General features: G+C 39.6%; 2 protein-coding genes across 2 annotated transcripts; both read right to left on the reverse strand.

Annotated features, from left to right (window-relative positions):
• Nucleotides 1–12,907: 12,907 nt before the first annotated feature.
• Nucleotides 12,908–86,291, reverse strand: fam135b.S (family with sequence similarity 135 member B S homeolog). Its single transcript, XM_041568031.1, has 20 exons — nt 85,697–86,291; nt 50,537–50,632; nt 50,068–50,147; nt 44,741–44,880; nt 44,228–44,298; nt 39,667–39,840; nt 39,013–39,139; nt 38,742–38,895; nt 36,790–36,839; nt 34,311–34,466; nt 32,511–32,584; nt 32,191–32,345; nt 28,994–30,890; nt 25,740–25,900; nt 24,085–24,176; nt 21,665–21,762; nt 21,209–21,360; nt 19,960–20,070; nt 16,209–16,322; nt 12,908–13,584 (listed from the first exon to the last, which is right to left on the reverse strand). The coding sequence occupies exons 2-20, from the start codon at nt 50,611–50,613 to the stop codon at nt 13,379–13,381; spliced, it is 4,089 nt and encodes a 1,362-aa protein (XP_041423965.1). The 5' UTR covers nt 50,614–50,632; nt 85,697–86,291; the 3' UTR covers nt 12,908–13,378.
• A 27,321-nt stretch (nt 86,292–113,612) lies between these two features.
• On the reverse strand, nt 113,613–114,431 carry LOC121395122 (leucine-rich repeat protein soc-2 homolog). The gene has a single exon (XM_041567706.1). The coding sequence runs from the start codon at nt 114,429–114,431 to the stop codon at nt 113,613–113,615; it is 819 nt and encodes a 272-aa protein (XP_041423640.1).
• Nucleotides 114,432–144,179: the final 29,748 nt, after the last annotated feature.

Raw genomic sequence — 144,179 nt, forward strand, 5'->3', positions numbered from 1 at the left:
TATACTGTATGTCCTTTTTATGTGATGTGTACTTTCTATGGGCCATGTGCATAATTTGGCAAAGTAGTGGTTATCAAGCGTCAAGAGTGAGATTATTGTCATTTCATCCATATACGTTTGTACAGTACACAGTGAAACAAAACAATGTTCCTCTAGTACCATGGTGCTACACACAACATAGATGTATGTGACAAAAGTGCAAAAATATGCTACTCCTACAAGACAGGACAGCATAGTACATGACAAGACAATGCACACTCAGCAGATGTAATATGTTAAGTAAATAATGCTAAACGTCAGACATGATGGGTGTATCATTGTGATATGATAGTAGTAAGAACATGATAAAGAACATGATAAAGTGCAGATATGCTCATAGAGAACAATTGTATCCAATGGCTATGTATTTATACAATGGTGTACAGTGGCTGTGTAACGTTGTGGTATATAGTAAGGTCAGATGGAGTGTGTGTGTGAGAGAGATCTGTCCGGTCCCTGAGTATTCAGGAGCCTTATGACTTGGGGGAAGAAACTGTTACACAGTCTGGTAGTGACGGCCCTAATGCTTCGGTACCTTTTCCAGATGGCAGAAGTATGAACAGTGAGTGTGAGGGGTGTGTTGGATCAGCCACAATGCTGGTGGCTTTACGGATGCAGCAAGTGGTGTAAATGTCCGTGATGGAAGGAAGAGAGACACCTATGATCTTCTCTGCTGTCTTCACTATCCTCTGTAGGGTCTTGCGCTCCCAGCCCAGACAGTGATACAGCTGCTCAGGATGCTCTCGATAGTGCCTCTGTAGAAGGTTTTGAGTATGCACAGGAAGTAGAGGCGCTGTTGGGCTTTCTTGGCTGAGTAGCTGGTGTTGTGGGACCAGGTGAGGTTCTCCACCAGTTGGACACCAAGGAATTGGATGCTTTTAACAATCTCCACATTAGAGCCATCGATGTGCAGTGGCAGGTGGTCACTCTTAGTCTTCCTAAAGTCAACAAACATCTCCTTTGTTTTGTCTACATTGAGAGATAGGTTGTTGGCTCTGCACCAGTCTGTACCTCCTCTCTGTATGGTGACTCGTCATTATTGCTGATGAGACCCACCACGGTCGTGTCATCAGCGAACGTTATGATGTGATTTGTGTGTTGCACACAGCCTCGAGGGGCTGGTTCTGGAGATGATGTTTCCAATTCTGACTGACTGAGGTCTGTCGGTCAGGAAGTCCAGAACCCAACTGCAGAGGGAGGAGTTCAGTCCAAGCAGGATCAGCTTTTCTATCAGATGCTGAGGAATGATAGTGTTGAATGCTGAACTGAAGTCTGTGAACAGCATTCGAACGTAGGTGTCTTTTTTGTCCAGATGAGAGAGGGCCAGTAGTGATGAGTGAAATTTCTTGCCATATTTTGCTGCAAAATTACATACATGAACTTTAATAGGTGAAAAAATTTGACACGCCACATTGCAAGACTAAAAAAAATTGATGCCCGTAGACTTAAATTTATTTTGGAGAATTTTCACGGTTTCACTAATTTTTTGGCAAAGCTAAACAGGTCAGATTTGCCCATCATTAGTCATCAGTAAAATGGAAATCAATTTTTTTGGGCTCTCCCACACCAGTACCCTGAATGCTCGATGTTTAATAAAATAATCTTTATTTGATCCATTAAAACTATAGCCTTACACATTTCATGCATCACGTGATTAATCATAATGTAAACTAAGGGGTGTCATGGCATGATTTTCTGGTTCACGTAGCATTTCTCATCACATATTTAACAAATATGAGAAAATTAGAAAGTTTTTTTGTGTATACACAACAATTGAGTGTTATTGTGATTTATCAAAATGATTATTATATTATCCTTTATGTTGCTAAAACTAACATGTTATGGAGCAATTGAAAGACAGAATGTTTGACTGCTAAAAATAGGCACATAGATACACAATGTGGTCAAATGCTATTCAACTTGCCAAGGATTATTTGAAAACAGAGAGCCTAAATGGAAGCAACAAAAATATAGGGAAATCACAGGCCCTGGACAGAATTAAGTTAAGGATACCAGCATTGTAAGACTGTTCTATCAACATTTTAGTAATAAGTACCAATAAAGCTGGAAAAGGTGATAAAACAAAATGAGCATGCAAGAATTTCTTGCATGCTCATTTTGTTTTATCACCTTTAAGGGCAAGAACCATGAAGGAGGAGTAATGTAATACAAGTGTAAATTGTAAACGTGTTTTTTGGGAATGAAAATAATTGGTTGAAAATTTTATTTTAACATCCTATGAGAGGGCAGCAATGTTTGCTTCCTGACAGACCTCATCGACTTCCTGGAAACTTTGCAACCAAATGGCTCTTGCGAACATTCACAGTGTATGTAAAAACAATTTCACAATTTCAAAGCATTTTTTGTGACAGTGTTAACACTAACCTTTACTAAACATTCACAACAATGCCACTTTAAACAGGCTTGCAATTTCTAATTACATTCCTCCTCTTGAGTTGTGAAAATACTGTATATACTCGAGTATAAGCCGACCCGAGTATAAGCCGAGGTACCTAATTTTACCTCCAAAAACTGGGAACTGTATTGACTCGAGTATAAGCCTATACTATATACTTGCTATATAAGTTATCTGACCTCTGCATTATGAGATCCCTTTTCCTCTTTATAGCTGTGCTGTGTACTTGTGCTGTTGACAAAGGTACCTTGTCTCCTGTTGTGCACTATTAAAAGACTGCCGTCGCAAAAAGTTCTGAGACTATTGTGAGCCTTTATAATTGTTCCCAGCTCTGTGCAGCTTATTCCATTCACTGTGCTGTGCGTCTATTACTCAATGAAGTCAGACGTGTGCCGCACGCTAAGTAGCGTTACTGCATTAGGCCCTCACATTGTGATGTCATACGCGCAACACTTCGTTTCGCACCACTAAGTGAAATGTGCGCCGAAGAATGGGGCCAATGTCTGAGACCAATAGAGTAAGGGAGGGCGGCTGTGTTAGCGCTCCCTTCCTATACTGTGGCGTTACTTATTGTAGCCTGTGTAAGATTACAATAAGGTTTTCCTAAAATGGGTGCTGTAATAGCCACCGTGCCTGAGGTAACATATACCGAATGTAATGTTGCCCATAACTTGCTGACTCGAGTATAAGCCGAGGTAGACTTTTTCAGCACATTTTGGGTGCTGAAAAACTCAGCTTATACTCGAGTATATACGGTACACCTCCAATTGAATTCTAAAGAAGCTTGCCAGCATTTAGCTGCCTAATCTTTCTACTGACATTTTTGAGTTTTATGCATTTGAAAATTTAAGTTTGGAAAAGTTCAGATTCAAAAATAATCACATTCACATTTCGACTTTTTCGCAGTGAAAAACTGTGATTCTGATTATTTGTCAAATCTGACAAATAGTCCCTTTGAATATTTACCATTTCATTTTATATGTCATGTTTTTTTAACTGAAGGATCACTCGGAGGAAAATTAACCAATAATATAATTTTATTTTGTTGGTCTTCACTGCACAAAAGCTTCACAGAAAAGCACAATAATGAAAGTGTAGAAAAATAGTCACAACTTATTACTACAAGGTTTCAAGATGTCCAAGAATAAAGAGCAGAAATATGTTACTGTGGTATTACATTCATATCTTCAAGGGGAATGTGTGTCCTTTTTTTTTTAGCTTCAATTACAAAATGACACAACCAAGAAAATTACTTTGAAAACCTTTGCAAGTATATTTTTTCTAGACACCATCATTTTCTTGTACTTATACCAATGCTTACATTTTGTTTAACACTGTTGCAAATGTACATGACAGTTTGTATCCTTTGACATTTCTTGTATTATACATTTCAGGCTCTGTTATTAGATGTTGTTCACCTTGAGAGTCAATCAAATTGTCCATAAAAGAAAAGACTGCAAAAAGAGAGTCACATTGGCCATTAACATTTCTAACTCCAAATGGCTTCAGGAAATGATATAACCATCATTCTATAAGCAACATGTACAGTGCTTCGAGGCTAATGTGGGAAAGGTACTAAAACCGCCAATGCTTGCTCTTTCCTTTGCTTGCCTTCATCTCTGTAACTATTAAATGAGAAACTTGAAATGGTTTTGTCTTAAAGGCCATAATCCCGATGAGCATGAAAAAGTCTAGCGATTCCTACTGCATCAGAAAAAGAGGCAACTGAAGACTGATAACATTGATACAGGTATTGGACCTATTATCCTGAATAATCGGGACCTGGGGCTTTTCGGATAACGGGTCTTTCCGTAATTTGGATCTTCACACCTTGTCTACTAGAAAATCATGTAAATATTAAATAGGGATGTAGCGAACCGCCGAGTATGTGTTCGCGAACGCCGTTCGCGAACACCGGCAAAAAATGCGAACAGTTCGCGAACAGTTCGCGAACTTCGAACATCCGAAAATTGTTCGATTCGAACGATCGAAGGATTTTTAATCGTTAGATTTTAGCGATCGAATGGTCGAACGATTTTGACGCGAACTCCTATTGGCGAACGTCGCGCGACGTTCGCGAACTTGCGGCGGACGCGAACAGCCGATGTTCGCGCGAACAAGTTCGCCGCAGAACAGTTCGCTACATCCCTAATATTAAATAAACCCAATAGGCTGGTTTTGCTTCCAATAAGGATTAATTATATCTTAGTTGGGATCAAGTATAAGCGACCGTTTTATTATTACACAGAAAAGGAAATCATTTTTACAATTTTGGATTATTTGATTATAATGGAGTCTATGGAAGACAGCCTTTCCGTAATTCGGAACTTTCTGGATAACGGGTTTCCGGATTAGGGATCCCATACCTGTATTGGCACATTTTATAAATGTCCTTTGCCTACATTTTTAATCAACTCCCACATCAAGAAGGCCAAACAAAAGTGAATTTTCCGAGGAGTTGTTTTTTTGCAGCCTTTAAAAGAAACCTAAAGTAGGAAGGTACATCTTCTATTTCATGAATTGCTGATCCTTAGTTTTACCTTAGATCTGCTTTCTCAACAGAGAGCATATTACTGTTTTTGGCTAATGTTTTTTTTTTTTCATTTTCTTTAACTGGATCCTTAACTGGATACAACTTATATTGTGTTTTTGCTTTGTCTTATTTGGAAATAAAGCTTACACCACCTATATTCAGGGGTTCTCGCTAACGCTCTTCCTTTGGTATTTGTAAGGGTGCATCAATCCTCTCGGAATAACCGCTATTCTTTGTAGGCATCAATCAAATAAGGATGAGGAGAGCACTCAAAAGGCAGGAACTGCTGTGATTAAAGTTTTTAATGTAGGACTACATACACAGTGTATGTAGTCCTACATTAAAAACTTTACTTACACCACCTGGCTTGCTTGCTTGAAGAGCAAATCTTCTGCTAAACTTATGACTCAATTGGAAAGGGCTGTTGATGCTCAAGAAATAGGTTTGCTGAGTCTATCTACAGTATTCCCAATGACCTTCTGGCTGAGTAGAGGGGCCCTACTACTCCCAGGACTTGAACTGAGGTAAAACCAAAGAATTGAACAAAACAATAACTTTATTCAGATCAGTTCTCATGAAACCAATCATCCAGATGTATAGCAGCAAGGACAACAATTTGATGAGTATCTTTGTCATCTAGACCTGATGATGGGAGACAAACTTAAATGTATTTCCCTACACACCTATCACAATAAGGATAAACTCTGTTCTAAAGTCGTTTGATGACTTGTAATTTTCAATGTTTTGGCATCCGTGTACACCCAACTCCAAGCAATTTACTGTGTATTTGTTTTCTTTGGGATACCCATTAGTCATGTTTACTTCCTTTTAAATTAAATTTGCTTGCAGGACCCCCTGTAGGATAACGACCACTCACTGAGATATCGCAGGTACATAGAATGATGTAAATTAAGGGGATCAAAATCCAAAATTTTCAGTTTTTTTTTAAATAAAAAAGTCAGACCAAACTAAAATCCACTATTTGACCTTATTTATTATCTAAAAACCACAATTTAATCTGATTGGGGGAAACTCGATAAAACCGAATGAAAACTCGAATGATGCAATCTGAGATGGTGGATTTTCAGATTCAGACTTTTTGCAGCCTTGGGGTATAATAAATCTAAAAAACAATTGAGTTTTTTTTCCATTAAAAATTCAGATTTTATAGTAATAAAAACGTTTTTAAGATTTGGTCTTTAATAAATAACCCCCTAAATGTAATTTGCACTTCTTTCTGTAATGATGGCTACATGTGTTTGTCAAAATTGAACTTGAATTCTGAATCTTTCTTTATCATATTCATAAAAAAAACATATTTTAACATTCAAACCTAAATACGGTCACATGTATAAATAACACAACAGTATAAGAAATCATAGTACGACATAAATATTGTTCAAGTAGATATACTGGTTATATAAATATTGTAATTTGGGTCATTTTGCTAGATAAATAGCAATGCTGGAAACAGAAAAATGGGTTTTGCCTGTTGGAAATAAAATGAAAAGCAATGCAATTTGTACAAATACTATACAGCTCAGTCATACAGCTCAGTACAATAACTGGCACTGGCCCTGCGGAATCTGAGATTATTGCTGGCACATCCTTCATGAAGAATGGTGACAAATACAGAGATAAAAATATACAATTCTTTACCATCAGTATGTTTTATAGTATGTATAATATTATGCAATTCTTAATGAAAAGTCTGAGTACAACTAAAATAATGATCTTGGTTTCGAGTTAGTCATTTACCAGCAACCACAAAACAAATGGTTGAAGATGTACTAAAACCGGCTCAAATTTCAGCACAATTCACAATCAGCATTTTTACAATTTGGAATCTTTCTCAAAGCAGATCAATGGGGGGAATTCACTTAAGGGTGAATTTTGGCCTGGGAAGGCTTACCACATTTCGTGTCAGATGTTAATTTGCAGCGCATATGCTAATTCATCAAAATTAGGGATGCACCGAATCCAGGATTCGGTTTGGGATTCAGCCTTTTTAAGCAGGATTCGGATTCGGCCGAATCCTTCTGCCTGGCCGAACCGAATCCGAATCCTAATTTGCATATGTAAATTAGGGACAGGGAGGGAAACCACTTAACTTTTTGTCACAAAACAAGGAAGTAAAAAATGTGTTCCCCTTCCCGCCCCTAATTTGCATATGCAAATTAGGGTTCGGTATTCGGCCAAATCTTTTGCAAAGGATTCGGGGGTTCGGCCGAATCCAAAAAAGTGGATTCGGTCCATCCCTAATCAAAATGCAACGTTTCATCTCAGCAGATGAATGCTGGCGAAGTTTCGCTACCATAAATTCATCAGCGCAATCATTTCATAGCGAACTTTTTCTAGCGTTCATTTCAGCCTAGCGAAACTTCCTTAGTACACTTGCGCTTAGGTCAATTTGAATTTGACATACATGTCTTTATTAGTGATGTTGGTGCAAATGCTTGAAGTGGCCACTTATTAAAAATGTCCAAGGAAGCAAAAAAAAGGCAAAAGAGATCCTCTATGGTCTTAGACATAAGCCAACCCTAAAACAAATCTGGCATGGCCCTCAAATGGTTAAAAAAAGTTCAAGCAAAAATATCCTGATGTCCACCCCTAGTGTGCGTGCCTGTATACACATCAGGGCACATTTACTTAGGGTCGAATATTGAGGGTTAATTAACCCTCGATATTTGACCGTCAAAGTAAAATCCTTCAACTTTGAATATCGCAGTTGAAGGATTTACCGCATTTCCTACGATCGAACGAATGAAGGAAAAATCGATCGAACGAACGATTAAATCCTTGGAATCGAACGATTCAAAGGATTTTAATCCATCGATCGAACGATTTACCTTCGATCAGAAAAGTGTTAGGAAGCCTATGGGGACCTTCCCCATAGGCTAACATTGCACCTCGGTAGGTTTAAGGTGGCGAACTAGGGGGTCGAAGTTTTTTTTAAAGAGAAAGTACTTGGCTACTTCGACCTTCGACCACGACTTTGACTTCGAATCGAACGATTCAAACTAAAAATCGTTAGACTATTCGACCATTCGATAGTCGAAGTACTGTCTCTTTAAAAAAAACCTCGACCCTCTACTTCGCCACCTAAAACCTACCAAGGTGCCATGTTAGCCTATGGGGAAGATCGATGGATTAAAATCATTTGAATCAAACGATTCGAAGGATTTAATCGTTTGATCGAACGATTTTTCGCTCGATCGTTCGATCAAACTATTTGCGTTAATTCCTTCGACATCGATATTCGAAGTCGAAAGATTTACATTCGGCAGTTGAATATCGAGGGTTAATTAACCCTCGATATTCGACCCTATGTAAATCTGCCCCTAAATGTGCCCCGTCGTGTCACATGCCCAGATTACCCCCTTTATATCTTTAAACTTTTAGTTGGAGAGCAGACCTGGCCTGGCTGGGACCCACCAGATTTTTTCTAGTATTCCACCAGCCCAGGCAGACCCTCCATGCATCAGTAACAAGAAAATGATTTGTAATCCCTTGTAAAACCTTAGAAACTGTTTTTACCGTTTGTTAAAAACTTCCTGCTGCAAAGAATGATGAGCACCTATAGCTATATTGAAACTTGGGTTGACAAGGGAAGCTGAGAACTTCAGTTTATGAACAGAAAAGAACAGAGATTAAAATGATCTGCCAAAAATACAACACATTTTTACCATGTCCCTTGAATCATCAGTTTCACAATGATGAAATGTTTTGAAAAAATAATATATCTGATTAACAAAAATATGGCAATGTTATGAAAATGTTTGTATAAAAATATTAGCAGTTTGCGGCTTTTGCCTTCAATACTCTGCAGCATGATAAATAGTCTTTTGAAGCATTTACAGAGACATATCTACTGTACACTCATAAATCTTTTTCTTGGTAAATTGAAGTTATAAATTATTTTTTTACACAGCAATTTTCCAGCAAAAAAAAGAAAAGAAGTAAAAAGTTCTTCCTGCCTAAAATCAATAAATTCTGTCGTATTGCACACAAGGATCGTAGGTCAGACAGACACAAATCCACAGCAACGTTTCCATTTTCTTGGAGACTAAAAAATTTGACCTGCAGGCAGTTGGTGACAATCTCTATAAATAATCAATTTATATATATATATATATATATATATATATATATATATATATATATATATATATATATATATATATATATATATATATATATATATATATAGCATCAAAGTTGAAATACTTGATATTTATATAACTTGCAAGAAGGACTATGTATATTTTAAACACCTTGAAGAGTTCTTGAAAATCTTTTATATTATAATATTATATTTATTACAATATAATACAGGTATGGGATCCGTTATCCAGAAACCTGTTATCCAGAAAGTTCCGAATTATGGAAAGGCCGTCTCCCATAGACTTCATTATAAGCAAATAATCCAAATTTTTTTAAATTATTTTCTTTTTATTTATAATAATAAACCGGTACTTGTTCCAAACTAAGATATATTTAATCCTTATTGGAAGTAGAATGATTAGTGATGGGCGAATTTATTCGCCAGGCGCGAATTCGCCGCCGGCGAATAAATACGCGAAACGCCTGCGAAAATTCGCAGGCGTCAAATTTTTTTTTGGAAAAAGCATCAAAAACGGGCGCCAGCGTAAAAAAAACGGGCGCCGGGGTAAAAAATGTTTTGCAAATTTTATGCCGTTTTGCGAATTTCGCAAATTTTCCGGCGAAGCGAAACGGCGCAAATTCGCCCTTCACTAAGAATGATCCAATTGGGTTTAGTTAATGTTTACATGATTTTCTAGTAGTCTTAAGATGTGAAGATCCAAATTATGGAAAGACCCATTATCCGGAAAGTCCCAGGTCCAGAGCATTCTGGATAATAGGTCCCATACCTGTTTACAGTTATGGAACCTAATATCAAGAATGATTATGACCTGGGGTTTTCCGGATAAGGATAATTAAGATCACTATCCTTGGGGAGGCCTGTTTGTGAAAGGTCCATTTTTAGTGGTATTAGAGATTTTTGAAACCATGATTAAAAAAAAAAATCTGAAAATCTAAAATTTTTCATGAACGAACGAACAGATCTCAGAAAAACCTCTAAAACCATGAATGAAAGATTTATGCAAGAAAAGTAGGGCAGCTTCCATTGACTTTGACATGACCTTGACAACTTTAACTTGATGTAGTTTTGTTTTGAGCTCAGTAAGGGGCCCATTTATTTAGCTCGAGTGAAGGAATAGAAGAAAAAAAACGTTGAATTTCGAATGTTTTTTTTTGGCTACTTCGACCATCGAATTGGCTACTTCGACCTTCGACTACTTAGACTTCGAATCGAGTACCTATTTTCACTTTTTATAATTTTCAAGACATTTGTGGTTTTTCGAGAAAATGTGTTTAATCATAGTTTCAAGAAGCTCTAACACCACTAAAATTCAACCTCCAATTAAAGGGCCTCCCTGTTTGCTATAAAAAAAAAACGTATTACACTACGGCACAATTCCTGGAAATATGGTCTTTTTGGGACCTACGGAATATACCTTAAGTGTAGAGTTATTTGTTCATTACTGAATACCAAACCAGGCTGGGGAGCTCTGGTCTGTGACCTCAGCCCTGTTTTGTATGTTTTCTTGCTTGGTCTGCTTTTTCATTTTGGTCATTGTGTTGGCTACCCTATTGTACCCCATGTGTAAACTCTGACTGGCAAGTTTATATAACTACTTAAGTATGTATGTATTTCTTATGCCTTTTCGTACATCTTATTTTATATATTGCTGACCCACTCATTTTCTTTTCCTTTTGTTGTTTTCTTTTTCTTTTCTTTTCTTTGAATGTTTTTTCTTCTTTGTATATTTTTTTTTTTTTGACGAAAAATTTCAATAAAACTATTAGTTACAAAAAAAAAAAAAAAAACGTATTTATTAAAGTCCGATTTTTTCTAAATGGACTTTTAAATGGGAAAACCACAATTCTTCGTAGAAAAAAAAAACTAATTTTTTTTATTAAACCCAATGGTGTTAAAAGTCCAAATAAAAAAACACTCCAACTCAGACCTGCCGAGTTCACGTAGAAGTCAATGGCAGATGTGCCATTAACAGTTTTTAATATCCTGACCTGCAATGGGTTTAGTTCAATAATCTGAAGATTTCATGGTTTTGGTGCGTCAAATATGAAAAAGTCTCACTTTTAGGTGACAAATCCGTAAAACTTGTACGATTTGGGTTTTTTCCCCACGATTTTTCAAGTCTTTTCCCTCACAATAAAATTTTTGTGCAAATGTATTGATAAGTAGGGGAGAAACTCTGTGTGGATTTGGTTGGGGTGGTTTTCAGAAAATAGTGAGAACATTTCGGATATCGATAATAACTCCCTTGATTGTTAAATAAACCCAACAGGAATGTTTTGCCTGCAATTAGGATTAATTATATCTTAGTTGGGATCACATACAAGTTACTGTTTTATTATTACACAGAAAAAAAATACATTTTAAAAAAAAATTGGATTATTTGGCTGATGGCCTCCCCGTAATTCTGAGTTTTCTGAATAACTAGCTTCCAGATAATGGATTCCATACCTTTTTATTATACAGATATGGGACCTGTTATTCAGAATGCTTGGGACCTCTGGCTTTCCGGATAATGGATCGTTCCATAATTCATAATTTCCTTCATTCTTTGTCTACCAGAAAATCATATAAACATTAAATAAACCCAATGGGCTGGTTCTGCTTCCAATAAGGATTAATTATATCTTAGTTGGGATCAAGTACAAGTTACTGTTTTATAATTACAAAGAAATGGTTATACAGGTATGGGATCCGTTATCCGGACACCCGTTATCCAGAAAGTTCAGAATTACGGGATGGCTGTCTCCCATAGACTCCATTATAATGAAATACTTTTAAATTTAAAAATGATTTCCTTTTTCTGTGTAATAATAAAACAGTAGTTTGTATTTGATCCCAACTAAGATATAATTAATCCTTATTGGAAGCAAAACCAGCCTATTGGGTTTATTTAACTGTAACTGTAGCTTTGTGGAGTCTTAGACTAAAACGTATCCTTTTCAAAGAGTCAATGGGAAGAAATAGTTAATAATAGTTATTGTGATCAAGTCTCTTGTAGGTAATGAAGTGGGCAAGAAGCAAGACATGGAGCACTGAATATTGTATGAGGTTTTGTGTGTGACCGAACAATTCTTTTCATGGCACAAGAATAACAACACTCAAACGGGTGATTTCTGCACTTTATGTTCCTTTATAATTAGGTTCTCACACAATCCAATCAAATTTTTCATTGGTCTAAAAGGCCCAAAGTCATGAAGATGTAATGTACTGCTGTGTTATACTGGTACAACTGGGGTGTTTGCTTCATAAACTCTACTATTGTTTATATAAACAAGCTGCTGTGTAGCCATGGGGGCAGCCATTCAAGCACAGGATACACAGTAGATAACAGATAAGTACTACTATAGTTTATATAAACAAGCTGTTGTGTAGCCATGGGGGCAGCCATTCAAGCACAGGATACACAGTAGATAACAGATAAGTACTACTATAGTTTATATAAACAAGCTGCTGTGTAGCCATGGGGGCAGCCATTCAAGCACAGGATACACAGTAGATAACAGATAAGTGCTACTATAGTTTATATAAACAAGCTGTTGTGTAGCCATGGGGGCAGCCATTCAAGCACAGGATACACAGTAGATAACAGATAAGTACTACTATAGTTTATATAAACAAGCTGCTGTGTAGCCATGGGGACAGCCATTCAAGCACAGGATACACAGTAGATAACAGATAAGTACTACTATAGTTTATATAAACAAGCTGCTGTGTAGCCATGGTCGCAGCCATTCAAGCACAGGATACACAGTGGATAACAGATATGTACTACTATAGTTTATATAAACAAGCTGCTTTGTATTCTGTGCTTCAAAGGCTGCCCCCATGGCTACACAGCAGCTTCTTACATCAACTATAGCTGTTTTTATGAAGCAAATACACCAGTTTTGCCAGTGCAAGGCACCAGTACATTATATTATCATTCCTTTAAAACACTTGTTTTTTGGTGTTAATTTTCCTTTAATAATTCTGACTTTGTTGACAATGAACCTGTTTGCTTCTTGGTTACCTGCATACTACTATTTTATTAAGTGCATGTGCCAAAAATTTCCCTCTCCCCCCTTTTTTTTTGTTTGGGCAGTTTTGAATAGGCAGTGTGTCATTTAAATGATTTACAACCCCCAAAAAAAAGTCATAAAAATATAATGAGGTATTTTGCAAAATATACACCAAAAGAAAAGGCTAGAATATTTTTAGCATAATAAAGGAAAAAAGTTCCCCTTTTTGTTTGGTGACCACTTGCATTTTGCATCAGAATTAGAAGTTACTTGAAATATCCAAGTCCAGCAACAAGGAAAAACTTCTCCAGGAAGAGTTCGGAATCCAACACGGCAATGTGAGCTGCACGTCCAATGAGAGTATTGGCAGTGTTTGGAAGAGCATGGAACACATTGTGCCGTATCAAAGTGCAGTCCTTGGAGTCTATAACTGGTTGGAGAAGGTTGTTTAACATCTCAGTATATACAGGTCCTGAAAAATGAAATATATATGTATTAGAAGTCATTGCTGTTGATTAAGCAATAGTGAGAGACCAACGATTTTGGTTGATTTTGGTCAAAAGATATTCATAAGTTTTTCTTGCATCATTTTGTAATAATTTTGGCAGGAAGAAAATAGGGACTCACATCTGCCAAGATCCATTTAAAACCAAAATGATAATGGAAATTGAATCTATCACGCCACTTGAGAATTCCTTGGTTGGCTTTACCATTAGAGGCCTATTTACTTGTTTTCGAAAAATAGAATTGCAAGCCTAAAAAATATTCAAGACAAAACTTCACAAGCGCTAGCTTATTTAAAGGAGAAGGAAAGTCATTTATAACTTGGGGTAGGCACCACAAGGTGGTTGTATTTATTGCGGCCATCAAGATTGATACCTGCGACAAAATTTATACAGGCTTCAAAAATCATGCTTCGTATATTTTTCGATGTTTCACAAATTTCACGGCAAATTTGTGAATTATTGGGCAAAACGGGACAAATGCGCCCATCATTACTGGTAGGAGCATTGACTCGGGGTTTCAGGTAATAAATACAATCACTCGGGGGGACCTACATTTTTGCACCTCCAAGTATAAAAAGACTTTCCTACTCCTTTAAGAAAGAAATTTGATGTAATCAATATCAAACAATCAATATTTTTACAGGATAAAAAGTTCCATACCAGAGAGAATCACATTGTTTCATTCGTTTTCAATAAGGCTAAAAATACTTGAATTTTTTAATGAACTTAAAAATAACGCAGATTCAATTTAGAAACATTATGGAAAAAAAAAATTGAAAAAGTGAGATTATTGAACATAATAAGCGAATATAGAAAAATAAGTCATTTTGTATCATAAATCGGTGTTACAAGACCTTTGAGGAGAAATAAGCGTGGGCTTGAAACAGATTGCGAGCGGTTATTGACCCTGTTTAAGGAAGAGAGTATTTTTATGACCCTCACGTTAGTCAAGTTAATGAACTCCTGGTGTGTAATTCAGATCATTATGGCTACGACATCTGTTCATTGTAATGATACAAAAAATTTAATTGACAGCACAATCACAAGCACAGCGGTTAGTGAACAGGTTGGCTGCTTTTATTGCTTATTCCCATACGTGAAGAAAATTTGATAAAATTTACAGTTATCCAATAAAACAAGATAAACAATGTAATTTCCCAATCAGCAGGCTTTGAGATTTTATCAAAATCCAAAAATTTCTCCGAATTTTCTGAAAACTACTCCGATCAAATCCTCACAGATTTTTTTTCCCCTTTATTTATCAATACATTTTCCCGAAAATTGCTTGTTCTGAAAAAAAAATTATAAAATCGTGAAACTTTTTTGATTTGACACCCAAATACCGCAACTTTTTCGGATTTGATGCCTGAATACCGTGACTTTTTCTGAAACCCAGCACAAATCATTATATCTTTGGCTATAAGGCAAGCTAAAATTGAAATGGAAAAGGATATTGCAGCAAATAAAAGAATCCAAAATAATTTTTTAAATATGTTAATAGTAAATAAATGAAGGAAGGGGTGGGACCTTTAATTTCAGAGGGGGGTCAGCTAGTTGATGAAAACAAAAAAAGAACAGATTCTGAACTCATATTTTTCTTCCGTCTACACAAATGAGGAACCAATAAGTGAAGGTTTCCTTCTTAATAGTCCCAATTCTAGTAATACAACTAATGTCACATGGTTCACACATGACGAAATTCAAAAGAGACTAGAACATGTTAAGATAAACAAAGTTCTGGGGCCAGATGGTATTCATCCCAGGGTACTTAGCGAGCTTAGCTCTGAGATTGCCAAATCTCTTTACTTAATTTTTCCGGATTCTTTGAGGTCTGGCATAGGGCAGAGAGACTGGCAAATTGCTAATGTGGTGCTGTAATTCAAAAAAGGATCCAGTTTTAGCCTCAAAACTATAGGCCAGTTAGTCTGACATCAGTGGTAGGAAAGCTTCTTGAAAGGTTAATAAAAGATAAGATACTGGACTTCATAGCAAATCATAATACTATGAGTTTGTGCCAGCATGGTTTTATGCGTAATAGATCTTGCCAGACTAACTTAATTTCTTTTTATGAGAAGGTAAGTAGAGACCTTGATTCTGGGATGGCAGTGGATGTGATTTACTTAGACTTTGCATTTGATACAGTGCCACACAAAAGGTTACTGGTTAAATTAAGGAATGTTGGCCTGGAACATAGTATTTGTACCTGGATAGAGAACTGGCTAAAAGATAGACTACAAAGAGTGGTGGTAAATGGAACATTTTCTAATTGGACCAGTGTTGTTAGTGGAGTACCGCAGGGCTCTGTACTAGGTCCCTTGCTTTTCAACTTGTTTATTAATGACCTGGAGGTGGCCATTGAAAGTACTGTTTCTATTTTTGCAAATGATACTAAATTGTGCAGAACTATAGGTTCCATGCAGGATGCTGCCACTTTGCACAGTGATTTGTCTAAGTTGGGAAAAAGCAACAGATATGACCCATGTGCCCCCCCTCAAGTCTCTGATTGGTTACTACCAGGTAACCAGTCAGTGTAAACCATTGCATGAATTCATAAATAACAACATTGGTGGGTAGGATAGGGTACAGTTACCTGTGTGTCTGTCCTTCGTGGCATTTTTACACATTTCTATTCTCGCCGAATGAAACGGGACATATCGATCCTGCGGCGAAGCGACCAGAACTACATTCTTAAAATACTGAAGGCCTGAGAAAATAAAGAGGGTAAGAGATTCTGAAATAATAACTATATTTTATAAAGGGAGACACTGGAGCCTGAAAATATCTCTTCCTTGGATCTTGGATTTTTGTGACTTTGGATAAAAAAAATATTTCCAGGTCGACTGGAAGGGGGAACAAAGGAGGGCGTAGTTAGATGTCACATGACTTTAGTTGGGCATGATGTACAGTAGCACTTCCTCTTCCGTGAAACAACTGAGGAACAAGAACTCGTTGTTTAAGAATTATTTCAGCAAACTTTTGAGCTGCTTCACAAAAGGTTTCTTATTTCAGAATCTGATTTGGATTGAAGTTGGAGTATACAAATACTTACCCCATTTAAAGCTACTAACACTTTATAAGGAAGAATTTACAAAAGTGCCTGTCTACAAACTGCAAAAGTGTTGTAAGTACGACAAATTTACAACACATAGCTGGAAGTTTTATTGCACCACTAAAGTGCAAAAATTCTTATTTATTGTAACATATGTAGCAACTCCTTTTTTTTTTCCTCAACATTTACATCATGGAGGAAAAATTTGGGCAACATTGTCAAAGCTACAATAACGTTTTTGAAGATGTCGCTTACTATGAGAGGATTGACCAGGCCCCTTTTAGTGACATATTTGCAAACTAGTTGGAAGAGGAAGTTGAAAAATTGCAGGGTCTTAGAATATTTTCGTGTTTGTACAACATTTATCAGTATTTATCTGACACTTTTTGTGTCTAAATTTATATTTATAAGAAACACTCACTGTACAGCTTTAGGACAGAGACACGCTCAGATTCGGGAGATTAGTCGCCCAGCGACAAATCTCCTCTTCTTCTGGTCTAATAATCTCCTAGAACTGCCTCTCGCCTGCTAAAATATTTCCTCAAGAGGAAACTTCGGGGCGACTTCGGAAATCAATCCCGCCGGTAGTTCTGGAGATAAGTTGCCCTGAGGAAGAGCCGAAATCTCCCCAAATCTGAACATGTGTCTCTGCCCTTACTGTGGCAGGGGAAACACCAAGCATTTGTTTAATAGGAACAGTTATTGGTATAACATGTGAAGATCTTTAAAAGACTGTTCATTAAGGTGGCCATACAAGCAGATCAGGACCTGATTTGGCCAAGTACATCCGATTGTTGGCTTGAACTAATCTGTTCATCCATTAGGGGCTATGGAAACCCTGCAGATGAGGGACAGCATCAATGCCAATGCACTTTGTCCTCATCTGATGGGATTCATACACCTGACCAATCGATATGTAATTGATTTTCAGCCAGATATCAGTTGGCAAGTCCAGTGGTGGGTTCCACTTCCAGTGAATATCTCTGATGACTTCACATTGCTTTAGTAATTGTGGCACCACACCCTATCCACCCATAGTATTCTCTAGAGCATATTAAAGTAACTCACCAAATTCCCTTAGCATTAGTGATGAGTAATTTTATTTGCCAGTCATGGATTACAGCAAAGTTCTGCACTTCGCCATCTGCAAAATATTTTCACAAAACTGCCACAAAAAATCCACAGAGAAAAAATTTTCTGCGGCAAAAAAGTTCCCAAGACAAAATTTCTTAGAGACAAAAAATTTGCCATAAGAAAAACACCCATTGACTTTAATGTATTTGTATTATGTAAGTAGCCACAAGAATAAAATTGCCACGTAAAAAAACACACTTTGCATGAATTTTTTTGCAGTTTTGCAAAATTTTTTGCAGTTTCGCAATTTCTTTTTGCAGTTTGGCAAATATTTCAGCAAAGCAAAACAAGACAGATTCATTTATTAAAACTCATCAGCTGAGAAATTGGTGTGGGGGTTCTGGGAGTTAAGGTTGAGCATAGTTTATATAATTAGCTACTTATTGTTTGTATTAGATAATGCCACATTAAGAACTTCCCAATCCTTTTGAAGTCATGTCAGTGGCAACAATGTACAACATAAGAGATCAGAAGTTGATTAGTTTTGACCCATCTTCATAAAAAATAGAGAGAGATCTCATAAAACTATGACAGCATAGGTATTCCCCTGTACTTAGCACAATTCAGCAGGAACAGTCCCCTAAGTTTGCTCATAGTCTGTACAGAGGGATCCCATAAAACTATGACAGCATAGGTATCCCCTGTACTAAGCACAATTCAGCAGGAACAACCCCCTAAGTTTGCTCATAGTCTGTACAGAGAGATCCCATAAAACTATGGCAGCATAGGTATCCCCTGTACTAAGCACAATTCAGCAGGAACAGTCCCCTAAGTTTGCTCATAGTCTGTACAGAGAGATCCCATAAAACTATGACAGCATAGGTATCCCCTGTACTAAGCACAATTCAGCAGGAACAACCCCCTAAGTTTGCTCATAGTCTGTACAGAGAGATCCCATAAAACTATGGCAGCATAGGTATTCCCCTGTACTAAGCACAATTCAGCAGGAACAGCCCCTAAGTTTGCTCATAGTCTGTACAGAGAGATCCCATAAAACTATGGCAGCATAGGTATTCCCTGTACTAAGCACAATTCAGCAGGAACAGTCCCTAAGTTTGCTCATAGTCTGTACAGAGAGATCCCATAAAACTATGGCAGCATAGTTATTCCCCTGTACTAAGCACAATTCAGCAGGAACAGCCCCTAAGTTTGCTCATAGTCTGTACAGAGAGATCCCATAAAACTATGACAGCATAGGTATTCCCTGTACTAAGCACAATTCAGCAGGAACAGTCCCCTAAGTTTGCTCATAGTCTGTACAGAGAGATCCCATAAAACTATGGCAGCATAGTTATTCCCCTGTACTAAGCACAATTCAGCAGGAACAGCCCCTAAGTTTGCTCATAGTCTGTACAGAGAGATCCCATAAAACTATGGCAGCATAGGTATCCCCTGTACTAAGCACAATTCAGCAGGAACAACCCCCTAAGTTTGCTCATAGTCTGTACAGAGAGATCCCATAAAACTATGGCAGCATAGGTATTCCCCTGTACTAAGCACAATTCAGCAGGAACAGCCCCTAAGTTTGCTCATAGTCTGTACAGAGAGATCCCATAAAACTATGGCAGCATAGGTATTCCCTGTACTAAGCACAATTCAGCAGGAACAGTCCCTAAGTTTGCTCATAGTCTGTACAGAGAGATCCCATAAAACTATGGCAGCATAGTTATTCCCCTGTACTAAGCACAATTCAGCAGGAACAGCCCCTAAGTTTGCTCATAGTCTGTACAGAGAGATCCCATAAAACTATGACAGCATAGGTATTCCCTGTACTAAGCACAATTCAGCAGGAACAGTCCCCTAAGTTTGCTCATAGTCTGTACAGAGAGATCCCATAAAACTATGGCAGCATAGTTATTCCCCTGTACTAAGCACAATTCAGCAGGAACAGCCCCTAAGTTTGCTCATAGTCTGTACAGAGAGATCCCATAAAACTATGGCAGCATAGGTATCCCCTGTACTAAGCACAATTCAGCAGGAACAGCCCCCTAATTTCCCCTAGCCTGTACAGAGAGATACCATAAAACTATGTACATTTCGGTACTCCAGACTAAACACAAATCTACAAGAACAAATTAACTTTTATTAATATAATGTTTATTATATTGTTTTTACCTCTGTATTCCTACGTACTTCCATGGTTGACAGTTGCACTCACCTGGCTTTTGGCTGAGCTGGTACAAGAAGCATTTGCGGAGATCAGCATTATCCCTGAACGTCAACTGCAGCAGAGATCCAGATTTCTTTAACTTTTGCATAAGCCACAAACCTGGGAATAAAAGGGGAAAATTGACTTTATAAACAGATGGATGTCAGGTCCTCAATCCGCCAGCAATGGGATTTCCCTGCACAACAAGGCCGGCTCCGATTGATATCTGGTGCGACAACCTGTGCCTATCTGTGTATGGATTGTCAGACTGCCTGTCCAGAAACCATTTAATGCTTTGCGTGGTAATGAATTTTCTTAAAAACTTTAGACTGGCGTAATGTAAAGGTAGACTTTTAGATGTTTTTGTTTTTCTTTCAAGCAATAGACTCATAGATGTTACCTGCTGGTTGCTGTCTATGGTTTACGAGAGGTGAATACGACTTTGTGGCCTTTATTATGTTGCCACCCCAACAAGACTAGGCTTTAGCTCAGTCCATATACTGTATAATACAATAAAGTATATGTTAGAGTAGAGTTGGTTTGGTACAATGTTTAATGCTCAGTATTAGAGTGATAGGGAATGTCCAGTGGGGATAAGAAAGAAAGAAGAAGAATAAAGAAGGTGGGGCAGAAGGAGCATTTGTCCTTGAACTCCAGCCCTTGGGTTGACATGCAAAAAGCATAAATTGTATTGTGTCATACAAATCATTACTACTTGATTGTCACTGGGATGTAGAGACCTACGGATTAGGATTTATTTAATTTACCAACCTTCTCTTTAGGTTCCTCTTTTGCTCTATCTTCAGCTAACATTCCTCTTCTTCGTGTGTTAATCCAAAAATTCTTCTCAAAGGCAAGGGTAGTATTAAACAAATACAATATGTGTTGAAGCCCTAGAGAAATGCACCTAATAAAGGCATTTCATAGTGACATGGCTATAAGGTGTGCACTTTCTGAAGTTGGATGGATGCCACTAAGAAAGAGTCACCAAAATCCTAAAAACGAGCTTGTGCCATTTCACACAGTGTTTATGTAGGAGCTTCCCACACCCATTGCCAGAAAATTATATTTCCACCTCAGTTTGATCTAATCAAGTAATACCCAACCTATGTCCTACCACACCAGAGGACCCCGGGTAAGGACCCTTGTCATTTGAGTCATGCTCCACAAAGAATGAGAATCTAGGCTAAGGTTTAAGGGATATGAAATGAAGGAGAAAACTCAGAACAGATGATTCATTACCCAGTTTATTTCTTACCTGTATTAACCAAAGTACTATTACTATAAAGTGTGCCAAGGTGAGGCCCAGAGAGAGACAGGAACGTATGCAGTTTGTTTAGGTAGTACCGAAATCGGGGCCGGGTGAGCACAGACCGAATTATGATGTTTCCCAAAGAATGTCCTATGAAGCTAAAAGGAAACAAACATACTAGCTTTGTAACATATGTACAACAACATAATACTGACAGATGGGTGGCCTTAACCCATCAAAGTATACCTACTGAACCACCTATCCACCCTGCCCTACAATTAAAACTAAAGAAAGTTAAAAAGGTTATAAAATGAAAGGACTGGTTACAAGAATTTACAAGAGAGAATAATAGTATTGCTCGAGTGATCCCATGTGTCTCAATGTATATGTTCTGTCCTACGACCCTTGGCTGCTGCTCCCCATGACAAAAACTTTAAAAAAGACTGAAGAGAGATATCCTACCTTATTCTTGATATTGAAAGGTTATATAACTGAATGTGCTGGACTATTTCATCAATGAGTCTGTCAGTCATAGCATCAAAATCCGCAAAGGTGTCCGTCTATAGAAAAAGAGAAGGAAAGAGTTTGAAGAGGGAAAAGTCTTCAGATTTTATTCATTGATGTTCTTGGTGTACTTGGTGATGCATTTAGAAGACAAGACAACACCAGAGTCTGCCAATTAGATTTTCTAAAGAGAAATGGCTCAGTGGTTTGATCTCAGGACACTGGTGATTGTCCAGCTGTAGATGTCCTACAACTCAAGTCAATGTCATAATCTGCAGCAGTTCCATGGCTTGGGATATGATTCAAGGCCATGCAACACAAATCTTACTCTTGGACCAATATATTCCAAATTGCAATATTAAAAATCCATGTACACACAGGGAGTTATTTACTAAAGTATTACATTTTCTGGTTGGAGTTTTAAAGGATAAAGGCCCCCATACACAGGCCGATAAAAGCTGCAGACAGACCAAGTTGGCAGCTTATTGGCCTGTGTGTGGGGCCATCGGACGGGCATACCTAGATGTCGATCAGGCCACCACTTCTGTACGTTGATGAGGTCCCGTGATCTGACCACCCGTATTGCCTCCATGTGGCTATATCGGGGCGATATCTGCTCATTTGGAGACATTGCCAAATGAGTGGATCTCCCTGTGTATGGCCACCTTAAAGCACATTTCTGTAACAAACTTACTTTTGGTTCGTAGGGGACGGCAGGGACGCCTGCCGCCCCCACGGCGGGGACGCCCGCCACGCCGAGCGGCAGCCGCCGCTTCTAGGCCTCAGGCGCCGGCTCCTTAGGGAGCGCGCGGCGCGCATGCGCCGGTCTTAAGGCGCAGGCGCGTTCGCGCAGGCGCGCTGACGTCACGGCGCAGACGCGCTGGCGTCATTGCGACGGACGCAATGGCGCCAAAATTTAAAATAAAAAGGCAATGCACAGTGTGTGCATTGCCCAACGTAGGTTCTAGTTTTTCTGTTCCTGGGTGCGATTCTGCTTGATTATTCCTGTCCTTCCGGCTAGTCCTGACTCCTGTAATTGATCTCTGCCTGCCCTGACCCTTTGGCTTATCCTCTGACTACGCTTTCTGGATCCCGATTTTGTACTTCGACCAAGATTGTTACTGACCCGGCCTGTGACCTCGACTACTCTGCTTCTTACCGATTCTGTACCTTGTTCCGATTGGTTTTGACTTGGCCTGTTTCTGGACTTTGATATACGTTTACGTAAGGTTCCCTTGCTCGCTCAGAGTTGTAGTCCTCTTAGTCCCCTCACTTTAAGACCTGGCGGCATCCGACTAGCGGAGGGCTCATCCCGAAGTGAAAGGCGGCGGTTTGAGGCTGAAGCGTGAGCCGAGCCCGGGACATAGGGGTTAACTCTGGGTTGTGGGATACCGAACGTGACAATTTCTTTGTGTAACCCCCCTCCCTGAGGCTGCTAAAAGTCTGAATACAAAAATACTCCATACTCAAACCTGCCAAGGTCCTGTAGAAGTCAAGGCAGATGTCTCTTTTACAATTGGAAGATATCCTGATCTGTGCTGGGCTTCATACAATAATCTGAATAATTTGTGGCTTTCAGGAGATAATCTGAATAAAAACATGATTCCGATTTTTTCACAATTTTATCGAGTCTTTTCCGGCACCTGATTTTTTTTAGTTCATTTATTGATAAATAAAGTAAAATTGTGGTTGGAAGTTTGGTTGAAGTTGTTTTAATAAAATAATGGGACTTATTTACTAAAATCTGAAAAATTCTCATTATTTTATTAAAACTTCAACCAAATTCCTATGCACTTTTTTTTTTATCAATAAATTTATTCGAAGAAATCTGGTGCTGGAAAAGACTCTATAAAATTGGGGAAAAAACTGAATCATTCGATTTTTTCGGATATGACACCCGAAAACTCTGATTATCGCCGGAAAACCACAAATTCTTCAGATTATGTAAACGAAACATAGAGCAGATCATGATATCTTCCAATTGTAACATCTGCCATTGATTTCGACATGACCTCGGCAGGTTTGAGATGGAGTAATTTTTAATTCTGACTTTTCGCAGCCTCAGGGTTTAATAAATAAATGTGTGATTTTTCCTTTGAAGAAAAAATAGGACTTTAATAAATAACCCCCAATGCGTAAGATTTGGATAAGAGAAGAGAAACAAAATAGGGGTGCAGCTCAGCAGAACAGTGCCAGCTGGGCCAATGTACATGGGACACACTCTTTTTTTCCACTGAAGTTATCACTGCTCCTGTACAATGTGTTGCACTTGCATATGTTGAGCAATTCAGGCTGCTTTATCTGTATGTCTAGTAGTGTCTGTTCTCTACGTTCGCCAAATTGCAATTAATCATGCACTTGTGCTTCACATATACTACCTGGTTTTTTTCAGACATGAGGAAGTCAAGATTTGCTCCGGGCAATCCCAGTTCCAAAAAAGTCTTTACTAGTCGCAGATCAGCACTGTTACCTAGAAGACAAAAAATTAAATAGAACACGTTGTATTGGCCTGAACACAAGGTTTTTTATTTACATGATAAACCTCTGTACAAGCCGGACGGGATTTATAGTGGATGGCAGATATGTATCCCCGGTTTTTAGGTTCTGAGCCATCCATTTAAGAATGTTCCCTTTAAGAAACACCTGAGGGTTAAGCAGCCAGAAGGTGGCCTGGACAGCCAAGGGGTGTTTAAGGGAGTCAGCAGCAGGTGTGCAGTGGGTGAGAGAAGGAGCTGCACAGGAGGGCTGGGCTGTTGGGTTGGAATGGCTGTATTTTCAGAGACCTGTAGGGCCTGATAGACATACTTTAGAATATCTACTGCCCCATTATAAGAAAACTAGAGGCATCAGACTGTGCTATGGAATAACTTCTCTAGATTCTCAGATATGTCTCCAAGGCCTTAGTTGCTTGATAGATATCTATTTGAATGCATTCAGCTGCCCAATCACAGGCATGGGCGTAGTATATTCAGCCAATTACCTTGGACCAAGTATATCAGTGCCTCTCAACAGAGGCCACAGTGGAGGCAACCATGCCAACAAACTGTAAGATGCCCCTTTGGGCAACATCCAATACATTCTTTTAGTTTGCCTTGTTTTATAATTGTGGTAGTTTAGAAGTCACATTGATATCCTCTTTTAGACCACAAAAAATGAAACTGTGAAATAAATGCATAAATGAAATAATTGAAATAATTGAAATAACGCAATACAATGTAGGTGGCACTAGGCGTCAATTCTGCCAGTTTCTGAAAGAAGGACCTTCAGAGAAAATACAAATCTGTTCAAAATTTACATGGGTTTTTTTTTTGTCTTCATTGTTGTGTTAATTCTTCCAAATATTTTCTTTAAACCTCCCACTGCCATTCATACACATTTGATAGAAGCCTATTTTATGGATTCGCCGTCCTGCCCCAACATTAATGCTTCATTTGTTAATGTTTCAGTTATCCGAAGTCCAACAATAGGGCTTGTATTGTTTTCTGCCTAATATCCATATCTGATAAAGTACAAAGTATATAAAACAATGCAATTTTTATTTAAAAATATCTGTAGTTTCCTTTTTCAATGACTTTGGATATCTATAATCAAGGTGTTACTTCCTTATGTTCAGGCAACAGGCCTGAATAAACCAGACAAAAGGAAGGCTTGGCCCTTGATCCTTCTGATTTCTCTAAAGTATGTCATTTAAAATATCTAATTTCCAGGGTCATTGATGCCATTGTGTTCTTCTAATAGAGTTACACTTTGCTATCTAAAACTTGCGCAGGATATTTCCCTTGTTCATGAAATCCCTGTTCGACCTGCTTAGTTCTGGAGTTCACCACCCCAGGCTTTTCTCCAGTTGTCCTGATTTTGTGTCGCCATCTTGGTGTCCTTTATCAATCTTGCCTAACTATACATCCCTTCTCCTCCTACTCACAAATGGTCAATCGCATTCTCTTGTGTTAGAGTCTCCCATAACTGCACACTCTTAGAAGAGAGTTTTAGATGAAATATAGGGGAAGAATCCATGACATATTTCTATGCTTACCATCTAATCCATGCACACAGACGACCAGATGGATTCCATCGTCTATCTGTTCCTCCTCGGGAGGAAAATAAGGCACATCAGAAGCAAGTACAGGCTGGTCGCTGTAGAGGAAACCTTCAAACTTCAACTCTTTCCTGAATTTGTCTTTCGCCTGATGAAAGCTAGAAAATATGCTTATTAGCAGCACAAGCAAGTCTTGTTATTTAATTCTCCAAACAAAGATTGCATGGTAGTTACATAAATGGTGATAAACGTGATGAACTACGGCTTTTTTTGTTTTTTTGGGGTTTTTTTAGCCTGTTGACAATGTGTTTTTAGGGTTAAGATCTTCATGTTGCCCTCCACCTCGATGTAATCATGTAGATTAGGCAGGACCAGGGTTCCAATTCACTGAATCGACCACTTTCATTTCATGAAAAACATGTGCTGAACAAAAGTGTGACATGACACCTAACCCCTAATTTACTGATTTGGACCAGCCATATTCATTCTAATTTTCATCTATTCAAACCCTTTCTGGGAAAAGAAAGAAAGGTACTTGAGCCTATCCATGTTCCTAGCATCTTTCAGCATACACCAACACCTCCGTCCAGCTTACTCTTATGAATTGCATTCATGTTTCCTATAGAAACTACCTCTAGCTTGGACCTCACAATAATTCCAGGGCTTCTCTTGTAGGACCCATACATAATCCTAGCAGCTTGATGTTTGTATAAACGCACTCTCTTTAGTCTGCTCTTATGAATTGCAGTTATGGTTGTTAAAGGATAAGTAAACCTTCAAAATAAATGTATGTAAAATGGATAAGGGTGCTAGTCTAAGAAATTTTGCAATGTACATTCATTATATACTTTGTTTTTATTCCAAGATATTAAGAGATACATGTACTGTTAATATGAATGAATTGTGTTACAACAGCGCCACCTGCTGGTCAGTTTCCCACCAGTCTGACCAGCAAGTAGTCAAGGAAGTTGTCAGGAGAAAGAAAGAGGCTGATGTTCTTCTGCTTAGGAAAGATGTGAGAAAGGTTTCTAATTTTATTCCTAAGCAGAAGAACATCAGCCTCTTTCTTTCTCCTGACAACTTCCTTGACTACTTGCTGGTCAGACTGGTGGGAAACTGACCAGCAGGTGGCGATGTTGTAACAAAATTCATTCATATTAACAGTACATGTATCCCTTAATATCTTGGGATAAAAACTAAATAATTAATGAATGTATATTGCGAAATTTCTTAGAATAGCCCCCTCATCCATTTTACATTAATTTATTTTGAAGGTATACTTATCCTTTAAGGAACCCTGAATATACCGCCAACCTGGACCTGGCATTAATTTTGGGCTTCCCCTAAATTACGCGGGTCCCTAACCTTTTTAACCAGTGAGGAATTACTGTGTTATGAGATTCTGAATTCGCTGTGGGCACGTTTGTGGGTTTTTTGGGAGCATGATTTCTTAAACAGATGGAATTCAAGCACTGAAATAATTAGGGAAGGTCTATGCTGACTTAATGAGTCTGATTGCTTCAGAGCGTGAAGGAATTACTTTGTATAAACGGTTGAAGTTTAGAAATGCTTACAAGATGAAAAGATAATTTCAAGGAAATAGAAGGTTTATCCTCTTTGATACTAATGTACTAAATAAGGCTTCGGGGTTACAATCCTGTATAAATACATTTACTCAAATTAAATTGTACTAATCCCTAGGAGACAGTTTAAAACAAGTGCCTGGTGTGATTGCATTTGTAACAAGGAGCATATTAACGGGGATAAGCCATGGTTTGGATATAGGAGAAGGCCCAAAAAGGGGTTCATAATGCAGATGTATCGACAGTCACAATAATGAATAATAATCAATAAAACTTTTTGTTTAAGGTGAGTCCTTTATAGGGTCCCCTTTACCTACAGCCAAATGAGAGGAACACTGCACTCTCGGCTAAGGAAATAATGAAAGGGCCTCTGTCATGGGAAAAAAATGTTCTTTTTTACAAAATGAAGTACTTTACAGAGCTCCTCCACGGAATCTTGCATTGAAATCCATTTTTTTAAAAACATTCAATTTTGAAATCTGGCATGGAGATAGACAGGTTTTCCTTAGTTCCCTAGGTGCCCTCAGTCATGTGACTTGTGCTCTGATAAACTTTAGTCCCTTTAAACTGCTTTGCTGCTAGTTGGAATAATATCAACCCCCTCCCCCCTCAGCAGCCCATCAACAGAACAATGGAAAGGTAACCAGATATCAGCTCCCTGACACCTGCATTGCTAAAAATACTTCCATGCCCCACCTACTGGTGCATATGAAAACATCACTCAATAGTAAAAATCCAAGTCCCACTGTGACTCCTCCAGTTACATTGAATTGGAGAAACAATAGCTTATCTGAAAGTAGTTACATTGTGAAGTGCCCGCTCTTTTTGAAAGAACATGACCAGGCACAATGACCTGAGATAGCTACATACATTTATTGGTTCAATAATACCTTTTTATTGTAGAATTAATTACTTGCCATGTACACAGTGTAATTTAGTAATAAAAACGACACCATAAAAATCATGACAGAATCCCTTTAAGGTGCCAGCTTCTGTGCTGCAATTTAATCAGTGATGTCCCCCAGCTCATCTAAAGGTGTCCTATCCCATTCTCACCTTATTTTTACTTTATTCTTCATATTTTTCCCTCATTTATTATTTTTTTTTTTTCAAATAAATACTTAGGAAAACATGTGAATTGTATTATGTGGTTTTGTGGGTACAGGTAGATTAAAAATATATTCATCTTTGGTGATTAATGTATTGCAACTCCAGGCTCAGGACTGGTCCCTTCCAATCTCTAGTAGACAAAATAAAGAACAGAACATGAAAATGAAACAGAACATGAACCTACAATGGAGAATGGATCGTAAAGGCATCATGAATATTGTATATTGTGTGTGTGTGTAGGATTTGCATTCTTGAGACACCCCCATTCCTTCCAAAATCCTGTCTACCTGTATTGTTCATTGTTGGTCCACCACAACTTGAAGTAGGAAAGACCTCAACAGCTTTAAAGGAATCATACCTGAACTCAGCATAAGAGGTGGGCACTTTTTCATATTAGGGCTATTACTGGAATGTAGGCCTTGAGCTCAATATATTTTTGTCAAGGGGTGATGTCAGTTACAACAAGTTGTAAGTCAATGTATGCACTAAACAGTTAAAGTTTGCAACCATGCCCAGATACACCATCTAGTGTTTATTGATACTAATACTTTATCTCACCTCAGCATTCTTTCATTGCTTTCTTCATCTGTGTTAGAGTTGCTGGAATTAACCTCAAAGGTACCCAATGGTTGTCTTGTTATTGGAAACAATGCTTGTTTTGTTGAAAACCCTGGAATCACTGGAGTGTCGTTTTGCATTGAAGAAAATGGTAAACATGTAGCAGTACAGGACACAGACAAATTGACCAGCTCAACTCCTTTCCTTCTTTCTAGCACTCGGACAGTAGACATACTTGCCCTGGTTTCCTCAAGTTCAGAACCATAATCAGTTCTATTGTCTGTGACTTCTTTATCTATACTGTAGAGTTCATGATAATAATTATCTACTGACTGATCAATAGATTCTACAGAGTCTTCTGAGAGCTCAATGTCGTGTAAAACTGAAAAGTCTTGAAATATCTCTTTGGTTGGAACTATGACATCTACTAATGGGGCCACAGAATATGAAGATGCTTCATGCTCCATTTTATTGGCATGGTCTAAAGCATACTGGTTATCCTGAGAGTTGAAATCACACAAGATTGTTTCTGGATGAACTGATGGGATATCTTCTGCTTCAGGGACAACTGGATCATTAAAAATATTATCATCAATCATTCCAGACTCAGAACTTGGAATCCAACCTTGAATTAAAATATTTGTCAATGAAGATTCTGGAGATTTGGTGGTGTTGCACGTGTCATTCAACTCTCTGAAGATTCCATTTGCGATGTTGTTGTAGTAGTTCATTGCTGTTTGACTTTCCTCTTCCTTTTCCTCACTTGAACATTTCTTCAAGCTGTGAATTATTTCACCCACCAATTTGTTATTTATAATTAAGTCATTTAAGGTTTCATCCTGACTACTGATCTGTGGGGCAGAAACAGATTTTGTTAACTTTGAAAGCTCCATTTCCCTGTCTTCCTCCTCAAACGGCAAAGAATTAATGGAAGCTAGTGAGGCCTGGATCCCACTCGGCAAGCTTGTATTACTTTCTGTGTGGTCTCCTTCCAAGGAGTTTCGACACGCCCAGTGTTGCTTTGACATCTGCAGAAGAAGATCTTTATCACTGTTTAAGTCCATTGTCCTGTTATGGACATCACAACAAGCAACAGAGCTGGGTTCACTTTCTATTCCAGAGTCTGATATCACAGAAGAAGACCTCTTGATACACCCTGATGAGAATAATGAAGACTTTTCATAAATATCCCTGGAGCAAGATTTCACCATCAGTGTATCCTCTGTAGAGTTCCTTATCAATTCAGTGCTGCTGCTCTTTAATAATATATGACTGCCCTGACGGGATTTATGATTTTTTGAAACTGAAATGAGTTCATTTTTCATGCTACTTATTTCATGTAAAGCAATATGTTCATATGTTGTCATCTTATTGGTACTATTTATTAGATCTCTTTCAGATTGTGGAGCTTCACTGTTGACCAAGGGTATGTTGTTTCCATACTGGGAACCGACAATTAACACTGTTTCTCCTTTGTATTGATCTTGGCTTTGGGGTTTTACTTCAATATAAGTAACGCCTGGAGTTCTTTTTGGTTCCTGGTTGCACCTGCTACCTTGATCACAGTCTTTATCTGGAGATGACAGTGATAATTTGGCTCCAGATATTTCAGAGGGTGGAACAGGTAATTGAGTAAAATCTGCTACAAATCCCAATTCAACAATTGAATCAGCTTCCTGATTATAATCAAAGCCTTGTTCTGGGCTTTCAGTAGAGCAATCTCCTTGAGCTTTGGCGTCGATGCTTTGCTTTTCAAACGATACATTTTCATGAACTGTTGTTGTTTGAATAAAATGTGGTTTTGAGCCAATGTGAATGTTTTCTGATGGGAATTCCTCACTAGATTCACATTCATTTTCATTTGCTGGCTCTGTAAGCCTATTATCCATAATGTAATCTGAAACACAAAGCGGATTTATTTAACGTAGAAAGGAGCAAGATGAGTTCTAACAAGAACTGAAAGGCTATCAATTTGCAATGTTCCCAGTCTTGGTGACATTTTGCAACAACAACATGTTCCTCTACTAACAAAGAGACTATCAATGTGTGTGTTTTTTTTTTACAAAGGGTGAATGCTTCTCTTTTTGCACCTTAAATTTAACACTAAATTATGCTCTGAATGCTTTGTGTTTCATGGTGGTGCACAATGAAGCCCTTGTGGAGGGCTCTGAGTCCATAGCTGCTCCTTATGCTATGGAATGATGGGCAACTAGGAGACACCCATGTCAAACCCACCTGCCATCTCTTACAAACACAACTTTTACCTGTCTACATGCCATGCACAGGACAGCAGTCCTCACAATAAAACACAGATATATGTGTCTCAAATGCCTCTGTGTGGCACCTCTTGGAAAAAAAACATAAACTTTGATAAACCTAAATGACTTTTAATGGCAGGATTGTGTATGCTCTGATGACCATAGGGAGACCTTAGGTGTTGAGCACTAATTTTCTACAAGTTTAGTTTCTCCTTGCTATACTTTTAAATGGGATTTTGGATTTCAATGCACAGACAAATGTCAAACTATTTTGTCTTTGTGTACATAGAAAACCTGTTTACATTTGTAACCAGTGTACACACCACATTTCACATCATAGTTGTTGCATAAGTACATGGTTAAAAGTTTGGAAACCACATTCAATGTGTTTAAAAACTCTTTTTACACAGCCTAATATTGGCTGCCAACTTGACCTCTATGAATGTGTTGAAAGCTTATTGGTGGCACTTGTCTGGCAAATATCTGGTAAGAGCTGTGAGAGCTATCAATCAGGCTGGAAAATCCTGTTGGATAAGGACTGCATAAGGCCATAGATGCAGCCTATTGATTGGCCAGTAGGTTGAAGACTTGGTTGATAGAGAACAGTTATATCTGGACTATGAGTACCAAGATCTTGGTTGTGGTGGTCCAGAGTGTGGTAGTCATGGTAGTCAGGAAGACTTCAATCTCAGCTGTGGGTGAGACTGTTATATTATGTGCTGCTATATAAAGACATGTACCTGCTGATTTTTTTGCAAGAATAAAGTAAAAACAATGTTCAATTTTGTTCTGCATTTTCGTGTCTCTGCCTCTTCTCTGCCAAGGACTCATGCCTAGGAATCTAGTGACCTCGGACAAAAACCGATTCATTCCATCTGCCAGGAAACTAATGTAGATCTCTTTTTGTATTTCATCTTCATGATTCATTGGTAATCCTACCTTTTCTTGGACACTCCACAAATCGATCTTCAAAGATAATAGGGATAGAGGTCCAGTCTCCGTCTATATCCAAACACTCGATAGGAAGGGGGGGCAGGGCAGACAAGTATTCCGAACTCCGGATTTCTGTTGAAAGGTTGCTTTGGCTTTGAATCCTAATAGCAGGGTATAAATTGCATTTAATAGCATATAATAATGATAAAAATGCAAGACAGAAAGGCATGGGTATAAAAAAGGGGGAGCAGAACTGCACAACTGCCAACCACCATAATATTATCATGGTGTATTTATTTTATGTTGATGCACAGAAACCAACTCACAGGTTTTCCTGGAAAGTCAGAACAGCAGGTTTCTCATGCTCCGTGTAGAAAAAGGCTTCCGAAAATCGTCGCACCTGGGCAATAAAAATAACAGCGAAGCACCAAGTTTAGATCAGACTTTTTTAAGCTTCCTCCAAAACCAATCAGGCCTTAAAAGGCTTAAGTTGGGTCAGTTTGTATTACTCAATGACATTATTCCTATCAGTGAGGGGGGGTTTCAAATGGGGTGACTGATGAGCAGTAATACATTTATCTAGAGTGAGACACAGAGGTTAGACGAGGGCAAGATCTAGTAGGACACAGTGGGGCTCATTTATCATCACTGGGCAAACTTGCCACAGGCAGTTACCTATAGGAACCAGTCAGTGATTAGTGATTTTTAAAGCCTGCTGCAAGTAGAACAATGAATGCAACAATCTGATTGGAGGCCGTGGGTTACTGCCCATGGGTTAATGTGCTCAGTGTTGATAAATGACCTCCAATGAGTCAAGATGGTGACTACAGGGCAAAATGGATTAAATAAGACTAGACAGTGAGTGTAGAACAAGATGGTGGTTATAGGACAAGATAGAGACAGTAGGGCAAGAGGATGACAGCAACTCAAGATAGCTATGAGAAGATGAGATAAAGACAATAGGGCAAGATAGTGGCACTAGTGCAACATGGTAATAGAAGAGCAAGATGGAGACAGTAGTAGTAGAAGAAAAAGAAGGACAAAACAACTTTTTAAATCTGTGTCGCCTACTATTGAAGTACAACTCCAAGAACCTCTTACAGGCAGGACCCTCAGACATGTTGCATGTAGTTCAATGCCAGCTCAAAGACCTTAAGTGAAGCAGACATTATTTATACAATGGATACGTCTATATTGGCTTAGGTCCCATAACATGTAACAGCAGCCAATGGTCCAGTTTGGAAAAATAGGACACTAAAGCCAAGCCCAATACACAAGCCCAAGGCCAATCTTACATTGTATCATAACCCCCATCCCAATGAGGAAAAAACATTAAAAAAAACAGCATGCAGCCCCCCAGATGCTGCTAAATGACAATGCCAGTAGACCTACCCTCCAAAAAAATACAATATCCAGTTTTTAGATAGTTTTGAAATTAAATTTTGAAGTAGTTTGTTCGATTAGACATCATTATGAAATTTACCACAGAGTGTGAACTATTCTTTGTACTTTAGCAAACAATATTGCTTTAAGAATATGGATGGAGCTCCCAGCATACATTCTGGGATTCTTGGATTTGTAGTCCAGCAACAAATGAGTAACGTGTGATTGAGGAACAGTGTTTAAATTTCCTTTAAGTTTTGTAGATTGTAAGCTCTTGTGGTTCTATTTTTATTCTACATCGCTGGAGCTGTACAAATGATGATGATGACCGAAGAAATGGAACAAGAAGTCTTCTGCAGTATCAAATTCAACCAGTAGATGGTGGAGGTGTTCAAAATGATTGGAAACTGCAGATGGGAAGAGTCACATTTACAATGTGGGACATTATGTGCTAGATGCAAATTAAAGGCCACAATTAGCTACACCCCACATTCTGTAACAGGTATAGGCTAGTTCCCAGTGTTGTCCCAAAGGGAAAGGCAACTCCTGGTAGGTCTAAATATCAGAGGGACCAGCTGTTAAGAACCATTTGGACTTGGTTTGACAGAAAGGGGAAAGAATAGAAATGGGGAAGAGGAAAAGAGAGAACAAGAAGAGAGGAAGCAATGACATGGCTTATTGGTGGAAGAGTTTCCATGGGCCCCTGGGCACCCCCGTCTGACATGAAGAAGATGGAGTCATACCCTCAGAGTGTGGTGTTCTTGCATGAGATAGGAAGTGACATCAGGCTGAAGGGTGACTGTTTCCAGGAAGTGGCTCCATGCTAGAAGAAGCTGAGAGCGGAGCCACGCCAGGTCTTTACTTATTTGTTCCATTATCTCCTCTGGGCCACTTAGCAGCTGAAACACCAAATATACCATTAACCCTCAGTGCCCTGTAACTGGATGTATAATCCAAAAGTGATATATAGAGTTCTCTGTATAGCCTGCAGCCTTGTGCCTTTATATGGTCACAGAACAACCCCTCAGTGACTTCTAATATCCTTATCATTTACAGTAGGGGGTACATTATCCCTTATAATATATGAGTGACACTCAGAGTTCCCTGTATAACTCAGCCTGCAGCCTTGTGCCTTTATATGGTCACAGAACAACCCCTCAGTGACTTCTAATCTCCTTATCATTTACAGTAGGGGGTACATTATCCCTTATAATACATGAGTGATACTCAGAGTTCCCTGTATAACTCAGCCTGCAGCCTTGTGCCTTTATATGGTCACAGAACAACCCCTCAGTGACTTCTAATATCCTTATCATTTACAGTAGGGGGTACATTATCCCTTATAATACATGAGTGATACTCAGAGTTCCCTGTATAACTCAGCCTGCAGCCTTGTGCCTTTATATGATCACAGAACAACCCCTCAATGACTTCTAATATCCTTATCATTTACAGTAGGGGGTACATTATCCCTTATAATACATGAGTGATACTCAGAGTTCCCTGTATAACTCAGCCTGCAGCCTTGTGCCTTTATATGGTCACAGAACAACCCCTCAATGACTTCTAATATCCTTATCATTTACAGTAGGGGGTACATTATCCCTTATAATACATGAGTGATACTCAGAGTTCCCTGTATAACTCAGCCTTGTGCCTTTATATGGTCACAGAACAAACCCTCAAGGACTTCTAATATCCTTATCATTTACAGTAGGGGGTACATTATCCCTTATAATACATGAGTGATACTCAGAGTTCCCTGTATAACTCAGCCTGCAGCCTTGTGCCTTTATATGGTCACAGAACAACCCCTCAATGACTTCTAATATCCTTATCATTTACAGTAGGGGGTACATTATCCCTTATAATACATGAGTGATACTCAGAGTTCCCTGTATAACTCAGCCTTGTGCCTTTATATGGTCACAGAACAACCCCTCAGTGACTTCTAATATCCTTATCATTTACAGTAGGGGGTACATTATCCCTTATAATACATGAGTGATACTCAGAGTTCCCTGTATAACTCAGCCTGCAGCCTTGTGCCTTTATATGATCACAGAACAACCCCTCAATGACTTCTAATATCCTTATCATTTACAGTAGGGGGTACATTATCCCTTATAATACATGAGTGATACTCAGAGTTCCCTGTATAACTCAGCCTGCAGCCTTGTGCCTTTATATGGTCACAGAACAACCCCTCAATTACTTCTAATATCCTTATCATTTACAGTAGGGGGTACATTATCCCTTATAATACATGAGTGATACTCAGAGTTCCCTGTATAACTCAGCCTTGTGCCTTTATATGGTCACAGAACAAACCCTCAATGACTTCTAATATCCTTATCATTTACAGTAGGGGGTACATTATCCCTTATAATACATGAGTGATACTCAGAGTTCCCTGTATAACTCAGCCTGCAGCCTTGTGCCTTTATATGGTCACAGAACAACCCCTCAGTGACTTCTAATATCCTTATCATTTACAGTAGGGGGTACATTATCCCTTATAATACATGAGTGATACTCAGAGTTCCCTGTATAACTCAGCCTGTAGCCTTGTGCCTTTATATGGTCACAGAACAACCCCTCAGTGACTTCTAATATCCTTATCATTTACAGTAGGAGGAGAAGACTATTGCCTATGGTTTTTATTCTTTGTACTAAATATTCCCATTACTTTGGTGCAGAATCCTTACCATACACTAGATGGGGCTGTATTATTATCAATGGTTTCTAGGAGACCTCAACAGCTAATACTGAGAATCAGTGATGACAAGACCATATTTACCCTTTCTTTAATTAACGGTGGAGATTAAACTTGTCTCCACTGTCAGTCTAATTACAACTTGTTCATTAGAACATAATTACAATGGAGCGTGTGTTTACATTGGTGATATGAGGCTCCTCAGACAGACTAGAGACTTTAATGGAAGATTGCTGATAAGGAGCATAATGCTCATCCCTGTGTATTCATGGCCCCCCGGGTCCCCTACGTGACTTTCCTCTATACCACGGGGGAGTGCAGAACTCAACAAACTCTTTTTTTTCTTTTTTGAGTCATACATTTTTACTTTAAAATCCTGTTTCCCGTGGATATGTATTGTTTTTGTTTTTGTTTCCTACTACAGCCTTTTAAAGGATAAGCAAAGACTCAGAACCCAATCTTGTAGGGCAAACTCAAACAGTAGAGTTGTGTTGTGTCTTCATTACCTGCAGTTGGTTGCACAGCTGAGATAAAGTCCTTTCAGTTGGTAATTCCTCTGGAAACGAATGAACATATATTTTATTAACAAGGGGAAAATGGCTTTGTTTTATTTGACCTAAGAGAGAGAGAGAGACAGGGGTTACTTTACTGCATGAAACAGACCATGAAATGACTCTTTGTACCATTGCACCTCCATGTTATTTATAGCCTATGTGATTGCACTAGTTGACATGTCTACCAGCAGTGGGTCAATAACATAGTCTGGAAGAGACTGGAGCCATGAAATGACTGGCGTTAATAAAAGATGAGGGATAAAACGTATGGCCTAGTTCCTATTCTATATAAACATCTCGAAGGGCACGCTTGACCTTAATTCCTCAGTCCATACAGAGAAGTTTGTTCAACGGCTTGTGAAGATCTTGCGTTGGGTCCTCCTCGGAAATCTTCATTATAAAGGCAAACAAACCATGTTAATGGAGTGCCACTTTGGCACAATTATGCATTATACTGGGTACAGTCGTACTAATCTCCACTATGTATTGCCCTTGCCTTATCATACTTTTAATATACAGTAGAGGTTTGATTTCCATTTGTGCAGAGGTGTGGTGCAGGACTTCCACAGATACTTTGCTTAATAAGCAAACCACAAGGGAGCTGTTTTGCATCCGTGTGGCACATTGCACTCAACTGGCCACAATTGTGCTGGAATGTTGGGGGAAATGATGCCTTGTGTTACAAAACAAGGTCATTTGTGTCTATTATGCACTTTGTAAATAAGCCCCCATATATCAGCTATGCCTGTGGGTGCTAAGATATCCACAATGTAGCGTTTTCTCCCAAAACTCTGTAGTCGTGGCTTCAAATTGAACACAGTGGCACCGGCCACTGACACACACATTGGGTGCAAGTTGCAGCTCTTGCTGGGGAGATGGAGAGGCACTTGATGCTCTGGCCAAAAGGCTGGACACTATGGAGCACAAGCATTTTTCTCCCCTGGATTTGCACTCCTGGATTGATTTATGGGTCAGGGTCACGGTGATTGGAGGCACCAAGACCAAGAAGCACTATGCACACTTTATTTTGGCACTTTAGCATGCACTGCTCTTTTATCCCAGCCTGTTGAGCATTGGGTGTAATTTAATTTAAAAAGAAAATACTTTGTCACCTTGCACTCTTTTCATTTTACTTTTCTTTTTGACCAGTCCAATAGACCTCCAGGTCTCTGTCATGGGCACATTATTTGGACCTCTTCAAAGGTCATTTGTCTCCTTCTCTCTTTGGGTTGTAGAGAGTTGTTAAAAGGGGCTCCCCCTAGCCTTGCAGTGAAGGATGTATGAGGAGCATGTGGGCCTTTTGGACAGGGAAAAAGGGGCTCCCCCCTAGTTTCAGCGAAAGGGAGTCCAAAGTCTCTTTTTCATTGCAGTACTTTTGCCCTGGTGACTTGGGGTTTAGGACTTATTGAACCCTTACACTTTTGCATGTTTTTGCACCTTTTTTGTACTGGGTAATTTGAAGTACTTGCTTGGGCTTTGATATAAATGTTGGACAAGTACCTTGGCACACTAAAGTGTTGCTTGGAAATAGTGATGGGCGAATTTATTCGTCAGGTGCGAATTCGTGGCAAATTTGCGTGATTTGCTGCTAGTGAATAAATTATCTAAAATTCGCGGCAAAAATTCGCCAGCGTCGGAAAAACGAACGCCGGCGCCATTTCGCGAAATCTTTGCCGTTTCGCGAATTTCACGCGAAATTCTCAAATTTTTAGGCGAAACAAAATGGCGCTAATTCGCCCATCACTACATAGAAACAATCTTCTCACCAGTGAGGGCACCTGTGAGGCCAAGTCATTGCCATTGATATCAATAGAGATCTATTCAGGGTGTTTCGTCACTCACCCAAGGAGTTCAGACATCAAAACAAACTTTAGAATAGAAAGGAATACAGAGCATATACAAACCTATCTCAGCATGTGGTAAGTCTGGAATTTCTTTTAAGATGTTGGCATAACATGAGCCCAAGGCAGTGTAGGCAGTCAGCAGAAGCTGGCAGAGGTCCTTGTGCCATTTATAGGCGTGTTGTATGCAGTCTTCTGATGGGACGTAACAGCTTCCCTGGGACACAAGAGCAATATTTGATGGAACATCAGAACCTTAAAGTGCAGCCCAATGCCTTCTCCAGCCATCAAATTGGAACACTGTTCCAGTCTCATTGCAAAGGACCAAACCTACCTCTGAAGATGGCGGCTTGCAGTACGCAGCTCCGAACACCAGGTTCTCCATTGAAATGCTAGTGTTGTCTGTGACCAGTTCCTGACCGCTTTTCCCCAACCATGATGCTTTCACCGGGCGGGCAAAGCTACAATTGCAAGTTGGGTAAAAGTTTAGATTTCCTTGCACAATCAGACTATATAAGACGAGTTGGAGATATAAATGAGTATCACACCTTTATTGCAGGACTGTCCCTTGTAAGGATTATTTTTCCCAATTTGGATCTATAGGACCAAACTAGGGTTTAAGGATACTCCATGGAGTCTTGCTCACAACTTTGTTGATTTAATTGGCTGCACTTAATTGGTTGATAGCTCCTCAATCATCCATGCAAACTTTATATGTAAACAGGGATGCATCAAAACCATCACTTCTGGATTGATTGAAAAATAAGCCCTACAGGGTCACTTTCATGGAAAGTAAACATATAGTTTCCCTTTAAGAGGCCATGTAATAAAAATGTTTATGGCAATGTTTGCCAATGGCATGGCTTATATGACCAAATTGGTACAATCCCAAGGCAGAGACTGTATTTCATAGCTAAAAATTTTTTTTACAGAATTTCTCCTTTTCCAGAGTGTTCAAATAGGCAGGTGCATTGCTTGTCGTGTTTACCTTATCAGCGGCTGATGTAGGGCTACCAGTGAGCCGTGCACTGTTACAGAAATCACAGACAAGTGGAAATAATCGAACATGACGGGAACATGGTGGTGCAAACCGCTCGTCGGGTGGAAATGTAGGCCTAGAGTTCGACTGCTGATCAAGGGCACAGCCGACATGTCTTTCAGCCTGGAAGAAATGTTTACATGTTAGAGACTATTGTTTTTGTTGTTGTACTTCTCTCTACATGAAATCAAAATACATCACAATTGGGTATTAAATGGATGAAAATAGGCATTAGCTTCCAGCATTTAACTGTACAAAATAGTCTTTATTGCAAAACATAATGCAACTGTCTGATTAGAAATAGTAAAAGGTGAATTATAATAATATTCCTGTTGAAGTGTTTCCCCTATCTTCCATAAAATCTCTACTTTCTGTCCCTCTTTGAGATAAAATATGTTATTATGTTCTTCCTATAACCAATGTTGTCTGTGGGGGTACAAGAAGAGGCCAATGGGACCTACACATCTTGAGACTGGTAATGTTAAGTAATGCAACACAAATGACTGTGGCTGTGGGATAGCAGGTATAGTAGGGAGAGATGGTGCCTATAGTAACAGTGGATAATAGTCTCTGGGAAGGGAGTTTGACTGTGGGATAGCAGGTATAGTAGGGAGAGATGGTGCCTATAGTAACAGTGGGATAATAGTCTCTGGGAAGGGAGTGTGACTGTGGGATAGCAGGTATAGTAGGGAGAGATGGTGTCTATAGTAACAGTGGATAATAGTCTCTGGGAAGGGAGTGTGACTGTGGGATAGCAGGTATAGTAGGGAGAGATGTGTCTATAGTAACAGTGGATAATAGTCTCTGGGAAGGGAGTGTGACTGTGGGATAGCAGGTATAGTAGGGAGAGATGATGTCTATAGTAACAGTGGGATAATAGTCTCTGGGAAGGGAGTGTGACTGTGGGATAGCAGGTATAGTAGGGAGAGATGGTGCCTATAGTAACAGTGGATAATAGTCTCTGGGAAGGGAGTGTGACTGTGGGATAGCAGGTATAGTAGGGAGAGATGGTGCCTATAGTAACAGTGGATAATAGTCTCTGGGAAGGGAGTGTGACTGTGGGATAGCAGGTATAGTAGGGAGAGATGTTGCCTATAGTAACAGTGGATAATAGTCTCTGGGAAGGGAGTGTGACTGTGGGATAGCAGGTATAGTAGGGAGAGATGGTGCCTATAGTAACAGTGGATAATAGTCTCTGGGAAGGGAGTGTGACTGTGGGATAGCAGGTATAGTAGGGAGAGATGGTGCCTATAGTAACAGTGGATAGTAGTCTCTGGGAAGGGAGTGTGACTGTGGGATAGCAGGTATAGTAGGGAGAGATGGTGTCTATAGTAACAGTGGATAATAGTCTCTGGGAAGGGAGTGTGACTGTGGGATAGCAGGTATAGTAGGGAGAGATGGTGTCTATAGTAACAGTGGATAATAGTCTCTGGGAAGGGAGTGTGACTGTGGGATAGCAGGTATAGTAGGGAGAGATGGTGCCTATAGTAACAGTGGATAATAGTCTCTGGGAAGGGAGTGTGACTGTGGGATAGCAGGTATAGTAGGGAGAGATGGTGCCTATAGTAACAGTGGGATAATAGTCTCTGGGAAGGGAGTGTGACTGTGGGATAGCAGATATAGTAGGGAGAGATGGTGTCTATAGTAACAGTGGGATAATAGTCTCTGGGAAGGGAGTGTGACTGTGGGATAGCAGGTATAGTAGGGAGAGATGGTGCCTATAGTAACAGTGGATAGTAGTCTCTGGGAAGGGAGTGTGACTGTGGGATAGCAGGTATAGTAGGGAGAGATGGTGTCTATAGTAACAGTGGTTAATAGTCTCTGGGAAGGGAGTGTGACTGTGGGATAGCAGGTATAGTAGGGAGAGATGGTGCCTATAGTAACAGTGGATAATAGTCTCTGGGAAGGGAGTGTGACTGTGGGATAGCAGGTACAGTAGGGAGAGATGGTGCCTATAGTAACAGTGGATAATAGTCTCTGGGAAGGGAGTGTGACTGTGGGATAGCAGGTATAGTAGGGAGAGATGGTGTCTATAGTAACAGTGGATAATAGTCTCTGGGAAGGGAGTGTGACTGTGGGATAGCAGGTATAGTAGGGAGAGATGTGTCTATAGTAACAGTGGATAATAGTCTCTGGGAAGGGAGTGTGACTGTGGGATAGCAGGTATAGTAGGGAGAGATGGCAATAGTAACAGTTGCTTATATGAGGGTTGTCTAACTGGCAGCTCATTGTGTTAGAGTTCTTATCACCCAGTGACAGCACAAAGCTGACTTTCTTATCTGGCAGAGAACTGACGGATATCTTGCTGCGACCCTGACATTCAGTGAATAATCTCATTGCTTTACATTTCAGTAGCTCTCCTGTCCTGCGACATTTTGTTTTATCACAGTCAGATCAGACGCCTGTTCATCTTGAGCCATTAATGTTGTCAGTGTGGGATCTCGCCGGCCTCTCTCTAACAGAACAGTCACTAATCCTTTATCAAAACAATGATCTATATCTCTCTTTATCCCATTGTCCCCAAACATAATTCCATGAACTGACTCAGATCTCCTTCGTCTCTCCTGCTACTTTAAACCACACAATGTGCGGTGTCTCACATAGAATGTCACTTTTTATCATCTTATTATTGAATTCGTCAGTTTTATTTCACGTTGAAGCAGGAGAACGATAAGGAAAACACTTGATGGGGATGAAGCGATTGGCCAGTCTCATGTACAAGGTCACCTTTCATCACAGCAAGAAAAGGTCATGTAATTACCTTCACCAGTTCTTGTGCACATGGGGGTGATCTGCTAACAGGTTACAAACTGTTCTACAATACTTGATTGAACTAAAGTCTTTATTGCTACCTAAATGTTTAGGCTAGGGCCAGACCAGGCTGAAACCTGCAGGATGATTTCAGCTCCGACCACAAGCAGAATCTCCTTCTCTCTTTGGGGCAAATTCACTAAGTGCCGAAGCGCCTAACGCTAGCGTCAATTCGCTAGCGTTGGGCATTTTCGTTACTTCGCAAATTCACTAACGAACGCTGGCGTAAATTCGCTAGTGTTACTTCGCACCCTTACGCCTGGCGAATTTTCGCTACGGACGTAACTACGCAAATTCGCTAACGCTCGCAGTGTACTGAACGCTACCTTTTACGCTAGACTTCCTTCTCCACCTCAGACCAGGCAAAGCGCAATAGAGTAGATAGGGATTGCTTCAAAAAAAGTTCAAATTTTTCCCAAAAAACGCTGGATGATAGGCTGAAAAAAAATGTAGGGGGGCTCCCCTCCTTCCCCCCTACATTTCCTAACTCATGGCAACTTAACTAGACAGTGGGCACATGTGTAGGGCAAAAAAAATTATTTGATGTTTTGAATGTTTCCCAGGCATTTGTAGTGATTCTACGTATTCCTCCATTGAAATTTGAATTTGGCGCCGTATGCAAATTAACCATCGCTAGCGTAACTTCGCTTCGCTTAGCGACTCAATGCTAGCGCAACTTCGCAACCTTACGCTACCCCTGTGCGCAACTTCGGATTTTTGGTGGATTTGCGGAGCGCTGGCGAAACTACGCCTGGCGAAGTGTGGCAAAGTGCGGCGAAGTGTGGCGAAGTTACGCCTGGTGCAACTACGAATCTTAGTGAATTTGCCCCTTTGTGTCTGTCTGTTGACGGAAGTCTCGCATTTCTTCTCCCAAATCCACAGAGTATGTTCGCACTGGAGCCATCACAAGGCTTCCAGATGCAAAAGCTGAAGCGGATAAGAAGAGGATTCTGCTAGTAGTAGGGGGCTGAAATCAATTTGTGGATTTCAGTAAGCCCATTTCTGCCCCATCTGGTCCTGGTGTAATTCTGCTATAGCCATTGGTAACTCTCACTGCTACCCTGGCTTAGATTCCTTCTCCTAAGAGCAGACTCTGGATTCACATGAACTATCAATACTGATGAGGTTTCCAAATGAGAGAAATGCCTTGAGCTCCTCCTTTTTCTTGACCACAAACCTTTTTTTTATCCCCTGTGCTAATTGAGGCATCCATTGCAGGAGGTATTTCTTGGGAAGCATCCACTATTTATATGGAGAATGTCAACTCCAGCAATGATGTAGTCAACTCCTTAGGGAACTCATCACATCAAGCAAGACCATGCTGGGCTGGTCACTTTTTGACCATTGCCATAGAGTATATTGAGGAGAATACTTCCACAAACCTTGATGTTATATATCTACACCCATGGGACATCATTTATAAGCTTGTACAAAACAAATAAAGCCACCACATATTCCATTTGTATCCTAGGGGATATAAGTAGTAATGGCTGAAAGACTAGGATGCGGACAATGTGCCACTAACGGACATAGAGTATTCTGGTTTCATTCCTTTGAGATGAGGGATCATCATACTGCTAGAGTGCTCATACAAAGATGTATGGCAGGGCAGCCACCATTTTGTGATTGGGACTCTCATCCAAGTTCTGGATATTGAGATAACGATGCATTGATAGCAAAGGAGGTAGTCACAACTTACTGTTGTTCACTGTCTGTAAAGTGGAGATCTAACTTCAGCTGGAAGTCTACTTCACTCAGGGCATCCTCTACCTAAAATACAAAGAAACACACCTTTTATGGTTTTATGTGAGTGGGAGTGGGGAACAGCCATCTTGGTGCCTTCCTCACCTATGGGAAGCCATCTACGGGACTCCTTCAAGCTTAGGAACAAGCATTTCATACTGAACTTTTCATTTTCAATCGTTTTTCCCCTGCACCCATATCCATCTCTTATTGGCTGAATCCCCATACCCTTGCCCTTCAAGGATTGTCAATATTATCGGTGTAACGTCAACATTCATTTATTAACTCTCACTTCTGTATCCAATAACATAAGACCCTTGTATATAAATATACCCCAACATTACTCCACCAATTATTATGGAATTATGATTCTACTCTTGGGTTCGCTAAGGTTGGACATCATTGAGCTACAGTTTACTGTGCATAAAAACTACGATCTGGAATAGCAACAAAGGTTCAGGATACCAACCCTCTCTCCGTCGAGCAGCAAGTGCACTTTAAATGCCATCACATCATTAATGTCAATGTCTTCATTTCTGTACAGGATCTGAAACACGCGGCTGTACACAACATTATCATAGACACAAGGCGTGTATGGCCCAGGGTCATCTAGAAATCAAGAAAGAAATTATTATTTGCCATGTGTTTTCCATAGTCTCAGCCTAAATGTTTACTGTCTCAGACTTTACTCTTCCTTATCATGTCCCACTGTCCTTCTACTGACTTATAATTCTTACATACACCCAATGGCAGAAAGCATAGCCACATTTCATTGGGGGCAATACCAGCAAAACTAGTGTTGTCCGAGACAATGCTCCAGTAGGAATGACCCTTACTCACAGCCTGTATAGAGACACACCATAAGACTTGTAATGTTGTTGTGGTGGATACTGGCATGCCCTGAACTGACAAGGCACATATTTATATATAGAATCTCTCATTTAAATAGCTTTCTACAAGCCCCTTCCAATCATTTCTCACTACTAATACTGCTTGATCTCTCAGCCGCATTTGACACTGTAGATCACCCTCTCCTCCTCCAGTCCCTCCATTTGCTTGGCCTTCGTGACACAGCCCTGTCCTGGTTCTCTTCTTACATCACCAATCGTTCCTTCAGTGTCGCCTACAATGGAGCATCATCTTCTCCCCTACCTCTTTCTGTTGGAGTTCCTCAAGGCTCTGTCCTGGGACCATTACTATTCTCCCTCTATACTTCCTCCCTTGGCAAATTAATCAACTCGTATGGTTTCCACTATCACCTCTATGCTGACGATACTCAGATCTATCTCTCATCTCCTGATCTCCACCCAGAACTCCTAACTCACGTCTCCTCCTGCAACGCTACCTTAAATTAAACCTCTCTAAAACTGAAATGGTTCTCTTTCCTCCAACTAACACCAGTAACATCCCGGAAGTATCCATCATAGTTAACAATTCCACTATCACCCCCTCTCCCCAGGCCCGGTGCCTTGGGGTTATTCTAGATTCTGCCCTGTCATTCCCTCCTCATATCCAGTCACTTATTAAATCATGTCACTTCCACCTAAGGAACATATCCAAAATAAGATCATTTATCACCCAAAATTCTTATTCACTCTCTCGTCATATCACGTCTAGACTACTGTAACTCTCTTTTAATTAGCCTTCCCCTCCAGAGACTGTCACCTCTCCAGTACATAATGAACACTGCTGCGAGGCTCATACACCTCAGCAACCGCTCCTCCTCTGCCTCGCCATTCTGTCAATCCCTGCACTGGCTTCCGCTACCTTTCAGAATCAAATTAATGACACTGACTTTCAAAGCACTTCATAACTCTGCCCCACCCTACATCTCTGAACTCATCTCTATATACTCACCCAACCGCTTACTACGCTCCTCTAATGACCTGCTCCTCAACTCTTCTCTCATTACCTCCTCACATGCTCGCATTCAAGACTTTGCAAGGGCTGCACCCCTCCTCTGGAACTCTCTCCCATGGTCTGTCCGACTTTCTCCCAACCTTTCTGCTTTCAAGAAATCTCTTAAACTGCACTTCTTTTGAGAAGCCTCCCCTCACTCTGCTTAACTACCAAACGCAACACCACATACAGTACCACATTTCTCACCCACTTAATTCGATCTTGCCCACTCCCACACCTTGTGTATTACTCCCTTCCCTTTAGACTGTATGCCTATGCATAGGGCCTTCCTCACCTTTTTGTACCTGTATTGATTGTGATGTATGTAACTCCATATGTTCTATGTAAATAATTCATGTGATTTAGTTGTATAATCACATTTACTTTACAGTGCTACGCAATATGTTGGCGCTATATAAATACATGTTAATAATAATAATAATAATTCCATTTGTATGTGGAACATCTCATATATTAGACGACTTGAGATTTTGGCAGAGTAGATCCAACACTTGTAGGCACTTGACTCAACACTTGTAGGACCAGGCTCAAATGTGAGCGACCCCCTTAACAGCAAACCAAAAAAAAAAAGACTTTCCGGAGGTTTTTGTCCCTGCAAGTAACCAAGTTATATCCTCTCCTAAATTCTTTTTATTGAGTTCCAGAGGAAATTGTAGTTGTTGTAGTTATTGTAGTTAAAACAGGCTGTTCCCATTAGCCTGGCAGCATAAACCCCCTATTACTTATTTGCATAATAATTACACACAAGGAGAGTCAATCTCATCTACTTAAACACAAATGTGAGGGAATAAAAATGCACTTAGAGTGAGACTCCTTATACAAAAAATAAATGTTTCAGCTGGAACCTGTGCACATGTCTAGGAAAACTCTAGGAGACTGAATGCTCCATCCTGCCCCCCAAAGGTTGTTACTGCTGGAAGACCCATGTGGTTTAAGTAGAGAAAAAAAAATCTGGTTTGGGAATTCAGTGCAGGGAGTACAGCTCAGTACATTACGGGGAGAAAATAGTGCAGCCATAAAAGCCAGGATAGTGCTTGAGAAACTAAACTGTAAATTGAATTGTATCACGCTGGGGTTGGTAATCCAGTATCAATGGGCTGGGGATTATATTTATAAGACTTCCATTTTTTCTTTTTTTCCCCCCTACAATAAAGGTCGTTTTTGAAGCAAATGCATTTAGCTAACTGAGACTCAGGGAAACATGTTCCTGTTATGACAGAATAGAAAATATGTGTCCGTTGCCATATTGCTTACATTTACACATGTTTTGTCCCTTTAAAAGCCTTTTGATCAAGTAAACAGAACGTCTTATAGCAACACAAGTAGTAAGCTGTGTCAGACATAAATCATTCATTTCAACAGTTACAAATTTATAAAAAAAATTCAAAACAGTATTTTAACCACACCAAAATCATGGAGGTACCTCAGTGCTCCATGGTCCTAAGCTTCTTCCTCCTAAAGGGGTTTCACATCAATGTAAGCTTTATTGGATGCATCACCTACTCTGAAGAATTGTCCAGTGACACAAACGTGTTAGGAGGTAGGAGCTCAGGGTCCAAGGAGCAATGAGGTACTTCTGTCCTTTTGGTATGGTTATGGTATGAGATGTGGGACGGCCAACTATTTGTCAAACTTGTGTGGTATAAGACCCACTTGAATTTCAGACCTTTTGGTCATATCTCTGTTTTGCTCATGAAATGCATCCAGATATATGACTATGAAGATTTTCATTCATCCAGGTCATGGTATATCTAATACAAGTAATTCAAAAATAAACAACTGGGCTTGAGTAATTATTGAAGACGTTTCACTGCTCATCCGAGCAGCTTCTTCAGTTCAACTGACTGGCGTGGGAAGTTCTCAGCATATAAACTCTTCCACCAATCCATTGGTGTGCAGTGTGCCGTTGTGATTGGATTGGTGGAAGAGTTTATATGCCGAGAACTTCCCACGCCAGTCAGTTGTACTGAAGAAGCGTTGAAACGTCTTCAATAATTACTCAAGTCCAGTTGTTTATTTTTGAATTACTTGTATTAGATATGGATCCAGATATAGTAAAATAGCAACCATTCAGTCATTGTTTTAAGAATATCTAGGGCAACAAAAATATATTCACCCTAAATTGCACCTTAACCAAACACCAAGCTTGACTTTCAAGTGTATCTAGTAGAGCAAATGGCCATTCTCCCCTATTCTCCCCCTAACTGGCCTTCAAATAAGCCTCCCTGCCACTGCCTCAAGCCTCCCCATTGGGTAGCCAACCTCACAGCTTGGGAACCACCAATGTAGTGGGATTTAAAACTATACAGTGCCAAGCAGCAAGGCTTATCCTTCTTAGAGCAAGAACTCTTTATATTTAAAGGGATACTGTCATGGGAAAAAATATTTTTTCAAAATGAATCAGTTAAAAGTGCTGCTCCAGCAGAATTCTGCACTGAAATCCATTTCTCAAAAGAGCAAACAGATTTTTTTATATTCAATTTTGAAATCTGACATGGGGCTAGACATATTGTCAATTTCCCAGCTGCCCCAAGTCATGTGACTTGTGCTCTGATAAACTTCAATCACTCTTTACTGCTGTACTGCAAGTTGGAGTGATATAACCCCCTCCCTCCCCCCCCCTGCAGCCAAACAAAAGAACAATGGGAAGGTAACCATATAACAGCTCCCTAACACAAGATAACAGTTGCCTAGTAGATCTAAGAACAAAACTCAATAGTAAAAACCCATGTCCCACTGAGACTCCTTCAGTTACATTGAGAAGGAAAAACAGCAGCCTGCCAGAAAGCGTTTCTCTTCTAAAGTGCAGGCACAAGTCACATGACCAGGGGCAGCTGAAAAATTGACAAAATGTCTAGCCCCATGTCAGATTTCAAAATTGAATATAAAAAAATCTGTTTGCTCTTTTGAGAAATGGATTTCAGTGCAGAATTCTGCTGGAGTAGCACTATTAACTGATGTGTTTTGAAAAAAACATGTTTTCCGATGACAGGATCCCTTTAAAGCATATGATTGTATGAAAACTACATTTCTCGTAGTAGAAAAGCAGCACCATTTTTACCCATGCTGAGAGAAGGAATATAAGCAACAGAAGAAAAGGAATGGAAGGAATGGCAAGAAAATGAAGGGAGGGAGGGGAGGTAAGAGATCAATTCAATCAATCCTTTGCTTATTGCTTTCAAGTTATAGGGCTACTGTTTTTTTAACTGCATCAGTTAATAGTGCTGCTCAAGCAGAATTCTGAATTGAAATCTTTTTTTCAAAAGAACAAACAGATTTTTTTTATATTTAATTTTGAAATCTGCCATGGGGCTAGACATAATTTAAATTTCCCAGGTACCATTAGTCATGTGACTTGTGCTCTGATAAACCTCAGTCATTCTTTATTGCTCCACTGCAAGTTCGAGTGATGTCATCTCCTTCCTACCCCCCTAGCTGCCTGGGAGGAACAATGGGAAGGTAACCAGATAGCAGCTCCCTAACACAAGATAACAGCTCCCTTGTAGATATAAGAACAACACTCAATAGTGAAATCCAGGTCCCACTGAGACACATTCAGTTACATTAAGTAGGAGAAACAACAGCCTGCCAGAAAGCAGTTCCATCCTAAAGTGCTGGCTCTTTCTGAAATCACATGACCAGGCAAAATGACCTGAGATGCACCTACACACCAATATTACAACTAAATACACTTGTTGGGTTAGGAATGAAATTTTACATGGTAGAGTGAATTATTTGAAATGTAAACAGTGTAATTAAACCATAAAAACCATGACAGAATCCCATTAATGAACACAAGAGAAAAAAACATCTTCCTACCCACCCATTTATTATTATCAGCCTAATTTATAATAAAAGAAAAACCGTTTTTGGTACCTGTTTGCCCTACAAGTGTGGCCACAAGCCTGTGAGGGATCCGTGCGGATGTCTTTATAGACGCTCTTACATGATAATATCTAAGGAGATAAAAGAGGATTAAACATCCAAGTGCATACATATTCATAGCATATATATATATATATATATATATATATATATATATATATATATATATATATATATATATATATATATATATATATATATATACAGTATATGATATAGCTTATTCTAGAAACAGAACCTCATTTGTACAGCATGAGGGTATAATGTTTTAATTATATTTTTTTACATATTGCTTGGGGCAAATTGTTGGCCTCTACTGACTACTCACGCCAATAATATTGAATAGTCTACACATCTTGATTGACATTATTTGAGAAAAAAGGGATATGCCTACACTAGTAATACTAATTAACTACAAATCATCCCTAATTCTATATACAGTAGACTTATATTCACTTACCCTCGTTGGAATAAGTCCACGTTGTGAAATTTATGCAGCTGTACTGAAAACTCTATGGTACCTTGTACTTCAGACATGTTATTTTCAGCTCATCGCCTACAGATAAAAAACAGAAAAAAGTGACTTAGTAATATAATTGTATGATAACTTTACCAGTTGTCTGAATCCTGCATACTTTACATTGTCTAGTGTTTACTCTTCGCCCCCTATTGAACATGATATACCTTAGTTTGCCTTGAATTACTCAAAAAGAAAGATGCAACAGCACTAGTTATTGAATATATAGATGGAGCTCATGTCTTATCCATGGTATCTGTGTATGGCATGGGTGTTTGTAGCTGCCCACCAATGGGTGGTGTCTTGAAATGAGAAAAAGGGAGTCTGCACAGCTTGTTAGATAGACCTTACAGCACGGGTATGACGACAAGCCTGGGAAATGGCTCCTTTAATCTCTGTTGTTTAAAGGGATACTGTCATGGGAAAAAACATTTTTTTCAAAATGAATAAGTTAATAGTGCTGCTCCAGCAGAATCCTGCACTGAAATCCATTTCTCAAAAGAGCAAACAGATTTTTTTATATTCAATTTTGAAATCTGACATGGGGCTAGACATTTTGTCAATTTCCCAGCTGCCCCAAGTCATGTGACTTGTGCTCTGATAAACTTCAATCACGCTTTACTGCTGTACTGCAAGTTGGAGTGATATCACCCCCTCCCTTCCCCCCCCCAGTAGCCAAACAAAAGAACAATTGGAAGGTAACCACATAACAGCTCCCTAACACAAGATAACAGCTGCCTGGTAGATCTAAGAACAACACTCAATAGTAAAAATCCATGTCCCACTGAGACACATTCAGTTACATTGAGAAGGAAAAACAGCAGCCTGCCAGAAAGCATTTCTCTCCTAAAGTGCAGGCACAAGTCACATGACCAGGGGCAGCTGGGAAATTGACAAAATGTCTAGCCCCATGTCAGATTTCAAAATTGAATATAAAAAAATCTGTTTGCTCTTTTGAGAAATGGATTTCAGTGCAGAATTCTGCTGGAGTAGCACTATTAACTGATGTGTTTTGAAAAAAACATGTTTTCCCATGACAGGATCCCTTTAAGAAGCAGGGTAATTAGCCAACGACATGAGAGTAAAAATAGCACATGTTCACTGCAAGTTATTAACATTGCTCATATATTGTACAGCTACTCTTTGATATGGTTGATAAAGCACTGCGTATCTTGACAGCGCCATATAAATAAATGATGATGATGATGATGATGATGGTTGAAATGAGTCTCTACTATGGATTCGTTATATAATTAGCAGCTGCATGATGTATTGATTCAGCCTGCGTCATGCACAGGGGCTTATATATTAAAGGCAAAGTATCAATGTCCAATAAAAGCAGCCTGTCAACCCAGATTAACAGTAAACAAGGGAGAAATAAATACGCTTCTATACGTTGTGCTGGAATGTTCCCCTGGTGTTCTGAGCCTTCTGACTTTGCATACTAGTCAACGTCCAGCAGAAGAGTTTGAGCTTGATGGACAGTGTGAGCTTTCAATGCTACTCATCTACACGACTGTAAATAATAAAACTCACGTTTTATTCATCTGCATGGCTTAGCACACCAAGGGCATGAAAAACATGCATGCATCACACACATACTGTACAAAGCTTCTGGATACAATTAATCCCTAAATATAGGGTCCGACTGGGCTGGGAAAAAAACCTGAGGGCTGCCGGCCTAGAACCAATCTTCACTGGCCCCGACCCAATCCCCGCTAGCGTTCCCCAAAGCCACTGATCTCCCTCCCCAACATGCTATGGGGCAGGTGGTGGCCCCTATGGGGGGCTGGGGGCACAGTGGGGCCCTTTGGGGGCTGCAGGATCATTACTATACCATCACTGGCTTTATGCCACATGTGCTGCCTCTAGACTTCCTTCACCACCTCTTTTTATGTTGTTTTTTTTTGCCTCTGAGTGAAATTGATTACCCCGTTGCATTGCCTCTACTGTCCCTTTTATACCTTATTCACACTCCATTTACTGTCTGTAACCAACATGTTTTTCTTTTACTAGTGATGAGTGAAAAATTTCACCATGTACAATTTCACCATGAACTTCCGGGTTTTGCCCCCAGTGAAAATTGCAAAACTGCAGAAAAAGATTACCGCGGCTCATTTCCAACAACAATAAAAACAACTTGCAAAAAAAAAAAAAAAAAAAGACATGCAACAAATGTATATGGAATTTTATCCAACCCCTTTCCTTCCACATCAACCAAAGGGATCTGAGTCGTCCCACTGTGTTTCCATTGTCATTTGTCTTTGCAAATTTTTCTGCAGTTGAGAATTTTTCCATGGAGCCAAATGGGACAGATTCACTCGTCACTAACTTTTAAACTTCCTGGGTAATCAGCACTTCTTGTATTGACTCTACACTCCTAGTTTACATGTTACATGTGAGGTTTAGATTTGGCCTTTAATTCCTTTATTCCTCTACAGCAGTGATCCCCAACCAACCAGTGGCAGTGTTGCTCTCCAACCTCTTAAGGTCCCCATAGACGCGACGATTCTTCTTGCCGAACGACCGATTTTAGGGAAGCCCGACCAATCCTTCGAAATTATCGTGCGGTTAGTGGTATTCGAACGATCGTACATCTTACGATTTTTCGGCCGACATCTGTCGGGAAATTGATCGGCCAGGACAAAAAATCTTTGTCGGCCCCAGTGCAATGTATCTATGTTTGCAGGGCCAAGCAGGCAGCTCCCCTTTGTTTTCCTGGTAAATTGGTCTTTTTAGTTGATGGTAAATTCGTACAATCGTACGATCGTTCTGAGAAGATCATGGTCTCACGATCAGGATCTGATCTTTTAAAAATCTCAACATCTATGGCCAGCTTTAGATGTTGTTCCCAGTGACCTCAAAGCAGGTGCTTATTTTTGAATTCCTGACTTTAAGGGGCCGATTCACTAAATTCGAGTGAAGGATTCGAAGTAAAAAAACTTCTAATTTTGAAGTATTCTTTGGGCTACTTCGACCATCGAATGGGCTACTTCGACCTTCGACTACGACTACGACTTCAAATCGAAGGATTCGAACTAAAAATCGTTCGACTATTCGACCATTCGATAGTCAAAGTACTGTCTCTTTAAAAAAAACTTCGACCCCCTAGTTCGGCAGCTTAAAGCTACCGAAGTCAATGTTAGCCTATGGGGAAGGTCCCCATAGGCTTTCCTAAATTTTTTTGATCGAAGGATATTCCTTCGATCATTGGATTAAAATCCTTCGAAGGATTCAATAGTTTGATCAAAGGAATAATCCTTCGATCGTACGATCGCAGTATTTGAGCTAAATCCTTCGACTTCGATATTCGAAGTCGAAGGATTTTAATTCCTAGTCGAATATCGAGGGTTAATTAACCCTCGATATTCGACCCTTAGTGAATCAGCCCCTAAGGCAAGTTTTGGTTGTATAAAAACCAGTTGTTCTGCCAAACAGAACCTCCTGTAGGCTGCCAGTCCACATAGGGGAGCCAATCAAAGCCCTTATTTGGCACCACCCAGGAACATTTTTTATTTCTCTCCAATAGTGATGGTCGAATTTATTCACCAGGCACGAATTCACGGCGAATTTCCGCGTTTCGCCGCCAGCGAATAAATTCACGAAACGCCCGCAAAAATTCGCCGGCACCAAAAAAAAATTTTTTTTCAAAAAAATGGGCGCCGGCGTCAAAAATTGGCGCGAAATTCGCACATTTTTCGGCGAAGCGAAACGGCGCAAATTCTCCCATCACTACTCTCCAACTCTTTTAACATGAGTGTTGCTCACTAGTAAAAAAAAAGGTTGGGGACCACTGCTCTTCAGCTCCTCTTTAATCTGCTTTAGTCAATGGACATCTCTCTCTCTGCCTTCATCATCTCTGCAATACCCACACTATCCCCAAATTACTGTGTGTTCTGACTACACATACAATATAGTACACATAAAATATACACTCCAGAATGGTTGGGCATAAATAGATAGAAAATGGAAAGAGGGTGGACCAAACACAGTTAGCAGACAACCCAATAATGAGACAATATTTGCTTTCAGATAATAAGTCTGATTGGAATGGGTTATCAGTTAATTCCTCTGGTTGTACAAATGAATAAAGGGAACGCAAACATATCTTGTTCTGGTTTTCAGAAGAACAATGGCAGACAGATTATTCATTAGAAATCTGACAAACATTTCGAGCAGTGGAACATGTTATTGAAAGCGGCAGCATATTAACATCTGAATGGGGAACCGAGGAGCAGTGTTAAAAATAAAGCAAGGATACAGTGTATTCAGTTCCAAAAATACCCAGCGATCATTCGCCTGCTTTTTTTCTTTCAGTTTCTGGCCTAGATTTTCAGTTTGAAGGGCTGGAAAACTAGAAATAGTACTCTGGTTATAGCCTGGCCAAGGGCAATGATTTGGTTCTGAACTGTCACATCCAGGACAAGTTAAACCAACTCTTGAGTTTTTGTTTATTGGGCTCTCAGTGGTGAAACTTGATGGCAGAACCACTCAGTCCACGTTATGTGTAGTCAGGTGGACTGAGCAATCATATCACAATCATACCACGGAATTACATGACCTTGGAAATCTGGCTTGTCTGATGGCCCCAAACCTGTGCCAGACTGGATCAGTTGTGTTTTGCCTGTGTTTGCAGAAATAATTATTCAATTTAGTTCAGCATACCATGTGTATGGGGTCCCCCAGTAGAACAAATGGAGAACTTGGTAGCCATAGATGTTACAATTGCAAATTTTTTCCTGGAAAAGATGTTTCCAGGAAATATCGATTTGTTTGTTTCAATACACACGTTTAGAGCTGAATTGTCAGATAAACAGTTAGAAACAATAGAATTCTACCTGTATCTGATGACTCGGCACTAACAATGGCTGATGTTCAGGTGCCTTCAAAGGCTCATGATCAAAGTTTTCCAGCCAGCCCGGTTGACGAGCCCCTTTGAGGGCTACAAATCAGTCAGCCAACACTAGTATCTTCAGTACCAAACGGGAACAGACCTTAAAGTTCCATGGGTGTGCATCATGGACTTTTATCTTATCTCCTGGGGCTTCGTAGTTGAGCTTCTTGTTATTAATTATTAAACAAGAAAGCATGCATTATCAGAAACGTCTTTCTTAGTTAGGCAACTGTCCTGGGATCCACTCATAGGAACCCCACAGAGCAGCAGCCGCAGGTTGGAAGATTTAAGGATAGTAGCAGGGTTCACATATCTCACCAACCATGAGACAAAGTGCAGCTTGTAGGCTGAGCTGATAATTGTGTATTCAAGGCAGCAAGTGAACAAACACTAAATGTTCTGCCTGACAACAACACGTGAGTCATAACACCTCCAGAATATTTCTGCCTCTGTATATCCATTAAGGAACACTGACAACTGATTATTTAGGCATAAGTAAAGCAGTTGCCCGTGTCAGCGCACAGTGAAATGTTTCCTCAATGTGGAGCGGGTCACTTATTCGACTGATGGGCACCGTGTTGTTGCCTTACATTAATGGGATATAGAGGAGAAATGCAGCCTGGCTCTGAATTCTGTTGGAGACAGATGCAGTTATCCATGGCTCATTGAACCTGTATATTGTTGGCGGAGAGTAGTGGGCAGGTAACATACACAGTTTTATATGCTTTGTGAATAATGACACACAAGAGGCAAACACATTCTCTGCCCCCTACCTTAGACTTTGTTGAACCTAGCAGGACAAAGATAATAACATTAGTATGGGTGCTAATGTCTCAGGCACCCCCTAGTGACCAAAATTGCTATACTTTTACCCTGGGTATGTGCCTCTTCTTTCACATAGGAATTTCCCCAATGCACATGCACTAAACTGCCTCAAGCAGAAAAATACATTAAGAAGAAACCCTATTCATTGAACTAATGTTGGAAAAGGTGGTATACTGCCCCTTTAATTTGGCCTTCTGTGTCGCTTGTTGAACCAAAGAAATGAAATGCCATCAGTGGCCACACTGTTTTGATAGAGGAGGGCCAAGCAAGTCTCCTTATATATCTTTTAAATACCATTCAGTCTTTATATAGACCCTGTCTCCTTTCAGGTAGGCATGTAAAGTTGTCACCAGGTAGTAAGGCAGACACTGTTGGTTGTTACCCAACCATACGTACAGGTAAGGAGACTTAGTAGGCAGTTTGGGTAACTGGTAATTTAGATCAACAGATCCAGAAGTAAGAAGGGCTACAGCTCTCTCACTTGCTTTCAGACCCACTCCCTGGGCCATCGGTCAAACATAAAGACAAATGCTATATGATGGCCCAGGTCAGCAAGCTGTGAGATTTCTCACAGGGTGAAAGAAGATATAACAGAAAATTAACTCACATATGGTTGAGATCTTCAATCTGCTTCCAACTGGCTCCCCAAAGTATATTGGAGGGTAACAGTATCTTTTTATTTGCTCTGATATAGTTACAGATTTACTAGTGGGTACATCAAGGGGCTTAAGACAAGAATTGAAGACCCTTTGGTCCTTGATGATGATGATGATCAAACATGGGACTCATGGTAGGGTTGATGGGGCAGTAAATAACATGCATAATCAATGCCAGATACCCCCAAGTATTTTAGACAACACCCTCCTTGGCCATTTCAGTTTATTCAATCATAAAATCCACGGAACCTTCCCCCCAAACTTTCCTCTGAACCCCCTTACACATGCTGTACAAAAGCCACCGCCTCTGTCCCCAACATAAATGTCATCTTCCACCACCTCAAACACAAATATCCCTCTCTACCGCCTTCCAACCCCAACACAGGTGCTTTGCTCCCCAATTTTCCCCTTTCTATAAAGAGGTCAGTATTTGTATAAATATGTGAAGTCTAATTTATATTTCATTCGTAAGGACAGGCGTGACCCTGTAATCGTTCTCTGTAGCAGCCACCCCCAACATGCCATACAAAATATTCAGCACTGCAAGATTATTATACTTCAACAAAGTTCACCTTGACAGTTAGTTAATAATGCATGAAGGCCTCCCAACTTGCAGCAGCCACCCTACATTGGTTGACACCTTGTTGCCAGCATTTCCACAGCAGGAGGCTGGCTTAATGTAGCCCCTATAAATATTTAATTAATGGCGCGCACAACAAAAGCCGAGAGGGCGCCCTGTAGTAAGTGGAATGTGTTGATAAGTGCAGCTGCTCATGCTTGTTAGGGACGTACCTAGAGGCTTTATATTTTCCTGAATGTTTTATTAACTGGAGGAAATGAAAATGTTTCTTGTGAATCACAATGGGAACATTCACTGCTGCTGCCACCGCCGCTAATGTTACTACTTGTATTTATTGGCTATTGAAGGAAATCAAAATGCTGTTTTCTCAACTGATCTTTACTCAGTGGCTGCTACGAATCCCATCACTAACATGTTATCAGGGATACCATTATCTCAAATATAAACATATGATTGGCACTGGGGGGTGCAAATTGCAAAAAATTGGTACAATGTGCAAGATTGTTTGCACCCGGTCTGGCATGTATATGAATTACTGCAGATTCCCCCAGATGAATACAGAGATGCCTGCATTTGGCAGCACTGTATTCATAATCAGTGGGTGGCATTTACATTTTGTTCAGAAGCAAATATCTTATTGGTTGCTATTGGTTACTGCACCTGGGCAAACTTATTGCCTTTTATACCATATGAGGGCTATGCAACTGCACATGTACATCTTATAGGACAATTATTGATACCACTTATTTGAGGTATGAAGAATATATACATGGTGCCCTAGAACAGACTGGAACAAAAGTGCCACATATGATCTTCTTGCATCCAGGTGCACAACCCTGAACTACAGTAAACTTTGTGACCCCCTATATGTAGTGAAGGGGCAGAAGTCTTGTAAACCACAGCAACCAATCCCTTAGCAATTACTGGGGATAATACAATGTGAATAATGCAACCTCTACTTATTATGTTTTAATCATTACAGGTAGGGGACCAGAATGCTCGGGTCCTGGGGTTTGCCGGATAAGGGATCTTTCTGTAATTTGATCTCCATACCTTAAGTCTACTAAAAAATCATATAAACATTGATTAACCCTAATAGGCTGGTTTTGCCACTAATAAAAATTAATTATATCTTAGTTGGGATCAAGTACAAACTACTGTTTTATTACTAAAGAGAAAAGGGAAACTGTTTTGGAAAATTAGAAATATTTGGTTAAAATGGTGTCTACGGAAGATGGCCTTCCAATACTTCCCATACGGGTTTCCGGATAACAGATCCCATACCTGTATTACATTATGTAACTCTCTACAATTTTAATACAGAATAATGAACAATGGACTTTGGTCTATTTTCCCCCCACCCCCCGGGCCCCAACATCTGATTGTCCTTGTTTGTCCGGCTCTGGAATCCGAGGAGTGTGACAATGACATCCCCGCTCAATCAGAGCCGCTGCTAAATGAAATTACTGCAGAGAGAAATTCAAGACTGGAGTCGGACCTCGCCGTTCGTTTCAAAAACAATTACAAAAGCAATTAGGGTAGTACATGAAATTTCGGGTGGTGCATGTTAAGAGCCTAATTCAGACAAGAATGAAGACGCTGGAGACACGAGGCAGTGACAATAAATCTTCTGATATAATGAGGGTCTGCTGCACCTCCTTAATTCAGATCTTGTCCTGACAATGTTATAACAAGCTTGATCATGTCTCATAACTCTGCCTGATAATGATAATCATTTAGTAAACCCTTGCAGCCTACAGGATTTCTGATTGGTTGTGTATCTTTTGCATGTCATTATTAGTTTGGTTTTAGCTAGAACAGGGCAATTGACTGTTATATTTGTTTTCTGAGTTATGCTTAATATAGAGGAATATCTGTGCTGATATCTGGGCCCCACAGCAAATTAATTATAGGGCCCCAACAGAGTCCAGAGGTTGATCTGTTTTATCAATATATATTCAGAAGGTATTTACGTGTCTCATGCCATACACCCAGCAATGCCTAGATACCAAAAATTAGAGTTTTGATTCTCCCATAACGCATCATGATTTGCATGTCTCCGCCCATGATGCCTTATGGGAGAATCAAAACTCTCATTTTTGGTACTGTATTTAGGCAGCGCTGTGTGTATGGCATGAGACAAGTAAATACATTCTGATTCCAGAAGGCATCACTTTGCATATAATTGTTAGCTAAGGGTTTTTTTGGCTCCTTTCAGCCCTTCTCACCATAACCAGATTTGGTTCCCCATTGTACCAATATATATTGAAATTGCTCAAGAGCGCTTAATCGCCATGAACTTACTGTCAAATTAATGTATAGGTGGTACATGACCCCTGACAAAATACACAAAGCTTTCCCCAGCTCTCCCAACATCTGTTGGAGGTGCCGACGAGAACCAGGTTCTTTCTTTCATATCTGGTGGGCATGCCCCATAGCTCGGGACTACTGGAAGAGAGTTAATGAGCTTCTAAAGGACATTACGGGTGATCCAACTACCCTCGACCCAGCAATGGCCCTACTGGGCTATGAGACAATGATACGGGACACAACAACACAGAGAAAAATTACAAGGCTTCTTCTGGTTAGCAGAAGTTTATTGGCAAGACATTGGAAACAATTTACTCTCCCCCAGCGTGCACATATCCAAGCTGAACTTGACAGAGTTGATCTATATGAACGTTCTTTTTCCTCCTAAACATACTTAATGGGGTGATGACACCCTATGCTCAGTGTTAAGGCATGTCGCTGCAGTCTCCAGCTCCCTCCCTCCCTCTCCCTCCCCCCCTCCCCCCCCTCCTCTCTCTTCTTCGGCCTACCCCAGTTTCTTCTTTTCTTCTTTCTTCTTCTCTCATGCATATTACCTGTAAATTGCAAAAACTGTTAATAAAAAAAAAAAAAAAAAAGAAATTGCTGACTAATTAGGGCCTCATGATGCCCCCTATACCTTGGTGGTCCCCACCCTGCAGCCGCTTTGTCTGCTTTCTCTGTAGTTATGACCCTGACTAACACCTAGTTACTGCATTACTAGAGAAGAATCTAAATTGCCAACTGGACAGTCCCTGTACAATCAATGTAATGTATGTCTTATGTACAGTTATGGACTGTCTCCCATAAACTCCATTTTATCCAAATAATCCAAATGTTTAAAAATGATTTCCTTTTTCTGTGTAATAATAAAACAGTAGCTTGTACTTGATCCCAACTAAGATATAATTAATCCTTATTGGAAGCAAAACCATTGATTATTATTATTTAATGTTTACATGATTTTCTAGTAGACTTAAGGTATGAAGATACAAATTATGGAAAGATCCCGAGCATTCTGGATAACTGGTCCCATACCTGTTTATCTACATATCTGTATGGGCAATGTAATTTCCATAATTTCCATAATGTAATTTCCCGCCGGCCCAGTCCAACCCTGATAGTCAGTAGAGACTTCATGGATGAGGTCATACTGCTGTATTTACATACATACACACATACATGTATTCATTACTTACAGGGTGCCAGGATTCTAAAGCAAATGTTCACTTTTGAGACTGGCTGTCCAGACTGATACAAGTTTAATATGGAACCATTGGCAAGTGATCAGTAATGACACACTCTGACGGCAATTCCGGGTTTGAGACAAGCGTTGCGTCTGAAATCATCACACTTGGCATTAAATTTGAACATTTAAAGGGGCTCAGGTCAATTTAATTTTAAAGTCCCTTCTGCCAAGCTAGGGCCTAAATCCATTGGCCCTTTCTCAATATTTGAGCTTATTAACCCCACCAATGTAGGCTTAGAAATTCCTCCTGAACTTAAAATTCAACTTTCCAGAGGTCAATTACAGTATTTGGTGCACTGGGAAGATTATGGTCTTGAGGAGAGATCTTGGGTTCCTACCTCCGATGTTTGGGCTGATCGTCTGATACTTCATTTCCATGCTAAATTTCCTGATAAGCTCAGGGGTCTGGTGGTCCCCTCTAGAGGGATGGGGTACTGTGAGAATACCTGGCAGTCTAGATCAGTAATGATGCTCATCTCTTCTGGGACTGACATCATCTCGAAATTGGCTCGAAATTCGAGGATTTAAAGGGGCCTCGGTCAATTGTTCCTTGCCCAAGAAAGGGCAATTTTCAATGGTTCCTGGGTGTGATTTCTAGTCTGTCTTGTCTGTTCCTGACTTAGCCTGTTCCTGACCATCCCTAGTTTTCTGCCTGTCCTTACCTCTGCCCATTTAATGACAATACTCTTGGTTTTGACCTGGCCTGTGACCTTGACTGTGCTTGGGCCTTGGTCTGTCCCTCGACCACGTTCCTTGTTTTCCTGTTCCTCTATTTCATGTTTGGTTCCCTTGTCTGACCAGAACGCTCTCCTTGGTCCTCTTACTATGAGACCTGGCAGCATCTGAGTAGCAGAGGGCTCCTCTCGAAGTGAAATACTGCATTTTTATTTTGAATTGAATCTCTTCTTTATAAACAGGATGTTCTTCCGTCCTTATGGCACTGTGATTCTATCATAGCTTATATTTATTCATTCTAACAAGGTCAATCGTAATTGATTTTCCTAATACTATATAAAACATTGTTCTGTGCCACAGCCTAAAATAGATGTAGTCATAGCATTGTTTATATAGAGAGAGTAAGATAAGAATTTGTCCAATATCCGAGAAATACTGTACGTTGCTTGTGTACGCACAGTAAGGGCTTTTGAATGAGTATCAGGGAAGACCAAACATACAGAATTAGAAAATCCTGGTTTTGTTTAGTAAATTAAGATAAATCACAATAATAAACTTAAGAGATATTGTTCATTCATATTTCCAACACAAGACAGAATAATCCTTGCCCCTGGCACTGAAATGAATGGTTTGCCTTCTGCACTATGTGTGCCAACTGCACAATTTCTCCATCTGTTCACTCAGAGCTCCAAATAAAGTGCTGGTTATAAAGATGTTTAATACATTCGATTTACTGCACAATCTCATTAGGTCATTCGATTTTGCTTGATAAAATCAACTTCTTTCGAAATTAATCTAAATCATCATGGCTTTTATCCCAGTATTTCTCATAATAACCATTAACAGATATTCCCAACATCATTATTTGTGACTGGAGAGCCTATAGCAAATGTCTATGTAGGGGACTGGTAAATTAGTCTCCCAGTATTATTTAGCAGGCAGTCCCCTAATAGATTCATAAAATACAGTTAGGAGGGGGTCCTGCTTCCTTATCCTGCCTAAAGCTATGCCCCCTGTAGTTCCATCAAAGTACTGGTACTGTGCTAAAGTGTAAAGTCCTGAACAGCCATGTGCTCAGGGTCCATTTTGTTAAGCCCTTACCTGAGCAGGCAGGAAGGTTGAAGTGGAACCTGGACAGGTCAGGTCTAGTAAGAATAGGCTACTCACCGCAAGAGGTCACTCTATGAGTGACAGATAGTCAGGCTATTTAGCTGAGCAGCCTGAGGCTCCTACGAGGAGTGTGCGTGGGATTAAGATCCTGGGTACTAATTGCCCAGAGTAGGGTCTAAGTGTACAGCCTTAGGGATGTAGTGATTCCCCTGGGTTCCATTTAGGGAAAAGGCTGAAAGCTGGGTGTACCTGATTGCTGCTGTGTATGTTCTCTTCCCTGCTGGGACTAATACTAACTACTGGTGCTTGTGAGTATATGCCAATCCACTGTTGCTGTATGTTCCTGCTTGATCTTTATGTACACTCGTTTGTGGATCACTCTGTTCAATAAACATGTTCTCTGGTTAAGTTGCAAGAACCACTGGCACCCAATTATTGTGAACTGCACTTATTTAGAGTTGTACTACACCATGCCTCCACACCGTTGCGAGGGCCCACCCTCTGAGAATTAAGATCTCATCTGAAGCAAAGTATTGGGGTAAAGTTCATAGTTAGAGAACAGTGCCAATCAATTTACTATAGTGTTACTATAGTGTTACATTTATATGAAATTTTCTCTAGATGTTTGATGGCTCCAACCCAACCAAATATATAATTTAGTGGCCTACAGGGTTAGGGTCAACACTTCATAGACACATTTACCTGTAGTTCATCTGGATTAGGAAAAGACAACTGTCCATAAAAATGTTTTTTTACCCCAGAACTTACAGTTTAAAGGGAAAACATGGGAAAATGGGTTGTTTTTTTACAAAATGCCTCAGTTACTAGGTCTTCTACAGCAGAATTCTACACTGAAATCCATTTTTTTATTATTTATTTATAAACAGGGACTAGACATTGGAGCCCTCAGTCATGTGAGTTGTGCCCCGAAAAAAATCAGTAACTCTTTACTGCTGTACTGCAAGTTGGAGTGATGTCGTCCCCTCCTTTTCCCCCCAGCAGCCAAACAACAGAACAATGGGAAGGTAAAAGGATAACAAGGAAGGGATACGTCACCGAAACATTGTTTGATCAATTGACACAATAAGCACGAGGGACGTTGTCCCCCTGCATCTGCCATGCATGCTGATTCCTTGATTTTGTACTTCACTGCTTGGGGGAGTACTGTCTACCCAAAGGATTGAGCACCAGGCTACATGCATATTCAGCAATTTTCAGAGGGAGATTCCTTATAAATAGCTCGGTACTGAAGTCATTCAGAAATAAAAGTTTCTGTATTCATTTACTTATGGGTATGGGAATTTTTTCGCCTGAAACAGATTTATGTCTGATTCACATCTGAACACATTGGGGCAGAATTATCAAAGGTCATTTTTCAAATGTAAGTGAATTCTTTTTTACTCAAATAAATTTGAATGTACTCAAAACTCGTATGTTCTCATTTAAGAAAAAACATTGTCTAAAATTCGAACGGATGTTACTGACCTGAAAACTCGAATCCGAATTGAATTCAAAATTAAACTCAATTCATATTTTTCTCTGAAAAAAAACTCGGAATGTCGAGTAAATTCGAGTTTGGATACAAAAAAAAAATCAAAAATTTGAATTTGAATTTTCCATTCAAACCTTAATAAATATGCCACAATTTCACAAACATATTCCAGAATGTGCTCTTGAATTTCAGAATGAGCTTTTTTTCTGACGGAATGCATATGGCGCAAGAAAAAACATTGACAGCACTGCATTTAATGTGAGAAATAACGCTGTTAAAAAATACTAATTTATACCAAATGTGTAAAATGAATTTAAAAATGGATGAAATGGCAAAATTTTGCTGAAACTTTTGCTAAAACAATATTCTGCGTATTATTTTACTTAAAAATATATTATTTGTCTTTTTATGTATAAAGCACCACTGGATTGTTGTTTTGTTTTTACGCTTACTACCTTTCTGTTATCAGCTGAGTTAAGGAATCTAGAAACAATGAGCTCTGTTTAAACTACCCCCACCCTTCCTCCTTGTTTTATCTTACAGACAAGCAAGAGTCTGTTATACAGGGGGTTAGCTGTTCCCTGGTAATCGGACAATCAACCTCGGAAGAATCAGGAAGTCAAATTGAAAAATCCAGGGAAAAAAAACTCCACTGCTTGGCTGTATTGTAGCACAAAAAAATGATGTCGTAAATTCTGGGAAAGCGTAAAATCCAAGGACTTGAAATCAGGGGTTCTACTGTAGTTTATATGTTTCAGTTATCTCTGTCTGGTTCAAGAAATAGCAAAGATTTGTAATCAGGAAAATCACAGACAAAAAGTATGTTCAGCATAACTCCTACTCTTTGCCGTCAAGCTTAACAAGGGGTTTTTAAATAACAAGGGGAAATTAAATCTAGTAAATACTTTTCCCTATACCAAAAAATAAAATCCGAAGAAAAGTCATCAATGATTGTGCACGTCAGCCTTACAGAATGGCACTAATCACATTAGGGACCGAACAAGGTCTCCTCTGAACTATTTCTGTTTATTCTTCATTGCTGACACTGTTTTTCTGGAAAGTTCTTTTATAGGAAAAGGCTGCTCTGAATGGAACTCTCAGCCACTTTGTATCAGCCGAGAGCCGGCAAGGAATTCCTGTTCAGTGATTTGCATTTTCCTGGGCATTAATCACACCCAACCCGAATAGTAACCAATTTCTCTCCTTAATTCCCTGGGACTATTTTAATGCCTTTCTGTGCAGAGGAACATTTCATGAGGATATTGTCTTCCTATTCATTAGTGATGGGCTGGGAATTCCTGGAGTTGTATTTTTAGAAGAAAAACAATAACTTGTGAGTGTAAAATCGATTGCCTCTTGTATTCCCTGAAACTACTTTATCATCCTCTTCCAACGGGTGGATCTCGCATAATTCTGGCACAACGTTGAGTGCGACTATTTATGATCATGACCCATAACAACAACAACAAGGGCTCTTTCAAAACACAATTATCCATATCTTGTCTGGCATAAGTCATTGTAACTCCATGATATGTGCGTCTGCTGAGAAAGCCTCGATGTACTGAACACCAGACACGGCACATCTGTAGGGAGAACATCCATGGAATAACATCAGTGAGATCCCTCCTGTAGTTCCAACTGTGCAACGTTCAGCATGGCCAGACCCAATGCCTATATTATGCATTTCACAAATGTGCACACGATCAATAATTCATTTACTCAATGTAAGATTGAAGCCTATCACGGCACATGGATATACACTGAGGATTAAAGGTTCATTGCACACCAGACTTAAGGATATATTTCAATTGCACTTACATCTCCAATAAGATATGATAGAATGTCTGATCTATTGGGCAAAATATTGTGGTATAGAGCCAAAACGTGGGGCTGAGGAGCAGCTACAGACTTGACCTCATGTGGTTCCATTTGGCTTACTGTATAATGATGAGCAGACAGATTAGACTTCCTTCTCAAAGACATGTAGGTCTACTTTATACAATCATCACTGGAGGCAATGTTACTAGCAGATGTTGAACTTTGTATAGATGCTACTTGGGAGGTGGTTCTAATGATTTACACGGTGATCTCAGATCACAGATATAGAGAGATTGTCTGGTCTAATAACTCCTACAGGTCCATCAACTGATCCAGAAAACTATATGAGATACCCAATTCTGTTACTAAACCTATGCAATGCTGAAATACATCTGAAACCATTCAATGTTCCAGGATGTCCTGCTAATGGACAGGCCATAAGAAGGCCTCCTGTCTTGAATTATAAATGACATTATACCTTGAGTTTGTTATGGTGGCTGTGCCATAGAGCCTGTATTGCAGAAGGCTACATTGTTGGAAGTGATATTGGAAGGACATTTGTGAACCCCTAAGAAATTACAGAAATATCTGTTATACGGAAAGCCCCAGGTCCCGAGCATTCTGGATTAGTGATGGGCGAATTTCTCCCATTTTGCTTCACCGAAAAAATTGCGAATTTACTGCAAAATTTGCAAAAAATTCACGGAAAAACGTGAAATCGGGAAGTTCCCGGAAAAAACATGAAATTCGAACGTTTTCACGAAAAAATCGTGACATTTGGAAATTTTCACTAAAAAATCGTGCAATTTTAATTTTTTCACTAAAAAAATAGAGAAATTTGAATGTTTTCACAAAAAAATTCAAGCAATTCGAACATTTTCACAAAAAATCTAGCAATTCTAATGTTTTCACTAAAATGGAGCAATTCTAATGTTTTCACTGACGTTTTCACTAAAAAATCTAGCAATTCAAACGGTTTCACGGAAAAATCGAGCAATTCGATCATTTTCACGGAAAAAATCAAGCAATTCGGATGTTTTCACGAAAAAATCATGAAAATCGGAAATTGACACCGGTGAATTTTCATCATTTTTTTCGTGGAAGATTCACAAATGTATTTGCCGGTAGCGTAACACGGAAATTTGCCGCAAATTCGTGCCAGGCGAATTTATTCACCCATCACAATTCTGGATAACAGGTCCCATACCTATACAGATTTCTGTTAGTTATGTATATAGAAAGTACAGTTCCCAACAAGGGCCAACTCCAAGGTCTTGCATATATAACAGGTAGGTAAAATTAATGGGGTAATGGCAGTTTTAATAAAGTAGAATGTTTTAGTAGGACAAGATGGTGATTGTACTTCAAGATTAAAGTTTCACCTTATATCATTGTCGCCCAACTGGCCGCTGGTATTGATGAATTAAAACTCCCATCACCCACAAGTAGCCCAAGGGTTACAGGTTTAGCAACAGTTAAAGGGGCCAAAGCAAGTACAGGTATAACGGATAACGGATCCCATAACTGTACATAACTTGCTTTAGGTCGTAGCCTTTACCAACCAATCAGATTTTTGAAGTGTAGTGAATGCTACTGGCTGATTGGTTGCTATATCTTCTATACCTGCAGAAAACATTGCACTATATGGGGCAGATTTACAAAGCTCGAGTGAAGGATTCGAATTAAAAAAACTTCGAATTTGGAAGTGTTTTTTTGGTTACTTCGACCATCGAATGGGCTAGTTCGACCTTCGACTACGACTTCGACTACGAATCGAACGATTCGAACTAAAAATCGTTTGACTATTCGACCATTCGATAATCGAAGTACTGTCTCTTTAAGAAAAACTTCGACCCCCTAGTTCGGCAGCTAAAAGCTACCGAACTCAATGTTAGCCTATGGGGAAGGTCCCCATAGGCTTGCCTGTGTTTTTTTTGATCGAAGGATATTCCTTCGATCGTTGTATTAAAATCCTTCGAATCGTTTGATTCGAAGGATTTAATCGTTTGTTCGAACGAATAATCCTTCGATCGTTCGATCGTAGAATTAGCGCTAAATCGCTCGACTTCGATATTCGAAGTTGAACGATTTTAGTTCCTAGTCGAATATCGAGGGTTAATTAACCCTCGATATTCGACCCTTAGTAAATCTGCCCCTATATGTTATCCAGAATGCTCGGGGTTCTGCTTCCAATAAGGATTAATTATCTTTATTAAAATATTAAAATAAAATATCGTAGTTGGGATCAAGTACAAGCTACTGTTTTATTATTTCACCGAAAATTTTTAAAATTTGCATTATTTGGATTAAATGGGGTCTATGGCCATTCTGTAATTTAGAGCATTCTGGATAATGGGTTTCTGGATAATGGATCCCATACCTGAACAGTATTTTATTATAATAATAATAATCACTCCTAAAAATAACCCTGTTCAGTCCAGAGCAGCTCCAATTTGGCAATATTTTCCGATATAATTGGTGCACTTAAACAGGCAGCCATTGATTTAAACTGGGTAGGACTGAATAATTCATGCGCGGGCATCCCAGTTTCATTCTGTATTTAGACAGTCTGGTTTATGATAGAAGCGCCTTATAGCTCGGGAAATGGGAACGTATTCCTGGAGAGAAGGTCTCTATCGAAGCATTAAGACCAAATCCCATTATGAAGGATATGAGAATGGAATTTATAACGTGTTATTGAGTATATTGAGTTTAACTATAATAACTGCTGCATCAATGAAACATTTTGTAAGCTCTATAGAGTGGCTTGTTTTAGAACTACATCTCCCATCATCCTCCACCATCCCATATTTATTACTGACTGCTGGAGTATCCATGGATATTGAATTCTGCTTCTAGCCTAGGGAAGCAATAACATTGTATTTCATCTTATGAAGTGCTTAATATGTGGCCTGAATCAGATGGATCAGCAGCATTTGTTTCCATTGGCTGATTTCAGGGTCAAGAGCACAAATCTTTGGCATCCTAATCTTACATTAAATATGTTTTTTCTAGTACTGCCAGCCAACCTGACATATAGTAATGCGTTATTAAGCGTTATTAAGCTAAAGACTCTGCAGATCTTGCTTGGTAAGCAGGAATTCTACCAATTTAATGATAATGTGGTCTCTGGAGGCCTCTGTGGCACTAAAGTCTAAGCAATAATAGACTGAGCCTCCTTGGTCCATCAGAGAACCCGACATCCAGGGTTCACCCCCACAACAATTAACTGTAGACAGTAATTAATGCTGTGAGTGGTATATAGAGCGGGGAATAAGACACGGGTAATGGGAATTAACATAGTAACATAGTAACATAGTAAGTAAGGTTGAAAAAAGACACATGTCCATCGAGTTCAACGTTTTAGTTTGTTTTTTGTAAATCTGCCTAACTGCCAGTTGATCCAGAGGAAGGCAAAAAAAAACATCTGAAGCCTCTCCAATTTGCCTCAGAGGGGAAAAAATCCTTCCTGACTCCAAAATGGCAATGGGACCAGTCCCTGGATCAACTTGTACTATGAGCTATCTCCCATATCCCTGTATTCCCTCACTTGCTAAACACCATCCAACCCCTTCTTATACCTATCTAATGTATCAGCCTGTACCCCTGATTCACTTCCCAGCTCTCCCTGTAACACCCCTTTCCCTCCTCTAATCTCATTGGCTCCCTCCTGTCTGCTGGGAGGAGCTACTGGTGAATAAAGCATCCGACCCTTCATTATACCTATCTAATGTATCAGCCTGTACCACTGATTCAGGGAGACAATTCCACATCTTCACAGCTCTCACTGTAACAAACCCCTTCCCAATATTTAGCTGGAACCTCTTTTCTTCTAATCGGAATGGGTGACCTTGTGTCAGCTGGAAAGACCTACTGGTAAATAAATCATTAGAGAGATTATTATATGATCCCCTTATATATTTATACATAGTTATCATATCACCCCTTAAGCGCCTCTTCTCCAGAGTGAACATCCCCAATTTGGCCAGTCTTTCCTCATAGCTAAGATTTTCCCTTTACCAGCTTAGTTGCCCTTCTCTGTCCCCTCTCTAATACAATAATGTCCTGTTTGAGTGATGGAGACCAAAACTGTACGGCATATTCTAGATGGGGCCTTACCAGTGCTCTATACAGTGGGACCCCCTCCTCCCGTGACTCTCTGCCCCATTTAATACAACTCAAGACCTTATTTGCCCTTGATGCTGCTGACTGGCATTACTTGCTACAGACAAGTTTATCATCTACAAGGACTCCAAGCTCCGTCTCCATTATGGATTTGCCTAGTGCAGTCCCATTAAGGGTATAAGTGGATATTGTTACATCCCAGGTGCAGGACTTTACATTTATCAACATTGAATCTCATTTGCCACTTAGCTGCCCAGATTGCCAGTTAGTCAAGATCCTGTTGCAAGTGCCACATCCTGGATGGAATTAATTGGGCTGATAGTTTTGTGTCACATGCAAACACTGATACATTACTTACAATACCCTCCCCTAAGTCATTAATAAACAAGTTAAATAAAAGTGGACCCAATACTGAGCCCTGAGGGCAGGTCCGGACTGAGAATTAAAATAGGTCCTGGCATTTTAGGTACACAGAGGCCCAAACAGCCCCCAAGAGCCCACTAAATAGTGACTTTCTATGGGACCTTATAGCAGCCCCTCTGGCATTTGCCAGAACACACAGATTGCCAGTCCGGGCCTGCCTGAGGGACCCCACTAAGAACCTTACTCGAAGTAGAGAATGTCCCATTAACAACCACCCTCTGTACCCGATCCTGTAGCCAGTTTCCTATCCATGTGCAAACGACTTCATTAAGCCCAACAGACCTTAGTTTAGAAAGCAGTCGTTTGTGGGGCACAGTATCAAACTCTTTGGCAAAATCCAAATAGATCTACTGCCCCCCACTGTCCAGCATCTTACTTACCTGATCATAAAAAGCAATCAAATTCGTCTGACATGACCTATCCTTCATAAAGCCATGCTGATTGCTGCTCATAATGACATTCACTAGGACAACATTTTGTATGTGATCCCTTAACAAGCCTTCAAATAATTTGCCCACCACAGATGTCAGACTTACTGGCCTTTAATTGCCAGGCTGAGATCGGAATCCCTTTTTAAATTTTGGAATAACATCAGCTTTTCTCCAATCCATAGGCACCATACCAGATAAAAGTGAATATGAGAAAATCAGAAATAGGGGCTTCATTTCCTTTCTTTGTCTTCCGGATTGCTGATTTACAACATTTATTACAGTGTTTATTTTCATTAAATGCAGCTTCTGTCCCAACATATTTGTAGTTTTTAAATAACTCTTCTTTCCTATTAACTTCTTTACTTCTGTATTAAGCCACACAGGATGATTCTTAGAGCTTCTACATTTACTCCTTAAGGGAATAAAAACAGTAATGATTTAATACCATTTTAAAGGACAACCATTTCTGTTCTGTGTTTTTAGCTGAAAACCTAATGCCCCAATCAATGCTCTGTAGGGCAGCCCTCAAGGCACTAAAATTAGCTTTTCCAAAATTCATGTTTTCTGTTGCCCCAGTATATATTTGTTTTTTGCACCAGACATTAAATGATATAACATTATGGTCACTATTACCCAGGGGTTCAATGACTTGCACATTTGCTATAAGTTCTGGGTCATTTGAGATCACTAGATCCAGAATAACATTTTTTCTGGTTGGCTCTTCAACCACCTGTGCCATAAAATTGTCATGTAACAGTTTATAAAATTGTTCCTATGAACTGATCTGGCAGTACTGTTGCTCCAGTCAATATCTGGGTAATTAAAATCCCCCATTATCATTACTTTACCCAAACTAGCAGCCTTTTCTATTTGCATCAGGAACTTTGCCTCCCCTTCGTCACTTACATTAGGGGGTCTATAGCGACGCCTACAATTAATTTGCTGGACTCTTTGCAATTGGTGAAGAACTCCACCCATATGACTTCTGCCCCCTCATTTTCTAACATAACCTCCTCCTTTATATGAGCTTTTAAATCCTGCCTAACATACAGACATACCCCTCCTCCTTTTCTATTGCTTCTGTCCCTCCGAAACAAAGTATAGCCACTGATATTTACTGCCCAGTCATGTGACTCATTCAGCCATGTTTCAGCCACACCAATCACATCATATTTTCACTCCTAGATTCAGGTCCATTAGGTCCTGCATCCATTCTATTGCCTTAGTGCATTATGTAATAATAAGGGGCACATTTACTATGCTCGAGTGAAGGATTCGAATGAAAAATACTTAGAATTTCAAAGTATTTTTTTGGGTCGAAGTTGAAGTACTGTCTCTTTAAAAAATACTAAGACTACATACTTCGGTAGTTTAAACTACCCAGGTTCAATGTTAGCCTATGGGGACCTTCCCCAGCACTTTTCTTTTTTTTTGGTCGAATAAAAATCGTTCGATTAAAATCCTACAAATAGTTTGATTCGAAGGCTTTTTATCCGATCGATCAATTGAAGTATTTGCGCAAAAATCCTTCGAATTCTATATTCGAATTCGAAGGATTTTACTTTGAGGGTCGAATTTGAGGGTTTATTAACCCTCGAAATTTGACCCTTGATAAATCGGCCCCTTGAACTTCTGCTCATCCGAGGCTGGAACCAGGAACAGGAACCCTATTTGCTGTGTTTAAAGGGATACTGTCATGGGAGAACAATGCTTTTTGAAAACGCATGAGTTAATAGCGCTGCTCCAGCAGAATTTTGCACTGAAATCCATTTCTCAAAAGAGCAAACAGATTTTTTTATATTTAGTTTTGAAATCTGACACGGGGCTACACATATTGTCAGTTTCCCAGGTGCCCCCAGTCATGTGACTTGTGCTCTGATAAACTTCAGTCACTCTTTACTGCTGCACTGCAAGTTGGAGTGATATCACCCTCCTCCCTTCCCCCAGAATAATGGAAAGGTAACAAGATAACAGCTCTCTGGTAGATATAAGAACAGCACTCAATAGTAAGAATCCATGTCCCACTGCGACTCCTTCAGTTACATTGAGTAGGAGAAACAACAGCCTGCCAGAAAGCAGTTCCGTAGTGCAGCACTGGCTCTTTCTGAAAGCACATGACCAGGCAAAATGACCTGAGATGCACCTACACACCAATATAACAACTATATAATACACTTGTTGGGTTAGGAATGAACTTTTATATTGTAGAGTGATTTAGTTACAGTGTAAACAGTGTCATTTAAAAATAAAAACTACATCATAAAAGTCATGACAGAATCCCTTTGAACAAAAATAGGTAAAAGGGTCAATGCAATAACATGTACAGGTATGGGACCTATAATCCAGAATGGTCGGGATTTGGGTTATTCCAGATAATTTATCTTTCCATAATTTGGATCTTCATTAGTGATGGGCGAATTTGCGCGAAATGGCGACCGTTTTTTCGGAAATTTTTTTTTGACGCCGGCGAATTTTATCCGCGAATTTTAGCGGGCGTTTCGCGAATTTATTCGCCTGCCGCGAATTCGCGCCTGGCGAATAAATTCGCCCATCACTAATCTTCATACCTGAAGTCTACTAGAAAATCATTTATACATTAATTAAACCAAATAGACTGGTTTTGATTCCAATAAAGATAAATTATATCTTAGTTGGAATCAAGTACAGGCTACTGTTTTATTATTACACAGAAAAGGGAAATCATTTTCTAAAATTAGGATTATTTGGATAAAATGGAGTCTATGGGAGACGGCCATCCCGTAATTTGGAGCTTTCTGGATAACGGATCACAGAACTGTACATAGCTTGCTTTAGGTCGTAGCAATCACTAACCAATCACATTTTTGTAGTGTAGTGAATGCTACTGCCTGATTGGATGCTATAACTTCTATACCTGCAGACAACATTGCACTATATACGACATGACCCTAAATGTCTCCAACTCTGCCCTACTGTTTCACCTCAGGGTTCCTATATCTGGTGGTCAGTTCTGGACCTCAAACGACAGGGGCTCATTATGACATCACACACAATCTTAACCAGGGATTCGAGATGGGGCCACATTGAGCAACCAAAATAAAAGGAATATAATGGTAGGCAAAATAGCCCATTCCAGAATATTATGCTAAACATCTTACAATGAGATTTTCTTTCCATCTAATTATGGCAGCGTTTAGCAGGGACACCAACATATGAAATCTGGCCATGGAGTTTAAGTGGGAACAAGTTTAATTCACACGTAGAGAATATTCAGGCACCTACATCAGAAGCCGCGCAATTAATTAGCAGTTACAGACAAAGAGTGAAATCTGACAGCTTTTTCCTTTTATTGCTCTGGCAACAAGATTGCACATATCAGTTAATAGGAAAAAGGCAACAGATATACAGAAAGTGCTGTGAAAAACACACATTCAGCAAAGGTTAACTCCAACAAGCCCTTGTGCCGAAAATACGAATATAACAGAAAGAAACATAGAATGTTAATGCTAGCTGTTGTGTTTGGGTTTCTCCTTCCCTTGATAAGTCCCATCCTCCCAGAATCTAGCACATTGCCCTCGTAGGCTGATCAACATGGAGACGACAACCACAGTGTGGCCTTATGTTCCCTGTCTGAAAATGGCCTTGGAACACCAGTTCTTCTCATGTAAAGAAACAACATAAATCTTGGCTCAAGGACTAGAGCGGATCCTTGGTGGTGGGTATTTACTTTTAGCCTGTGTTTGCTTGAGAAAAAGAATACTGTCACAATCGGCACCCTAAATTCAGGGTTCCCTGGTCTCAGCTCTTGCTTCTGCCTTTAACAGCCGCCTTTCACTTCGGGAGGAGCCCTCAGGTAATTGGATGCCGCCAGGTCTTAATAAGAGAGGAGCCAAGCAAAGGTTCTAAACGAGCAAAGGGGCACGGTCATTAACAAGGTGTTGGACGGAAGGCACAGTTCAAGGAAAAGACAAAGCATAATCAGACAGGCAGTGGTCGGTACAGGCGGAATTCTAGCAAGGTCAATCAGGCCGGCGTCAGTACAAGCGGAGTTCAAAAGAGTAGTCAGGCAGGCAAGGGTCAAACACCAGGAGAGATCAGAATTGTCAGACATGCTTTGGTCAGAGGAGTTCAGAATGGTCAGGCAGGCAAGGGTCAGGATTACTGAGGTACAGGATAGTCATACAGGCAGGCAGGATCAAAAACCGGAATCAAACAGATAATAAGCACACCCAGATACTAACACAAGTTAGACCTTACAATGGGCAATTGGTTTGAATGAAAGGCCCCTATAAATACCTTTAAATCTCACGCCATTGCACAATGACGTCATGAAGCTGGCGGAGTTGCGCACGTAAAACCCGGAAGTTCGCTCTGTGCGCGCCCTAAGCCAGTGCAGTACGATCGGCCGAACTGGAAGCACCACGTGGCGGGTGTCCCCGCCGGCCCACTAGATCACCAGGATGAGCACCCTTTACAAATACACAATGATAGCAGTATGTCCTGTAAGAACTTATGGCTGAGGGATGAGTTGAAGCGGACTGGCTGAGACCACTGAGCTCTAGGAAAAGGCATAAGACCTGAGACATCACCAATCACCACTGCCCTGCTGATACCTTTGCTTTCTACTATGGCAGGCACCCATATTAGACCTTCCAAAGGAGAGTAATGAAAGATTGTCTTAAATGAGTTATTCAACTTTAAATTAACTTTTAGTATGGTGATTTTCTGAGACAATTTGCAATTCGTTTTCATTTTTTTTTATATTTGTGGGGAGCTTTTTTGGGGCTTTTTAGCTTTTTATTCAGTAGCTCTCCAGTTTGGGTAAAAATTCCCCTAGCAGCCATGCACAGATTAAGAGACTGGAATATGAATAGGAGAGGGTCTGAATATAAAGGTGAGTACTAAAAAGTAGCAACACCAATATATGGTTGAAGCCTTACAGAGCCTTTGTTTTAAAATGGGTGTAGTGACCCCCATTTTAAAGGTGGAAAGAGTCAGAATAAGGCAAATAATTACCATGAAACAAAAATAAAAGCCAATTGAAAAGTTGTTTTGAATTAGCCATTCTATAACATACTAAACGTTAACTTAAAGGTGAACCACCACTTTAATAGTTTGTTATTTAAGGCCAAATAAAATGGTCTTCCTTTGAAATTTTAAGGACAAAAAAACTATGAGGAAAAAAGCTACCCCTTCTGTTTTAGAAGAATAAGAGCTCACCTCAGTAGACTATAGATATATTGACTTTACTCAACTTTGCCCAGAGAACATTGTACCTTGTTGCTTCGGGAGATGGAAAGTCCTAACAACAAGAACAGTAGAAGTGTGAACTAATCACCTTCAACACCTTAATATGGAGTTACTGATCAGTAGGTGACTTATTTCTCCCCCACCAAGATTTCATCTGAACAGTTAAGTGCATTGCTTGGTGGCACTGATCTCCATGTCTGGATGTTGGACTAGTGGCTTCCCTGTTGTCATGATGGCTTCTCATTAAAATGATGATGTCTCCCATTGTAATCACTGGAGCCTCTGAGCATTCCAGGGGTCATAAAAATCCTTTGGAGGGTCACATCTGGCCATTGGGCCTCCAGTTGGAATAGTTCTGGTCTAGAACATTCAATAACATCGCATTAAAAAGTATTACAAACTATTACACGCTTTCCAGAACAGACGTCATGAGTCAATCAGACTTGGAACAAATGTAGCCCCACCCATGACATCATGAGAACATGACACCTGAACCTCTAAATTCGGTAGAAATTGACAAAACACCATTAAAGTTTCTACATTAAAAAAAATGTCAAATTCTAATAGAAGGGATAATAATGTGATGACAGGATCCCATTAAACAGTTAATTGCAGTGAAGAGACAATTATTCTTCCAACTATAATTACCTTTAACTCATGTTTTTCATTAAATTAGCGAAAATAAATTTGTCTCTCAGAGCAGAGGACGGGAGCCAGGGATATTTATCATTCTGGGCATGGTGCCCAAACACCAGAGAAAGGCTACACCTAATTCTCTTTAAGAAATATATATATATGTCTGTGTGTGTGTGAGTATATATGTGCATACCATTGTTAATATATAGAATATACAGTAAAATACATGCACTGTACCTGCCAAGAGATCTTGATATATTTGACAATGGTGGTAAATTGTATTGAGTTAACAGGGATGGACTGGACTGGTGGGACACTGGAAAAAAACCTGATGGGCCTCACCAACCACAAACACTGTGTGGGCCAGTGACCTTTACCTGGCCACTGGCCTGATTGTGACCAAAACATGCTAAAAATAAGGTTGGGGGCATAGTGGGTTTTGACTTTGGCAGGACAGAGGGTTGCACCTGGGTCGGGAGACCAGGGGCAGTGGGGGTTACAGCAGGAGCTGGGATGTGTGCGGGCCCAAGAGGCTGCAGTCCCAGATTCCCAGTCTGAGGCTGGTTGTAAAAATTATTGAAAACACAATTTTTGGCTGAGAATTAGTTATTTTAACTACACATGGGCCTCCATGATGGTATTTTAATATATAGGTACTGGTAGGTTTCATGCAAAGCATGACAGGGTAAGTACCTAAAGACACTTGAACAGTTTTAAAACCAGACAGGCCAAATGCTGAAATAAATCCATGATTTGGTATATCCATAGGTACAACCAGGTGTCATGGACACTACTAAGTGGATCTCTGTCTTGCAACCAGATACTGACTTTCCAAAAACTACCAAGTAAATGCTCCATGCTGATCAGTTTTTAATACATATTATCACTAGACCTGTAGTAGACATTGGATTTTTTATTATGCTACCCCTAAATCCGCCCAACGCCCCAATCACATGTTCATTTTACAGACAGGACAATCCTAGAACCATTAAAAGACGTAAAGGGGTGCTACACTGTATTCTAAAATCACCCTAAGTGGGATGTATCCAATGCCACTTGGGTTTCCAATTGGATATCCAATAATAGTTCTGCCTTGACAGAGGGATTTATATACTGCAGTTCCCTTTCAGGTCCACCAAGCTTCTAATGACTGGCTGCCCATAAGATAGGGATTGGCTGGCATTCCATAATTTAAAGCGCTAAGTGTCACTGGCTGTTGAAATGAGGACTGGCTAGGGTCAGACTGGCCTGGCAGGAGACCGGATAAAGTCCTGGTAGACCACGCCGAACAGCCGTCTTCCAATCGCTGTTGTTGGTGTGAGAGTGGGTGGGTGGCAGTGGCCCCAAAGGGGTATTGGGGGCCCCTGGCATAGGAGCCTCAGTGGGCCTTGCTCACCCCAGTCTGACCCTGGGACTGGCCATTGGCTAGGTGTTGTTAATAAGGTTTTAAGGGGAAATTTTGATTAAAGCAGTAAAATGTAATTTGTAAATATAATGTATCTTCTACTTTTGAATAAATTTGATATTTAGATAATGTACTACAAGTAAAGAAGATATATTTCATTATCTATTATAAAAAACAAATTGATTTGGGGTCAATGTGTATGTTTGTGCTCCTGGGAAGGTTTCTCTTCAATAATATTAATCAGAAAATATAATTTTGCAAATGTACCATTTTATTGGAGGTTTTTTCTTATGACATTCCTTGACTTCTGCCCGGTGCTACTCTGGTGCTCCGATAAATTGCCAGGGATCAAGAAGACTATGCGGCAATTACACAGATTACCGAGAGCATAAATAATACATGGCCAAATGGGATTTAGATTCCAAAACACATTCTCGCTAATATTAACCCAATTCTCTGCTCCTGTGTAAATGGTGTAAAATGCAAAAGCTAATTGTTATTTTAGTCACTGACGAAAGTCTTTTGCAAGGATAGAGTTCTATGAGGAACATTAATATGGAATTATTTTGTATTCTGATTTTATAATATCTCAGTTAATGGGAAGTATTCTTGGAAAAGAACTAGTTAATATGCTTATGATTAAGGGCGGAAGAGCCCGAAATGCGTCAGGTTTTTGATCCTCTTGACCCAAAATACATCAATTTGTGTTTAAAAGTTTTACCATTAAAGACTATAGGGCATGTTTACTAAAATTGGAGATAAATATCTGGAGAGATTTCTGGAGATGTTGCCCATGGCAATCAATCAGCAATCAGATTTAAACAGCCACCTATAACTTAGAAAACAAAAGCCAAGATCTGATTGGTTGCTATGGGAAACACCTCCAGAAATCTCTCCAGATATTTATCTCCATTGTTAGTAAACATGCCCCCAAGATTATATTTTACTTTATTTGGAGTATGTGCTGCTGTCCAAACTTTGAGGAGACCTAGTTAATATTTGACAAAGTCAATATAAAAGTGTTAAACATCAAGAAAATGGTTATTTGCTATGCTGCAGGACCACTCTACCTTAGAAGGAAATGAAAGTCAGCATAAGCTGTGGTATTCGCTCTTCATTTTAACACAATGGTTTGAAGTTGATGCGCCTATAGATGTAGCTTTGTTATGACTCCCCAAGATTCATGTCACATGTGGAACAACATGGCATGATGCAGGAGCCATTTAAATATCAAAAGCCAGAACAATTTAGGTCCAAAATGATCTAGCCATGCCATGTTGCCCCCATCCACACCGCTTGATGATGATCATTGTGGGTAAATTAAAAAAAAGTATGGTCCATTAAGTTTTCTAGAGCCAAATGTTTAAGTGAATCTCCATCTGTAGTTTAGAATCATGTAGCATTTGATGGCCCAGGAAGCTTTTTTTATTCAAATTTTGATCTTAAAAAACATATCTACAGACTACAAAGTACTCTGGGGAATACGGAGTACTATGGGGTCTGTACTGTATGTATGTGATATGAGATGATGTGATTCCTCCTATGATGTCAATGTTCACTGCACGAATTTCAACTCATTACCCAACGTAAGGTCAATTTTCAATAGTTCCTGGGTGCGATTTCTAAGTGTTCTGATCTGTTCCTGACCCTGCCTGACCCTGACCTTGTCTAGTCCACTGCCTGTTTTGTAAGTGTTCTGATCTGTTCCTGACCCTGCCTGTCCCTGACCTTGTCTAGTCCACTGCCTGTTCTGAACTTAGCCCGTGTACACTTGGATCCTGCTTTGTACTTCAATATTGGTGTGTTTGACTCGGCCTGTGACCTCGACTACTCTCTCGTCTCTTGAATCTGTACTGCTTCTCCTAATTAGTGTCGACCCAACCTGTCCCTTGACCACGCTCCATGGACTCTATTTGAGTACTACGTTCGGTTCCCTTGCCTGCCCAGAACTCTCTCCCTGGTTTTCTCATGTTAAGACTTGGTGGCACCCAAGTAGCAGAGGGCTCCTCCGAAGTGAAAGATGGTTGTTATAGGTGGAAGAGTGAGCCACGACCAGGAACTTGATGCTAGTTCTGGATTTGGACTCCGTTCTTAACAAAAACTTTGAAAGATAAAACCCTTATAAAAAATGTTGAGTTACAGGTTATTTTTGATGTTTTGATTTCTTGCCTTTAGTTCTGAGGGCTTATCCTGTTTTGATTTCATTTTTAACTGTTGTATATGTTTCCCATTATTATTCTTGGTTTGATTTATGTCTAAGCATGCTATTCTGCCTATAACAGTCACCCTTAGACTTGGGCCTGGCCCTCAGCTTCTCAGGTGCTACCACCTGAACTCATAAAGCACTGCATATCTTGACAGCGCTATATAAATAAATGATGATGATGATGATAACTCAGGGTAAAAGTCAGTAAGGAAACAACAAAGTAGAGTCCAGAAAAAAACAACACAAGAACAGGAAACAGACAAAGATCAAAACCAGGAGATCAATACTGGGGACTGGAATGAACAGGACAAGGAATCAGGAATCTAAAATACTAGTCACAATGTGGCACACAGTTCAAACAATTTTAATGTATAATGGGAAGTAAATAAACTCAGAGCCAGGGATTATATAGAGAAGTTGATGGGAAACTCAGATTCAGCTAGCTATGACAACTAGCTAAAAACTCAAGGATAATCAGAAGAAAACATTGGATCAGGAACCTGGCTGTCTCCTCATATAGAGCAGAGATATTGCAAACTGTGCAATAAACTTCAGGTCTGGTTCCAATCCAGGCAATATATAACACCTGAGCAATGTGAACAACAAGTGAGCAGGTACAAACCACAGAGCAGTGGGAAATTTCTTGTCCTTTAAGATCCAACAGTGACAACAAAGACCCCCTATCCTTAAATAACACTACTGAAAGCTTTATGTTGCTTTCTCTCACCTGTATTGCACTTACTGTATAAAAATGTGTAACATTGATAAAAGCTGGACTTGATAACAGCAGGTCTCACATCTTTCTTTTTGTATCATGACCATGCAGACATCAACGTGCAGAGCTGAGGATTTCTGACTTGTTGGGATCAGCATGGCCTACTTACATTGCAGTTTAGGGATTAGGGAGCTAAGCGATTTAAAGGGGTTTAGTATAATGAGGTATCTGTTACCCAGAATTCATCTGGTCTGTAGTTTTACAGATATAGGGTCTTTCTGTGGAGCACCCTGCCTTCTGATTCTTTTGTCATCAAATTTGCTACCATCAAGAAAAATGGACTGTTGTAATTACACAGAAAATACAAATCGGTCAAAAATTAAGAATTATTTGAAGACGATGAATTGCCTTAATTTAAAGATTAATAGATAACAGATTCCCGATTAATATGCTTAATATGCCATATATAATGCCTGGATCTATATCTATAGAGTCAGGCAATACCTATATTAGTATTATTATTATTATTATTATTGTTATTATTAAATATCAGAAGTTTCAGGATGTAAGCTCTATAATGAAATAAAAACGAATTTTATTGCATGCTAGTTACCCCACATGGCAACAGCATGTCGCCCTACGCATTTCGACCTATAGAGGTCTTCATCAGGGGCACAAAAAATCATGCATGATTTTCTGGAAACTACAGATGGGTAGTGTCCTGGAGGTTTAACACCTCGCTTATGTTTACTTTTGTCAGTTTTTGATTTTCTATTGGGGAGTGTGCGCCTTCTACCTCTGATGTTCTGTTTCAGGATGTAAGACTGTCCATCCCAAATTAATCCATCACTGAGTGAGCAGACAATATGTACCTGTCCATGTGTGCTCATGGAAATCTGTCCATCACTGGGAGAGCAGACAAAATGTACCTGTCTGTGTGCTCATAGTAACCTGTCCATCACTGGGAGAGCAGACAATATGTACCTGTCCATGTGTGCTCATGGAAAACTGCCCATCACTGGCTGAGCAGATCATATGTACCTGTCAATGTGTGCTCATGGAAAACTGTCCATTACTGGGTGAGGAAACAATATGTACATGTCCATTTGTGCTCATGGAAACCTGTCCATCACTGGTTGAACAGACAATATGTACCTGTCCATGTGTGTTCATGGAAAACTGTCCATCACTGGGTGCGCAGATCATATGTATTTGTCCATGTGTGCTCTTGGAAACCTGGCTATCACTAAGTGAGCAGAAGCAATAGAGATGTCCAATCAACTTCTGAAAACTTGGTCACACTATGACATCAACAATAGAAACTGTGACATTTATCTTATGAGCACCACAGGCTAAGACCTAGGTGAAGCAAATGTGAACATTTCTGACCCTTCTTTGCTAACTAGATTGTATATATTTTTAATGGGATGCACACTGTGCTCACTATTGATCTTAGATCATAAATAAATTGTTCTCACCACTGGAGGGTCAAATAAACCACTGTTTATTCTGATTTTGTAGACTTTTCTTCTGTAGAACTTCTAATCTTAGCCATTGAGCAATAATCTTGTGAGGAGCAGAAGATTAAGTTATATGGTAATACAGAATACGGAATCACATCTACAAGTGTAGAACTGTCCATACAGTGTCCATGTTGCCACCAAAAGAAAACTCAAGAAATCCCACCAACTAAAAATCTTGATATTTGGGTAGTTTATTTGCTTTTGAATTCTTTTAGTACTTTATCCATCTAGAGAATTAAAAGGCTGGGGTGACCTTCTTGTTTATACCACTGTCCCCCATCTCTAATAACTCAAGTTTCCCCAACACCTGATAATCTTCCAATATATACAAATGATATATGACACAATGTAAAAATGGTTGGATATCTTCAGCTGGTATTGGGCTTTATACCTTAACTCTGCCAGTTATTGAAGAACTGGGGTTTTGACATGCCTTTTTCTAAATATTCCATATTTTCCCTACTGCAAAGCGCCCTATTTAACCTCATCCATATTTCATGGATACTCCTTAAGCACACGGGAACATTTGACTCCCTTTTTGTAATATCAGGTCTTCCAGCAACACAATTTGGTTTTTCCAACACCATCACCGGCACTATTACCTCAATAAAGCAACATCATCTAAACCAGTGATCCCCAACATGTTGCTCACCAACCCTTTGGATGTTGCCCCCAGTGGCCTTTAAAACAGGGATTCTTTTGAATTTCTTTTGGTTGCATGAAACCAGATGTACTGCCAAACAGAGCCTCCATTAGTCCAGTCCTCTTAGGGGCTACAAATAGCCAATCACAACACTTATTTGTTCCCCTAGGAATTATTTCATACTTGTGTTGCTCTCCAATTCTTCTTACACTGGGGATCCCTGATCTAAACCATCACCAGGAACAAATGTAGTTGTAGACCTACAAAGCAAAAGGCCTAATAAGAGCTTGAGGTGCTAATTATCCAATCAGCCTCACAGTGTGAGAAAATGTTTGATTGATACAAATGCAGCCACCCAACTGGATGGATTGACCTTCAACTCTGCCTAAAAATATTCCAACAATGTATAAGCAAATGGCCAACTTTAATTTCCAGGACTTAAAGCTGTAAGTGATAAGGATATTAAAAGTCACTGAGGGGTTCTGTGACCATATAAAGGCACAAGGCTACAGGCTGTGTTATACAGGGAACTCTGAGTATCACTCATGTATTATAAGGGATAATGTACCCCCTACTGTAAATGATAAGGATATTAGAAGTCACTGAGGGGTTGTTCTGTGACCATATAAAGGCACAAGGCTGCAGGCTGAGTTATACAGGGAACTCTGAGTATCACTCATGTATTATAAGGGATAATGTACCCCCTACTGTAAATGATAAGGATATTAGAAGTCACTGAGGGGTTGTTCTGTGACCATATAAAGGCACAAGGCTAAAGGCTGAGTTATATAGGGAACTCAGTAAATGAGAAGGATATTAGAAGGGGTACAGTATCCCTTATAATGCACGAGTGATAATACATGAGTGATAATGTACCCCCTACTGTAAATGACAAGGATATAAGAAGTCACTTAGGAGTTCTGTGACCATACAGAAGCATACAGTCAGTGAAATCCAAAGTGATTGCTATACATTATTATTGCTATGGTTAAATAAGTCATGTATGCAACGTTTTTTTTTTTTCAAATGGGATAGGCAAATTAAAATGAGTTGCAGAGATATAAAATAAAATACGGCAAAAGTAGAAAAAAATGTATATTTCTATATGGTTTGAGGAGAAGAAGGTCATTCAGTGTTAACAATCCATTTTCAAAATAAAAAAACTGTGTTATGGCGTTGATGGGCAGGAGCAGAGCCTCTCGAATGGAATCAGAAATATCTATATTAAGGGATAGTAATATCTTTCAGGATGTGACCTTATTCACTGGCTGCTTTCACACGTAAATCAATTACTTTACAATAATGCCATTGGCTGTTACTGCAGGGACTGGAATACCAAATGCCACACTTTTGCCTAAATACATTGAATATTTTCCTTTTCTATGCATACATGTTTTTTTTTTTATTTAATATTCTAATATTACTAGAATCCAATCCAAAAAAAATGTGCTGGGAATACAATGGTTTCCAGGAACAGACTGTATATCCAGAGCTACTAGATACGGCACCATCCGTAACTCCTGTTGTAAACAAGCAGGCAGCATGCGGAGAAGAACACATTTGGCAGTGGGTTTTAACCCTTTATCTGCCCCATGAAACAAGAACAAGAAAAAAAAATATCTGTAAAAGTTGACACCATTGTAGCGTCAGTCAATTGAAAAAAAAGCAGCAGCTGATACCATTGTAGCGTCTATCGTCTATTATATTTTTATAAATCTGCCATCCAAAATGCTTGGGACCTGGAGTTCTCCTTATAAAGGGCCATTTCTGTTTATGTTATGGCTACTGAAACCACGCTCGTGTATAGACGTGAAAACAAGCTCGGTACCTACGTGCTGTATAATGGATGCTCAGGGGATGACTTGCCCTTGGTACAGACATGCTGTGCTTTCTTGCACAGGGACATGAAGCAGATGAAAGGTTATAGGATGTAAGTAAATCATCAAGACAGTGGGGGGGTTGTTTAGAATAGTTCTGAGCCAACTCTTTTGGGGGGGGGCGCAGGAGGGAAATTACAAAGACTAATAGGGGGTTTCAATTTCCCCAAAGAATACCAACTGCCATATGATTAGAATCATATAGAGAAAGCAGCATGTGTTTGCCCAACACACACAAAAAAAAACAATCATCCTTCTCTTCTATTCAATTATTTAATTCCTACCTGAATTTCAGTGCTGCAGTGACCCTCCCTGGCTCTTCTAGGCTTCCCCAGTACTCCAGGGCTGGATGTCAGGAGCAGGATTTAATTTACAGAACGACCTTCCCAGGGGTAGTTAACGTAGAGCCGTACAGAATGCAGAGCAGGACAGTGTTACACGGCTATAGACAGTGCTGGGCTTGTCACTCTGCTGCTGCTGCTGCTGCTTCAGGGGATACGGATGAAGATGAGACTGCCTCCTCTGTTGCCATGGTTATTGAACCCCGAGCTCAGTGCAACAGCTGCTTCATAGCGCTGCCAGTGCTAAATATTGCCCCTTGTTTCTTCATAGATCTCTCCTGCAGTCGGGAGACAGAGGCCACACTGCCAGCGCCTTGTACGGAATCTTTTATTTCTCCGGCAGCCGGTCGGCTTAGTCATTCAGGGTTGTGTTTGCCTTTCCTTCCATCTAATTTAATGAAAGGTACTGACGTCACTCCGAGTGGCAGTGGAACAACATGTTGTGGGTTTATGTAGCAGAGCAGAATGAATCCGTGAGCCGGGACCAAAGTCAATTTTGCAAAATGGTCTGTACGATACAGAGAAATATATCCAACACTGAGTGGGAGCTGTCCTATTGTTCCCCTGCAGTATGAGGGTATAGCTTATTGTGTGCCCAGAACATTCCTTCTCTGTATATTTGTATTTATACATATGGGAGGAGGAGGTGCCATATTGATTCCCTTAAACAGTACAGTATGAGTGTATAGCTTATTGTGTGCCCAGAACATTCCTTCTCTGTATATTTGTATTTATACATATGGGAGGAGGAGGTGCCATATTGATTCCCTTAGACAGTACAGCATGAGGGTATAGCTTATTGTGTGCCCAGAACATTCCTTCTCTGTATATTTGTATTTATACATATGGGAGGAGGAGGTGCCATATTGATTCCCTTAGACAGTACAGTATGAGGGTATAGCTTATTGTGTGCCCAGAACATTCCTTCTCTGTATATTTGTATTTATACATATCGGAGGAGGAAGGTACCATATTGATTCCCTTAGACAGTACAGTATGAGGGTATAGCTTATTGTGTGCCCAGAACATTCCTTCTCTGTATATTTGTATTTATACATATGGGAGGAGGTGCCATATTGATTCCCTTAGACAGTACAGTAGGAGGGTATAACTTATTGTGTGCCCAGAACATTCCTTCTCTGTATATTTGTATTTATACATATGGGAGGAGGAGGTCCCATATTGATTCCCTTAGACAGTACAGTATGAGGGTATAACTTATTGTGTGCCCAGAACATTCCTTCTCTGTATATTTGTATTTATACATATGGGAGGAGGTGCCATATTGATTCCCTTAGACAGTACAGTATGAGGGTATAGCGTATTGTGTGCCCAGAACATTCCTTCTCTGTATATTTGTATTTATACATATGGGAGGAGGAAGGTGCCATATTGATTCCCTTACACAGTACAGTATGAGGGTATAGCTTATTGTGTGCCCAGAACATTCCTTCTCTGTATATTTATATTTATACATATGGGAAGAGGAGGTTCCATATTGATTCCCTTAGACAGTACAGTATGAGGGTATAGCTTATTGTGTGCCCAGAACATTCCTTCTCTGTATATTTGTATTTATACATATCGGAGGAGGAAGGTGCCATATTGATTCCCTTAGACAGTACAGTATGAGGGTATAGCTTATTGTGTGCCCAGAACATTCCTTCTCTGTATATTTGTATTTATACATATGGAAGGAGGTGCCATATTGATTCCCTTAGACAGTACAGTATGAGGGTATAACTTATTGTGTGCCCAGAACATTCCTTCTCTGTATATTTGTATTTACACATATGGGAGGAGGAGGTGCCATATTGATTCCCTTAGACAGTACAGTATGATGGTATAGCTTATTGTGTGCCCAGAACATTCCTTCTCTGTATATTTGTATTTATACATATGGGAGGAGGAAGGTGCCATATTGATTCCCTTAGACAGTACAGTATGAGGGTATAGCTTATTGTGTGCCCAGAACATTCCTTCTCTGTTTATTTGTATTTATACATATGGGAGGAGGTGCCATATTGATTCCCTTAGACAGTACAGTATGAGGGTATAACTTATTGTGTGCCCAGAACATTCCTTCTCTGTATATTTGTATTTATACATATGGGAGGAGAAGGTCCCATATTGATTCCCTTAGACAGTACAGTATGAGGGTATAGTTTATTGTGTGCCCAGAACATTCCTTCTCTGTATATTTGTATTTATACATATGGGAGGAGGTGCCATATTGATTCCCTTAGACAGTACAGTATGAGGGTATAGCTTATTGTGTGCCCAGAACATTCCTTCTCTGTATATTTGTATTTATACATATGGGAGGAGGAGGTGCCATATTGATTCCCTTAGACAGTACTGTATGAGGGTATAGCTTATTGTGAGCCCAGAACATTCCTTCACTGTATATTATTATTAACATGTATTTATATAGCGCCAACATATTGCGTAGGACTGTAAAGTAAATGTGATTATACAACTACATCACATGAATTACATACATAGAATATATGGAGTAACAAACATCACAATCAATACAGGTACAAAAAGGTGAGGAAGGCCCTATGCATAGGCATATAGTCCAAAGGGAAGGGAGTAATACACAAGGTGTGGGAGTGGGCAAGATCGAATTAAGTGGGTGAGAAATGTGGTACTGTATGTGGTGTTGCGTTTGGTAGTTAAGCAGAGTGAGGGGAGGCTTCTCCAAAGAAGTGCGTTTTCAGAGATTTCTTGAAAGCAGAAAGGTTGGGAGAAAGTCGGACAGACCGTGGGAGAGAGTTCCAGAGGAGGGGTGCAGCCCTTGCAAAGTCTTGAATGTGAGCATGTGAGGAGGTAATGAGAGAAGAGTTGAGTAGCAGGTCAGTAGAGGAGCGTAGTAAGCGGTTGGGTGAGTATATAGAGATGAGTTCAGAGATGTAGGGTGGGGCAGAGTTATGAAGTGCTTTGAAAGTCAGTGTCATTAATTTGAATTTGATTCTGAAAGGTAACGGAAGCCAGTGCAGGGATTGACAGAATGGCGAGGCAGAGGAGGAGCGGTTGCTGAGGTGTATGAGCCTCGCAGCAGTGTTCATTATGGACTGGAGAGGTGACAGTCTCTGGAGGGGGAGGCCAATTAAAAGAGAGTTACAGTAGTCTAGACGCGATATGATGAGAGAGTGAATAAGAATTTTGGCAGCGTCTTGGGTGATAAATGATCGTATTTTGGATATGTTCCTTAGGTGGAAGTGACAAGATTTAGTAAGTGACTGGATATGAGGAGTGAATGACAGGGCAGAATCTAGGATAACCCCAAGGCCTGGGGAGAGGGGGTGATAGTGGAATTGTTAACTATGATGGATACTTCCGGGATGTTACTGGTGTTAGTTGGAGGAAAGAGAACCATTTCAGTTTTAGAGAGATTTAATTTAAGGTAGTGTTGCGACATCCAGGTAGAGATAGCGGACAGGCAGGAGGAGACGCGAGTTAGGAGTTCTGGGTTGAGATCAGGAGATGAGAGATAGATCTGAGTATCGTCAGCATAGAGGTGGTAGTGGAAACCATAAGAATTTATTAATTTGCCAAGGGAGGAAGTATAGAGGGAGAATAGTAATGGTCCCAGGACAGAGCTTTGAGGAACCCCAACAGAAAGAGGTAGGGGAGAAGATGATACTCCATTGTAGGAGACACTGAAGGAACGATTGGTGATGTAAGAAGAGAACCAGGACAGGGCTGGGTCACGAAGGCCAAGCGACTGGAGGGACTGGAGGAGGAGAGGGTGATCTACAGTGTCAAATGCGGCTGAGAGATCAAGCAGTATTAGTAGTGAGAAGTGATTGTTGGCTTTAGCGGTTAAAAGGTCATTAGTTAGTCGAGTCAGGGCAGTTTCCGTGGAGTGTTGTGGCTTAAAACCAGATTGTAGGGGGTCCAGCAGGTTATTGTCAGAGAGGAATGAGGTTAGTCGGTTGTAGACTAGGCGCTCAAGTAGTTTAGAGATGAAAGGTAGCAGAGAGATAGGTCGGAGGTTGTCAAGATTGGAGGGATCAAGAGAGGGTTTTTTCAGAATGGGGGTGACAAGAGCATGTTTTAGTTGAGAAGGAAACAGTCCAGTTGAGAGCGAAAGATTAAATAGGTGAGTTAAGGCTTTGATTAGACAAGGATTGGTATGGTATTGTGGAGAAGTTTTGAGGGAATTGGATCAAGCGGGCAGGTGGTAAGGTGAGAAGAGGCCAAAAGCTTTGAGACTTCCTTATCAGTGACAGGGGTGAAGGAGCACAGGAGGGACTGGGGAGTGTGGAGGGAGGGTGGTGGAAGTCTAGGGGGGTTGAGTAGTGTAATGTCACTTCTAATAGTGTCAATTTTGTTTTTGAAGTGCTCAGCAATATCTTGAGCAGAGACAGATGTGCATGGAGGGGGTGGAGAAGGGGAAAGGAGAGTGTTAAAGGTGGATATTTGTATTTATACATATTGGAGGAGGAAGGTGCCATATTGATTCCCTTAGACAGTACAGTATGAGGGTATAGCTTATTGTGTGCCCAGAACACTACTTTGTACTTATATCTATGGATGGAAGCTGCCATAGACCATATAAGGGTATAAGCTATGTGAACAGATCATCCCTTCTCTGTATATATATATTTACAAATATGAATATGTAGCTGCCATACATTAGGGTGTAGCTTAGCTTTTAGAGGAAGAAACTGTGTGCTATATAAATAAATGATGATGATGATGGTTGGACTGTGAGCTAGTGCTTAGATTTCCAGCTCTAGAGAATACACAGGATACCTACCTACCTAATTGTGATCCCTCCCTGGTGTTGGTGGGAGAGACTGCTTGGCAGGTGGTGAATGGGTCTTTATATGCCCTCCCTGCAGGGCTCAGGTGGGCCAAATGTTTGGCTGCCAAGTCATGTCTCCTCCTGGGTCCATTTTACTCACATATCCCATGTGGCTCCTGGAATCCCCAATGTTGGAGGGGAAGAAACAGTGATGTCATGGCAAAAAAAAGGGTGAAAGGAGCTGGATGTGGTCACAATACAATATGGTGGTTCAGGCAAAGTCCAAGGAACCTCAGCACACTTTTATGGTGAATCAATTTTGCATCATGGTGAATTTATCGGCACAAACAAAAAGGTAGACAAAGAAAGGCAACATTTTGGGTTGTGCTGGGCCCTTTATCAAGCCTATAATCACACACGCTGCTCTGTGTTAAATAGCATCAAGTGGAGGTACTAATTATATGTATGAAATTCTTGCCAAGTTCATCCCGAATCCCAATGGGGTCCACTGTGAATAAAACAAGTCCAATGTTCCATCCGGACTTGTGACAAAAAGGGTCAAGTGAACAAAGAGAACTGGAAAGCCGCAGAAATCTGAGATGCTGATAAATTACCTTTCTTGCAAGTTATACTTTGTACTCACTCTCTGGTCTCCCCGTGTATTGCAGAAAGAAATATCAGCTCTCAGAACATTCTGATTTCCAAAAGAAATTCATTGTTCAGTAACCTTAAGAAGAAAAAAAAAACGAGTACTTTAACTACAATGATTATAGAAAACAGAAGAGAGTAGTTTTATAAGTCTACTGGTGAATAAACATGGCTTGAGTAAAGTCTCCTAGGCCAAACTGTGCCTAACCTATGAATCCACTGTATCTCTATTTTGTCAAATCCATAATGGAGACGGACCTTAAAGTCCTTGTAGATGATAAACTTGTCTGTAGCAAGTAATGCCAGTCAGCAGCATCAAGGGCAAATAAGGTCTTGAGCTTCATTTACCAGTAGGTCCTTCCAGCTGACACGTGGGCAATCACTGATTTGAATAGATTGCGATTAGAAGAAAGGAGGTTCCATCCAAATATTGGGAAGGGGTTTGTTACAGTGAGAGCTGTGAAGATGTGGAATTGTCTCCCTGAATCAGTGGTACAGGCTGATACATTAGATAGGTACAAGGAAGGGTCGGATGCTTTATTCACCAGTAGCTCCTCCCAGCAGACAGGAGGGAGCCAATGAGATTAGAGGAGGGAAAGGGGTGTTACAGGGAGAGCTGGGAAGTGAATCAGTGGTACAGGCTGATACATTAGATAGGTACAAGGAAGGGTCGGATGCTTTATTCACCAGTAGCTCCTCCCAGCAGACAGGAGGGAGCCAATGAGATTAGAGGAGGGAAAGGGGTGTTACAGGGAGAGCTGGGAAGTGAATCAGGGGTACAGGCTGATACATTAGATAGGTATAAGAAGGGGTTGGATGGTGTTTAGCAAGTGAGGGAATACAGGGATATGGGAGATAGCTCATAGTACAAGTTGATCCAGGGACTGGTCCCATTGCCATTTTGGAGTCAGGAAGGAATTTTTCCCCCTCTGAGGCAAATTGGAGAGGCTTCAGATGGTTTTTTTGCCTTCCTCTGGATCAACTGGCAGTTAGGCAGATTTAAAAAAAAAAAAAAAAAGGTTGAACTTAATGGACATTTGTCTTTTTTCAACCTTACTTACTATCTTACTGTGTTACTATGTTACGTATCTGTTATCTACTGTGTATCCTGTGCTTGAATGGCTGCCCCCATGGCTACACAGCAGCTTGTTTATATAAACTATAGTAGTACTTATCTGTTATCTACTGTGTATCCTGTGCTTGAATGGCTGCCCCATGGCTACACAGCAGCTTGTTTATATAAACTATAGTAGTACTTATCTGTAATCTATTGTGTATCCTGTGCTTGAATGGCTGCCCCCATGGCTACACAGCAACTTGTTTATATAAACTATTGTAGAGTACCAGAAGCAAAGACACCAGTGGTACCAATGCAGCCCAACACTACATTATATTTTCATTACTTAGGACACTTTAATTGTTTGGTGTTACTGTTCCTTTAATGATGTAATTTAGTGTATAAATCACATTTATGTTATTTCTACTAAACTGCATAGCTTTGCATCAACATAGAAACCGCATTTACCATTTTAATGTCCAGTTCTCCAATGTTGTCAAATCTCTCTACAGTGGCAGCATCCTGCATGAAACTTATTGTTTTGTGCAATTTAATATCAGCAACAAAACAGTACTTACAATGTCCACCAGCAAGGACAATCCTCTGCTAACAACACTAGTCCACTTAGATGTCACATTTTACATTTCCCCCACTCTGTTCTTGCCAATATTCTTCACTGTAATAATTGACCTTTGTGTGGCACAGTATCAAATGCTTAAGCAAAGACAAAGTAGATCACATCCACTGCCATCCCAGAGTCTAGGATCCTACTCTCACCATCCAACAGAAGGCAGTTTAATTTCTCTTGCAAAATTCATGCTGGCATTAACTCCTAGTATGGTAATTATGGCAATTTACAAGTTTTTTTGTGGGAATTGAATCTTTCCTGGTACTCACCTTTAAAATGACTTTGAATGTCTAGGCACAAGTCTTTCGCTTATTTACACAGCTGCAGTGGAAATTCTCTTTGGAGTCCCCTGTGAGTCTCCCTTATACATTATGGAATTATATAGAGTCCCCTATGTCAATAGGCACAATTGGACACAATTCATCAGAACAGGACCAGGTGGGTGCATGGTACAATAAATACAAGTGGGGGGAGCATGTTTAGGTATTTAAGTATTGACTGTGTCCATTTTTCTGCAACCACAAATGAGCCCTCATATAATCACCTACAAATTAAAGCTTCAGGTGCAGTCTTTTTGGCCTGGCCTCACAAGCTAGTGTCTCTCTGTGAGTGGTCCTTTAGTAGACTTGTAAGTTCAATAAACCATGGCAACCAGTGAGATGTTTGATTCCCATTACTTTAATTACTAATATGTTGCTACTAGTTACTGAATAGGGGCCCTCAGAAATGCTTTTTATTATTAATTTGCAATCTCTATTTTTAATACAAGGAATATTTTCAGTCTTATCAGCCATATCTTGCAATGCAGGAAAACCATGGGGCAATAATTGAAAGCCAACATATTACATTTGGGAGGCATCTCTCGATCAAAGGTGCCATGTTTGTTATTTATGGACAGAGTTATGTCATAAATAATGTTCATGCAGCTTGACACTGAACTTCTCTAAACCAGTTGCCCATAGAAATTTGAAGGACATCTTTCAGATCTTGGATAGTCCATTCCTGGTTGATGAACCAACAACGATGATCTGTGAGACGTTCATGCCCCCTTTGTGCTCCAAAATTTGATCAGGGACTTAGGGCTCAATTTCATCCGATATCACAGTTGTGGTTGTGCAAATTTCCCCCACAGTGAAAATAATCCCATTCATTAAAGGTATTCTGTCATGATGTGTAATTCACTCTAATATTTAAAAATTTACTCTCAAACCAATAAATGTATATTTTTAGCTGTAATATTTGTGTGGAGGCACCATCCTGTGCTTTGTGACTGATTCTGAGCTTTGAGAAGGAGTCAGCACTTTAGGATTAAACTGCTTTGAGGAAGCTATTGTTTCTCCCCTTCTCATTATATTTTACCATGACCTAGGTACTGTAAGGTAGTGGTAGACATGAGAATTACACCCAAGCAGGAAAAATCAAACAAATCCTTCAACAGAGGTGTCAGCTAGCTGCTATCTGGTTAGCTACCCATTGTTCTGTTGACAGGCTGCTGGGGAGAAGCGAAGGGAGGCGTGATATCACTCCTTGCAGTGTAGCAGTAAAGAAGTTTATCAAAGCACAAGTCACATGACTGGGGGCACCTGGGAAACTGACAATATGTCTAGCCCCATGTCAGATTTCAAAATGAAATATAAAAAAATCTGTTTGCTCTTTTATAAAATGGATTTCAGTGCAGAATTCGGCTGGAGCAGCACTATTAACTGATGTGTTTAAAAAAAACATGTTTTCCCGCAACAGTATAACTTTATATGTACTTGCGCCAAAAGCCATCAAGCTGAAGTCATTCATTTCTTCACTGCATAGAAACGAGGGCAGCCTGCTTAGTAATCATCCTGTTATTTATGCATATCTCCCAACTGTCCCAGGACAGTCCTGATTTTGACAGCTTAACACTTGAGTCCCGGGTTTGTTACTGAACCGTCCAGACTTTCTCTTTGATCTCCTGCACTGAACAGCCAGAATAAGAAACAACGTTTCTAACTTAATTGGCTTTTGGCAGAGATCCCAGACACTTTTGTATCAATTTTAGATAAGCAAAGAAGCAATTGTAACAATTTCAGATAAGCAGGTCTCTTGGGGAAACTGTGACTTTCAGTTTAAAGGGCAATTCTCCTTCATTAGCAAAATTGTAATAACACATAAAAACCACAGAAATGTGTTCAAACGTTCATAATGTGCCAAATTTTGTAAAATAGACATGGTAATTAGTGGGTGTGGTCACATAAATGGGCGTGACCAAACATTTTTTTTTTGTCCCTCTTTCTATTTCCAAACTGTTGGGATGTATGCTTATGAGTTTTATAAGTTCAAACTATTGAACAGATTAGGAGGACCACCTAAGATGCAGGCGTAAGTTTCTCCATGTTTCTTAGCATTAGATATTAAGCCAAAAATGCCCAATACTTTACTTAACTGCCTTAATATATATATATTTTATACTGATAGATTCACTTTCTCCACAACCTTCAGTGTTGTCTTGCTTAGCTATCTCCCACGCTAACTACTTGTTGAGCAACTGTTGCTCAGTGGTGCTGCTCTTAGAATGAGTTCCAGGGAAGGAACAACCTTATTTCTCAGTCTGTAGCTGGAAATTCTAGGGAAGAGCCTCATAATTCTTTATCCTTTATTTCTGAGCGCAAAGAATATTTCCGGGCCATGGCTCCAGCCCTACTTTCAACAATAAAAATACCTTAGAATGTATCAAGTTTCTTATTAACGATTTTGTTTTATTTAATGACAACTATTTCACCATAACCAGCTCTTTGCAGAATACAGTAAAGGATTTTTAAATTAGTAAAATGGTTTTGTTTAACAAAATTAAAAAATTGTATATTGTAGTTTGTGGCTCCCATTTTTACTAATGCTCCCTTATTGTACAGGTATAGGATCCATTATCTGGAAACCCGTTATCCAGAAAACTCAGAATTAAAGGGATCCTGTCATTGGAAAACATGTTTTTTTCAAACCACATCAGTTAATAGTGCTACTCCAGCAGAATTCTGCACTGAAATCCATTTCTCAAAAGAGCAAACAGATTTTTTTATATTCAATTTTGAAATCTGACATGGGGCTAGACATACTGTCAATTTCCCAGCTGCCCCTGGTCATGTGACTTGTGCCTGCACTTTAGGAGAGAACTGCTTTCTGGCAGGCTGTTGTTTTTCCTTCTCAATGTAACTGAATATGTCTCAGTGGGACATGGGTTTTTACTATTGAGTGTTGTTCTTAGATCTACCAGGCAGCTGTTATCTTGTGTTAGGGAGCTGCTATCTGGTTACCTTCCCATTGTTCTTTTGTTTGGCTGCTGGGGGTGGGGGGAAAGGGAGGGGGTGATATCACAACTTGAAGTACAGCAGTAAAGAGTAATTGAAGTTTATCAGAGCACAAGTCACATGACTTGGGGCAGCTGGGAAATTGACAATAATGTCTAGTCCCATGCCAAATTTCAAAATTGAAAATAAAAAAATCTGTTTGTTCTTTTGTTAAATGGATTTCAGTGCAGAATTCTGCTGGAGCAGCACTATTACCTGATTCATTTTTAAAAAAATGTTTTTTCCCATGACAGTATCCCTTTAAGGAAAGGCCATCTCCCATAGACGTTCTTTTATCCAGATAATTTTTTTAAATGATTTCCTTTTTCTCTGTAATAATAAAACAGAACCTTGTACTTGATCCCAACTAAGATATAATATAAACCAGCCTAATCTGGTTACAGGTTTTCCGTTAGCCATAAAACCCCCTGCTCTGAACTCACTTACAACTAGGGTTGCCACCTTTTCTGGAAAAAAATACCGGCCTTCCTATATATTTATCTTTTTTCCCTATTAATAACATTGTGATCAGTCATCATTTTTACCGGCCAGGCCGGTAAAATACCGGCCAGGTGGCAACCCTACTTACAACCCATTATAGGTCATTCTTGCTCTTGCTTCCCTGGCCATCTTTCATGTGTGAATTCTTGGTTTTGACCCAAGCTTGTTCCTGCCCTTGAGTTTGCCTCACAATTCTTCTGTTGTTTTCTGTTACTGATCCACTTGCCTGACTATGTCTAGTTCTGTCCTTACTGGCTCCTTCCTTGTAGTACAGTTTGAATCCCTTACCTGCTCTTGTAGTTTCTGGATTCTCATGAGGTAAGACCTGGAAACACCCGTGTAGCTGAGGGCGAGGTCCAAGGCCAAGGGTGGATGTTATAGACAGTAGAGCATGCCTAGACTGTGCCTACACATTGGTTTTGCTATTTGTGACATTATTGAAGGCTTATAAGGCCAATAAGGAAATCATGTCAGGACTACAAGGCCAATAAGGGCATCATTACATGACTATAAAGCCAATAAAGACATTATTGCAGACTTATACAAGACCAATAAGGACATCATTTCAGACCTACAAGGCCAGTAAGACATCATTGCAAAATTATAAAGCCAGTAAGGACAATATTGCAGACCTTTAAGGCCAGAAAGGACATCATTTTAGGTCTATGAGGTCAATCAGGCCAATAAGGACATTATCACAGACCCTCAGCTGAAGAGGAAGATAAATATATTTTATGCCCAACTTTAGGTTGAAGAATATAACAAGTTAAAAATCCCTGTTCTCCCTTCACAGAACCTTCAGTACCTCAATTGTTTCTTTGCTTTTTTTGTAATGTAATCACCAAAGTAAGAGTGAAACAGTAGCCAAACTGAACATTATGTGCAAATGAAGAGTAATAAATCCTTTAAGGAACAAGATCTGCAGCTTCATCCAAATGATGGCATCAACCCAATCCTACAGAGAAATATTCTTATTGGAGAGATCAATCTTATCTTAAATCATTGTCTGATATATTTGTTCTTCTTTTAAATTACATGACATATTAAAAAGATGTTAATTTCCACTGTTACATCTCAAAATGTTCTGTTCTCTACCTTTTCTTATTTCACCAGTAAATTCATTGTAAACAGCCGAGATGAGAAGCAACTGAGCTTGTTTACAAGATTCCTTGGTTTACCGTTTTCTCCTTTTGAATATTTAGCCGAGACAAGGCAGGTAGGTCATTACAGTAATTTGTTTGGCAATTTCTATTGGTATTGACTTGTTGTTTTATTGACCCCGTTCCAGTTGAATCAGTAGCTACGTTTCCACAGTCGTTGGCAAGACTGATACCAAGTGTGCTGCATGGGGGTCGCTGACGTGATCTGGTCATACTAAATGGAAGAGATACTAATAAAATGAAATACTTAACTGCTCAACATTACCCTCATTGCTCCTCATTCCTCAAATGTTCTCTATACCAACGAACTATACCAACTTCATTCTGCTAATGAAAATGTAAATACTCAACATCCATAATAACGTTTTCCCTAGAAACAAGTGCTCCATTGATTTATTAGTCACTTGCAGGGATATAATTATCAAGACAAGAAGATCAGTACCAGGGCACGATTTTTCAAATGGAAACATTCCTTAGGAATCGATGGCACATTCTCAGCTGATACAAAAGGAACCTCACGGCATTGATTCAGCTGAACTGGAAAAATATGGCCCATACTCATAATTCATAATTTACAGTAGGGGGTACATTATCCCTTATAATACATGAGTGATACTCAGAGTTCCCTGTATAACTCAGCCTGCAGCCTTGTGCCTTTATATGGTCACAGAACAACCCCTCAGTCACTTCTAATATCCTTATCATTTACAGTAGGGGGTACATAATCCCTTATAATACATGAGTGATACTCAGAGTTCCCTGTATAACTCAGCCTGCAGCCTTGTGCCTTTATATGGTCACAGAACAACCCCTTAGTGACTTCTTATATCCTTATCATTTACAGTAGGGGGTACATTATCCCTTATAATACATGAGTGATACTCAGCGTTCCCTGTATAACTCAGCCTGCAGCCTTGTGCCTTTATATGGTCACAGAACAACCCCTCAGTGACTTCTTATATCCTTATCATTTACAGTAGGGGGTACATTATGCCTTATAATACATGAGTGATACTCAGAGTTCCCTGTATAACTCAGCCTGCAGCCTTGTGCCTTTATATGGTCACAGAACAACCCCTCAGTGACTTCTTATATCCTTATCATTTACAGTAGGGGGTACATTATGCCTTATAATACATGAGTGATACTCAGAGTTCCCTGTATAACTCAGCCTCCAGCCTTGTGCCTTTATATGGTCACAGAACAACCCCTTAGTGACTTCTTATATCCTTATCATTTACAGTAGGGGGTACATTATGCCTTAAAATACATGAGTGATACTCAGAGTTCCCTGTATAACTCAGCCTGCAGCCTTGTGCCTTTATATGGTCACAGAACAACCCCTCAGTGACTTCTAATATCCTTATCATTTACAATAGGGGGTACATTATCCCTTATAATACATGAGTGATACTCAGTGTTCCCTGTATAACTCAGCCTGCAGCCTTGTGCCTTTATATAGTCACAGAACAACCCCTCAGTGACTTCTAATATCCTTATTTACAGTAGGGGGTACATTATCCCTTATAATACATGAGTGATACTCAGAGTTCCCTGTATAACTCAGCCTGCAGCCTTGTGCCTTTATATGGTCACATGAACAACCCCTCAGTGACTTCTTATATCCTTATCATTTACAGTAGGGGGTACATTATCCCTTATAATACATGAGTGATACTCAGAGTTCTCTGTATAACTCAGCCTGCAGCCTTGTGCCTTTATATGGTCACAGAACAACCCCTCAGTGACTTCTAATATCCTTATCATTTACAGTAGGGGGTACATTATCCCTTATAATACATGAGTGATACTCAGAGTTCCCTGTATAACTCAGCCTGCAGCCTTGTGCCTTTATATGGTCACAGAACAACCCCTCAGTGACTTTGCAGTAGGTGGTACATTATCCCATATAATACAAGAATGATGTTCTGGAAATGTCTTTCCCTAAATGCTTTAATATCGCACTGCTACGGTGAGATGTGCATTGCGCACACACATATTCACAAATGAGATGGGTGTGACCACTGTGCATGGTCGTTGTGCACCAATATATCATAGACAGTAATTTGATAGAATTGGTGCATAAATATCCTCATTTAAAAAGCTCTTAAACATGTGTAATTATTGTTCAGCTTTATAAATAATTATCAGTATATAATACACAAATGCCACGACTATTCTGAAAATGATATCCTTTTAAATGGCTCTTAGTGATGTCATCAGTTATAAATGGAGCTTAGTGATGTCATTTTTGTCACATGACTCACTAAAACTTGTGTATTATAATAAATAAAGTTCCCCTTGTTGGAAAATATGAGGATATTAGAAGTTACCTCGGAGTTCAATGACCTGTCGGCCTCGTGCTTTTATACGGTCGTAGAACTCCTCTGTGACTTATAATATCCTTATATTTTACAATAGGGGTTACTTTATTCACTATATAATTGCCTGTGATACCACAATGCTGCCTGATTACAAAAGGCAATAAATAATCAGATTCCAGAGCATTAAATGAATTTACACTATGCAAGTTGCTAAGAAACTGCAGTTGTCCTCTCCTCGCCACACAAACAGAAGGTCATGTCAGTCCCATTATAATTCAGTGTCATGTAAAATCTGCATTTCTTGTCATTTCAGGCTGCTCTTTGTGTTTGAATATATTCTGCATATAAATTCCATATCATCATCATTTAATTAACAGAACGAAAGCAGAAACCGTGAAACCCCCGGCTATTTCCTGCGCTTATGAATCATATGAATTACTAAGGCATTGTCCTTCTCAGAAGAAACGATAAAGTAAATAGTTGAAGACCCAGCACATACTATGGGACCTGACATTTTTTATTTAAGTCTTCAACATAAAAACATTTAAAGGAATTTTGTCCTTATACTCATTTACAATGATATTGTAATCTCAATGACTGATTTTACCAGTGCTTCCCTATCTCTGTAGACAATCTTTTTGGATTCCTCAACTGTGCTCTACAATCTTTTTATTTTATTTAATTAGGGGTCCCCAAACTTTTTTACCCATGAGCCATATTCAAATATAAATAGAGTTGGGGAGCAACACAAATAAGGGCTGTGATTGGTTTTTATACAACCAAAACTTGACTCCACAGCAGGAAAAAAGATTAGGCACGTGATTTGAGGCCACTGGGAGAAACATCCAAGGGGTTTGTTGGGGATCAATGATTTAGACTGTACGTTTTATGGGAAATGTACTTTTTGTTTATTGATTTGTTGATTCAGCATCTGGACTCCCAAGACACAAACCTTACACAACTTTTTGCCATTGGCAAAGATTCGGCATTACTGGCTGTTAATGGTCCTCAATGGTCCTTTCTTCAAAACCACTTTCTATTTTGAACACCACCAACTTTAGATGCAGAATAACTATACATTATACTGGTGTAGGAGTGTAAGGTTTCCCTATACCCCAGGACACGTGTTAGCCAGCTAGGCTGGGACCTTTTTCCCATAGGGGAGGGGGAGTTGTTCCCCAGGGGTTATAAAAACTGATGTTGTCTCTTTCCAGTACACCCTTTGGAAGTCGGGTGCTGCTGCTAGGGCCTGAAGTGGAGATAGGCCTCAGTACAGGAGTAAATGAGTGTCAGGTCAGAAACTGTAATAGATCACTATATGACTGACAGATAGGTTCAGGAAAGTTAGTGAGCAGCTACGGCTCCAACGAGGAGTTTAGTGAAGGTTTATCACCCTGTGGTGACAAGGCCGCCAGGTTAGGGACTCAAGTCATTAAGCTCAGGGATAGAGAGATCCTTGGAGTGTAGAACCAGCTGTGAGATTCACCTTCACTGGGGATTGTGCACCAAAGGCAGGAAAGGTGTACCGTATCTGAGCATACATCGTGAATGACTATTGAGAAGTATACAGTACCATCAGTTCAATAAATGTTCTGTTGTTTTAAAAAAACACTGGCGCCCAAAGTTTATTTGATCAAGAGTGAATACTGTGTGTGCTAATACCTAGTGGTAATTCCTTCCTCCATACCATAAGCGGGGCCCCCCCCTGAAGATAAAGATTCTAATTATATTGTGTCTACTGGGAGTTGCTGGGAGTTTGACCCCTTGCCTGGGTACTGAAACCAGTGGATAGTAAACAAAGTGGAGGTTCAGGAAGACCCTGACCCATCCACCTGTTACACTGGATCCACTTGGGGTGTTACATCTTTTACATGGGGCTTATCAGCAGTTGGGTGAGAGTGAAAGGGGGAGGGGCCATGATGTAAAGGGGCAGAGCAGTGAGACAAAGGGACAGAGTGATGACAATAGTGTCAGAGCAATGACTTAATGGGCATAAGAATAGGGCTACCTGGACAAGAGTAAGTGGAGGGAGGTAAGCTTTGACTGGTTTAGGCAGGCCAGAGGGAGTAAGGGGTTGGATAGGAGTAGAAAGGGGTAGGGCTTACCAGGTAGGGAGAAGCAGCTTGAACCAGTATTCCTCCAATCCTGGGTGGTAAGGTTGAGTGAGGTCATTCACTCCTACTTGCCCATCCAGATGTAGCACATTTGGGTGGCAAGCGTGGAGGTGGGCCATTCACTCGGTGGAGTTATTGGTTAAGCAAGAATTCCCATTGGGTTGATGTAATTCTACAGTTAATGTTTACATTGATATGGTTAATAAAGCTGTGGCCATTTAAACTCCATCCTGGGCTCCAAATGTCATCATTGTAATCTTTAGGTTATATACTGGGTTAAGGAGAAAGGGTAAGACCAGTGGCCTCTGCCTAGGTCAAAGGGGTTAGGTTTGGTGGATTGTTGGTTTTAGTAGGTGCACCAGGAGCACAACCAAAGATTATTACCAATTTTTGCTTTGTTAATTTGTAATTCCATTCCCTATGCAGACAGCCACTTAGCCTTAGTTTCACTTGTATGTGGGTTGGATTTTTTTATAAAATAATATCATAACAAGAGACATTTTGAAGATCTTGAGCATGTTAAGGACCATAATTATCTCTTTGAGGCCCAGATACAGCCTGTGAACTTCCCATTGTACAACCGTGCTTTACAGAAAGTACATACTGTCACCCTACATGAAGTTATCTCATTTGGGAAGCACTAGCCCATATCTACTATTGTGAATGTCAACTCAAGTGTCACTCCTATCTACTGCCTTGTACCCCTCCAGATGCATTGGTAACACAATGTACAGTACAAGTATATTCACCACAATCACTAGTATTCAAATAGTGACTGACAAATGCAGCATTTTCCCAGTTTAGCTATTAACGCTATTTTCTAAACAGAAAAAAAGTATCGGAATAGATCCCGTTTTTGGAGAGCAATTCTGCAGCAGATATAAAGTTCAGTAGAAAGCGACACAGAAAAGGGCTCATTAGAATAAACGTGTGCCTAGTGAATGGAAATGAAACACAGAAGGTTGTTTATATTACGGCGTTTACCTTAATTTGCATTAAACAAGGCTAGAGCACTGATGCAAACGTTACAAAGTCACCGGGAAATGAAAGTGTTCTGATGAGGACAGAAAGCATTTATTTCTATATGGGACAATTGCTGCTTCATTAGCCAATAAGTATTATATTACATTAAGAACAACAGGAGATGAGCAGTTATAATGTGTTACATACTAAAACTTGCTTCGTATTAAAATAGTGATGTTTAATGACCAATTAAACAAAACAATCACTTACAATTTATTAAAAAATTACAAATCTACATTCAAATGAAAGTTCTTTTCTAGTGATGGGCAATTCCTGTGTTTCACCGCCTGCTGATGTTTTCACGAATATTATCAAAATTATTCGGACGCCCATTGACTTTAATGCATTTGGACAAAATTGTCGCACGTATAAAAATTGTTGCTCGCATCAAACATTGTTTTTGACGACCCATTTTTGAAGCCCAATGCGCTTTGCAAATTTTCGCAAATTATTTGGGGAAAGCGAAACGGGGGCAATTCGCCCATCACTATCCTTTTCTTCTAGTCTAAAGGGGAGGCCTCTGGTACGGTGATCCACTTTATGGGTAAAAAGGTCCCCTGCTATTTGTCTATAATGTCCTCTAATGTACTTGTAAAGTCTAATCATGTCCCCTCACAAGCGCCTTTTTTCCAGAGAAAACAACCCCAACCTTGTCAGTCTCCCCTCATAATTTAACTCTTCCCTCCCTCTAACCAGTTTAATTGCACTTAGTCTCTGCACTCTCTCCAGCTCATTTATATCCCTCTTAAAGGATAAGTAAACCTTCAAAATAAATTTATGTAAAATGGATAAGAGTGCTTGTCTAAGAAATTTTGCAATGTTCATTCATTATATACTTTGTTTTTATTCCAAGATATTAAGAGATACATGTACTGTTAATATGAATGAATTGTGTTACAACAGCGCCACCTGCTGGTCAGTTTCCCACCAGTCTGACCAGCAAGTAGTCAAGGAAGTTGTCAGGAGAAAGAAAGAGGCTGCTCTGATGTTCTTCTGTTTAGGAAAGATGTGAGAAAGGTTTCTAATTTTATTATTATTATAATAATTATTGACTACTTGGTGGTCAGACTGGTGGGAAACTGACCAGCAGGTGGCGCTGTTGGAACAAAATTCATTCATATTAACAGTACATGTATACCTTAATATCTTGGGATAAAAACGAAATAATTAATGAATGTATATTGCAAAATTTCTTAGAATAGCCCCCTCATCCATTTTACATTCATTTATTTTGAAGGTTTACTTATCCTTTAAGGACTGGAGTCCAAAACTGCCCCCATACTCCAGATGAGGCCTCACCAGGGACCTATAAAGAGACATAATTATGTTTTCATCCCTTGAGTTAATGCCTTTTTTTATACAAGACAGAATTGTATTTGCTTTAGTGGCCACAGAATGACACAGCCTCATTTTTCAGTTTGCTGCCCAGTTTTCAAATTCATGGAAAACGTCATTAAATTGTAACTAGTGATGGTCGAATAAATTAGCCAGGCACAAATTCACAGTGAATTTCCGCTTTTCGCTGCCACCAAATAAATTCATGAAACTGCTGAGAAAATTTGCCAGTGCATAAAATTTTGAACGTGCGTCAAAATTCGCGTTTCACAATTTTTTTGCTGTTTTTTCGGCAAACTAAAAATGGGACAAATTCACCTATAACTAATTGCTACTAGATACACTACAACACAATATGTACCCTAGAAAGTAAAAGAGAAAATGTTTTGGTCCCATCGTTCTATAGTGGACTGCAGCAGTGGCTTTGTAGGTTGAAGGCCACGAGGCTGGGATTTATTAACAATTCTTATTTGCTCTCCTAGATACTCCTAGAAGTCCACCTTAAAGGTCAACTAGGGTCAGTCTTATTTGCTGTTCTATAATATGATGTGGCTGAAAGGATGGTACTGTAGCCTATTTATTAGCTATGGTTCAGTTGCCTAACTATATTTTCAAATGGAATGGCTTGAATCTAAAACCATTGGCTTAGAAGCAGCACTGAAGGCCAAGTTCTGGTCAACTGTAAAGCAAACAGGACCCATAAAACGGCTGATGTTTTATGATGATGTAATGTTTGCACCAAGTCTTGTAGCCTATAAAAGTGACATGCAAACACTGTATGTTGAGGGCCTGGTGCAAACTTTGCACTTTATCCGCATCCTCATACATATGCCATGAGACTATAGGCTTGGGTGGGAATGATAAGCACATTCCATGGTGGTAAAAAATTGACAGCAATGCTCTTGTTCAGTTCATTGGTCCCGTTTTTTATGGAATCATTCTGCCTGTGGTAGGTATAACTTCCCTTTCTATACCTGCATCAACCTTTGCCAGCTCAGAACTTGCCTGAACACTGGACCTTGCTTTACTAACCCTTACTGTGCTGAGACTTATATTTTCTCTCTACCTTGCCTTGGTTTTATTCTACCAACTTGAGTTAAACCAACCCTTCTTGTTCCTGTTTCTGCCATTGTGTTTCTTATGCTGAATACAAGCTTCAGTCTGCTGTTTACCTCCTGCCTGTGTGTCTTTTTCCCATCCAGCCTCCTCCTAGACCACTTTTGTCAGCCAGCCTCCTCCTAGACCACTTTTCCCAGTCAGCCTTTTCCTAGGCCACTTTTCCCAGCCAGTCTCCTCCTAGGTCACTTTCCCCATTCAGCCTTCTGCTAGGCCACTTTTCTCAGTCAGCCTCCTCCTCTTCCACTTTTCCAAGCCAGCCTTTTCCTAGGCCACTTTTTCAAGCCAGCCTCCTCCTAGCCTACTTTTCCAAGCAAGCCTCCTCCTAGGCTACTTTTGCCTGCCTTCTCCTAGGCTACTTTTCCCAGCCAGCCTCCTCCTAGGCTACTTTTGCCAGCCTCCTCCTAGGCAACTTTTCCAAGCCAGTCTTCACATAGGCCACTTTTCCCAGTCAGCCTCCTCCTAGGTTACTTTTCCAAGCCAGTCTTCTCATAGGCCATTTTCCCAGCCAGCCTCCTCCTCCTAGGCCACTTTTTAAAGCCGATCTTCTAGTAGGCCACTTTTCCCAGACAGCCTCCTCCTAAGCCACCTTTCCCAGCCAGTCTCCTCCTAGGTTACTTTTCCAAGCCAGTCTTCTCATAGGCCACTTTTCCCAGCCAGACTCCTCCTAGGCCACCTTTCCAAGCCAGTCTTCTCATAGGCCACTTTTCCCAGCCAGCCTCCTCCTAGGTCACTTTTCCTAGCCAGCCTCCTCCTAGGTTACTTTTGCCAGCCTTCTCCTAGGCCACTTGTCCCAGCCAGCCTCCTCCTATGCTACTTTTGCCAGCCTTCTCCTAGGTCATTTTTCTAAAAAAAAATAGTCCCCTGAGATTCCATTGTGCCCCACTCATTGTGAAAGTTGGTATAATTACCAAGATATTGTTGAAGATGCTGGTCTTGCGACAGAGTGCATTTTTGGCTCCAACACATATTACCTATATATATATATATATATATATATATATATATATATATATATATATATATATATATATATATATATATATATATATATATATATATATATATATATATATATATATATACTGTGTATATGTATGCATTCTTACTTCAAACATGATAAAACCTAATAATATGGAGGAAGTTCATTTTCACAGACTTCCATTATCCACAAGATGATTTTTTATAAAAATGATGGTTTAAATGCCTTCTGAAATTGAGTTTAACCTGCAGTTCAGGTTATTCATGTTCATGTATTCTGAGTCAGGTGTCTGTTCCATAAGAGAACTGTGAGTAATCCACTTTGCCTTTTGTCTGCCATGTTGCTAGCTGTATATTGACTACAGACAGAAAATCCATAAAGGCAATTACTATCTATTCCATGTCCCTTACAGTTTATTGAACGACTCTATTCACTGTTTTTGGTGCCAGGTATTTGTGCTGCACAGAAAATATGTAAGAATTGGCAAATGTATTCTGCTGAGTCTTTCTGCCTTTTCTTTGAATAGCCCTAGTGTCATTAACATCCAGAAACCTCTGTTAAATGGGAAGAAGTGCAAGAAAAATCATTATCACTAACATTTATTTTATTTTATTATGTTACTGAAATGGAAGTCAAATCTTCTCGATGGCATATAAAGGTAGAAGCCCAAACAGATAGTTGATGTTTTTGTTTTAATACAATTCACATGGAGCACCTCCTCAATGGGGCACCTTCCAGCTATAAACACTTGTAACATTTGAGCTGTATTAGGTAATGTCCAGCTAAAGACAATATAGCTTGGATTACATTGGATTCTAACCCATGGGTCTTTGCTATGTGGAAGGTATGAAGGGGAGGGGTATCTGAACTACAAAATACTGAGGGTACTGTGCTTAAAGGATAAGTAAACCTTTAAAATAAGTGAATTTCAAATTGATGACGATGCTATTCTAAGTAATTTTTATTATCATTTATGCAGCCCTAATTTGGTTACTGTCTCTTTAAATAGCAATTAACCCTTGCCAATCCAGAGCCCTGAGTCCCTCTTGTTTCACTAGGAAAAATAAAACACGCAAGTTTGCAATGAAACAAATATAAACTTTATATAAAACAGTAGTGAAAAACTTCTATCTAATACAATCTAATACACAATGCACTCCTGCACTGGGGACACGTGGGACCGACCTATCTCACTATTAGGTACATGACTGTTTCTCCAACACAGTCCTTTCTATCAAGTCCCAATCCTCTGGAAGGGGTTAATAACCATACAGTTTAGTTTGAATAAAATGTCCCTTCCCCAGAGCTCTTATACCCCAGGTAGCACTACCTTTTCTAAAAGTACCTCTCCCTTTGGAACTTATCAGCCGCTCCCACGTAGCAGGTAAATGCTCAAGACCTGTCTTCAAATTGGGGCTCCACACTTGCCAGTATCCTCCCTTAGGTGGCTCACTCACCGGGGTGCTCTCAGAGGCTGTCACACTGGAGATTACAGGCAGTTTGGCGGCAGGATCAATCTCACCAGTGGCACCTTTCTCCTCCTGAGTCTCTAGCAGCTTGGAAGGGAACAGGATTGGCTCTCTCTGCACCTCTACAGATGCAACAGCTTGGACAGTTTCACAAGAACTGGTTCTGGCTGGATGTTGCAGCATACAACCCCTGTTAAGCTCTGTTGGAGGCCCTGAACAAATGGCTCCAAAGTCAGGCACTGACTCTCCCAAGGATGCATTGGGGAGCCCAGCCAATTGGATGGCTCTCCAGCCTATAACTGGGCTGGATGATGTCACAGACAGAAAAACAGGTTAAAGACTTCTCTGATCCCTCTACATTTACATTCATTTTCTTTTATTCCAAGATATTAAGGTATACATGTACTGTTAATATGAATGAATTTTGTTCCAACAGCGCCACCTGCTGGTCAGTTTCCCACCAGTCTGACCAGCAAGTAGTCAAGGAAGTTGTCAGGAGAAAGAAAGAGGCTGCTCTGATGTGAGAAAGGTTTCTAATTTTCTTCCTAAGCAAAAGAACGTCAGAGCAGCCTCTTTCTTTCTGTGTTCTGTGTTGGCTTGGGGGACAGGATGCAATTGGTGGAGGGTGGGCTTTCTGACTAGGACTTGGGAGGGGAGGGGGTGGCATCTGTGCATACGGCTAAACCGGCCCACCTGAAGATTGTTTTGTTGGGGGGGCAGGAAAACTGTAGTTATGCCACTGAAAGTGCTATTACATGGAATAACCTGTCACTGACTAAAGCCTCGTTCACGTGGTCCCTGTTCCACGACTTTTACTAAAGGGGTAATCCTTTTAGGGCAGCACAGGTTTATTGTGCCTTGTTGAGCGCATTCGCAGCGTTGAACCGACGTGACACGACTGTCGGATGCAGATGCCAGTGGTGTCGCGGCAGATCAACACTGCAACACCATCTGACAATGCATTCACTTAGCTTTCTGTCGCATCCGACGTGACGTGACGCGGAAATCGTCCATGTAGTCCTACCCTTAAACACCTCTTGGCTGTTCAGCCCAAACCTGTAGCTGCTTAACCCTCTGGTGTTTCTTAAAGGGTTCACTATTAACTGGATGGCTCAGAACCTAAAGACACATGTATACACAGATATATATACATATCTGCCATCTACAATATATCCCCTCCAGCTTGTACAATATATATATATATATAGATAGAGAGTGAGAGAGAGTTACAGTATGGGAATATGCCAAGAAAGCACTTAAAGTAAAGAGCATTTACCGCACTCTCTTAGGGTTATTCACTTATCCAAGTTCCCGATAAAATCAATCAGTCGGATTATTATCACCTATTTCAGCTGTATAACATAATAAGGGAGATTTTCATCAAATAAAATGTTTTGTGTTGAATACTAACGTTATTAGGAAATCTTTAATACTTCTTTTAGGAGCAGGTTCGAATGGTAAATTCAAATTCGAATTTTCAACATTTTTTTTTTTGGGTCGAAACTCTGAATTTAAAACCACCAACTCAAATTTGAATTTGAATGTGAGATTTATCACAACTCAACCCTGAAAGCAATTCTAATTCGACAATTCTCCGCCTAAAACCTGCCGAGTTTATGTAGAAGTCACTGTCAGAGGTCCCTTGAACTATTTGAAGATGTTAATAGTAGTGATAAGCCAAATTTTTTCCAAGTTTCTCTTTGAAAATGATGCTCCATGGGAGACAAAAAATAACATACTGTTCACATTGTGAATAAAATTGAATTTATTAGAGAAAAATTCACAAAGACGCACAAATCCTAATTTTAAATCACCAACTCGAATTTGAATTTGAATATGAGATTTATCACATTTCAACCATGGAAACAGTTATAATTCCACTATTCGCCCCCTAAAACCTGCCGAGTTCAGTTACAAGTCAATGGCAGAGGTTCCTGCCTTCCTGACATTCAAGTTATTTTTCAGAGGAAAACTCGATTCTAATTCAATTAGAATTTTCGGGTCATTTGTATTCGATATATAAGATGTTTGAGTTTTTTCATAAATAACCTCCCATTTGGGTTGTGAGTAAATTTGAATTCATTGGAGTTTAAACAAATTCACATAAAAATTATTTTAATTCCAAATATTAAGAGATACATGTACTGTTAATATGAATGAATTGTGTTACAACAGCGCCACCTGCTGGTCAGTTTCCCACCAGTCTGACCAGCAAGTAGTCAAGGAAGTTGTCAGGAGAAAGAAAGAGGCTGATGTTCTTCTGCTTAGGAATAAAATTAGAAACCTTTCTCACATCTTTCCTAAGCAGAAGAACATCAGCCTCTTTAAAAAAAAAATACACTTGCTGGTTCAGGAATTAACGTTTATATTGTAGAGTGAATTATTTGCAGTCTAAACAGTGTTATTTAGAAATAAAAAATACATCATAAAAATCATGACAGAATCCCATTAAGTCTACTAGAAAATCATATAAACATGAAATAAACCCAATAGGCTGGCTTTGCCTCCAATAAGGATTAATTATATTTTAGTTGGGATCAAGTACAAGCAACAGTTTTATTATTACACAGAAAAAGGAAATCATTTTAAAAAATTTCGATTATTTTATGGAAGACAGCCTTTCAGTAATTCAGAGCTTTCTGAATAACAGGTTTCCGGATAATGGATCCCATGCCAGTAATACTTGTACGCGGTTAACTCGGCTAATCTGGAGACCCTGAAGTACAATATGCTGAACAAACATCTGACATGAGAATCATTTCAGTTAATTTATTTGTGAAGGTTCAGCAAAAACTTGTACGAAAAAAAAAAAGGCAAAAATGTCTCTGTCATTAGAAATCTCTCAATGGCTTCCTGCAAGTCATTTAAAATTCCTTCCTGGATGATAAATTGCATTTGGCCTTATTTTACAGCTGAATGACAGAATTCCGGGCAAAGAGCCAGGCAGGTGCGGTGCCAAACCACCTATTCCTAAAGCCCAACATGTACAAAATACATTCTGCCTTAACTCTACAAGAACAAAGAAAGATCAATGGTTGGTTTACAGGACTTTTAAGCTTCAAATGATTGGAGTCATTGGGCCGAGAGGCAATATTCTTGATTGGGAACATATTTATTTAGACCAGTTTATATTTGTCTTAATGCCATATTAAAGTTGTATTCTTTGAATCACTCTTCGTAGCAAAGGGATGTTGTGTCAATTTTTGCGAGAACCAGCTCTTACAGTAAGTGTCTCTTAAGAACTAACCATTACCTAGCACAGGGGTTCCCAAAGTGTGCCAGTTTCCCAAGAGCACCTGTCTATCTTACTCCCCTTCCTTCCCTCTGTCACCCACCCCTCTGTTGTTCTCCCCTCCCTCCTGCCACCCTCCCCTCCGTCACTCTCTCCCCACCCGCCCTTCCCCTCTGTTGCTCTCCCCTGCTCCACTCCCCCCCTCCCCTCCTCCATTCCTCCCCCTCTCCTCCAACCCTTCCCTCCCCTCCTCCCCTCCTCACCTCCCCTCCCTACAACTTTTTTCTATCTGCCAAACATACCATATTCTCCCCTCCTCCCCTCCCTCCCACCCTCCCCTCCTCCCTTCCTCCCCTCACACCTTTATTCTATCTGACAAACATACCATATTGATGGTGCAGATGACCCACCTCTCAGCATCTGAGGATTCAGGAGCCTCCCCCAAACAAAGTGTTTGCACTGGATATCTTTCTATAAAAGATTTTAACATAAGGCATATAATTTCCTATTGAAATGTTGGTGCGCCTGCCTCTTCTCTTTTCTAGATGACCATTCTAGCAATCTGCTCTTATTTCAATAAGACACACCAGATGTCCAAAAAGTCTGCAATCGCCAGTGAAAACCCACAAGTTCACCCGCTTGCAATCATAAATAGCTAGATACAGACTAAAATACTAACATAAGACAGATGCACAAATAGATAGAGAGATATAGAAAGCCCATAAATACATAGATAAGGATAGAGCAGTTCATGTTGTTCTAGTAAAGAAGAAAATTATATGTCAAATTTGGTGTTTACATTATTTACAATGCAAATATAGCATTTACATTACTCTACATTATAAACACAGCTTGCTTTTTAAAAAACATCATCAACAACATTAGGCAAATTGTGTTATTCTCAGTGGAATAACCGATTGGAAAACATCAGTTAATTAACCCAACACAAGAAGAAGCAGAAGGAAAGGTACATTGATATTTATATGTGTACATATAGATGCCAGAAGTCCTGCTCACTCTTCTTCCTCTATTTGCACAAATTTATATTCAGCCAACAGTACCCTACAGGCATTCAACCAACAGTACCCTACAGATATTCAGCCAACAGTACCCTACAGACAGACATTCAGCCAACAGTACCCTATAGGAATTCAGTCAACAGTACCCTACATGCATTCAACCAACAGTTACCTACAGGCATTTAATCAACAGTACCCTACATGCATTCAACCAACAGTACCCTACAGGCATTTGGTCAATAGTACCCTACAGGCATTCAGTCAACAGTACCCTACAGACATTCAGTCAACAGTACCATACAGGCATTTGGTCAACAGTACCCTACAGGCATTCAACCAACATTACCCTACAGGCATTCAGTCAACAGTACCCTACAGGCATTTGGTCAACAGTACCCTACAGGCATTTGGTCAACAGTACCCTACAGGCATTCAACCAACATTACCCTACAGGCATTCAGTCAACAGTACCCTACAGGCATTCAGTCAACAGTACCCTACAGGCATTCAACCAACAGTACCCTACAGGAATTCAGTCAACAGTACCCTACAGGCATTCAGTCAACAGTACCCTACAGGCATTCAAACAACAGTACACTACAGCACAGTACCCTACAGGCATTCAGTCAACAGTACCCTACAGTCATTCAGTCAACAGTACCCTACAGGCATTCAACCAACAGTACCCTACAGACATTCAGTCAACAATACCCTACAGGCATTCAACCAACAGTACCCTACAGGCATTCAACCAACAGTACCCTACATGCATTCAGTCAACAGTACCCTACAGGCATTCAGCTAACAGCACCTTACAGGCATGTGTGCTCCAGCAACTGTATATTGAACCAACCACAGTTTAATAACTTCCCAAACAGATCAGTAAAATTACTCGATGCTTTCTTATTGGTACCCATTGGTACTTATAAACTCTCATGTAGAAGCATCAAGTTAATGTCACCCCCCTGGACCCTTTTGGCTCAAAACTCCCATGTAAAAGTTTATGCAAGTTAGTTATAAAAAAAAATAAATAAAAGAAATGGCCATGGGGGATAACAAAACTTCTCCGAAGGCACCTCTTGCCATTTGTTACTTATATATCAGTCTAGTAACAGTAATAACAGCACATATCTATATTGGTTGTGATTTGCCATTAAGATGCTTAATTGAAGAACATGTGTTTATGAAATAACCCTGAAATCCACATTATAACAAGCATTGTTATGGTAAGAAGAGAAATATGCTTTGATTCGCTGAGGTCCCCCCATGCAAACCTCTATTGGTGGCTTGTTCAGTGGATTCCCATCTAAATCAAATGAGCAGTAATTGTCCCCCCAGTCCAGCAGCGCAAGATTCCCGAAACTGTCAGGCAGTTCTCGTATGTTATTGTTCCCCAGCCATAAACAACGTAATTTAGTCAGAGAGCAGAGCCCCTTCGGCAGTTTACTTATGCGGTTAAACAGCAATAATAATGTTTCCAGGTTTTTCAGGTGCTCGATGGTGGGTGGAATTATTTCTATTTTGTTATCGCTGATATCTAGAAATGTTAGGTTGGGACAATGGCAAATCACAGAGGGGAATATTGTGAAATTGTTATTAGCCAGGTGAATGCTCTGCAAATTTTGAAGCATCCCCAGTTCCAAAGGGAGGATGGACAGAGCATTGTTGCTGAGAACCAATCTCTTTAAATTCTTCAACATTCCGACCTCAGGGGGGATTTCTTGAAGGTTGTTGGAATCAATGTACAGGGCTGTTAAGTTCATTAGATGGCCGATCTCTTTGGGGACAAAGCCCATTTGATAGGAGAGGCAGCTCTCCCGTTCTGGACTCATTTTCAGTATTTGGGTGTCTTCAAAGTTAAATAGTTCCTCTGGCAGAGATGAGAGCTCTTTGCCTTCCACTTTCAGCTTTCTTTGTGCCTTTCCACTCTTACTCATTTCTGAGAGCAGTTTCCAGCAAGGTTTGTAGGGAAAAGATGGGCCAGACAGAGCTGCCTTCATTCTTCAATCTCTGCAGTGAAGATTGTTTCTCTCGGCAATGGAAAGAAAATAAAATCAGTTTAGAATGGGTTGCCTTAAGCTCAAGACCCTTGTCCTGCCTTGAGTGGAAGAGCTGGTTGGAGAACTATCTGCTGCAAGTGTTATAGTCCCAAACATGAAGAAGGATAATGCATGTCATACTCTGCTTCAGTTTGGCTCATGGTAGCATTTCAGTCGTTGCTTAGAGATATTATTAAGGCCTATCAATGAGCTGCCCTTCCCACTTTACTCTTGGGTGTGGCAGTTAAGTAATGCAGAACATTGCTGGGTCAATCACAATGGCTAATGCAGGATTATTCTCTTGTTTACTTTTACGTTTAGTCCTAACAAGTCATGGAGCATTTATTATGAGCTAACACAAAAGGGCTAATTTGCTGAAGGGAACTCAAGCCTCCAGTGTTTGTTTTAATAATCCATGTTTACATTTTAGCCTTCACTTGAAAATGGTTCTGAAGTGGTTTGAAAACTGTGCCAACCTGAATATACTGTGTGCTGTTGAGATATTGTTTCTTGCTGCTCTTGTTTGCTGTTAGATTAGTCTACTATTCTCATCTCTCCTACCTGACCTCATGCCAGTAATTCTATACATGTTGTGCCAATCTACTCACTGTTGTGCACGATTCTGTCTCATTATCATCAATTCATGGGGGCTCATCTACTTACTGTGACCCCAGACAGACGTGCACCTCAGAGAGCATTTCTATCCAGGATCTGGTTCTGCTCTGCATGTCGGTTAAAAAAATCTGGTGCAAAGAACATTGTTGTCAGACACAACCCAGTCCTGTCCTTACCACATGTGATAGGGTAGGTTGTGGTCCACATCTGCTGCCACTCCCTAGCTTGTTTGTCTGGATGCCATATAAGTTAAGGGATGGGTAAGGAGTGGGCCCTTTATGAATACAGTGCTGCCTAATGCAGGCAGAGCTCTATACATGGGCTGCACAGAGGTCTCTGTCCTCAGAAATGAAGCACAGATAACTTAGGCAATTCTTATACAAGCAAAGTTCAGAAAACACTGTGGATTGTGCCTTTTTTTGCACTTTGCACACTGCTTTTGATGTAGTAAATTAGTGGTCTGCGAGACTGGAAATAAATTGAAAGATTTCAAAGATTTGATACTGAATCTCAGAGTGGCCTTAAGGTGGGCATAGACACACATGTATTAGGGTACAAAACTATTTTTTCGTATGGTATTTGGTTTATGTATGGTGGGAGATGAGCTGACCGATATCAACAGACTTGGATACCGGTTGGCTCTTTAATTGGTCCAAGCAGAAATTTTGATCAGGCACCTTTGAAGGCACCCGGACATCAGCCATTGTTAGTGGTGAATTGTCAGATTCAGGTAGAATTCTATTGTTTCTATATGTATATCTGACGAGTCAGCTCTACACATGTGTATTGATATGAACAATCTTTCTTGGAAACATCTTTTTCAAGAAAGATCATAATTGCTACATCTATGGCCACCTTTACATGAACTGAAACCCCTTAACACCACCCAGCATTTCTCTACAGTTAGAGAGAAGCAGATTGCCTGATCAGGGCTCCCTTGCCCCCCCCCCACGTGGGTCTGCCACCCCCAATTGGTGTAATAAACAGTGTGCCATGTACACCACAAAGCAATATTTTTGCTGGACAGTGCTCCTGTAGAGGAAGAAAACTGTCCAGATGGAGCAATGGGTGGGGGAGTGTGCACTGAGCAGCAACAGGGGGTATTTCAATGAGTGAGCATGGGGGGACAAGCAAGGCACATGGGCAAGTAATATTGCCTTGGGCACCAATACCTCTTGGCCAGGAATGTGCTAAATGGCAGCTGTTATGTGGAGGCCCCTCTTGCACCTAAGTCTACTGCACTTTCAGCACAACTGGTACATTGGTGCAAGGATAAAGCGTTATGCTCTTTGCAACATCTTTTCCCTATGGAACCCACCGAGTTTAAGAGAACCACCCTACCCTGATAATAAAGCCAAACCTGCATCAGCTCCTGTAGGTAGGACTGACCAAACTCATCCTTTAAATATTTTATGTTGCCCTCTGATCGTGGAACAATCCTGTTGTGTCCCAACACCCTTAATTATAGATGCAAATAATGTTTAACAGGTTCCCTTATTATAAATGGGCATTATGATCAAAAGAAATGAAAGGCCTACAGTGCAACGGGCATGGCATCAATATTGAATGAATCCTGTGTAATTACAGCGCCCTGCCTGCATGTGGAATTTCCATTTACCAACAGCAATTACAAATAACATGCTTAACATCCAGTTCCCAATGAAAAGCAAAGAGCAGTTATGGCTTAAACAAATAAAATGTAGCTATGCCAGAGCATGTCAGAGGTCTCTGTGACATACAACCTATTTATTTCCAGTGCTTTGCCTTGTTTTTCCATACAGTCTCTGTAGCCTACATATATGCTTTGGTTTGTCTTACTATATTTGAATGTATGTCTTCGCCTATAGTCTACACTGTGGCCCAGGAAAAATAGTGCAGCAATCCATTACCAGCTATACACTGAGGTGCCTGGGAAATCTTGCATCAACCCCTGGGGATGGCTGTACCCTTGAGGTGAAGATTTTCCAGGTGAAAAAAGGGATTGCCCAATAAGGGGGCTGTAATTCATTATTTGGTAGGCCCTATGTGAACTGCCAGGTCAGAAATCCAAAAAAACCTGCTTTGAGCAACACCAAAGGGCTTGAAGAGCAACATGTTGCTCACAAGCCACTGGTTGGGGATCACTGGTATAGATAATGGTATATTTAGTTATATATGTGTATTGATCGGTTTGTATAGTGATGAGACAATCTGACCCATTTTGCTTTGTCGAAAATTAGCGAAACTGCAAAAAATCTCCAAAATGCATTGAAGTCTATGGGCGACAATCTTTTCTTTTTCTTCACCCATTAGAGTCTTTGGGCATCTTTTTAGTGGCGAAACATAGCAAAACCTGGCAAAACATTTCACTCATCACTACTGTATAGGCACGTGTATTTATATGTGCACTGGGGGTTCATTTGGAAGGGTTGAACTTGATGGATGTTGGTCTTCTTTCAATCCAAATATGTACCGGTAACAATGTTTAGACTAGGTTCCATTGTAAGGCATGTACCTGCATTATGTACCCAATGACTCTCCTTTCTTGAGTAAACTCTATATATGACCAAGTGTACAAAGAAATAATATATATATATATATATTCCATTGTCTTGATATTAGATAACATTAATTTGTATTAGCTGTAAGAGACTGGAGTTGTAGGCATGCCAAGATGCCTTATGAGTTAATTTGCTCTAGACCAGGGATCCCCAACCTTTTTTAACCATGAGCCACATTCAAATGTAAAAGAAGAAAGAAAATGTAAAAAAAAGTTGGAGAGTAACACAATCATGCCAACATGGGGGCGCCAATGATAAGCGGTGATACCTATGTTGACTGGCAGCCTACAAGAGGATCTGTTTGGCAGTACACCTGGTTTTCATGCAACCAAAACGTGTCTCCAAATCAGGAATTCAAAAATAAACGTTGAGGCCACCCGGGAGCAACATCCAAAGGGTTGGTGAGTAACATGTTGCTCTTGAGCCACTGGTCTAGACAATGGCACATTCATAGTTTATCCAATGTAGAGTCAAAAACATGTTGCCTACATATTCACACCCATGGAAAGTTAACTTGAATATACATGAACATCATTCTACTTTCCACTTGCCAAATGAAAGGTCAGTTTGTGTTTCTGTTTTGGGAAAATCCCACAATTGCAGAGAATGACATTTGCGTAAGGTTGCTTCTCTCCATCTATGACCGCATTTATAAATAGAAGAAGTCTTCTATTTATAGCAAACCAAAAAAATGTGTTCTGCAAAGGGTAACATTGTCCTTAGTTTATATCAAACCTGAGCATGAAAGCCAACTCTAGCTTTCCATTAATATCACAGGACCAAATATATATTTTATGTGAGACTTTGAAGTATTTTATTCTAGGCTGTGGCGGTTTTTCACTGTACTGCAGAGTGAAAGATGTGCCTGAAATGAGAACAGCTATTAATAAAAGGCAAAGTAGGTTGTGAAATTTTTCTGGGACCAAATCGGACCTCCTGACAATCTGTGACCCCCCCCCCCCCCGCTTAAAAAACAAACTCAGCTATAAGTAGGTTGCTAGAAAATATAGGTCAACAACAGCTGCTGGGCTGAAGACTGGACATCTCTAATGTGAGAAAAGAAAACGTCAGCGATTATGCAATATACTGATATGTAATTCATGGACTTTCAATGGTTGACAGGCCAGATAAGAAACTCCATTCCCATTCTCTATTTCCCCCTAAAAGTCATTTGAATATTCAACAGAGTTCTAATAATTTAATGTCCTTTACGATGAAACATACAGAGAAGAACTTAGGGAGATGATCAGCTAAACTAAGTCTTGAAGCAAATTGAATACTTTATAGAGAAGCAGTTTTCAAGCTTTTTTGGTTCAAGCCTAAAGCTGGCCATACAGATGTGCTTTGTTTTTGCCGTGAATTGCCTGAAAAAGGGAGGTCACGGCCGGAAGATTTGTGCAGGGAGTGGGTCTGGGCCGGTTCGACCCTGCTGTCCAATCAACTAAACAACCAATAGCCAAGGGATGATAATTGTTGAGACTATTATTCTGAGACCACAAACGTTCCAAAAATTGTATCTGTGCACCAATCACCAGCCTTATGCCTCTTTGAAGTTTGGCATTTATTCAGGATCTTCTTGGCTCTTATAAAGGTTATATATATATATATATATATATATATATATATATATATATATATATATATATATATATATATATATATATATATATATATATATATATATATATATATATATATATATATATATTCAATAGTAAGTAGCCACACTCTAATTCTGACTTTCTTCAATTAATGCGGGTGCATTTGTTGAAAAGACCAGCACTTCAGTGTTGTAATCCCTTCAAATTTCTTTTATTGCATACATATATCCGATGTTTCGGCCCACATTTGGGTTATATATATATATATATATATATATATATATATATATATATATATATATATATATATATATATATATATATAAATAAACACTTATGTATCAGCCATAGTGTCAAGATACAGAACTCCACTCACCAAAATGACAGTAACCAGAATGGGACCAGTCTATGGGATACTTCACCGCATAGACCTCCTTCCTTACCAGGGAGGGCCCCTGTTTGGATCAACCCATTCTGGCTCACCACAAAGGTGGTTTAATCCACTTGTCTGAATTACACATATGGCTAGTTCTATTCTTGGGATACTGTACAAAGCAAACACTTGTAATGCAATGTACACGAAACCACAGACATTGTGCAAAACTGCAACATTTTACCAACAATGCATTTGAGTCAATGGGAAGGTGAAATTAAATTGCAGTTAAGATATTGTTAGCCCTGTATTAGCATTTCCATTGCACCGCCTTGTTAGAGAAGCTCCTTACCACTATTCTCCAATTGTTCTTTCATAGAAAAAGGGTTTTACTTTTATTTTCTTTCTATTTGAGACATTTTATGGAACTCACTTTAATCTGCTGCCTTTGTCCGTTTTTCTTTTGCTACCCAATTGTGTTCTGTCTTCTGCCTGTTATTAAACCTTCTTCTTTCTCTGTTATCTCTGAATAACATGTTCCTCCTGTTCTCCTGCTTCTTTATCTCCTTCCTCTTCAGCCTTTTTGCTTTCCCGTTCTGTCAGCAGCATTTACAGTATATTTGCACTATTACCATATCTTTAGACTATTTCCATTTTTATTCCTTCCTCTTCTCCTCTCTCTCAAACTTCTCCTTTATCTCTGATTTCTATTCTTGTAAGAAAAAAATTATTTGACTTGACATTTTGTTTTCTAATATTTTTCTAATATTTAATAAAAGGTTTTATTATGGTACAGTATGTTTGCTATTAGCTCTTCTGCACTCGGGCATCTCTTATTTGCTGTATAAACAATGTTCTATTCATGATCAGAAGGAGCCCAACATAGCTTTGAACTGATCCCACCAGAAAAAAAGAACATTTAACAGTTGACCATAAATGCCTAAATTTGGATGGGTTGGGCATTTTTTGTCTGCTCATCCTGGGATTCTATTGGAAATGATGTTTGAAAATGTCATCTGCCAATAAACTATGGGACCCATAGCAACCAATCAGCAATTATATTTTAACTGTCACCAACAATTTAGCAAAGAAAAGGAAAGAAAACCAGTGATTGCCTGGTAACATAGTAACATAGTAAACTAGGTTGAAAAAAGACACAAGTTTTAACGTTTTTTTACCCTGTCTAACTGCCAGTTGATCCAGAGGAAGGCAAAAAACTCATCTGAAGCCTCTCCAATTTCCTTCCTGACTCCAAAGTTGCAATCGGCCTAGTCCCTGGATCAACTTGTACTATGAACTATCTTCCATATCCCTGTATTCCCTCACTTGCTAAAAAGCCATCCAACTGGTTGTGATTGTTTTAGAAACTCTTCTATAGTTTATATAAACAAGCTGCTGTGTAGCCATGGGGGCAGCCATTCAAGCACAGGATACACAGTAGATAACAGATAAGTACTACTATAGTTTATATAAACAAGCTGCTGTGTAGCCATGGGGGCAGCCATTCAAGCACAGGATACACAGTAGATAACAGATAAGTACTACTATAGTTTATATAAACAAGCTGCTGTGTAGCCATGGGGGCAGCCATTCAAGCACAGGATACACAGTAGATAACAGATAAGTACTACTATAGTTTATATAAACAAGCTGCTGTGTAGCCATGGGGGCAGCCATTCAAGCACAGGATACACAGTAGATAACAGATAAGTACTACTATAGTTTATATAAACAAGCTGCTGTGTAGCCATGGGGCAGCCATTCAAGCACAGGATACACAGTAGATAACAGATAAGTACTACTATAGTTTATATAAACAAGCCGCTGTGTAGCCATGGGGGCAGCCATTCAAGCACAGGATACACAGTAGATAACAGATAAGTACTACTATAGTTTATATAAACAAGCTGTTGTATAGCCATGTGGGCAGCCATTCAAGCACAGGATACACAGTAGATAACAGATAAGTACTACTATAGTTCATATAAACAAGCTGCTGTGTAGCCATGGGGGCAGCCATTCAAGCTGAAAAAAGACCAAAGTCCATCAAGTTCAACCCCCCCCCCCCAAAATGAAACCCAATGGCCATACTTACACACACTCACTTAAATTATATATACTGTAGCAATATCTATTTAAATTGTAGATTTTAGTTACACAATAGCCTTGGTTATTATGCGTGTCCAAGAAATCATCCAACCGCCTCTTAAAGGCAATTACAGAATCAGCCATCACAACATCATCCAGTCCAGCAGCACCACAGGGTTTTAGGTTGAGGGCCCAGCAGGACCAGGGTCACCACCATTGCCCAGTATCCTGATGAGCCAGTCCAACCCTGCAAAAATATTTGCATTCTACTTTGATATTATCATTGCATTCATTAAGAGAAGGATCTGTCTTGGAATATGTTTCCATGAAAGTTAAACATTTCCTTTTTCCCCTAGAATGTTTCTATTTCACTCAGCAGGCATCTGGTTGCCAAGGCATCTCTGTTCAGCCAAGAAACTCTGCTTGCTTATTTTTGTTTACTCGAGCTGGTAATTAGTAGGGTAATTAAAAGCAGGTTACGCAGGTGGTTTCCAAAAATCGTATTCATTTATTTCTATGAAATATATTTCATGTATTTGACTGCCGTGAACATATCAAACCATGGACCTAAAATAGTTAGCTAGAAGATAACCCTACAGGTATCCCTTCTTCTACTACAGGGCTGTCCAGCTGGGCCAACTCTGTACTGAAGACAAAGGCAATTGAACCATACTTGGGATAGTAGAGGTTAGGGAACACAAAGAATATTTGACGTATCACATATTTTAGCCTATTTTAGCACAAGCACACTAGTTTCTCTGTTTTGTTACTCTCCAAGCCATAACCCTCAGATGCAGTCACTCTTTGAAGGTTATAGAGGTTGTGAAGGAACAGCTAGATGACTTCTACTGGAGCTTCCAAAAACAAAAAATCCTTGACAGTTGAATCTCTCATGGAAGTATTAACTACTATGAGTACCCATAAATACATGTATAGTCTAATTATTCGTTAACGTGTCCCTTTTGCTACAACACTTTTAAGTAAGGAACCCCCAATTCAACTTTTACATGTGCCCAGAGATCCAACATAAAAGGGCAGATTTATCAAAGGTCGAATTTCAAATTGATATTTTTTTTTACTCTAATACAATTGAATGTACTCACAACTCGAATGGGATATTATTTATGAAAAAATGAAAACGTCTATGATTGAAGGCTAACGATCCAATTTGATTGAAGGCGAACGATCCAAAAAAAAGTTGCATTCAAATCAAATACGAACAAAACTCGAATCAAATTTTCCTCTGAAAAAAAACTTGAATGTCAGGAAGATTATTAACATATTCAAATAGGTCAATGGAGCTCTGCCATTGACTTTCGGCAGTTTTTTGGTGGTGAATGTTAGAACCATGGTCGAGGTGTGATAAATTTCACATTCAAATGTACATTTAAAATGGGGGATGAAAATTCTAATGTGTGAATTTTGACACCAAAATAAATTTGAAGTTACTATTTGACCCTTATGGGCAGATTTATCGAGGGTGGAATAGTAAATTAGAATTAGAATTTTTGAGTTTTGAATTTCAAAATTCACGCATTCTAATTTTAATCCCTCAAATGTAAATCCGAATGTGAGATTTATCACAACTCGTCCATGGAAACAGTGCAAATTTGAATATTTGCCACCTAAAACCTGCCGAGTTCATGTACAAGTCAATGGCATAGGTCCATTGAGCCATTTGGAGACGTTAATAGCTTTCCTGACATTCAAGTTTTTTTATTCGGGAGAAATGTAATATGATTCGAATTTTCAGGTCAGAACCATTCGATCGAATATTAGACATTCAATTTTTTTCTTAAACAACCTTCCAGTATATATAATTATATAGTCCAATTATAACAAATTCACATTCATTCGAAATTCGACCTTTGATAAATGGGCCTCTCAATAAATCTGCCTCATAAAGTTGGAGCCATGGCAAAATTTGTGTTGGTATAATGCCTATTTTGGGATGGCGAATACTTAACCTTTTTTTATAATAAAATATGTTTTGCAAGTATAAAATATATTAAGTCTAGGGTTGAATGTTTACTCGTTGAGATGTGGCAAAAGAAAACTAATCCCCAGTTCGTGTTTTTACATGAGCCCACTCAATTATTCTGTGTATGCAAATGGTTGCTTTCCTATTTATTTTGGTTCTAATACATGAAGGACAATGCCTGAGCAATCTCTTGTATTTTCAGTACCTTTTTTGTAGCAAAAAAAGGGAAAGTAGTGGTCACCAAATATATTTTTAAGCATTATGTGGGGGTGCAATGAGGCTGTGACTGCAAAATTCATACAGACAAATAAAAGAGCTCCCACCACTCTTCCACCCCAGGGAAATATTCACTGGTAGGTTCTTCTTAACTAACCTGAAGCAGGCAAGGGCGACTAACATAGGCAGCGCAAAGTAAGTAGAGGGGTGGCTATCCATATGCATCTTATTGCTATAATACATTGTTAGTTACATACATAGTTAAATCGAGCTGAAAAAAGTCCATCAAGTTAAACCACTCCAAATGAAAACCCAGCATCCTTACACACATCCCTCCTTACTTTCACATAAATTATATATACTTGCAGAGTACTCCACTAACAACACTGGTCCAATTAGAAAATGTTCCATTTACCACCACTCTTTGTAGTCTATCTTTTAGCCAGTTCTCTATCCAGGTACAAATACTATGTTCCAGGCCAACATTCCTTAATTTAACCAGTAACCTTCTGTGTGGCACTGTATCAAATGCTTTAGCAAAGTCTAAGTAAATCACATCCACTGCCATCCCAGAATGGAGGTCCCTGCTCACCTTCTCATAAAGAGAAATTTAGTTAGTCTGGCATGGTACTAAAACCATGCTGACACAAACTCATAGTATTGTTATTTGCTATGAAGTCCAGTATCTTATCCTTTATTAACCCTTCGATAAGCTTTTCTACCTCTGACATCAGACTAACTAGCCTCTAGTTTTGAGGCTGAGAACGGGATCCTTTTTTGAATAGAGGCACCACATTAGCAATTTGCCAGTCTCTCTGCACCATGCCAGACCTCAGTGAATGCTGAAAAATAAAGTAAAGAGGTTTGCCAATCACAGAGCTAAGCTCGCTAAGTACCCTGAGATGAATACCATCTGGCCCCAGACCTTTGTTTACCTTAACATGTTTGAGTCTCTTTTGAATTTCTTCATGTGTGAACCATGCATCATTAGTTGTATTACTAGAATTGGGACTAATAACTATAATAATATCATAATATAATATGATCATATTATAATAATATAATAATATCTTAACATGATTTCCACCCTTGAACCTTAAATAGTTTAGAGTATGACTTTGATTTACCCTGTTCTGTAGAAGACGGAATCTCAATAATACAAATGCAGTGTTTCAGTCCAACTCTATGCAGACAAATGCAAGAGGTTCTCTGCACTCGACCCATTATCAGTATGTTAAGGACATTAAGATATTTTTTAGTAGCTTAATGCACAAAGTGTCGTAGGGCCTTATTTATGAAAATCCAAGTCTTTAAATAAAAAAAGTCAGACCAAACTAGAATCCATGATTGGACCTTGTTTATTATGAAAAAGCACGATTTAATTGGATCTGAGATAAACTCAATAAAATGGAGCATAAATTTGAATCGTACGATTTTTTTTCTTCTCTAACTTGTAGGTGATTTTGTTTTTTTTTCCCGAATCGCTTGATTTTTTTCAGGCTTTTTTCCCAAAATGTCAGAATTTTTTAGATTTTTGCTCGAAAGCCTGAAATAGTCAGATTTTTGGGCTAAATCTAGAGCAGACCACAAAAACTTCCAAATAGGATAGGAACCTCTCCCATTGACTTATATTCAACCTCAGCAGGTCTGAGATGGACGATTTTCGAATTCTGACTTTTTCCATCCTCGGGGTATATTAAATCTCAAAAAATGTGGGGCTTTTTTCCACACTAAAAATTCAGACTTCATAGTATAAAAATTTTTTTTCGAACTTTATTAAATAAGTCTCATAATGTCCTTAATATATTGATAATTTGCAAAATAGTTCTACAGTCTGAAGTTATTTCTACCACAAATCCCAGGAGATGAGGGCACCATGTAGATATTCTGTTTCCAGCAATTTGTCCCATCCAAACATGTTTGAAAAATATATTATTTAGGGTTTTCAGTCCATTTGGCAACTAACAAATATTTCATTGAAATTTTTTTGTAAAGTAATTAGGCCTCCAACACTGCAGAGCTATTCAGAGAGTCAGGATCTCATCTAAAAGAGTTATAGCACTGCAATGCCAGGAGAACAGTAAGTATCCAAATGTGCTGATAAATGTACAGCTCCATCATTTACTCCTTAATCACGTAGACTTTAGGACTTCAGGCTTTCCCTCGAAACCGTGGTGCCTGCATGCTGAACTCAAATAAAATAATGTCAATTAAACATTGTTAATGAAAGAATATATGACTTTTTATTTCCTTTTAATAGATGGTGTTTGTTATCTAACATTGTAATGGTTTCTTGCTTCATTTAAGTGATGGGTGCATTTGGGTCTTTGATGTCATTTAGATGAAGTTTATTGATGTCATTTACAAAAATAATTTCCTTCTTGCTGTCCCCATGGCAGGTTTCTTTCCACCAACTTGATCAGTAGGTAGTGCTACAGAGTAACAGAGTAGTTGAGTATGAAAAATGAGAAGCTTCCATTCGTTTTATGGCTTTGGAACTGGAAGAAAATCCAAACTGATTAAAGACATTGATCACTTCACTAACAAATGCTGAGTGAGATGTTTTAAAGGTATTACAATCAATCAATACAAATGTATAAGGATTCAATCTAAAAGCTTTTTTTCCTTTATGACAATGCAGGAGCGATAGGACTTTAATGGAGAATTGCAGAAGTCATGTTACGGAATCGATAGAGGAGGAATTTTAGCCAAATTGGTCAGAACTGGTCTCAAAGATAAGGAACATGTGTTGTCATTCTTCTCGTTGTTCTTCTTCTCGACCAAATTGTTGTGAGTTATTTAGAATAATAACATTCCAATAAATGTGAGTGCCTCCAAAAAATAAAGGATCAATGAATTAAAAAAAATACAAACCAGACACGTTTCGTGCCTGTTGGGGCACTTACTCTATGAAAAGAAACGCTTCAGGTTTTTGTCTACCATGTCCTAATAAATATTTTGTATTTTTTTAATTCATTGGCCCTTTATTTTTTGAAGGCACTGGATTTACTTATCATATAATTCGGAAGGGTCAGATACTCTTAGGACATACTTCTGTCCATCACAATTGGCGCCCAACGTGGGGCACCAGGTTCTGGCTGACCAGTAGCCGATGGAATTGGAATGTTATTGTGGACTCGCACCCCGGGACTGGGGTGAACTGTGAGTATGCCCTCCTGTGAACATTACTTATTTTTTGCTCTAATTTTCTACTATACTTTTCCCTGGTAGTACCAATATTTTGGCTTTGTGCACCATTCAACTGTTTGTGAGTTATTTAGAATAACCCTGATGGGAATGTTGATATTTCCATGAAGTTCAAAGGAAGAACGCTGTATTATCAATGTATATAATATCATTTGTAAGAATGTTGGTATACGTAGGTATGATCTGTATGTGTCCCTACTGTGATTAGAGGTGTACTGTATGTTAGCCTTAATTATTTCTGCTGATGGTTTTATGTGACATTTGGCCACTGGGTGGCAGTAGTGTCAGGGGATGGCACAGAGTGTTATGCACACATCGACCACTAGTAGGAGGGTATATAAAAGGGATCCACACCCCGTTCAAGTTCTGGAGTAGAGGAAATGACAGCAGAAACACCTAGCTATGGAGGAGGCCACATCTACGCCACCATCTAAAGTGGTCGGATCAGGGAGACAGGGTAGAATCAGTGGAGAGAGCACTAAGTGTTCCAGTTAGGCAGGCTCAGGGGCGTAACAAAAGTGTGCTGGCCCCCAGCTAGAAAATTTTTCAGAGGGTCCGGCACGCATAGGCACTGCAACTCACCCACTGCATGCTTTTGCAGGTGTGAGCCCCTCATTTAAATGAAGGAAAAGAGCAGAGAAGATCATAGGTGTCTGTCTTCCTTCCATCACAAGCCATAAGGCTCCTGAATACTCAGGGACCAGAGAGATCGCTCTCACACTCCATCTGTCCTTACTATATACCACAACGTTACACAGCCACTGTACGCCATTGTATGGATGAATAGCCATTGGATACAATTGTTCCCTATGAGCACATCTGCACTTTGTCATGTTCTTTATCATGCTCTTGCTACTGTCATATCACAATGATACACCCATCATGTCTGACGTTTAGCGTTATTTACTTAACATATTACATCTGCTGAGTGTGTCTTCTCCTGTCCCTGCACTGTGCTGACGTGTCTTGCAGGAGTTGCATATTTTTGCACTTTTTGTCTGTTGTCTGGTACATCTATGTTGTGTGTAGCACCATGGTCCTAGAGGAACGTTATTTCGTTTCACTGTGTACTGTACAAACGTATATGGATGAAATGACAATAAACTCACTCTTGACTCTTGAGTGGTGGGGAGAGGGATTTCAATACTATAGAAGAAGCAGGTCCAATTGTCCTGCCCCCCCCTTTTCCCCAGGCCCCCCTACGGCAATGGGGTCTGCATCCTCTATAGTTATGCCACTGGCCAGGCTATTTAGTACAGGTAGTCCAAAACCTTAATGAGGAGGTTGATGTCTTAGAGCCCGTAGACATACCATAGGAAGCGACCATAGTGATAAAGTAAGATTAGTGAAGTAACCTTTGACAAGGGTCTTCACTGCAGGAACACCACACTGTCAACTGGACAGATAGAGAGAGAGAGGGTGACGAGGATGAGGGGGAAATCTAGTTTACTGGCATTGTAAACAATGTACCATGTCTGACTGAGAACAATGTAGTTGAGTTGAAAATAAATGTTGGAATCACTCAGTGTGTGAAAGTCCTTGGATGGAGCAACAAACAACAAATATGCCTATTAGTGATACAAATAAATATAATATAATGCACTATGTTTAACAAAAGATTATATTCCACTTTACCAGGAGCAAAGGGATCGATTTACAACTATTTTTTATGTGACCTCAACATAATAAATATCATAATGAAAAGCATTAAACAGGAGGGTGATTTAGTCAAGCTGTTTGTTGACAGTGTCTTGAGATCTACTTACCAGCTAAAGGTCCACTGATAGATCCCGATCTACCTTTTGGGCACCCCTGTTGTATATTATACCAATTACTCTAAACCAGCAAGAATTCACAAATACCTGTATTTTTTCACCAATTTTTGCTGCAGAAATGATTCTAATGGGTGAAAATTGTTGTCATCCATAGACTTTAATGCATTTCGGGGAATTTTCGATGTTTCGAGAATTTTGGTGAAGCGCAATGTGTCCGATTCGCCTATCACTATTCGTAAATTGTTAAGTGCGAAAAACACGAAAACCCTAATTCAGGTATGGAATCCATTCTCCGGAAACCTGTTATCTATAAAGATCCAAAGATCTCTGTAATAATAAAACAGTAGCTTGTATTTGATCCCATAAAAGTCTATGGGCGTCATTTCCGCGGCGAAACAAGGCAAAAAAATTCACCTTTCCCTAGTCCCTAGCAACTGTCAGATTCCAGGGAGGAAGTGATGCTAAAGTTGCAGCAAATAAACAGCAGCCCTTCTCTATTCTCTAGATAAAGGTGCTTGTTTTTATTTCATTCTCTGACATTCTGTGCCATTCTCTTCAACAATTTGTCACTTCAACACCCAAGGTGCCTCGTTTAGGTTAAAAATACTCAGAGTCTAAATTTAATTTGACATTTATATTATATCTGAAGTTTCAACCTCTTGTTATCTGGAATATTCACATCTGTGAGGCTGTATAAAACAGCATTTCTGCCTGTAATAAGATGGAAAGCTAAAAATCCCATAAACTAAAGAATTAGCTTGGGAGCCCAAGGATGAAAGCCTATACAGTATATTGGCAATATATCACAAATTCAAAATTGAATTCACCAACTCGAATTTAAATGTGAGATTTATCACACCTCGACCCCGGAAACGGTTGTAATGCGAATATTCTCCACCTAAAAACTGCCGAGTTCATGTACAAGTCAATGGCAGAGGTCCGTTGAACCATTTGGATATGTTGATTGCCTTCCTGACATTCGATTTTTTTTTCCGAAGGAAAACTCCATTTGAATTTGATTTGAACTCAAATTTGAAAATCAATTTTATTTAGATTTTTTGATACATGACACATTTTTTCACCTTTTTTTTTCTATGGGCGTCATTTTTGCGGCAAAACATGCCCAAAAAATTTTGCTCATCAGTAGTCGAATCCATTATTTTTGCATATGATTCAAAATGGAAACTGAATCCAAATGCTGATTTGCCTACTCAGCACCTCTTTGCCATCTTACTTACCTTTCCCAAGTATCCCTAGTGCAGACGGAGAGGCCCTTTTATCAAAATTCTCATTTTAGTAGTTTAATAAGTTTTGAAACCACAAATAAAATGTCAATAATTAAAAGATCTGAATATAAAAAGCATGAACAAAAAAAAGCGTAACAATCCAAATAGCAATACAAAAACCTCTAATTATTTGAGTTGTTCCCGGCAAAAAAATTCCAAAACCAAATTGATTAAAAATGAAAAGTGCAGCTCCCTTTGACTTATGTAGGACCTCGGTAGTTGTTCCATGTCATAGTTCTATATTAGAGTTTTTTGTGTTTTTTTTTACACTTTCTCCAATCTCAAATTTTTGGAGTCTTAAAGAAATTTAGAGAAAATATTCTATTTGTGGAAAAAAAAATAGAAATTCAAATTTGCCCCTTAGACTCACAAATTGAGTAGAACCTAAAATTCACTGAGGGTTACCTAAGATTATGGTTCCCCATAATTAATTTGCCTTTCCTTGTCTTTTAAAGTGACATTGGCCAAACACAAATCCTGCAAAAAGTCTTGTATGAATCCTAAAATAAATTTTGATTTCAGTAATCTGTAATTTCAGCAGACTTTTCATCCATCATTTGTAGCAGGTTTTACAGGTACGGTATGCATTCCCTGTGTTTGTGTTGTTTTCTCCACACTCCAGGAATGTACTTCAAAGTTGATTTTCTAATGATTCAATTCATCCAGCTGTGTGGGATGGAAATTCGATTTTAAGCTCCACCAGTGCAGGGACTAATGAGCACATTATCTGTAAAAGACTATGGAATGTATCAGCTCTATATTGATTTCCTATTGGAATTTGAGTAAAGAAGACATTTTACAACAAACATGAACAAATATTATATCTGCTCCATTTGGAACTTTGATTTCAATATTATGGGGCCCATTCACCAAGCTCGAGTGAAGGATTTGAAGTAAAAAAAACTTTGAATTTCGAAGTGTTTTTTCGTCTGCTTTGACCATCGAATGGGCTACTTCGACCTTCGACTGTGACTTCGAATCGAAGAATTCGAACTAAAAATCGCTCGACTATTCGATAGTCGTAGTACTGTCTCTTTAAGAAAAAACTTCGACCCCCTAGTTCGCCACCTAAAAGCTACCGAACCCAATGTTAGCCTATGGGGAAGGTCCCCATAGGCTTGGCTAAGTTTTTTTGGTCGAAGGATAATCCTTTGATCGTTGAATTAAAATCCTTCGAATCGTTCTATTCGAAGGATTTAATCGTTCAAACTTTTTGCACAAAATCCTTCGACTTCGATATTCGAAGTCGAAGGATTTTTCATTCCCCAGTCGAATATCGAGGGTTAATTAACCCTCGATATTCGACCCTTGATGAATTTGCCCCTATATCCCCTATATCTACTCATTTTTCTAGTTTTGATTCAGTTCTTTTACTCTGAATTAAAGCTTTATAAATAAATCTATACCCCCAAAATTATCAAAGTTCTTTATATGTATGGACGCTGGGTTTCATTTGGAGGGGTTGAACTTGATGAACTTGGGTAATTTTTCAACCCAATTTAACTATGTAACATGAATTCAGCAGGTTTTAGCTGTAATAATTTCAGATTTGAATTTTTTGCTGCTTTGGAGCATAAAATTCATGTATTTGAGTTTTTTCCTCTAAAATGTGATTTTTTTTTCACTAAAAATACTTGACCAGTGAATCTCAACCTTTAATAAATAGACCCCTTAGTGTTTTATTCCCTTTTGTGCAATAAGAAAGAACACAATGACCTCCGTTCAATAGAGAGTTCAGATCTACCTGTTCCCAACTGTGATTCAAAAATATATTCCAACATGTTCCTCTGACATAGGGATGTTCCGCTAGTGCCTTCTTCACTTCCAAACAGAGATAAATCCCCTCATTAAAGAGAAATAAAAACATTGGCTAGATCAATCTGTTGGGTGACAGGCAGGCTTATCTTATTCCTGTATAATGGCAAAAAAGGAATACATGAAATACATACATTTAACTGCACAGACAGAAGGCACAATATTATATTATATTTATAGTTTTCAAAAAATCCACAGAAGCTGCCATTTTATCGCAGCCTATAGAAAAATAATAAGTGTAGCGCAGAACTGCAAGAGATACATCAACCATTAGATACATGAAATATCTACAATAATTTTTGAAGAATGTACTGAAATATGTCTATCATATCAAATTTCTAGGTGTTTTTTTTGCAATGTCATAAATAAAGGAAAACATTTCAAATTATCGAACCACTGTGAAAGACTGGTCTACAATATGACAGTTCACCTGGTGCTCCAGGAGGGCCAGTGCCTCCCCTTATTCCAACTCCGGGTTCCCCTCTCTCCCCTTTGAGGCCCCTGTTGCCTGTAAGTGATAAAAAGCAATTAAAAGCATTAACATATTCCTAAAACTCTGATAATACTACTGCCAGGGTTCAGGGCAACCATTTTAGGGGCATGGCCTCCTTGGAAGCCCCAGGAAGGAATGACATTTATTGCCTCAACAGGAGAAAAAAAAGCATTTATGTGTGAGGAGTGGTAGAAGGCTGGTCACTACCCCAGTCGACGGCTAATTCATAAAACTCTTACAAATTAAGAGACTATGATTCTCAACATGTTTTCCAACATCAGCTGAAAGGCTGCCAACTGGACATCCCAGTTTTAGTTTAGTGGCTGAACTTGTTTATTGTTCTTTCCTAACTACAGCTAAAAGAGGCAGATGATTTTTAATTAGGCTTTATGCACTGCAATTACATCTCAGAAAAAAAGTTAAAAGATGCATCCACTAAAAGCCATAATATTCTGTAATGGGCCGGATACTTGCCAGGACTGATATATCTCTACAGATGAAGCCACTTGGATTTGTGAGTTAAATGCGTCATGACTCAGGGGTAATTGAAGAAACTGTGTTATCTTAAGTCATCTTAACTCATTTAATGCATGTAACCTTTTCATTAGCATACCAAAGCTCCATTGTTCACAATGGTGAATGCTTTAATTAGATGGGATGTTGTGACGCAGTTTTCTGTGTTAAATGAGATAAATGGGATATCTGTGTTTAGTTATTCTGTGTCAAACAGACAAACCAAAGTGGCTGCATCTGTATATAGGTCTAAAGTATCACTCACCACTTTAATTAAATTAAACCTTTGTAATGTACACAAATCCAGTGGAGTCTTTCTGGCATTCAGCCTATTGTATATCCCAAAAAAAGAAGTTTCTATCAGTGCTGCTCAACTTTCTCCATATAATGGGGCCTTTGTCTTTGTTGGAGGACCAGATTATATTCACGTGAGGATATAAATATAGATGTTGTTTTATATCAATGTTGCCAAATTGCAGCCCTTTAGCTGTTGTTAAAGTCAACAACCCACAGACAGCCAAGCACATTTTAGGAGATGTAGTTCAATAACAGCTGATGTATAGACAATGATTGATAAATATAAGCGGACCCACAAGGTTAATTTGGTTCTGCCCCCTACTAAACACAGTCCTACACCAATTTGTCAGCAAGCTCTTAATTAGGAGGTTATTTATTAAAGTTCGAATGCCAAAAATTAGAATTTTTTTAACTATGAAATCCAAACTTTTAGTGGAAAAAAAAACTTTTTCAAGATTTTTTATAGGATCCAAGAATCCAGCATCTCAGACATACTAAGATTGTATATGTCAATGGGAGAGGTCCCTATCTTATTTGGAAATTTCTGTAGTCTGCACTGGAATTAGCCTGAAAATTCGACTATTTTGGACTTTTGGGGCAAAAATCCAAAAAAATTAGGGCTTTTCAGGAATAAGCCCAAATAAATCGAGCACTTTGGTAAAAAAATCAGAAAAAATCATGCGATTAGGATTTTTGATTTTATACCCCAATCTGATTAAATTGTATTTTTTTTTCATAATAGATAAGGTCAAATCGTGGATTCTAGTCTTCTCTGACTTTTTTTAATAAAATTATCAGGAAAATTTGGATTTTGGTAAATAAGACCCTTAGGGGCAGATTTATCAAGGGTCGAATTGAATTCGAGGGAATTTTCAAAGTAAAAAAATTCGAAATTCAAAGTAATTTTTTGGATACTTCGGATACTTGGATACTTTGGATACTTCAACCATCGGATAGGATACTACGACTTCGAATTTACTTTGATTTCGAAAAATTTATTGCAGTTAAAAAAAATTCATATCATTTCAAAATGCATGTACCGAAATGTACCGAAATGCATCCATTGATAAATAACCCCCTTTGCGATTGACCACTAGGTGATGCTCTGGCCAGTTTGACCCTGTCATTAAAGAAAAGGATAACTTGGCTATCCTGATTGTCTATTTAAAATTACACTAGCCTTTTTTTTTATAAATGTTTAGTCATTTAGCTTCATTAAATTCTTCCAGCCACATTAAACAGAAGGTTTCTCCTTAGATAAACCACAAATCAGTCTTAATTAAAACAACAGGCAAAAAAGTTAAACACTAGCTCTGTTCCTTGGACTTGTGTTGAACATGGAGATTTGCTATAAACAAGATTACCCTGGGACCAGTTAATCCTGGTGACCCTGGTGGACCTGGCATCCCAGATGGGCCGCTTTCTCCTGGTGGTCCCGTTGGCCCCATTAATCCAGTGGGACCTGTCCAGGTGGATCCGGTTCTCCAAGTTGACCTTTCTCTCCTTGCATCCCCTTATCTCCTTTGATGTCAGGATCTCCCTATATACAAAAAGCTGAGATGAATGCACTGGGCCATCTTCTATCATGACAATGGGTCAATCATTTAAGGAATACACTAGCTTTGAAGGCTGGTGCATGACCATTTCTAGATCACCAATGGTTTTAGTATCTGTGGTCTAGTTATTAAGTGTCACTCACACAGTATGTTACAAAGATCAACCAATTCCAAGTCGGACAGTCCTTAACTTTATAAATTTAACCTAATTTGTCTCGTGTGTATGCTTAATAATTTTATTTGGTAAAAGTTGAGTAGATTATTATTCAGCAGCTCTCCAGTTTGCAATTTCAGCAATCTGGTTGCTATGGTCCAATTACAAACCATGCACTGATTTCAGGGTCAGACTAGAGGGCCCGGGGCTTACCGGGGCCCCTGCCACAACCCACCTTCAGAAACCTGCCCCCCTCTGCCTCACACACCTGTATTTTTGCAGCGACCGACTTGGAGAGAGGAGTTGGCAGCAGGAACAGCAGACTTGCACAGGGAGTGGGTCTGGGTCGGTGGGGCCCAGTCCGACCCTGAAAAGCTGGAAAGAGTCAGAGGATGAAGGCAAATAATTCAAAAACTATAAAAAAAGTGTAGATCAATTGAAAAGTTGCTTAGAATTGGCCATTCTATAACATACTAAAAGTATACTTAAAGGTGAACCACCCTTTTAATAAGAAAAATCATTGAAGTAACTACTTCTTTTCCTGATGGTTTTCCAGGTTCTCCCAAAAATATAAAATGAAGTATGTGATCATTTAAGTAGCAGATACTGTGTCGTCAGCCAACTACCTGAATTTACACAAGCTCCTCTGCTCCTGATTAAACAAAAACTTCATATTTTAGATTCCAAGACGCAAAGATATGATTGTACGAATCGAGGATTTGTACGATTTTTGGACCGTGTGTGGAGAGTCCCGACATTTTTCATCCAGCGGTTGTATTGCCGATCGGACGATTTTCAGTGGGAGACTGTCAGTAGCTTTGGTCGGACATAACTTTCGTACGATTGCTGTCAGGGGCAGAACATCAGCTCATCTGTTCTTTTGTACTTTATTTGATCAGAATGGTTCAATTTATATGGTTGCCAATCATTCATACTTACAGGACTCCCTGGAACACCGAAGGTCCCTCGTGGACCGGCCTGTCCATTTCTACCCTAAAATACAATGTCACTGTCAGTAGAGCACAACACAAGCTTTAGACATTAACAAGAAATGTCCTGGAAGTAGATCTGCCTGGCTGTGACCTGGATTATTAAACACAGAAGACTTTAGACATTAGAGAAAATAAGCAGAAGCGTCTGAGGAAAAAGTCTCTGCTTGATCATTTATGAGAGTCTTTTCAACACAACAGTTGTCCTTGAGACCTTGTCTCATTCATTGATGCAAGTCACATATAAGTGCATGTACAGGCTGGAGCTAAACATTATTATTACTATATATCCCTTTCCCATAACCCTTCCTTCATGTTTAAAAAAAGTCTCATTATGTATCCAATGTAAGTGACCAATTGCATGATGGAATGATGGTTTCTTTATGCTGTACTCAATACCCTTTGTTACCAGAGAGAGAGATGTTTTAAACATTACAAATTCATATTGATATGCCTGAAAACTCAGATTTTTTCCCGAAAACCACAAAATCTACAGATTATTGCACAAAACCCATTGCAGAGCAGGATATCTTTGGGACTTCTCCCATTGACTCCTTCATGAACTCAGAAGGTCTGAGTTAGAGTACTTTTTATTTAAACTTTTAACACCCTCAGGGTTTTTTTCCACTCAAAATTAGGCCTTATATAAATAACCCACCTAAATAAACCCAATAGGCTCTCATAGTCTAGGGGGCAAATTCACTAAGATGCGAAGTTGCGCCAGGCACAACTTCGCCGCACTTCGCCGCACTTCATCAGGCGTAGTTTCGCCAGGGCTCCGCAAATTCACTAAAATCCGAAGTTGCGCACAGGGGTAGCGTAAGGTTGCGGAGTTGCGCTAGCGTTGATTCGATATATAAAGCGAAGTTACACTAGCGAAGGCTTATTTGCATACGGCGCGAAATTCAAATTTCAATGGAGGAACACGTATCTGCACTACAAATGCCTAGAAAACCTTCAAATCAGCAAATAAAAATTTTATTTTGCCCTACACATGTGTCCACTGTCTAGGTAAGTTGCCATGAGTCAGGAAATGTAGGGGGGAGGAAAGGGAGCCCCAAAAAATTCTCGATCTTTTTCAGCCTATCAGCCATCATGTAGAAAACACGCCAGCGTTTTTTGGTACTTAGAAAAAAAATGCACTTTTTTTGAAACAATCCCTATCTACTCTATTGCGCTTCGCCAGGTCTGAGGTGGCGAAGGAAGTCTAGCGTAAAAGGTAGCGTTCACTACACTGCGCAAGTTAGTGAATTTGCGTAGTTTCGTCGCTAGCGAAAATTCGCCTGGCGTAAGGTTGCGAAGTAACACTAGCGAAACTACGCCAGCGTTCATTAGTGAATTTGCGCAGTAGCGAAAATGCCAAACGCTAGCGAATTAACGCTAGCGTTCGGCGCTTCGCGGCTTAGTGAATTTGCCCCTATGAGAGACAGCCTTCCTGTAATTCGGAGCTTTCTGTATAACGGGTTCCTGGATAACACCTATACTATCAAACGTCCACTGTGATAATATTGTAAATATTTATGCCTTTTCTCAGCTTCGAATGAAGAGAAACTTACTGGTGGTCCTCGAATACCTCTCGGTCCCTGAGGCCCTGGGTCACCCTAGATTGAGAAGTAAATGGAGACAACCAAATATTTCTTGTTTCATAGTGAATGTAAACCGTGCCGACGACTCTTTCTAGCAAAGATTCATCTTGAATATTAGGAATTGTCAAAACCAAAAAAACATTGGTTTCTCCAGGTTCTCCCTGTTTCATCAGCCAACTACCTGGATTTACACAAGCTCCTCTCGTCCTGAGTAAACAAAACCTTCATATTTTAGATTCCAAGAGTAAATCTGGCCATAGACGCAAATATATGATCGTACGAATCGAGGATTCGTACGATTTTCGGACCGTGTGTGGAGAGTCCCGACATTTTCCGTCCAGCGGAGATCGGCCGTTTGGGACAGGTTACAAGAATTCATATTGATATGCTTATAGCAATACAGGTGTGGAACCTGTTATTCAGAATGCTGAGGATCTAGGGTTTTCTGGATAAAGGATCTTTCTGTAATTTGGATCATCATACCTTAGGTCTATGAAAAAATCATTTAAGAGGTTATTTACCAAAATCGAATTTTTTTTTTTATAATTTTCTCAAAAATAATCCGACCAAATCCGCATGGCTTTTCCCCTTATTTATCAATACATTTTCTGGATGAGAGTTTTGCAAGACTAAAAGGCCCAAATAGTCCCAATGTCATGAAATACTCACTCTGGAACCTGGTGGCCCAGCTTCCCCTCTGTGTCCCTTGAAACCCTGAAAGTTTAAATCTATTATCTCTGAAACACATTAAATATTTAAGAGTATTCTAATTATCCGTGCAGCTAGGGTGATACATCTAAGACCACTGAATGACTATACTATAGACATTTCTATGATATTCTGTTATATCCATTATTATTATCTAAATACTTACAGGTAACCCTCTGACACCTTCTTGGCCCGGGATGCCAGGTTCTTCTTGTTTGCCCTTGAAAAACAAAGCAAAGTAATGTTCCTTTAAACATATTGTACCATAAATAGTGGTCCAGATGATATTATTGGATACAATGTGTCAATTCCTTTCTTGATTAAAATGGACAAATAGAATTTAATTTGCTCCAGGTCTAGTATCCCATAGCAGCCAAAAGCTTTACAGCAAATATCTGGTTGGTTTCTATAGGTTACTAGACCTGGTAGACCTGACCTGACTAAGTTGGGTCTTGTAGATAATGGTGAGTGAATCTCCTGACTACCAGATATGTGGGTGCCCTAAACAAGAGGGATGTACAGTATACTCTCTACACCAGGGGTCCCCAACCTACACACTATTTCGTATTAAAAAAGGATTTTACTAGTGATGTGCGAATTTATTCGGCAGGTACGAATTTGCGCGATTCGCCGCTGGCGGAAAAATTCGCAAATGGAGGCACAATTTTTCGCTGTTTCGCGAATTTTGCAGGAATTCGCAAATTTTTCAACGAAACGGCGCAAATTCGCCCATCACTAGATTTTACTTATATAAATGGCTTATATTGTATCATGCCACTATACTGTATTATAGTATTATAATACACAAAAGCCATGAATATCTTGTAAATGATATCCTTATAAATGGTGAGTTCTGATGTCATCAGTTATAAACGGTGAGTTCTGATGTCATTTCTGTCACATGACTCACTGGATCTTGTGTATTATAATAAATAAAGTACCCCCAGTTGTAAAATACGAGGATATTAGAAGTTACCTCGGAGTTCCATGACCTGTATAAAAACACTCGCCTTCGGCCTCGTACTTTTATATGGTCTTGAAACTCCTCGGTAACTTATAATATCCTTATATTTTACAAGAGGGGGTACTTTATTCACTATATACTGTATGTTATCACTTATACCAAGTATATGTGGCACAGGATAAGTATTGGCTCTTTCTGTTGTACTACAGGGAATAGCAGGAAAGCCTGGCGTTATTGGACCCGCTGGTGTTGTTGGCCCAGCTGTAAGTTTATTCTATAAAATGTGTTTAATACTCATTAGCTAATGTACTTGGGAAAGATTCAGTATGTAGGTTAGTGATTCAGCTGTTTCTACATTAAACACTGGGGGATCATTTATCTTTCACGTACAAGTCACTCTGTTCACTGAATGAAACATATTTCCCATAGGATATTCTGTCCGCTGAGTGCAACCAGTTCACAACAGCCGCACATGATACATATTGGGTGCCAGGCACAATGGACCCAAGAGAGTAAAAGAAACTTTCTTATTCTGTTTCAACAAGAACATTTCAATATCACTTTAAACAGCCCTTAACCATGACTGGAAGACAAAGACCTAACTATCTAGAATCAACGACATCCACAGTGTCTCCAGCCTATTGATTGGAGTTTCCTTCCACTTGAAGGGCTTGGTGGACCAAGTTGCTTAGCTGGTCAGGGGTCATTTGTGATGATATGCCTAATGAAGGAAGTTGTCAGGGGAAAGAAAGAGGCTGATGTTCTTCTGCTTAGGAATAAAATTATAAACCTTTCTCACATCTTTCCTAAGCAGAAGAACATCAGCCTCTTTCTTTCTCCTGACAACTTCCTTGACTACTTGCTGGTCAGACTGGTGGGAAACTGACCAGCAGGTGGCGCTGTTGTAACACAATTCATTCATATTAACAGTACATGTATCCCTTAATATCTTGGAATAAAAACAAGATTAATAAAGAATATAAATTACAAAAGTTCTTAGAATAGCACATTCATCAATTTTGCATTCACTTATTTTAAAGGTTTATTTATCCTTTAATAATTGCATTAGAGAAATACACTGTTGGCACAGTAGCTCAGATGCGTTATAGATATCATGTCTTAATAATCATATCATGAATGCAACATGCTGCCGAGATATTTAAAATGATTGAAAGCAGCTTTCACACTTATAAAATATTATATATATTCTTTATTTGGTCTTGTATAGCCTTTTTTTCTGTAATTCAGGGCATTTTTGGGAAGGATGGAATGGATGGGAAACCAGGAAGAAACGATAAGTGTATTTTATAAAGTGACACCCCATAGGCAAATGCAAAGTATTTATGTACAAGGTGATGTATTGAATCATCGGGATGTGAGTGTTTCCTGTTTCTTTCCCATCAATTAACTCAGCGGATATTGATGAGGAATTTACCATCAGAAATCTTTGCAGGAAAAAGTGGACGTATTATTTACTCAACATGTTGGGGGAAAGGCTTTGTCAGTGGTATTCATTCTTCCACTAATTGCTTTGAAATAAATCAAGGGTCTAATTATAAATGGACAAATCAGGAAAAGCGCACATTTGGGTCAATTTGTTGTTGTGTTACTTTAAAACTGCACTTGCCATCAGGGTCGGACTGGGCCGGCGGGACACCGGGAAAAAACCCGGTGGGCCCCCGGCCCAGATCTGCAACCTGGATTTCTTCTCTCTCAGGGCCCCACCTGTGAACCCTGAGGGCTACTGCCTCAGGGCCTCCCTTCAGACAACCTCAGGGTCCGAAGGGGGGCCCAGAGACAGAACCCCCGGTGGGCCCCGGGCCCCCCAATCCGACACTGCTTGCCGTCATACATCACCCTTTTAGGAGTAATGTGAAAAGTTATGCCTTTGTGTGAACAAAGTTTGCTTTGCATGAATTTAATATAACGTTTGCGAACTCGGAAACTTTTTAGCGACCACTTTAGACAGTGGAAGACCGTCGAATTTTGCGAATTTTATAGTTTGTGCCAATGCGCAGTAAATGTAATAAAACTTCTTACTGAAAAAGTCGTTATGTTTGCTCCAAAAGATTACAACACCTTCAAGCACTTCTTAATAGTGATGGGCGAATTTGTCATGTTTCACTTCGCCATGAAATTCGAATTTTTATGTCAGCTTCAATTCACCGGCATAAAAATTGTTATCGGCAACAATTCCAACGCCGGCTGAAACTGATGCCGGCATAGGAAAACTTTGACACCAGCGAATTTTCATGGTAATGTCGCAAATGTATTTGCCGGCGACAAAAATACGCAAATTCGCCCATCACTACTTCTTAAGAGTGCGCAATTAAAATTCGCAATGCAATAATGGTTTAAAGAACAATATTACATTGCGAGATGTGGATTTTTATTCTTATTGGTGCAAATTGTTTTTCTCTTTGCGACTTTAATTACATTCCCCCCCTGTTAGGCTTGTCAAAAACATGTGGACAATATATTGAAATTGTATTTAAGTCATTAGATTTTAGCAACATTACTAAGTAGTATCTTGTAGTCAGAGGAGCATGCATCATGAAGTGCATTGATGCAGAAGCTCCAGAATTCAACCCCTTATTAAAAAAAAACCCTACCCCCCTACCCTAAGTAGACCCCCTCCCTCCTCCCCCCCAACCTAGCCGTTACCCCAGGTAAAAGCCCCTAACTTTTTACTTACCCCTCTGTGCAGATTCAGGGCATTGGAGTTCACAGCAGCCATCTTCTTCTTCAGTAATCTTCGAGTCTTCTTCTGGCGCTTCAGCAATTTCCGTGACTTTTGGCCGATGCGTAGTTGTTCAGGACTGGCAGATTGTTCCAACTACGCATGCGCCGATATGGCACTTAGTTCCCGAAGAGAAGAAGATGGCGTCCGTGAACTCCGCTGTAATTAAAAAGTTGGGGGCATTTACCCGGGGTAGCAACTAGGCTGGGGGGAGGAGGGTCTATGAAGGTAGGGGGGTAGGTTTTTTTTCATGGGATACAGGCTGGCACCAATCAGAACTACCAACAATTGGCGTCAAAAGCAGCTTCGTTTAGAATAAAAGCATTAGTTTATTTTGTCCATATGCAATTAATACAAAAGCTTTATGCATTTCGTGCCTAAGGGGACACTTAATCATAACTAAGTGACCCCTGAGGCACTTAACGCGTAAGGCTTTTTTATTAATTGTGTGTGGACAAAATAACCTATTTTTGGTAGTCCGGATTGGTGCCAGCCTGTATCCCGTATATTTGTCCCCCTGATCTGCAATAATAATAATAACTTAAAAGATTAAAATTTCCATTAATGATTAACCCAATGTACATGTTATACCATGAAACAGGTAAGTTACTATCTGTCTAACAAGGTCCAGCAATGTTCTATCCTTTCAAGTGGACTAAAAGCAAAACTAAAAGGTGAGGCTGCGGCAGACTGAAATTCATCTGAATGGGCATCACCTTGTAGGGCTCATTTCAGACCCCACATTCAAGTGCAAAAGTAAAAAGGGGAGCAAAAGTGTGTCTCTTAGTAGTTATTTACCAAGGGCTGGCTGCCAGTTGGAGATTGCAGTACCCGCAAGCCTTTTCCTTACTGCCTCCCATAGGGCAAATGTTAAAGGAAAACTATACCCCCTGAACAATGTAGGTCTCTATAAAAAGATATTGCATAAAACAGCTCATGTTTAAAACCCTGCTGCATGTAAATAAACCATTTTCATAATTATATAATTTTTTAGTTTAAAATTAACATTTTAATATAAGGGCTGCCCCCTCCCTGGGATTGTATGATTCACGGTGCACACAAACATACCAAAAAAAAAACATACATGTTAGGTCACATGGACAGAACCCTGTCTTTTGCTTCAACACTTCTTCCTGATACAGTTAGAGCTGCAGTATTTCTGGTCAGGTGATCTCTTCCTGTTACAGTTAGAGCTGCAGTATTTCTGATCAGGTGATCTCTTCCTGTTACAGTTAGAGCTGCAGTATTTCTGGTCAGGTGATCTCTTCCAGTTACAGTTAGAGCTGCACTATTTCTGGTCAGGTGATCTCTTCCTGTTACAGTTAGAGCTGCAGTATTTCTGGTCAGGTGATCTCTTCCTGTTACAGTTAGAGCTGTAGTATTTCTGGTCAGGTGATCTCTTCCTGTTACAGTTAGAGCTGCAGTTTTTCTGGTCAGGTGATCTCTTCCTGTTACAGTTAGAGCTGCAGTATTTCTGGTCAGGTGATCTCTTCCTGTTACAGTTAGAGCTGCAGTATTTCTAGTCAGGTGATCTCATCCTGTTACAGTTAGAGCTGCAGTATTTCTGGTCAGGTGATCTCTTCCTGTTACAGTTAGGGCTGCAGTATTTCTGGTCAGGTGATCTCTCCCTGTTACAGTTAGAGCTGCAGTAAATTGGGTTTCAAGGCAAGAGATGTAAACGGGCAATATTTACTTACTATATATATATATATATATATATATATAACAAACCGCACTCCAAGGACTCCAAACAAAATTATGTTTATTGATCACTTTACAAGTCCTTGGAGTGCGGTTTGTTGATTGACTATGTATTAATGGTTTGACCAGCACCCAGGCAGTTGTGAGTCGTTTTGAGTGCACCGGTCTGATAAATATTAACTTTGTGGGTAAAGTTTTCCTTTAAAGGAGAACTAAAAGTTAACAAGGAAGGAGAGAAATTATGTTGCACACTGTATTTTCAGGTTCTTAAGGCACCACAGCTCTTAGCAGGAAAGAGCAGAGTCTATGAAGATGCCCCAGTAGCTCCTCATATTTTCTGCTGATTCCCAACACATGCTTTGTGTTTAAGGATCAACTGACAATATACAGCATATACACAGTATAATTAGTGTTCCTAAATTAATTTCTGATTGATTACTGGACTCTTGACCCCTTGCCTTGTTCCTGACAATGATCTTGTGCTGTTGCCATTGAACTTCTGCCTGAATAC

This window comes from Xenopus laevis, chromosome 6S, assembly GCF_017654675.1.
Source record: "Xenopus laevis strain J_2021 chromosome 6S, Xenopus_laevis_v10.1, whole genome shotgun sequence".
Classification (NCBI taxonomy): domain Eukaryota; kingdom Metazoa; phylum Chordata; class Amphibia; order Anura; family Pipidae; genus Xenopus; species Xenopus laevis.

Bases quoted from the DNA above. Each gene is read 5' to 3' on its own strand.
- fam135b.S (XM_041568031.1), bottom strand. From the start codon at position 50,613: ATGTCTGAAGTACAAGGTACCATAGAGTTTTCAGTACAGCTGCATAAA. The intron at 21,763-24,084 runs GTAGTATATGTG...CTTTTTCTATAG, and splicing joins TCATGTCTGAAAAAAACCAG to ACGGACACCTTTGCGGATTT. The intron at 21,361-21,664 runs GTAGGATATCTC...GTTTCCTTTTAG, and splicing joins CTTTCAATATCAAGAATAAG to CTTCATAGGACATTCTTTGG.
- LOC121395122 (XM_041567706.1), bottom strand. From the start codon at position 114,431: ATGAAGGCAGCTCTGTCTGGCCCATCTTTTCCCTACAAACCTTGCTGG.